Source organism: Ceratotherium simum, chromosome 17 (genome assembly GCF_057802395.1).
Source record: "Ceratotherium simum simum isolate JZ-2026a chromosome 17, ASM5780239v1, whole genome shotgun sequence".
Classification (NCBI taxonomy): Eukaryota; Metazoa; Chordata; class Mammalia; order Perissodactyla; family Rhinocerotidae; genus Ceratotherium; species Ceratotherium simum.
The window spans coordinates 19,068,452-19,209,993 of record NC_141916.1 but is presented as its reverse complement, the minus strand read 5'-3'; the positions used below and the strand labels follow the sequence as shown (position 1 = coordinate 19,209,993).

Genomic DNA, 141,542 nt, shown 5'->3' with positions numbered 1-141,542 from the left:
CATCTTTCTACTGGCCAGTTTTCCTCAGGAGGTTGATTTGAGGATTGCAAATTTTATTGCCTGGATTAATTTTGCTGAATATTGGGCTAGGTGCTGGTTAGGATGGGCATGAGTAGTTTGGCCTGTCTTTCAAACAAATTAGCTTTTGGGTTTTAATTCCCTTCTCCCGTCCTTTTTTGGTAGATTTGAAATGGATGGGCATTATGGGTCTAATAAGGATCTGGAGGATTGAGACTTAGGAAAGGTGAAAGTCTTGATTAAATTTTTAGTTCTGTAGATTGAACGTGTTTATTTAGGATTGCATGTGAGATAGGGGAGGGAGCAAAACTTAAGATCCTGACTTTATGGTATTGATGTAATGTAACCTAGGTATAGTTCAGTTTAAAAATGCCCTTTCCGATATATTGGAATAGTTGGCAAGATCTGAATAAGGTCTGTAGATCAAATAATAGTATTGTATCAGTGTTAATTTATATTTCCATCATTGTTTTCAGAATATAGACACTGAAGTATTTAGGGGTAAAGAGGCATTGTGTCTGCATGGTTAGGAAAAAATACTTTTTTTTTTTTTTGCGAGGAAGATCTGTCCTGAGCTAACATTCAATGCCAGTCCTCCTCTTTTTTTGCTGAGTAAGATTGGCCCTGGGCTAACATCCGTGGCCACCTTCTTCTACTTTATATGGGACGCCGCCACAGCATGGCTTGACAAGCAATGTGTCGGTGTGCACCCGGGATCCGAACCTGCGAACCCTGGGTCGCTGAAGCGGAGCGCGCACACTTAACCACTATGCCCCAGGCCAGCCCCAGGAGAAAATACTTTTAAGTCTATATATTGCTATAGAGAGAGAGGAGGGATAAGGCAAATATGGTGAAATATTAGCATTTAGGAAATCTGGGTGAAGGGTATACGGGATTTCTTTGTAATTCCAGCTCTTCTGTGGGAAAGGTTCTGAAATATGTAAAAAAAAAAAAAAAAAATACTTTCTGCTCAAATTCCTTTTTCATGGAAGAACTTTCCTCTTTTTAAAATTATGAATCCCTTTTAGTTCTAAAATGCGTTGGGCAGAAAGTTTCTACGTGTGTGTATTTAGAATGTAAGTTCTAGTGCCAGACTCAGCTTTATAGTGTTTTTTTTTTTTTTTTTAATCTTTGAGGCTCTATGACCTTGCTGAGGGAATTCTCTAGCATCTTGAAACAGTGATATAGAATTGCTTTATGTCAGTGACTGGGTCCTTTTAACTAGATTGCTAATTGAGAATTTCTCAAAGAAACAGGCGGTCTTTTAAAGGGGCAAATTACCTTCTGAAAGAAAAGAAATCAGTAGTTTGGGGGGGAAGCAGATGAGTTGATTTCGTCTGTTCCCTTTAAAATGGTTGAGTATGATTCTAGAAATAATTATATAAAAATGAAAATGGTTGTGTTAGGGCAGTGGGATTTTAGATAACTTTCATTTTTCCAGACTTGTATGTTGCTATTCTTTATAAGGAAGTTGTTTATGTTATTTTGTATGTCCTTGTATCTTTAAAATAACCTTTCTTCCTTTTATCCTTGATTCTACAGAGCTGAGGCTGTGTCCCACAGACTCTGGCATCATGAACATATTTGATCGGAAGATCAACTTTGATGCTCTTTTAAAATTTTCCCACATGTAAGTGTTTTGACCTTGACTGTAGTTTCTTATTGCATTTCCTTTCATTTTTGGTTTCTTTTCCTAGTTTATTAACTTTTGTATGTATAAACCAACATGTTAATTTTGCTAGAATTCAGAGGATCTGATAAAAGTATCAGGATTCTGAGGGCTGCTGTGTGGTCGCTGGAAAGCCGGATAGTTACTCTGGTTTGGGTACTGATTGTTCATAGTTTTGAGCTTTTGGCTCTTCCCCAGTGTTTAAGATTCTGTTAGTTAATTAATCTATTTTCAAAACCTTTTTTTATTATATTACAACTTTTATATATTCACTGGGAAGGAGAAGAGAGGGAAATGATTCTTAGCTTAGAGATGAGATTGGTCCAGAGTGATGGCTGTTATTAACATTCTTTCCTAGAACCCCGTCGACACAGCAGCATCTGAAGAAGGTGTATGCCAGTTTTGCCCTCTGTATGTTTGTGGCGGCTGCGGGGTCCTATGTCCATGTGGTCACTCGTTTCATTCAGGTAAGAACAGTTTTCTCTCCTAGTTGCTATGGCACAAATTGCATTAGGAAGAAACTAGCTCCTTGCAGGGAGCTTGTAGGGTGGTGCAAGTCTATATCCCTCCTTAATCCTTTTTAGTAGTTTGGGGTCTGGACTCAACCAGAGCCAGCTGGTAAATCAGGACTTGTAGAGCCATTTAAGTTTTCTGGAAACTGTGCCCTCTCTAGATACTGAAAAGAGAATGTCTTAATCCTGACACTGAGTGGTGTGCTGCTGACATACAAGACCACCACCACTGAGTAGAGGCGTGATGTGCATACTGGGGTTCTTCTGCACAGTAGCCTTGTTATCTTTTCCTCCATTCTTCCTCTTTTTTGCCTGAATGACTGTGGAGTACTTGGATACAAAACACTGATTGTATGATTAATTATCAGGAGAGGCAGGGTTGAGACCTTTAAAATGGTTGCCCCATTTTATTCTCTGATACACTTATTATATCTGCATGGTTGAGTGAAAACTTTGAACAACTCATTTTCCTGTGTTGAGAGAGAGTTTGAGTTGGCTAGCAGGAATAAAAGGGACAGTTAAGGAGTAACCAAAAAGTTTGAAATTCTCACTAACCAAGACATGTCCCTTTTATTTTATTTTATTATTATTTTTTTTGTGTGAGGAAGATTAGCCCTGAGCTAACATCCAATGCCAATCCTCCTCTTTTTTCTGAGGAAGATTGGCCCTGGGCTAACATCCGTGCCCATCTTCCTCTGCTTTATATGGGATGCCGCCACAGCCTGGGTTAACAAGCGGTGTGTCGGTGCGCGCCCGGGATCCTGAGAACCTGAGAACCCTGGGTTGCTGCAGCGGAGCACGTGTACTTAACCGCTACGCCACTGGGCCGGGCCCCAAGACTTGTCCCTTTTAGAGTGTCCTTTTTAGTGTAAGTACAGGGGTCAACCTGTGTTGGCATTTGTCACTGTTGGGGAGAACTGTCCCAATGCTGAGGCATCTCCTGGGAGAGGTTGTGTGAAAAATTACTCTAGACACTCAAAGAATAGGACTTTGAACCCTTGAGTTTAGACTAAAACATACTCTTACCTTTTGGGCAAGAGTGGTCCTTTTGGTTTCCGTTTTTGTTTTTTTTTTTTTAAGTAATGTGGTAAAAATACAATCATCCTCATTATTTGTGGATTCTGTATTTGTGAATTTACCTACTCGCTAAAATTTATTTGTGACCCGAAAGTCACTATTTATGGTGCTTTCACAGACATTTGCAGTCATACGCAGAGCAGCAAAAAATTTGAGTTGCCCATCACACCACGTTCCAGCTGAGGTCCAACAGGCAACACACTCCCTTATTTCAAGCTCTCATACTGTAAACAAGTGTCCTTTCCACGGTCTATTTAGTGCCATATTTTTTGCTTTTTTTTTTTTTTTTTTTTTTGGTGATTTTGCTGTTTAAAATGGCCCCAAGCATAGTGCTAAATTGCTGTCTAGTGTTCCTAAGTGCAAGAAGACTGTGATATGCCTTATGGAGAAAATATGTGTGTAGGTTAGCTTTGTTCAGGCATGAATTATAGTGCTTTTGGCCATGAGTTCAATGTTAATAAATTAACTATATATATCAAATAAAGTGTCTTTAAACAGAAAACACAGATAAAACAAGGTTATATATTGATCCGTTGATGAAAATCTGGTGGCTAGAAGCTCGCAAGAACCTAACCCTTTATTTCCCCCAGGAGCAATTGTTCAGTATTCGCTAATTTGTTGTGTGGTGAGGGCCTGCTTCCTGGGTCATAGATGGCCATCTTCTCACTGTGTCCCCTCATGGGGGAAGGGGCAAGGGAGCTCTTTGGGATCTCTTTTATAAGGACAGTAATCTCTTTCACAAAGCCTCCACCCTTATGACCTAATCACCTTCCAAAGACCCCACCTCCAAATACCATTACATTGAGAGGATTTAAACATGAAATTTAGGGGGACACAAACATTCAATCGATAGCACCCTCTCAGTCTTTTTTCTCTGTATGTGTATATGTATTTTAAAATGATCAAAAAGGGATCATTTCTTCTTGTTCTATAGATTGAAATGTGCTTCAAGCACTTGTCACTTTGATTCTATTATCTATTTCTTGGGCAAGACTCATTGTTTGACTTGGGTAGTTGTGCCTGATGGACTACCCAGGCCAGAAGAGCCTCCAGAAACCACTCCTGTCCTTCAGGGCTTCTGGTTTTTCTCCTCAGCCCCCACTGCCTTTCCCACTGCCTCCAGTTTTAAAGCAAATATTAGGAAGTTCAGATAAATATTTGAACCAATAAGATCTCCTGCAAAATAAATTTGATACTTTCAAGTATTTAATTATTGACTCGATCTGACAGGCTGGCCTGCTCTCTGCCTTGGGCTCCCTGGGGTTGATGATTTGGCTGATGGCAACACCTCATAGCCATGAAACTGAGCAAAAAAGACTGGGACTTCTTGCTGGGTTTGCTTTCCTTACAGGTATGTTAAGGGATTGGTGTAATTTTGAGGAGGGGAACTGTATTTTTACTATCGCTTGAGATTTGTATTTATTCTGATTTGCCCCAACTGGCATACTGTACTATCCAGTCTTGTATCTGAGTGTATTTTGCCTTGTACTGCTTTCTTATTTCATGTAGATGCATCTTGCTTCTCCATGTAAAGGCTAAGCTCTTTGTGAGTAGTGATGGTGACTTCCACTTTTGTATCCAAAAATAAGCATTTGTGTGCTTGAATGAATGAGGTTCTAGAGCTTAGGTAGCATAACATGTTAATGGTAGACTGGGACTAAACTAGGCCCGAGAATCTGACTTAGTTGGACTCACACTGACGGTTATCACAGGAGCATCTGTTCTGAACCTTGCAGACAGTTAATTAAAGCCATATATTGAGACCCGTCCTATAGGGCACTTTGCTGATTCTCAAGAAAAGAATTAAAAGCATAGCTCTTCTAGAATTATCATTAAGAGAAACAGAACTCAAGCCACATAATAAAAATACTTGCAACATTTGATTTAGTACAACTCATTATGAGTGTGTCTAATCTGTATAGTGTTGGAGAAATTGTAGAAAGGAAGGGATTTAGAGAATAAGATTTTTAGATCAGGGAAAGCTCGTTTTTGAAGGCATTAAGGGGTGGAGTTATCTGAAGAAGAGAGGAAAGTAGCCAGAGTAGAGGAAACGTTGCAGCTGAACAGGTTGCCGCTGCGCCTCCTATTGGCAAATGTCCACCTGCAGAACCAATCTGGGCTATTTTTTGCCTCAAAGGGAGTTAGTCCTGCAGGACTACAGGTTGCTGGCCGCAAGGCACTGCTTTGCTCTTGATCCTTTTCTTCTCTTCTAATTCCTGATCTGGCCCACATTGCAGTCTCACATCACTCCTCTTCAGAGTTTTACAGCCTTACGATTTACCTCAAAAATGTTCAACATGCCTGCTTCATTTTTCCTAATCTCTGTTCTTCCTGGAGTCATCCATGGTTTTCAGCTGAGAGGACAGTTTTGCAGCTCTGTCTATAGATAAGTAAGCCAGTCAAGTATACGTTCTCTGGAAAACAATTGAGGATGAAGGAGAGAGATTTTTAATTATTGTAGTCCACATGTTGTGTTTATTTTTTTAGAAACGTGGGCATGCCTGTGCTGTTGATGATCAGCTTTTGCATGAAGGTCCTCTTTAAGAATTGATGGTAACATTGTGTTCTGGGGCTTTTTGTTTTCTAGGAGTTAGCCTGGGTCCTGCTCTGGAGTTGTGCATTGCCATCAACCCCAGGTAACTATTAAAGTGTGGTATGTTATATCTTTTTACTTTTATGAATATACCTTCTAAATATAGGTTACATACCTGTAGCCCTCAATCTAACAGCCTTTTTTTCCTTTTCTTTTTTTTTTTTTTTTTACCAGCATCCTTCCCACTGCTTTCATGGGCACAGCAATGATCTTCACCTGCTTTACCCTGAGTGCACTCTATGCCAGGCGCCGTAGCTACCTCTTTCTGGGAGGTAAGTGTGACTGGAAAACAGGGAGAAGGTCTCCACTTTAGCCGGAATTTTCACTAGGGCTCTTTCCCTGCTCTCCAACTTCTTGTGACTATTGGGTTGAAATTGAAAGCCTTCATTTTGGGGGGAAAGTAAGGAATGACCTTAATGGGATTGCTTTACTTTGCTTTGGCTTTTTTCAAGAAGCCTTTTTGTCATCTCTGTATAGGTATCTTGATGTCAGCCATGAGCCTGATGCTCTTGTCTTCCCTGGGGAACCTTTTCTTCGGATCTATTTGGCTTTTCCAGGTGAGACCTTGCATATAACATTCCAGCAGCCGTTTGCCTCACACTTCTTTTTCTTGCTTAACCCTAAAGCAGGATAGACTAAGAATCCTCCAGAACGCTCACCTTTGTTGGGCAGTGCTCTTGAAGCTTCCCCCCAGCCCTCCTAGGATGGATCCTTCTGCTATGGGTGAAAGTACGGACAGAACAGGGATTGGGCATTGCTAAGGAGATCATTTTTCTAAGGCCAGTCCAGCAGTGGCTCTGTGTGAAAATGACTGAAGCTCTTCCAGTGATGTAAAAAAATTAGTGCAGTATTGTGCCTAGGGAAGTAATGTGGTCTTCACTTGTAGGCTTCAGTTCCCGTGAATGTTAATGTCAGTAGGGTTAGTGGTTGATGTACTTTTGGTGGCCAAGAGCCAGACAGAGGTACGGCTGTTTTTTTCTCTGGTGTTTACCATATGGTGACCTCATCTCATTCTTCTTTGGTTAGGCAAACCTGTATGTGGGGCTGGTGGTCATGTGTGGCTTTGTCCTTTTTGATACTCAACTCATTATTGAAAAAGCTGAAAATGGAGATAAGGATTATATCTGGTAAGTGTGAAAACTGGTCTTTAATAAGTATGAAGAGTGAGATATGCTGTTTCATTCCTTAGCTCTTTTCTGAATCTCTGGGGTGATCTTTGCCTGACCCACCTTTCTATCCACATCGGTAGGGATAAGAGTGGATCAGGTGGCATGGGCTGATCCAATTTATGTGGCCAAGCTTCAGGAGTGTATATGGTAGAATACACATGGTTTTGGAACTGTGTACCAAATAGCATAGTCTCGCAATTCCTGAAAGACACCAGGTTTTTTAAAAATTAGACTAATAACATGTATTTAATTATTCATACTGTTAATAGTGGTTACGTCTAGGCAGAGGAAAGAGAAAGAGATCTTTCACCTTTTACTCTATGTTTTTGTATTCTTTAAACCTTTAACAATGAGAAGATATACGTATAATTTTTTTTAATAGGTAATGTTTTAAAATGTAGTAATCCTCTCAAAGTCTCATAACTAGGGATAATTCAGAGTTCAGACTTGGGCCTCTGCAGAGTCTAAAGCCCGGTTTTTCTTTCCTCTGTGCTACATGGCTTTGTTGAGTTGCAAAGGATCTCAAACCCCAGAGTTTCACTCCCTCAGTTGGTGGTGGAGTGTTGGTGAAGCTGACTCATAGGGTGGGGGTGGGGTTTTTATGTTCCGCACCTTTGTGAACTTGTGGATAAAAGAAAGTGGGAAGTGCAATTTGTAATCTGGCTCTTCTCTTTCAGGCACTGCGTTGACCTCTTCTTAGATTTTGTTACTCTCTTCAGAAAACTCATGATGATCCTGGCTATGAATGAGAAGGTTAGTAAGCCTACCACCTAAAGATGAGAGAATGGCTCCTGAGCTCAGCTTCTGTGTACACTTCAAATTTGAAAACTTGCTCACACGCTGTGTAGGTCCAGGGTAACTGTAAGGCAGGCCACTGAGTAAGAGGTAAACCCAGAAGTGTTCAGCTGATGGAGAAAAAGGAACAGGTAAAAACAATCCTTTTTTTAAAAAAACGAATTCCTGAGATTAGCATCAAAGGGAAAAAGAGCTTCAGTGGCAACAAGAAATAATCTCCTATATGAAGAATTTAAAGGCTGTAAAGATAGTTATGAATCAGAAAAAGATATTCTACAGCATTTGTTTAATATTGGCAACTAGATTTTGTAAATATATTTCAGAAGTAAACCAGTTTTATCCATTTGTTAGTCTTTTTTTTTTTTTTGCTAGGGAAGATTCGCCCTGAGCTAACATCTGTTGCCAATCTTCCTCTTTTTTTTTCCCCCTCCCCAGTGCATAGTTGTATATTCTAGTTGTAGGTCCTTCTAGTTCTTCTATGTGAGCCGCTGCCTCACATGGCAACTGAGAGACAAGTCTGTAGTTCTGTGACCAGGAATCAAACCGGGGCTGCTGAAGCAGTGAGAGTGCCAAACCACTACGCCATCAGGGCTGGCTCTCCATTTGTTAGTCTTAATTTTTTTCTCCAGAGAAGCATTCTGTGTAGGGTTAGTGAGTGTCAAACGTTTATTCCAGCAGTAGGGGAACAAACGAAACCACGAGCTTTTCTTTACAGACCTTATTGTGGAACAAGATACACTGCAGTGGTGGTGGAAGCAGGTGACTAGATGGGTTGGTGCTTCTCGGTCTGGTCTGAGGGTGATTGGACTGAGCACCAAGCACTTGCCCCAGTTTCAGTCAAAGTAACTCAAGTTTCATTTGTTTTATACACTGGGCTTCCTCCGAGGATTGAATGAAGAGTTCCACTGGACTAGATTATTTCTGAATGTTGGTTTATGCCCAGGATTTATGCTTCTCGGGCCTAATGGAAAGTTGGTCTTGGCTTCTGGTTGAGTTCTTTTAGGGTAGACTGCCAGTGTGCAGCCTTCACTGGTTGGGATCTGAGCCGTGGTGCTTGTGAGTAGCCAAGAGCAATCTGGTAGCCCACCTAGGTACTCTTGGGGTAGAGTAGGAACAGCTGCTTAACCTTTATTCTCATAAAGTCTATCAGCAGCTTGGGGGGACCACCAGTGGAAGATGGTTAAGATTCAGTTCCTGCTGCACTAAGGGAGCATTTCTCCTTTTTTTTTTTTTTTTTATTATCCCGTCCCCTCCCAGTCCCAAACCAAAGGCAGCCAGGTATTGGCTCACTCAGGAGTTTCAGCTTGATTGTCAGATGCCAATAATTAATTGGGTAATTTTTCTTCATTTCTAGGATAAGAAGAAAGAGAAGAAGTGAAATGACCATCCAGCCTTTCCCATTTGGCTTCCTCTCCCTTCACCCGTCATTTCCTCTTTGCACACATTACAGGTGGTGTGTTCTGTGATAATGAAAAGCATCAGAAAAGCTTTTGTACTTTGTGGTTTTCTCTATTTTGAATTTTTTGATCAAAAAATTGATTAGCAGAATATAGTTTGGAGTTTGGCTTCATATTCCTGGGGTTCTTCCCCGCTCCCTTTTCTGTCAACCCCATCTCTAGCCCCTTCCTCTGCTCAGGCTGCCAGGCCACTGTGATAGAGAGTGGGACCTGCAGATGGAGCAAACTCCAGGAGTCCACTTTCTGACCGAGCTTCACCAAGTGGACTGGAACTGTTGGGTAGAGCCACCTCGGCCCTTCCTTCCTCAGCATTTTTCCTCAGCTTTGTTTGATTTGTGCACAGTTCTGTGGGACTGGGCTGTGTGTTTTCCATTGTAAAGAAGTTTGCCAGTCCCATTGTTACTTGGGTTCATTATATCTAAGCTTCTGTCAACCTCTACAAAGAAAATGAAGAGCCTCTTCTGTTGGATGCTTTGCTTCCTCTGAGCTGCCCAAGTCCTCCTGGTCTGGCAAACACCTTTCTGCCTTGCCATCACAGAAGGAATGTGGATTTGTATGTATTCCTTTTTCCGTCCCTTGTCTGACCCTCAGGGAATCTGCCTGCTTTCCGTCCATGAGATGGGAGAATTTCAGCACAAAGGGAAGATTAATTCTTGTCAGGCATTTATAAAAAGGCTAATTATGTGTGGCAAGATAGAGCATGGATTTCACACACTTCCCCTGGTCTTTATTTATTTATTTTTATTGGTCATCACCTTAGTTACAAGTGGCTTTTATTAGGCAGCTGTGATTAAAGGTCCCAGGAGAGGAAAGATAGGGAAGGGGAATGGTTGAGCCTTTGGGGATCACTGTAATTAATACTGCCAGACAAACCGAGATAAGGACCTGTTTGGGACAGGGGGACACAAAATCTCCACTGAATGGATCTTGGTTCAGATCAACAGAATTGTGATGTGGGCTGTGATGACTTGGGAGGCAGCATTCATAACAGTCCTTCAGTGCATTTTTGTCTCATCCCACCTGGGCATAAATAGTGTCAGGCCAGAGATTTGGGGCAGTAGGTAAATGTTCACTTTGCAGATGTACTTTAGTTTTTGGTCTCTTCACCTGGCCGCCTTCTAGGCTGGGCCAGGTGACCAAACCTGGAAGACATCTGATTTCCCTGCAGCTTTGTGGTTGCAAGTGTGGGAGGGCAGTACTAATGGGAATCACCAGCTCCTTTCCTGTGGGCTGCCACAGTCAGCTGTGGCGAGCAGCCTTTGGAGCAGTTGTGGCTCTGGCTACTCAGGGCTTCAGTGTAAGGGGGACTGAGCCATCAAAAACTCATTGCCAGTAGGACACCATTTTTGGGTCTCCCTGTTTACTACCAGTTTGGCCCAGTGGCTACTGGTTCACAGTGTGCCACATCACTGTGCCATCCCATGAAATAGTCTGTTCCCAGGCTGTGTGGATTCCTGGAGTGGCTTGCCGCCCAGAATGGCTTGCTTCTGCCAAGGATGCTGCCCTCTGATTTAGCTGCTGCGTCCATCCTCTGGCTTGAGAACTTACTAAAGGGACTTCCTTCCCATTAAACCCCCAGTAGCAACTGTCCATAAATTTGTTGATTCTCTGCTAGGCCTGAGAATCTGAATTAACATCTCTTGAAGCCAAACTTCACCTCTTGTGCTTTTTTGCTTGGGATAAAGGAGTTTTTCTTTAGAAACAGTGCCAAGAATGACAAGATATAAAAAACTAATTTTAAAGAAAATGACTAACAGATTTTTAATACAGTAATCACTGTAATTATCACTTTCTTTTCTAGTTCCTTGGTTTTCAGCTCAGGCTGCATTCTGTAACTCATACTGTGAAGACAAAGGTGTTTTTGATTCAGAAATATATGAAGTCTACATAGTCTTAATTTGTAAAAAATAAAAAAAATTCCTTAACCTTTCCTAGTGTAAATGTGTGTTCAATTCAGGGCCACCGCTGAACATGGGGCTTGGGGTACTGTCTGACTTCCTAGTGGGGGCTGGGAGTGGGACGGGGTTGTTTCTGCTCTAGGTGTGAATAGAAAGAAACAAGGACCCCCACTTACGCCTCCCACTCTGTAACCCCAGTTCTGCCCAGTACACAGCCCAGGCCTTTCTCCGGTCCTCCCCTTCCCCAGCCTTTGTTGTAGGTGGTTTGTCGAAGCAGCATGTGCAGTTGGTTCCAGTTTACAGCCAGCCTTTGGAGTTTGGGGATGCATAATGGAAAAAGCATCATAATCCACTCATTCTGCAAGTATTTTTGGTCACCCACTGTGGTCAGGCTCTATTCTAGATGGTAGACATCATCAGTGAAAAATGGAAAAATCCTTGTCTTCATAGAGTTCATATATGAGATTATAAACCAAAGTTCGCATTACAATCAGGTTATTCCATTTTGGCATGCTTGCCCTCTGGTGGTTGTGTTTGTTGTAGACAGAGCTGCTGCTTACTCTGGTTCATCCAGGTTACTCCCAGTTGACCTTTTTGGACTCCACTTACCCCTATCCTGGCTAAGGATAGCCACATCTTTCCCCAACTTGAAAAGGATACCTGAAGCATCTTTTCTCACTGTTGTCTCTCGCTGGCTTGGAAAAAGGCCAGTCACAAGGACTTTTTGAAGCCCAATTTTATCCTTATGCTGCCTTCTATTGGGTGGTAGTGGTGGGTGGAGGGGTGAGGCTTACAGGGAGAGACACAAGGCGCAACATAGTGCTTATTAATAATATATCGGGCACTGTGCAAAGGGCTTTACATGTTTTGTTTAATATTCCCAAAAGCCTAAGAATAGTGCTTTATTTACTACGTATGATAAAAACTTCCAAGGTCATGCCGGTAGGCAGCAGCAAATCTGTGTCCAGAAAGAACCCAGGTGTGCTGTCTCCGGAGCGCCTGCTCTTCATTGTTGCCCTATGTATGCAACACTAAGGTTATTGCCTCCCAGGCTGGTGTCATCCTGTCCATCCTGACCTTCCTCCTGGCTACCACTACAGCTGAGCTGGAGAGGGAAATGTGAGGTGTTTGGGGCAAAATCTCCCCACCCCTAATGTTTGTAACCAGAGTAGGAGGGTGAGCTCCCTTATAGTTCTCCTCAAGGAGTCCACCAATTCCAAATTAACAGAAAAAGTTAACATGTAGCAGCTCATTCATTCCTAGCAGACCTGCAGGCCTGAATTAGAGGAAGGCGCTGGTGGGTGGCAGAAGTGGAAGGGCCTCTATGTTGGGAAAAGAGACAGTTTGTCCTCCTGCCTAAGCAGGTGATCAGATGGGGACATCCTTGAAGTGCCAGGTGATGTGCTCCATGCTGGGGATAAAGATGGATAAGACAGTTACTGCTTTTTAAGTCATTCACAGCGGAGCGTGCAGGGGAGTTACATGTAAACATTACGTGGTTAGATGGGGGTAAGCACAGTGGGCCGTGAGACAACAGTGGGAGACACTGCCCAGTCAGGTGGTTCAGGGAAAAGTGTTTTGGAGATGATACCTGAGCTAAGGCTAAATCTTGAAGATGGAATCGTAGTGAGACAGTGATGAAGTTAAGTAAGGCAATGGTGAGTGGTGTTTTCAGGTCAAGGGATTAGTAAGAGAAAAAAGGCGCAGGAGCATGACTCAGTATGGGGAGTTCTGGGTTGTCAAGATTAAGGAAGAGATCAGTAGGAAATGGGAGGGAAGGGTAAACAGGTGAACAGTAACTGAGGACCTGGTGTTTGTTGCAAAGGAGCTGGTTTTGTCCTGAGGGCAAGAGAGAGCATTGAAGAGCTTTGAGCATGGCAGTGGCCAATTTGTGTTTTCACATCTCAGATGACTGGAGAATAGACTGCGGGGGAGGGGACAGTTGAAAGGCAATTGTACACTAATAACCAGATTGTGGTTTCTCTCATTTCTCACTAAAAGGAACCAGAGCTCCTTGGAGAAAGGGTGCTTAGAGGTCTGCGCAAGAAATGTATAAGACGAACCTGGAACATAATGTTATGCCAGAAAGCAAAGAAGCTATCCAAGATGCCTAGTGTAATTCAAAAGGACTCAGGGGCTAATCTAAAGAGGCTCCTACTGGCCAAAGATGGTGTAATTTGAGCATCAATAAGTATTGTAACTGCAATGGATTGAAATCAAATATTTTTAAACCCATAAGCTCCTGATGATATTTTAAAAATATCTTATTGGGGCTGGGCCCATGGTGTAGTGGTTAAGTTCGGTGTGCTCCGCTTTGGCGGCCCAGGTTTGCGGGTTTGGATCCCGGACACAGACCTACACTGCTCATCAAGCCATGCTGTGGTGGCGACCCACATATAACATAGATGAAGACTGGCACAGGTGTTAGCTCAGGGCTAATCTTCCTCACACAGACGAAAAAACAAAAACAAAACCAAACAAACAAAAAAGTGAAATTTTCTCTCCATGGAAATATTCTAGCTAATAGATGAAGGAATTATAGAGTTAGTTTATCACTATTTTGTAAACCTCTGACAAAACAACGAAGCTAGGTGATGATAATCAATAACACCCAACATCATATTGAGAGAGAGAACCTAACATATGTGCCTCCTGATCGAAGTAAACAACACTACCAGTGAAGTTTTCTTGCAAAAATAAAAGCTGAATCTGAATCATATTAAGTTCTAGATTTAAGTACCAGTTTACAGGAAAGACAGGGATCAGAGGACTATGTTAAATGACATCATGGGGATGCAAGAAGCAAACTCCAGTAAATGTAAAACTCTAAGGACACATGACCTGGTTTCTTAAAAAAAAAAAAACCAAACAAGAACAAAACCAAAATATAAATAAAAAAGGGAAGGGAACCTAGAGATTAAGACTTATGAACTATATCAACGAAATGCAATGGTGTAGACCTTGTTTGGATCCTGATTCAAATAAACCAACTGTAAATGAAAAAAAGAGAGAGGGAGAGAACGGGGGCAATTTGAACCTGTGGTAACCATTCTCCAGGACAGCCCCAAGGATCCTGGCCTCCTGGTATTCACAACCCCCTCACATTGAAGCAGGCTGGCATGGATGCCCAAAGGAATACTGCCGAAGTGTGTGTGACTTACGAAGCTGGGTCATAAGGCATCGCAGCTTCCTCCTTGGCTCCTTGGTTCGCTTGCTCCGGGGACCCAGGCACGGGCTCTGAGGCTATTCCGGCTGCCCTGTGGAGAGCCCTCGCAGAGAAGACCTGAGCCCCTGCCAACAGCCAGCACCAACTTGCCAGCCAGTGTGAATGAGCCACCTTGGAAGTAGAGCCTCCAGGACCTCTCAAGCTTCCACATGACCGCAATCTCAGGAGACATGGAGCCAGACTGCTCCCAAATTCCTGACCCAAAGAAACTGTGAGTGACACTAAATGTTTATTGTTGTTTTAAACCACTATGTTACACAGCAGTAGATAACTAATACGAACACTGACTAGATAGTTGATGATTTAAAGAAATATTGCTAATAATGTTATTGTGATTACCTTCTTAAAAATTGTTATCTTATAGAGATGCATACTGAAATATTTGTAGATGCATTAATATGGTGTCTGAGATTTGCTTCAGAATAATGCAGTTGGGGGGAAGTGGGGAATGGAGGGTATAGATGAAGTGAATGGTCATGAGTTTATATTGGTTATAGCTAGGCGATGGACATATTCGTTGTACTATTTTACTTTTCTGTATGGTTGAAATTTTCTATAATAGAAAGTTAAAAAAAAAGTGCTTACAATGGTCAAGGCGAGAGAAAAGATGGCTGAGATGGCATCTCATCTCAGATGAGATGATGGCAGTATTTACAAAGATAGGAGGAAAGACAATGGAATAAAATATTTAGGAGGTAAAATGTGCAGCCCTTAGTGATTGAATAGATGTGGGGAGGTGAGAAAGACAGGAGAATCCAGGGTGACTCTCAGGGGTCTGGATGGTCCTAGCAGCCACTTGCCTGCTGTGCAACCTTGGGTGAGTTACTCAACCTTTCTGTGCCTCCTTTTCTCATGTGTAAAATGGAGGTAATAACAGTACTTACCTCATAGAATTAAGTCAATGAAAATATGTAAAGCCCTTAGAACAGTGTTTAGCGCATAGTAAAACCTCTTAGTGTTAGTTCTTTCACTGGGGAGGCCCAGGACTGGGAGTGGGATGGTGGCTTTGGCTTTGGACATGTTGAGATTTCAGCCCAGGGGGCCATCCATGCAGATGCCAGGAGGCATTTGGATATGAATCTGAAGCTCAGGAGAAGTTAGGGATAGAGACATGGATGATGTGGCACATTTTAAACATTTTATTTATTTATTTTTTCCCCCAAAACCCCAGTAGATAGTCGTATGTCATAGCTGCACATCCTTCTAGTTGCTGTATGTGGGACTCATCCTCAGGATGGACGGAGAAGTGGTGCCTCGGTGCGCGCCCGGGATCCGAACCCGGGCCGTTGTGGCACATTTTAAAACCATAAAAGTGAGTCAGCTCCTTGAACAGACAATTGACCAAAGAAGATACACAAACAGCAAATAAGCACATGAAAAGATGTGAAATACCAGTAGATACAAAGCAGATAAAAATTACAGCAATAATGAAATATCACTATTCACCTATTAGAATGGTTAAAATTTTTTAAAAAGTAGCAATAATACCAAGTACTGGTGGAAATGTGGAGAAACTGGGTCCCTCATGCATTGCCAGTGGCAAGGTAAAACGGGACAACCTCTAGAAAACAATTTGGCAGTTTCTTGTAAAATTAAACATATATTAACCATACAACCCAGCAGTTGCACTACTGGGTATTTATCCTAGAGAAATAAAAATTTGTATTCACACAAAAACCTAAACATGAATGTTCAGATAAGCTTTATTTGTAATAGCCAAAAACTGGAAACAATCCCAATATCCTTCAACAGGTGAATGGATAAACTAACTGTGGTACATCCATACAATGAAATGCTACTCTGTAATAAAAAGGAATACATACACACAACACCTTAGATGAATCTCCAAAGCATTCTTTTACAAAGAATGAGTAAGCCCAGTGGAACCCAGGAACCTCATCGTTTGAGGAGCACGTGGAAACCTTTTTAACCTGTCCACTGCTCTCCCACCCAACCACTGCTGCCTAGGTCCAGGCACTCCTGAATCTTGCCTGGATTATTGCTCCAGCCTCCTCACTGGCCTCTCAGCCCCCAGCCTTGGGTCTCTCCAGTCCACTCTGCACACTGTATCTAGATGGATCTTTCTGACGGTGAACATTGAACATTTCAATGGCTCATATTTGCTGTCAAGATGAAGTCCAAACATCTTGTCATACGTTCAAGTCTCCTGCTTGAGAGGACCTCTGTCCTCTCATCTTTTGGTGCTTCGGTCATAATAAACTCATCTTTATGCTAGAATGTTCCATTTGATCCCTGAATGTTGGCCTGGGCATTTAAATTTTTCTACCTAGAACTCTCACCCCCACCCTCTTTGTCTGACTCATTCTCACCCCCCCACAGGTCTTCATTTTGATATCACTTCATCTAGGAAGCCTTCTCTGAGCTCCCAAGACTGGGTTAGAGCCCCTTCTGGGGCCTTCACAGCACCTGGGCACCCTCCATCATAGCACCACCCATGTTCTCCTATGATCACCTAGTGACTGTTTGACATCGCTCACTAGAACTGTGAGTCCCAAGGGCTGGGACCTGCCATGTTCATCTCTGGGTCCCTGGTGTCTGGTTCAGTGCTTCACACCTACACGGTGCCAGTGAATGTTTGTTGTATAAACAACAGTGTGGGTGGATGAGGAAATAAGGGAATGAAAGGGGAGGCACGGCGTGGGAAGGAAGGTCCCCATCAGAGTGTCCTGACTTCAGAAGAGTCAGGAAGAGAACAGCAGTCCTTCCTGCTCCCTCGCCAACACTGCCTACCTTGGGACTAGCTGTAGGAAAAGCGCCCACCACGAAGCCGAGCTGGGGGCCAGACTTGCTGCCAGGGGAAACAGATATGGACAGGGAAGAGTTTATGTCCATCCAAGACCACATACTCAAATTCTCTGTAGTTTGTGCGATGCACGTGGTAGGTGTGGGGAGATGGTGGTCGCGATTTGGTGCGTTGGTCACAAATGGCGAAGGGATGGCATCCTGTATTTCCTCTTCTAACCACAGGGTGGCAGTTCAGGCCTTCAAACCTCTCAGATGGTCGCTGCCGCCATTGCACCACCTGGTGGCAATATATTTTCCAACCGTTCTGTAGGAAATGATTTTTTTTAAGTTTAAAGAATAGAAAACAAACAACATATGTGGCAAACTTAAATGTGTGATTTTTAAATAACTCCTTAGAGTACTCCTGCCTTAGAAAAGACCCCCAGGTCTCTCTTGGCTTCCACACAAGTCAACGACAGAAACCCAATTTCCTGGTGGCTTCTGCCGCCTTAGGCCCCAGCTGCCCTCTGCCCAGACTCCGCCCTGCCTGCTCTCTCTTCTGCAGGAACCATTCTCTGCATTTATCAAAGGCTTGTCTCCAATCGTCCCTTCCGTCCACGTTCATGTCGCTCTGGGATACTTCAGCATTCCTGTGGATGACCCTCCACCACCCAGCTCCCCGCTTCCTTGATCTTTGCCCCTCTGTGGCTTTCACCTCGGCCTCACTTCAGCAAGCTGCATCCGATATAAAAGTCTCCTCTTCTACTCTCAGACCGCAACCCACATCCTCCCAGCTCTCACATCCTCTGTCCCCTCCTCACCTGCACTTTGGTTGCATTGAAACCGCAGCCCTGCCCCCTAACCCCTCCACATTATCCTGCTCTTTTCAAACCCTCCTAGCATCACCTCCCTCTGTGTAGTGATGTGAATGCAGATTCCGGAGCTGAACTGCCTGGGTTTGAATCCCAGCTCTTCCACAGACAGGCTTTGACCTTGGGCAATTTACTAACTCTCTGAGCTTCCCCCTTTCATATTAAAATGAGGATAACAATAATACCTACCTAAAAAGATTGTGATGAGGATTAACTGAGTTCACATGTATAAGCACTTAGAACAGTGCTTGGCACGCTGAATGCTGTGCATGCGTTTGCTCTTATATATTATTATTATTATTGCTCAAGCTGGAACCTATGGTGGATGACCTCACCAGCCACCTCAACTCTCTCATCAACAAAGCCCATCTTTGCACTAATCCCACAATCTTCCTATTTTAGTGTAGAAACAGGCCTCTGCACCCTGCTAAGAGAAGAAACAGCAACCACAGAAATCCCACTTTCCTACAGATTGGTGCCACTGGACATTCCTGCTCTTCAGCCTCCAGTGGGCTCTAGCCTTCTTTGAAAATCCTTGACTTGTCCTTAGCCTGGTCCCTCTCCTCTGTCTATCTGCGGTGACCAATCCACATCTTCACCACTTTCCTCATCCACATGGTATGAAATTCAAAAGGTACAAAAAGGGTACAGTGAAAAGAGTCCCTCTGGGGTAAATTGATAAACATGGCCACCATATTTTGTAGCTGCTCCCATCAATGTGTAATGACCCCTTGTCTTCCATACTCTGATCTTCATAGCCCTGCACATTCCCTGTTCTGTTCCTGTCTCCTGAAACCCTTCCATTGGGCCCCCTAGAGCTCAGGCCCTTCATCAGCAAACTCCCTATGGACATGGCCTCTTTGAATGTTTCCTCTGCCCTCCCAGCTCTCCCTGAGGATGCTGCTCTCCCTGCAGCCTCTCAAGTGGGTGCTGCTTTCTCTCCCTCAGCCCATGTGTCACCAGGCCAGAAGGTGTGTGGGTACCCTCCTTGCTCTTCAGTGCTGCTTTCAGACTGTTCTTCTTCCCTAAAATCCTTCAGCTTTGAATCTCATGTTGATGGACTATACTACCACTATGCCTCCCCTTTCCACTCATCTATCAATCCCTGGGTTACTTTCTCTCATTTCTTGAAGATTTTGGCTCCTGCCTCACTCGCACTCCCTCTGATTGTCCTAATTGATTGTCACTCCCTCTAATTCTGTCCTAATTCTTAGAGGTTTCAATATCCACATAGATAATTCTCTCAATACCCTGCCCTCTCAGTTCCATGATCTCTTCTCCTCCAGTGACCTTGTCCACTACCCTATCTGAGCTACTCACTCCCAAGGTCGTTCCCTGGTCCTTGTCATTACCAATAACTGCAAGCCTTCTGTATTAGTGTCCCAGGGCTGCCATAACAAAATACCACAGAGTAGGTGGCTTAAACAACAGAAATTTATTGTCTTACAGTTCTGGAGGCTAGAAGTCCAAGATCAAGGTGTCAGCGGGTTGGTTCCTTCAAAAGGCTGTGAAGAAGACCATGCTCGAGGCCTCTCCCCTAACTTTTGGTGATTTGCCGGATCATTGGCATTCCTCGGCTTGTGGATGCATCACCCCAATGTCTGCCTTCATCTTCACATGGCGATATCCCTCTGTGCATGTCTGTCCTTAGGTCCAGTTTTCCACTTTTTATAAGGACACCAGTCATATTGGATTGGGGCCCACCCAAATGACCTCATTTTAACTTGATTACCTTTGTAAAGACCCTGTTTCCAAATAAGGTCACATTCTGAGGTACGGTTAGGACTTCAACATGTTTTTTTAGGTGGGGAGAGGGACACAGTCCAACTCATAACACCTCCCATAATCTCAATTTCATGCATCCCATCCTCTGACCACCTCACTTCTTCTCAACATCTTTTTAACTCATTCCCACCAGTACTTGATCTCCAAAATTCCTTTGATCCCATCAGTACCAACAATCTACTGATCTTACTTCCTTCATGCCTCTCGTCTTCATTGTTCTCTCTTCCCTCATTCTCCAGAATAAAGCCCACAGCCAATTAATAGAATCATTCTCTTGTATGTATCTTCAATTCCCTTGCCTCTCTCTCTCTCTCTCCTTCGATGCACTGATTTGGGAAATTGGCAGCCCTGGCTAATCCAACTTGCTGCCTATTCTGTACCTAACATGGCAGGAGAAAACCCCCCACACATTCATGTTAATAAGTCTCACTTTAAATTCCTACTCACCTCAAGTGGACACTTCATGCTGTTTGGTAATCCTACTATGACATGCCCTGGTCTATTCACTCTTTTGAGCTCCTAGACTACTCCTCATGCTATCTCTTCTCTTCTCAGACCTCTAACACCCCTTTCTCCCATCCTTCCTCTTAGATGATGACCTTGATTATTTCCTTGAGAAAATAAAAGCAATCAGAAGAATACTTCTATAAGTAGATACCACCACAGACACCCAACTACCTATCTCATGCCTTCATCCTTCCTGGACCTATGGATGCTGCTGAAGGACACTTGTGTACTAGAGCCCAACAATTCCCTCTTCTCTCTCCTGCATTATCACATTTTCTCGGTTTTATCATTCTCATAAATATAAGAAAACGCTTTAACTTCTTCTGTCTTTAAGAAACCCTCTTTTGAGCCAGCTCTGATGGCCTAGTGGTTAAAGTTTGGCATGCTCTGCTTCACCAGCCTGGGTTCAGTTCCCAGGCACAGAACCACACCACCTGTCTGTCAGTAGCCATGCTGTGGTGGCAGCTCACATAGAAGAACTAGAAGGACCTACAACTAGAATATACAACTATGTACTGGGACTTTGGGGAGGAAAAAAAAAAAAAGAGAGAGAGGAAGATTGGCAATAGATGTTAGCTCAGAGTGAATCTTTCCCAGCAAAAAAAGAATCCCTCTCTTAGAGCAGCAACTCTCCAATAGCAATGAGCTTACCCAGACCCCAGATCTTGGTTTCTAAATACTATTCCCCACTAAAAGAAACCGAGGCTCTTTGGAAAAATGGCTGATTCCAGGGCTGTGTTGGGGAAAGTCCAAGATGAATCTTGAGCATGTTATGCCAGAAAGTAAGTACGACCTCAAAGAATGATGGGGATTTGTCAAAAAGACAGAGGCCAGCTTGAAGGGGTACCTACTGTCCATGCACAATTTTAGCATCCAAGTAAATAATGATAGTAATGGATTATAAACCATTAAATAAAATAGGAAACTATGAGTCCATACTGATATAAATAAAGTTTCATGAAAATGAAATATTTACAGTTTCAAAGTACTTCCCCGCTATGTCCTTATTAATTATGAAGGGAAAAATAGTAAATGTATAATAGAGAAGCCTAGCAAACACCAACTTAATCCAGTAATGAAAGTGAATGGCCTTAATAATGAGACAAATCAAAATCATGGCCTGCAGTGTTTGAAAGTGTCATGGTCATGAAAGTCCAGGACAGATTGAAGAATTATTCCAGATTGAGGAGACTAAAGAAATATGACAACTAAATGCAATGTGCGATTTTTTTGTGTGTGTGTTTGTGAGGAAGATTGGCCCTGAGCTAACACCTGTTGCCAATCCTCTTCTTTTTGCTTGAGGAAGATTGTCCCTGAGCTAACCTCTGTGCCAGTCTTCCTCTATTTTGTATGTGGGACGCCGCCACAGCATGGCTTGATGAGCAGTATGTAGGTCTGTGCCCGGAATCCAAACCCACGGATCCTAGGTCACCAAAGCAGACCACATGAACTTAACCACTATGCCACCAGGCCAGCCCTAATGTGTGATTTTGAACTGGCTATAAAAGACATTATTTGGACAATTGGTGAAACTTGAATGCAGTGTGAGGATTAGATTGTAGTTACATATTCCTGATTTTGATGACGGTGTTGGGATATGTAAGAGAATGCCCTTGTTTGTAGGAAATATACACTGAAGTATTGGGGTGATGTAGCATCAAGTTGGCAACTTACTTTCACATAGTTTAGGAGAAAAAAAGTTCTTTGTACTGTATTTGAAACATTTATGTAAATTTGAGATAGTTTCAAAAATAAGACAAAAAATACTAAAAATCTCATTTCTTGACCCCACTTCCCTCTCCTGCTCTCTTTTCCCCTACTTATTAGAAGAGTTATCTATGCTCTAATTCTTCCTTTCCCATTTTCTCTTGAACCACACCAGACAGCTTTCATTTCTATCAGTGCTCTTGCTAAGGTCACCAAGGACCTCCATGTTGCTAAATCCAAAAAACAATTTTCAATCCTCTTGCCAGACACGTCAGCAGAATTTGACACTGAATGATCTTTCTTGAAACATTTTCGTCACTTATATTCCAGGACCCCACATTCTCTTGGTATCAACTTTTCAGTCTCCTGTGCTTTCTTCCTCATTTCCTCTGACCTCTAAAGAAGTGGACTATCCCCGCGTTTAGGACTCAGAACTTTTCTCTCTTGGTGATCTCATCCAGTCCCCTAGCTTTAAATAACATCCATATGCTGATGACTTACTAATTTTTATCTCCAGCCCAGGCCTCTTTTCTAAACTCTGAACTTCTATAATCAACTGCTTACTCCACATTTTCCATTGGATGCTGTCCAATAGACATCTCAAATTTAACACGTCCAATACTTAACTCCTGATCTTCCCTCCCCCAAGTCTGCTCTATCCACAGTCTTCCCCATATCAGTTAACGGTAACTTCTTCCTACCAGTTGCTCCAAAAACATTGGAGTTATCCTTGACTCTTTTCCTTTCCTCACACCAATTACATTAGCAAATCTCGTTGTCTATAGTGCCTCCACCCTGGAACAGGTCACCACCATCTCTCACTGGAGTTACCCAAGAGGTCCCCTACTGGTTTGCTTCCATACTTGCGCTCTACAGTTTATTCTTTTTTTGGGTGGGGGGAGGAAGATTGGCCCTGAGCTAACACCTGTTGCCAAACTTTCCCTTTTTGCTTGAGGAAGAGTGGCCCTGAGCTAACATCTGTGCCCGTCTTCCTCTATTTTGTATGTGGGACGCTGCCACAGCATGGCTTAACGAGTGGTATAGGTCCGCGCCTGGGATCTGAACTTGCGAACCTGGGTGGCCAAAGTGGAGTGTGCTGAACTTGACCACTACGCCACTGGGCCAGCCCCCTACAGTTTATTCTTATTGCTCTCTAGTGGCTCCCCTTACTCCAAGTAAAAGCCAAAGTCACTACATTGGGCTACAAGACTCTACATGATCTCTTACTCCTACCAAATTGGCTGAGAATAAAAATTTTGATGATACTCAGTGGGTGGAAGATAGTCCCACTTTTCTTTTTACTCAGTGGGTGGAAGATAGTCCCACTTTTCTTTTTTTTTTTTTGGTGAGGAACATCGGCCCTGAGCTAACATCCGTTGCCAATCTTCCTCTTTTTTGCTGAGGAAGATGAGTCCTGAGCTAACATCTGTGCCTATCTTTCCTCTATTTTGTATATGGGATGCTGCCACAGCATGGCTTGATGAACAGTGCCTAGGTTCGCGCCGGGATTTGAACCTGCAAACTCCAGGCTGCCAAAGCGGAGCATGCGAACTTAACCAGTATGCTGCCAGGCCGGCCTGGTAGTCCCACTTATACATTCTTGGTGAAGTGCAATTTGTTGATATCTTTTTTTTTTTTTTTTTTTTTTTTTTTTTTAAAGATTTTATTTATTCAGTTTTTTTCCCCAAAGCCCCAGTAGATAGTTGCGTCATAGGTTCACATCCTTCTAGTTGCTGTCGTGGGACTCGGCCTCGCGTTGGGACGGAGAAGTGGTGCCTCGGGCGCTCGGGATCGAACCCGGCCGCCAGCATCAGAGCGCGCGCACTTAACCGCTAAGCCACAGGGCCGGCCCTGTTGATATCTTTAAAACACTTAAATTAATCATACTCATTGGGCCGGCCCCGTGGCTTGGTGGTTAAGTGCGTGCGCTGCAATGCTGGTGGCCCGGGTTCGGATCCCGGGCGCGCACCGAGGCACCACTTCTCCGTCCATCCTGAGGCCGAGTCCCACATACAGCAACTAGAAGGATGTGCAGCTATGACATACAACTATCTACTGGGGCTTTGGGGGAAAAAATAAATAAATAAAAATCTAAAAAAAAAAAAAAATCATACTCATTGACTCAGCAATTCCATTTATAGGTATTTATCTTATGGAAATACACAAATGGCCAAAGACACATATGCAGTGTTCTGTAGTATTGTTTGTCACAGCAAAACAAAGGAACATGGCACATCCATATAGTGGAAGACTGTGTATGATGATGGAGATTTATGGGCTTTGGAAAGATCTCCAAGATATATTATTAAGTGCTAAAAGAAGCAGCAGATCAGTAACTATAGAATAATCTCATTGTCTAATAAAAGGTCAACGTAAACATGCTCTGTGGGGCCGGCCCCGTGGCTTAGCGGTTAAGTGCTTGCGCTCCGCTGCTGGCAGCCCGGGTTCGGATCCCGGGCACGCACCGACGCACCGCTTCTCCGGCCATGCTGAGGCGTGTCCCACATACAGCAACTGGAAGGATGTGCAACTATGACATACAACTATCTACTGGGGCTTTGGGGGGAAAAAAGGAGGAGGAGGATTGGCAATAGATGTTAGCTCAGAGCTGGTCTTCCTCAGCAAAAAGAGGAGGATTAGCATGGATGTTAGCTCAGGGCTGATCTTCCTCACCAAAAAAAAAAAAAAAAAAACATGCTCTGTGTGTGTGCATTTAAAAAGTGATCTGAAAGGTTACCAATCAACTTGGCGTATGTCTGGGGAATGAGACTGGGAGTTGGAGTATGAAAGAGACTCTTCCTCTTCCTTGTAAACATTCTACTCAATTTCAAGTAACTTTTTTTTTTTTGTGAGGAAGATCAGCCCTGAGCTAACATCCACTGCCAATCCTCCTCCTTTTTTTCCCCCTTTTACTCCCCAAAACCCCAGTAGATAGTTGTATGTCATAGTTGCACATCCTTCTAGTTGCTGTATGTGGGACGCCGCCTCAGCATTGCTGGACAAGGGGTGCGTCAGTGCACGCCTGGATCTGAACCCAGGCCACCAGTTGCAAAGCGCGTGCACTTAACAGCTAAGCCACGGGGCCGGCCTCTCAATTACCTTTTTTTAAAAGCTATGAACATGCACTTTTATAATTTGTATGTCTTTAATAATTGTAAAAAAGATTTTAAAAAAATTCTTCTAGGGCCAGCCTGGTGCTGTAGCAGTTAAGTGCTGGCGCTCCACTTCAGCAGCCTGGGGTTCTCAGGTTCAGATCCCGGGCGCACGCAGATGCAGTGCTTGTCAAGCCATGCTGTCACGGCATCCCATATAAAGTAGAGGAAGATGGGCACGGATGTTAGCCCTAGGGCCAATTTTCCTCAGCAAAATGAGGAGGATTGGTATCAGATGTTAGCTCAGGGCTAATCTTCCTCACGAGAAAAAAAAAAAAATCTTCCCCAGGGGCTGGCCCAGTGGCATAGTGGTAAAGTTCATGCACTCAGCTTTGGTGGCCTGGGGTTTGCAGGTTCAAATCCCGGGTGTGGACTGACGCACCACTCATCAAGCCATGCTGTGGTGGCGTCCCACATACAAAATAGAGGAAGATGGGCACAGATGTTAGCTCAGAGCCAGTCTTCCTCAAGAAAAAGAGGAAGATTGACAACAGATGTTAGCTCAGGGCCAATCTTCCTCACCAAAAAAAAAAAATTCTTTCCCAAATTGGAGTATCTTTTAAAAATATTCATTTAGATGCTTGAATTAACTCACAGAGGATTACAGAATATAGCTATTACAGAATAGGTATCTATCTAGAGTTTGCTGCAGAGTATGATTATTTCTTTTTTAAAACTGTTTTTGATAAAGAAAACAAAACACACTATTTGTAGAAAATCTAGAAAAGGATAAAGAAGAAAATAAAAACCACTGGCAACCCAGAGAAAACCTGCTAACATTTTGGGACATTTCCTGCAAAAGGCAGGGTGCCCAAGTGAGGTGGAACCTGAAAACTTTTCATTGTCTTTTGCTGATGCCTTGATGCCATTTGGAGAGCATAAGAGAGGTCGGGCAGTTTTGGCTCCCTTTCTTTGGGAAATTCAGCAGAAAGGGTAATCCACAATGGTAAGGCAAACATTCACCCATTGTTCTTGGAGAAAACAGTGAGGTCGCCTTAATTCTGCAAGCAGATGTTGCAAACTGAGATATGAAGTATTCTGCCATAGGGAGGATCAGGTGGTCTTTTTGGCCAAACCCTTCCTTGAAGTGCAAGGAGAAATTGGTTTCCCAGGAGCGTCTTTAACTCTCATGTGTGTCGCCCTCCACAGAATTACTTCAGGCGGAATATTCTATCTGTGTGGAGGGCACACAGTTATATGGGCTGTGGGATGGCTTATCTGGGCCCAGCACCCCTTAGCAGCATGCTGCAGCATTGAGGAACGAGAGCTTCCCACCTTGGAACAGTTGGTGGGGAACGGCTGACTCCAGGCACCAGGTGTGGCTGATGCTACCCTGCTCTGGTGACTAACAGTGAGACATATCCCCAGTCAGCCCACACTGCCCCAGGGACCAAGGTGGCACCTTGCACTTGCAAACACTGCAGAACAGAGCCTGGTGACAGTAACATGGATGGACCTTTTGGTGTCAGCTTGTAAGAGGTGGAGTCCAGAGTCAAACCCACCAGGCCAAGCTCCTTCCCGGAAAGGAAATAGGATAAATATCCTGCATGCAAACAATTCTGTTATAACAAGGAAATGAGGTAATACATCAGGCTCAAACAGAGAAGAGAAAAGGGCTTGAAAAACCAAGAAATAAGAAGTTAGGAGAAGGATGTAGACTTTTCTGAGCCTGCCTGGCAAGAGGCAGAGACCTACAGCTTAGTATTATCATCCTTAAGCCCATAAAAGCAGGAGGGACGGTGGGATAGGAAACTGGAAGTAGACAACGGAAGTAAAACGAGATCCTGACACTGAAGAAAACCAAGACATCTGACTTGACCCTTCTCTAAGTCTTGTTAAGTTTCCTCAATGATGACGTCAACTGAGGGAAGCAGGAGGGAGAGAGGCCAGATTGGGGGAGGGGTAAGAAGCAGAGCTAAGGAGAAAGCTGGTCTGGTCCAACCTGCTAATCTTCTGCAGATAAGGAAAACCAAGGCTAGAGAAGGGAAGCAGCTTTCTCGACAAAATCAGACTCAATGGCTAAGACTCTTGACTTCCAGCCTAGTGCTTGCAAGCCCCGCCCATCAGAAGCGATCCACAGGCCAAAAGGGGAGGAGACTAAAAAACTCGCAGAAAAAAGCAAAGCTACATATCCAAAAAGGAACCTTCCCGCCAGGCTCCATCACTTCTCAGCTTTGGAAAACCATCGAATGTTTCCAAGCCTCCGTGTCGTCATCTGTGAAATGAGGATGATGCTTCCTGCAGCAGGGCTATGGTGGGGGTTTGGGATCAGGAATCTGGCAGCATGCTAGGTGTTTATTTTAATGGAGGGAGTTCCTTCACCGCTCTCTGGAGCATTCAGGGGCTGGAGAGACACTGCTGGAGGGAGCTAGTATAAAGGGAGGCACTGACACTTTCCCCACTCTCAACCTTCCTGGGCTGGTCAGAGCACCGGATGGTGTCCAGTGGTATAACCGAGTTGTGAATGGGCCCAGCACTGTTCCCTGACCTAGGCTTGGCAAGCCTGTGGTACCAACACAAACCATGTCTCCACTACAGGGCTTCCATCCCCACGATGAATTGTCCAGAGTCCCAGCCATAAGGCCGGGGTGCTGAACATGCACGCTGTCCAGAGAGCTTTTAGACTGTATGTCATAAGGAGGTGGCAAGTGTAGCCTACATCAGGTGGGCACTCTGGACAAGTTACCCCACATCTTGCAGGGAGGTGGGGTAAGGAAGGCCCAACTTGGCTGGCCAATGTGAGACGGGCTGGCTGCCCCCTGGTTCACCTTCAGGTCATTGCCCAGCTCCACACCCCACAGGAAACTCAAGGGCTGGGGCACCATGACCACACCATGGCCTGCGTGTGCCATGTGGAGTCTGAAATAACCCCTGGAAGCCTAGACCCTTCCACACAGCCTCATTCCTACCTCCCCTTTCTATTATGAGGACTTCAGAGCTAGGGGAACTTCTGGCTGAAATCTGAGGTAGAAATAGAGGCAAGAAGATCTGGGGAAAGCCCAAAGTCTGAGGAGAGCTAAGAAGGTAGCAACAGTTTGAGACCCAGCTGTGCTTCACTTTATTGCAACAGGAGGCTACAGACACTTAACTGTCTCCCCTCCAACCCTGAGGCCCAGTTTGCACATCCCCCCACCTGGTCCGTACAGAGGATTGAGTGCATGTCCCCCAGCACCCTCCCCAAAGGGCAGCCCAGCCTTCTGCCCCACCCAAGGGGAATCTCCCAGTCCCAGGTACCATTCCAGGCCTCAGCAGGCCCCACTTCCCCAACCCCTAGTCACCTTCCGGGGTGACCCCAGCCAGCTCCCCTGGTGCGGGGGCTACCTCACAAGGGCACCTGGGGCATATAGGTCCCTGGGGTCCCTCACCCTGGTGCCTATGTAATCTCCACCCACCTATCCATTCCTGAGACCTCCCACAGAACAAGCTGAGTCAGGCGCAGGGAGGGGCCTCCACGTTTTATTAGGGATACGGCAGAAGCAGAGGCTGGAAGCAGAGCAGCCGCGTTTTTAACAACAGATAAATTAACCGCAGTGCGGGATAGGGGGATGGGGACCGGGCCAGGTGCTTTAATATAAAAACAACAAAAAGACAAACAACGAACCCCAAAGACATGGGGCAGGGGAGGGCAGCACCATCCAGACAGCAGGGAGGACCAGGGCAGACAGAGAGAGAAGGCAACTTGACCGCTTGCCCCGAACTCCACCGTCATGGGGCCTCCGGGCTGGCCCCGTGGGGGTGCCGGGGCAGGGAGCAGCCAGGTTGGGCGGAGATGGCATGGCCAGTGGGCAGGAAGCCCAGCACCACAAGATGGCTCAGCCTGAAGTGCGAGCTGGGGGCCGGGACACAGCGGCCTTGAACCCCCAGTCCCTCAGAGGACGAGCCTCACTCTGGGTGAGAGAAGGGACCAAGGGTGGGGTCTCTCCCTGAGCTGAGAGCGGTCATCTCCTCCACAGCAGCAGTGGGGTGTGCCAGGGACCCCCTTCACCTTCTTGTCCATCTGCCTCCTTGGTCCCTTCAGGAAGGGGCCCCGCTGGCCCCAAGGGGCAGGGCATGAGGAGGGCAGGTCCAGTCTGTGGTCTCCAACTCCAGAGAGGGGCCGTGGTGTGGCACAGCCCTTCAGCCCTGACTCCCACAGGAGGAGAGTGAGTCGTAGAGCGAGTCGCTGAGAGACTCTGAGGTCTCAAGCCCTGGGGGGCCCCCGCTGGCCACTCTCCCTTCCTCGCCCATGTCTGATGTGCTGGGGGTGCGGCTACCCCCAAACGCTGGGCCCTGGGGCGTCGGGGCTGGGCGGCTGGGCTCCAGGCTCCGCTTCCGGTCCACGGGCAGGGCCTGGGAAAGGAGGGGAAGCTGGAGAGGAAGTGCCTCTCACCTCTCGGCCTAGCCTGAGGCACTGGGCAGGGAGGGGCCGCACCTGACGGGGCTGCCACAGAGGGGGCCCGCCTAGGTGGGGCGCGCTTTAGAGGATGCAGGCTCGAGGCAGACTGAGCACAGTCCTACCAAGGTTCTGGGGAGGGAGAGCAACCCGTTCCCCAAGAGGGGTGTGAGAAGGGCAGTTGGGTGGGTTGTCCAGAGGGCATCCCAGGGGCTGTCCCCTGAGTCCTCCTCCCAGACAGGCTGTACCTCACTGTAGAAACTGGTCTCCCCACGTCATTGCCTCCTGCCCTCCAGTCCTGATCCCTTCCCCCTTCAGCCATGCTCACCATGGGGGTCCTGGGAAGCCCCTCCAACTGTCGGGGTGGGCATAGGAAAGGGTCAGCAGAGCTGCCGGCTGCCCTTGCGTTGGGGAAGGTCCAGTTCTTGGCCAGCTGGACAGGAGGGGGAGGACCTGGGTCTTCACAGGGATCTGTCCGGGGACAAGGGGAAGGTGGGTGGTGGTGGGTGGAGCTCCAGGGATGGCCCACCCACCGGCCAGGACACTCACCGTCAGGACAGGTCTGATGGCCCCGGTGGCCTGGAGCAGCGGTGAGCAGTGCTGGGAAAGCCGGCATGCTGGGGTGCCGCCCACTCACCAGCAGCTCCTCTATGCCTGGCACCTCACGCTCCAGCGTGTGGGCACGGCGGGGGACTTTGGTAAGGGGTGGGGGTCGAGCTGGGGGCACCCCGGGTGGGGGCTCCAGCCGTGGTGGCTTGGTCTTAGGAAGATTCTTGCTGGGGGTCCCACTGCTGCCATGGTCTGGGGGCGGGAAGGTCCCAATGCCACTGTCCAGGGTTCGAGTCAAGGAGCCACAGGCTGGGGAGGGGAGGGAAAGTCAGGGACATGAGGCTGCAGGTGGTTCAGCCCCTCTGCCTTCCTCTTCCCGCTTCCTGGCCCAGCCCAGGCTCCACCTCTGGTCAGGGGCCCTCCTGGCCCAACAGGCTGTGGCCCTCCGCCACCTTCCCTAGGTGTGGGGAAGCATGGCGGGGGGAGGGGGAAAGGCAGGTACACCCTGAGGGCAGGGAGGGATTTATTTCTGTGCAGCCCCAGTGCCCTCCAGGTGTTTGGCACCAAGAAGACACTCAGGGCCTGGCACCTGGGGCAGAGACAGGAAGGAGTGAAGTGGGCAGGGGGTGAGGGGCAGGTCCCATCCTTGACCCTGACCCTGCTGACCTGTGAAGTGCGAGGTGGGCACTGGCTCGGCCAGGCTGTCCTCCGAGGGCATCTCTTCCCGCCTCCCCGGCTCGTTGCTCGGCTGTGTGGGGTACAGGAGACCTCAGAGCTCATTCCTCCCCTAGCCCAAACCCCTCCCCAAGCTCTGCCATTAGCTCTGCCTGAGCATGGGTCTGAGAGTGCCCACAGCCTGCCAGCCCTCAGGAGGCCCACTCCCCTCCCCAGCCTCCCTCAGAGACTATGAGTGCATCCAGCAGCTTCTAGGACCCAGGGAAGGGGAGCCCTCCAGGGGCAAGAGACCTGGTAGGGCCACAGAGCCAGGCCCTCTACCCAGGCCCTATTCCAAGAACCTACCTTCCCAGGAGGCTTTCTACAGCCCTGAAGAGGGCCCACCAGGCCATTTCGGGGCCCACAAGCTGGCCAGGGGTTCTTGGGGTCAGAGGACACCGGCTGGAAATCGCCATACTCGGGTTTGGGCTCCCGCCAGCTCTTGGGTGGCAGCTCCTTGCCATCCACCCTAGGGGCAGGGGTGCAGACGGAGGTGAGGGAGGCCTGGGTCCACCCAGACATTCTGGCCTCACTCCATCCAATGGTGCTGGGCCTACTGAGGCCCCCACTGCCCTCCCCCTGCCCTGGGAAGTGGACATATCCCTGGTGGTTGCCCCCATCAATCCCTCCTGACTCTGGGAACAGGCAGAGACCCTAGAGAAAACCCCAGAGGAACAGCAGGGGCAAGGGAGATGGAAGAACTCCCCCAAAGCTCTCCAGGGTCAAGCCAAGAAACTTTTCAACAGTGTTTGCAGGTAGATGGCAGACCCAGTGACATCCTGGTCCACACATGACACACCCTGCCTGCCCCAGCTGAACTTGAACGCACTTGCTTCTCCAAGCCATACCCTACCTGGGGTTCAACCCCTACAGACATTCTGCCTCATCTGGCCCCAATGGAGCAACCCAAGATGGGGTGGCCCCTTCTCTAAACCACAGCTCCCATTGCTGAATCTGTGGCAGATGCCAAAGGGCAAGATGGGAAGGGGACCACCCTTGTTGTATAGGATAAAAGCCCCAGAGGAAGACCTTCACCAGCCCGTAGTTAGGAATGGCATCCCCTTAACTACTGCATGCAGGCACCTAGACAGGCTGCCTCATCTGACGCTGGAGAGGATCCAGGAGAATGTGGACTGCTAACTCTTTTCAGTGAGAAAGTGGGTCTCAGCAGGTCTGACATCAGACAGCCAGGGAGGAGGGGAGCTGGGCCACAAACCCCCCGCTTCTGGTTCAAGCCCCCAATCTTTCCTCCAGGCCAGGCCACTAACCCCCAGATGCTTTGGTAGCATTTTACTTGACCTCCTACCCCTTTTGACCTCTGGGATGCCCAAGCTGGGGAAATGCAGCCCCAGCCCCAGCCGCAGGTGTGCTCATGAAGGGAAAAGTGCCCCAGGCCACCGAGTACCTGCCAATGGGTCCCAGGCCCTCACCTGTTGAGCAGCTGTTGCATGAAGGTGTCTGCACCCTGATACATGCCAGCCAGCTGGCCCTGCACCTGTCCCAGCCCTGCACTGGACCCCAGTGCTGGTCCCCCGGGCCGTGGCCGGGCCCTGCTGCTCAGGTAGGCCTTCTCCTCCTCCAGCGCCCGGCGCAGGTCTTCTGCCTTAGCCATTAGCTTGGAGATGTTGAGGCTCTCAGCCTCCAGCTTCCGGGCTTCCATCTTGACCTCCTTCCGGAGTGGGGAGCCCCCACTAGCCCCTTCCTTGCTCTTGGTGGCCTCCGTGCGCCGGTTCAGTGCTGGCAGCTTGCTCTTCTTAAGGCCGAACCAGCTGGCGATGCTGCTGGTGTTGCGGTGCTTGGCCTCGGTGCCTGGTGCCCGCTCCTGGCCCTGGAGCCGCAGCACATTCTCCTCAATGCCCTTCATCACCTTCTCCTCAATGGCCGAGTGTGGGGCCCGCCCCTCAGGGCCTTGGCTTGGGTCAGCGGGGCCAGGTGCTGGGGGCGTGGGCTGGGCTGTGGGGCCACCACAGTCTGCCCAAGGTGGGCCCTTCCCCTTGTCAGGCTTGGGGGGCTCCTTGGTGCCTGGTGGGGCCACAGGTCGGGGCACCACCTTGGTGGGTGACTTGGAAGGTAGCTTTGTAGGGCTGCCGTGGGGGCTCTTATTGGGCTTGCCGAGGCTGGGGGCTGAGGTGGGCACTTTGGCAGGGGTGCGGGGTACCTGGGGGCACAGGGCCCCTGCCAGCCGGCTCTTGGCCAGCTCCACTTTGGTGAGGCAGCTCCTTGGTGAGACAGGCTCCAGGTCTACCCGGGCCCCCATCGAGTGGGAGGAGTAGACTCGGGCCCCGGGGTCCCCCAGAAGCCCGGGTTCCTGCTGCTTCAGGCTGCTTGTGCCTAAGGCCACTGCCCCCCGCAGGGCCCCCTTGGCTTCTGGCTGCTCAGGGGGCCTGGGGCCGGGGGACACCATGTCTCCAGTGCTCTCCCCTGACCTCCCTGCTCCCCGGGCCTTTTCGGTGCCAGGCCTGGCTGGCACCCCGTTCTTCTCTGGGCCCTGGGGCCCCTCAGGGCCAGTCTTCAGTTTCCCCAGGGCTGCCAGTCTGTCCCGCAGAGGTGTGTGGCCAGGATCCCCAGGTCGCCGCCCTGCCCCCTGGCTGGGCTTCTTGGATGAGCTGCCTGGGGTCCTGCGGCCAGGATGGGGAGATTCGGAGCCTGCCTTGTCCAAACTCTTCTCCTGGGTGCTCCCATAGGGGCAGGATTCTGGGAGGCAGGGGCTGGAGGGCGCTCCAGGGCTCCTGAGGACCTCGGGGGCCCGTGGTACCTCTAGAGTTAGCTGTGGGTAGGTGGGCACCTGCAGTGGGGATGGAGGTGGCTCTGGGGAAGGCCCCCTAAAGGTGCTCCGGGAAAGGTCCAGGATGTTCTCGTAGCAGGGAGACACCACTGGTCCTGGGGATAGCGTGGTGGACAAGGCTGACTGGGGAGGTCTGAGCTGTGCAGAGTCTGGGGTTGTAGAACAGGGTGACAGGCTGGTGGGTAGGCCCTGCGCCCCCTCCGGGGACAGCTCTCCTCCACCCAGACCCCTGCGGGCCAGCAGTGGGGAGGGGCTGCCATCTGAGCCACTGTTCCGGCAGGGGATTCGGGAGTTCCGGGGGAGCTGGGGGCTGAGCTGGGGGCCTCCTGGGCTGGGGACCTTCTCTGAGGCTGGAGGCAGCTTTAGAAACTTGAGACCTCTGGCTGGAGAGGGCAGAAGGGGCCCCTGGGCTTCCCCTGGAGAAGGGGGGCCAATTTGGAGCTTGCTTTTCACCTGAGATGAAGAGTGGGGGTGGCCAGGCTGCAAGCCCAGGGGGGCATCCCCCGCACCCATGAACATGCTGAGGAATGGGAGGGGCCCCTGGCCCTCTGAGGTAGCACCAAAGCCCAGCCTGTGGGCCTCTGGGGTGCCCCCACCCCAAGCTGACTTGGGGAGGCCTTTGGACTTGGACAGCTGTGGGGGCCCCTGGTCTGGGGAAGATGGCTGCCCGGGACCTGGGTGGTCCCTGTTGAGTGGGCCTGCAGCCCCAGCCAAGAAGGCCTGTAGGTAAGACTCTGTGTCCTCAAGGAGCTGGCCCAGGTTCAACTGTTTGCAGGCCAGGGCCCCGAGCAGGGTGTCGGGGCTGGGTGCCTCGTTGGGGTCACCTGCCTCATCAGAAGAGGAGGAAGAGCTGCTGCCTGGGGCACAGGGTGGACCAGAGCTGGTGCCCTGGGCCTGGGGGGAGCCCCTACTAGGGCCCCAGGGCCGCCCAGCACCCTCTTCCTCCCCTAGACACCCCAAGAGGCGCTCCCAGTGCAGCAGGCCTCCCAGGCTACCAGGGCCTAGTAGCAGGTAGGGGGCCCAGGGTGAGGGTTCAGGCTGGGGTGGGCCACACAGCTCGCCATTGATGGGCTCTGGGGAGCCAGGACCCTCGCCTGGAGGCTGCCAGTGGGTGGCAGGTGAGCACAGAAGCAAGGGGTCAGTCTCTTCCAGGGCTCTCAGCACCTCCAGGATCTGGGCTTTCTTTCGAAGGAATGGGGATAGGGCATCCAGTGCTGGGGGTGGGGCGGTGGGGGGTCCCAGGCTTCCTGGCCGCAGCTGCTGCTCCCAACATACCTTGGGGAAGAAATGACATGAGGAGGAGACCATGTGCAGGCCCAGGACCTGGGCTTGGTATAACTGAGTATGTCAGGAACAGGGCTGGCCTGGTTTTGTCTGTGTCCCCAAAAGGAACTGACAGCTTCTGGGATATGACGGCTCAGCTTCCCCAAGAGTCACTAAGCCTTGGTCACCCCAACCTTTCTTCCTGGTTATCCCAGCCCTCCCCTACCTCCTTCCCACACCCCACCACTGTTAGGGTCAGCAGGGCTGGTGACCTACAACCCTGACATCTATGTTTGCCCCAGGGGCGAGAGGCCTGCCCATTTTTCAGGCTCCAGAAAGAAGACAGAGACTTAAGAAGGGGATATGGGGCCAGCCCCGTGGCTTAGCGGTTAACTGCACGTGCTCCGCTACTGGCGGCCCGGGGTTCGGATCCCGGGTGCGCACCGATGCAACGCTTCTCCAGCCATGCTGAGGCCGCGTCCCACATACAGCAACTAGAAGGATGTGCAACTATGACATACAACTATCTACTGGGGCTTTGGGGGAAAAAAAAGGAGGAGGATTGGCAACAGATGTTAGCTCAGAGCCGGTCTTCCTCAGCAAAAAGAGGAGGATTAGCACGGATGTTAGCTCAGGGCTGATATTCCTCACCAAAAAAAAAAAGAAGGAGCTCTGATGTGGCCAAGTCCTGAATCGTGACTGCAGGCAATCTCAGGCCTTCTCAGGTCAGACAGCCGTCCTGCTGACCTGATATCCATGGAGAACGACTCCATTGCAAGTCCTTGCCTGCTTCTGCTTGGCCCCTTCTCAGTCCAGTCTGGCGTAGTGGTTAACACGTGGGTTCTGCAGCCAGATTGTGTAGGTTCAAGTCCCAGCTCTACCGCCTTAACTAGTTACATGACCTTCGGCAAGTTATTTAACCTCTAACCTTCATTGTATCACCTGTAAACTGGGACGGTAATTATATTTAACCTCATAAAATAAGACAAATGAAACCAGAGATGCAAAAGAATGAATGAATAATAGTTCTGGACTTAGAAAAATAAATATGTATACAATTAGAAATTCATGCCAAAAATTACCAAAAAAAATAAGATAAATGAGATCCAGGTATTTAGCACAGTGCCTGGCACAGAGTAAGAGCTCATGAGAGTAAACTAGGAGTCTTACTGCAGTACTAATGCCTTTGCTGGAAAGGCCCGTGGTTGGGGGTGGGGATCTGTTTTTCTTGGTATGAGTCTGACAGCTGAGGGCTTACAGCCATCCTGGACAAGAATCTGTGCACCAGGAAGCAGTCCTTCCTCTGGGATTCATTAGAAAACAACAGTGGAATACCAAGTGACGAGCCTGTAGCCAGCGAAGCCACAGACCACCGTGTCCAGCCCTCCTACCTCTCTCTGCCCAGCACAGTGCCCCAGAGACAGTGAAGTGGCCGGTCCCTCGGCGGAGCTCAGGGAGGGAGAGGCTGGTGGCTCTGATGGCGGCTGGACCGGGGTGAGTGGGATCTGCAAGAGAGAGGCAGAGTTAGCATAGGCGCTGTCTGTCCCAGGTCCCTATTCCCTCAGGAAGCTAGGCCTTCTCACCCAGGGGCAGGAAAACGGTCTTCCAAGTCTGCTCCTTCAGGGACGTCTCCTGACCCAAGGTGTGGCTTTCACCACTGTCCCTACCACTTGGTCAGAAGAGCCTCAGGAGACCATGGCACAGGTAGACTGAAAGAGTGCAAGCCCAGGCAGCAGGCAAGTGGGACTGGTCAGGAGGCTTCAGCAACAGAGGAGTGCCCCTGGCCAGAGGGCAGTGGCAGGCCTCACCTGGGTGCCCGTCGTGACTCCAGGCCCACCCTGCTTCTCTGCAGGGCCTCTTCGTCTATCACAGAGAGGGCGAGCCTTGAGGCCCCTTCCTGTTCTGACGGTCTGTGACCCTAGCATCACAGGGATGGCTAACACTAAAGGAAGAGGTCCTAGAAAAGACATGGCGGGAGTTATCACTTCTGTCTCCTCTAACTGGTCTCATGTAAGACTTCTACTCTGAGGATTACTAAGGTAGTATTCAATTGTGGGTCACTTCTCTCCCAGTCCTTGAGAATGTCATTTCTTTCTCCTAGGTGTCTCCACTAGACACGAGTCAACTTTAACTCTCCTTCTCCACAGCTTTTAAATCCTGTCTCTGCGGTGTCTCTAGGCCTCCCCCTGGGCCTGGCCACCTGCAGCTGCTTCCTCAGCCCAGATCCTCACACCTCTGGCCTGGGTGCTGCTCAGCATCTCACTCTCCCTGACCTGGTTTGGTGGCTTTTCAATCTCCTGTGCACAAGGCAGCCTAAAGCATTTTTTTCTTTTTCTTTTTTTTTTCTAAAGCATCTTTGTGCTCAAAGCCTCCTATGCCTGCCCACTGCCTGTGGAGACAAGTCTGAACTCCTCTGCTGGAATGGCACCCCGGGGCCCGTCCAGCAGAGTCTTCCCTGTCTCACTCACCTCCTTCATACAGCCTTTGTTCCAGCCCAGCTGAACAGCTTGCTGCTTCCTGGACTTCCCTGCTCTGTTCCTCCCACAGAGAATCCCTCCTCCCCAACCCCTACTCCACTCTTTTTAAATCTCCCGTCCATCAAGGCCCAGGTCCAACATCACCTCCTAAAGGGAACCTCTCCAGCATGTCTCTGATGGCCTGTCTCCCCTCTGGGCTCTTAGGCCGCACTGTCACACTCTGCTTTGTACTACGGCTGTCTGTAGCCCTGCCTTAGCTCCCAGCGGTCCCAGCCTTCAGGGGTACGCTTGCTCTGCACAGGCCACAGCCGTCCAATTCCATGTGTGTTGGCAAAGGCAGTGCTCACAGGAAGAGCTTAACTAGCATTTGCCCAACGGAGCTTTCGTCCTAGCAAAGCACCACTTGGGAATAACATTAATAATGAAAAACAGCTGCCAATTATTCCCTATCTACTATGGACCAAGCGCTATATATTATCTCATTTAATCCTCACAACAACCTGCAATATAGATATTTTAATCATAATTTATAAGGGAAAAACTGTGGTTCATAAGGTTAAATAATTTACCCAAGGTCACACAGCTAAAAATTAGCTAAGTTAGGGACTCAACCCAAGCTTATCTGAGGCCAAGGTACATGCTCTTTCCATTATGTCATGTTACCTCTGGGAAAGATAAATCTATTGCCCCAAACCTCAAGACGTCCCAGAACTCATTTAAGTAAAAAATCAATGATTTAATGATGATCTACCCCTCTGTTATCACCGGTCACCGAGGATGGGCTGAGCTCGGCCAGTGTGGTTAGGCCTCTGGGGACTCCAGGTTGAGCCCTGCAGCAGGGATAACCAGGGCAGGGAGAGCCGCAGAGTCAGCGCCACCAACTCAGACCCAGCTCTGTGCCAGCCTGGTGGGGGGCTCCAGAAGGGCCCTGGTGATGAGAGGTTTCCTCTGCCAGGGGTCAGGCCTCCCAGGGAGCTGAGGGGTATCTTGCTCAGAGTCTAGGGGCCCAGAGCTGCCTGGTTTGCATGGGGCAGACAGACAAATTCAGACACATACACACAGAAGGTGCTTCTCTTCTTGTCAAGGTCGGGGGTGGGGTGGGGTGTGCTGGCTGACTTCAGAACCCGCTGTTCGCCTCAGGTACCTGGAGCTGCTCCTGAGCCTCCCACTCCCAGGTCTTACCCCATCCTTGGGGCTTCCTGACAGAATGACCCCAAGTGACATCTTAACTGAGCCCAGGATTCACTCCCAGTAGCCTCCTACTTCTCCCGGGTGAGGCATGTGTCAGGGCTGGAAGCAGGGACCAGCACTTGCGGCCATGCCTATGTGCTGCTGGGTGAGCAAATGCGACTATGAGCACACACACAGCTCTCGGGTGAAGTGCCTTTCCTGACCTCTCTGTGACACCAAGCCCTGGGTTCTTATATCCGGCCCCACCCCTGCCCCTGGCCAAGAAGAGGCAATTTGGTGGCCAAAGGGGCCGCTTGGGAGCTTGAAATAACTGCGTTTTCAGCCTCCACCCATCTCCCCACACAGGGCGTGAGCAAGCAAGAACTTTCTCTGTCAACAAGAAGGGATGCCACCCAGCTGGGTGGGGAGCACTTGGTGGGCGGGACAGCCAAGCCTGAGGGGACTCAGGGAGTGTCCCCCCATCTAAGGCTCAGATTCATCAGGCGAGGTGGGCCTTCGCTTGGCTGGGGAGGAACGGGGGAATGGCTGACGGCCTGCTTCTGCAGGTGTCTGGGAGAAAAGAGGGTGATGCTGATGGGGCTGGGAAGAGGCAGGAAGCTGAGATATGAGGAGGGAAGGAGAAGCGCTTAAGCCCACCTGAGGGAGGGAGCCTGTGGTGAGCTGGAGCTTCTGCTGAAACAGCGCGCTCAGCATCTGGTTCTGCCGTTCCAGGTCAAACACCCTCTTCTTCAGCTTGATGCACTCCTCCCGCAGGTCCTGCCGCCCGCCCAGGAGGCGCAGGGAGACAAGGGGAGGACGGAGGAGAACGAGAGTGGTCTGAGCACAGTGCCCTTCACAGAGCAACGGGCACCCCTGCTGGGCAGGCCCTTCTCCTGCAACCTCCTTCTACGATGGAGCTGAGCCTGCCTGTCTTTGTAGCCATAGCATCTTCCGGGGATGGTAAATTCTCTCAAGTTTACCATCCCTGGTGGGAGGTAAATCCCATTCCCCTTGGCCCCCTTCCCATCCCTGGAGCCAACCCCCTGCCTCTTAGAAACCACGCATCAAAGAAGGGCCCATATAAGGCAGAGTAGGGGGTCACAGTGGCCCATATGTCAAGAAGTTACCCACAGGACTTGAGTGGATATTTAGATGCCACCCTATGCGCACAACATCATTGTTATCAGGGCCGTCACAACCTGGAGAAACCAGCTGGGGCCAGGATAAGTGGAGGATTCAGCCCAAATCAGTTACCATAGCTCAGAGACCTGGCCTTACCTAGCCCTCCCCTGCCTCCAGGTAGAACAGTACGGACCTGTCCGAGATGGGGAAGAGGGCTTCACTGGAGGGCCAACAGGCCACTTCTACCAAGCCCCTTCCACTGGCCCCTAGCTGAGCAGGATTGGGGGTCCCCAGGAAGGACCTCCTCTTCTGTACCCAGGGCTCCTCCCCAGGGAGTCTGGGCTCGGAAGTGAGAATGTCTGCTGTGGCTGCTTACCTTTTGGTTCAGCAGCGCCTGTACCACGTGGTTGGCAACCTGGGGACAGAAAGCCCCGAGGCAGAGCTGTCAGCCAACCCAGCCTTTGCCTGGAGCAGATAGTGCCCCGACCCCAGCATCAGTCCCACTGCAGACCCCACAGACCTCGTCCAGACAGCGCTCGTAGGTCTCCCGCTGGTTTTCGTTGGCCTGGGCAAGTGCCGAGTTCTCTGCCTGCAGGAGGGAGAAAGAGGGGAAAAAGGAGGCTATGGGATTATTTTTCCTCCAGGGAAAATTCCTTTTGGGGAAGGGAGACCAAAGAGTCTACTAGCTACACCCCTGCCCCAGCTCTTGGCTCTGGCTGGATTCTGCCACGGGGAGGCCTGCAGAGATGGACTGAGGGCATCAGGAAGGCAGAGCTGAGAAGGCCAGTTTTCTGTAAACCCCAACCTCAGTCAGCGAGGTTAGAGGGGCTGGGGCGACACAGTGGCCAGGAGGACCTAAAGTGGGAGGTGCCAAAAATAACCCTTATTTTTCTGAGGAGAGAGCAGAGGAGGCTGGAGGGAGGAGGGCAAGGTCTTAAGAATGTGGTACAGGGCCTAGTTTAAGGATTCATGTCCTTGTCCCTCAACTCCTGAGCCCTGGGTTATCCAAACCCTTCTTCCTGTGGCCTCTGTGACGACCCCTTTCCTAGAGCCGGCAGGGGCATTGAAAGTGGGGGAGAAGAGGAGTAAAGAAGAGAGACATTTGGGAATTAGGTCAGCCCCACCGTGTGCATGCTGGCACTGGGCTGGAGAGCTAAGAGCAAAGAAAGGGTTTCTCAGAGGAGCTCTGCTCAAGAAACTGTTCAGCTCTGCTGCAGCCTGGCAGAGCAGGCTGAGAGGAAGGTCCACCCACACCCCAAAAAACCCACACCAAGCTCTCGGGGGTTTTGGCCAGCACCGCTGCCCCCACCCTGCCCTGTGCCCCACCTCCAGCTCCCGCAGTCGGTGCAGGAGCTCCTGGCAGGTGCCCGGCTCCATGCTGCCATCACCACCTTCTCCTGGCCTTGGGTTTCCAGGACTCCCGGCTGGCTGGTCCATGGCCTCTGACATCAGGCCGTGGGAACAAGTGAGAGAAGCCCCAGCAGGCTACACCAGGGCACAGGGAGGAGATGAGCGGAGGAGAAGGACAAAAACAAAACTTGTCAGTATTCTCAGAGTTTAGATCAGTGTGACCAATGTGCCTTGGACATTGTATCAACTCAGGGTCAGGCTAAGACTCTCCAATCACGGGACAGACACAGACACACTCTTCCTATCTTAAGAACAAAGACCATTGTTTTATAAACCCCTATAATTGCACTTGCCCTATCACAGGTCACACAGACACTGGCCAAGAGCTGAGAAACCTGAATTCTCTGCTGAGATTGGCCTCCAACTGGCACACTGTATCCTCTTGGATATAGTGGGAGGCGGCCTGTGCCTCCAAGGCTCCCTGCTTCCAGCGAGGCCCCCGCGGACCAGCCTCTTTGCGCACGCTGGTCCCTCTGCAGGGGTCTCCTGACACCCTCCCCCGCTTCCACTTGGCCAGTCCTTCCTATTCATGCTTCAGGCCTCCCACTCCAAGTCTGCGTCAGGTGCCATTCTTCCACAGTTTGTAATTGTCTCCCCCAGACTGTCAACTCCGTGAGGGCAGGGACACTATTCACTTCACTGTCCAGACTCACATGTCTTGGTGTGATACCTGGCGTGTAAGAGACAGACTGATGACTAGATGGACTAGTTTGTCATCGCCTGACAACAACACAGCCAGGGTTCTGACCTGATTCGTGTTGTGTTATGTGATCCCCCCACCCCACCAGACTGTTGCCATAGTTACTGGCTTTACCTGACTAGTCTTCAACTTCCATTTGAGTTTCAATTTCTCTGCTAGAGGAAAGCACTCATTTCCTTCTTTGGCACAAATATTGTAGAAATTTCCAGTAGATGGGAAACCCTTCCTAATGTAAAAGGGTATTGGCCCCCAGTCTGCCATCAACTACTTACCTCCCTGACCCACTGAAGCCCCCACAAAAGAGCTTAGAGCTTTTGGACCAAGGAAGAGAGGAGGCCCCAGCAGCTCACCAACGAGGCATCTGAACGCCCTCTCCTCTGTCCTCCACAGTGGGGCACAGGAGATGCCTCTCCCACCCCTAGCCCTCCTCCTCCAGTCCCCACCACCAGCGTGCACAGGCTCCAAAGCCCCTCACCTGTCTCTGCCTCCTCACCCAGGCTGGCACACTCACTCTAGCAGCCAGAATGGTCACCTTGCCTGTGGAAAAACAGAGGCAGATGATGTCAGCCATGCATTCCACAAGCATTTATCAGGCTCTTGCTGCATGCCAGGTGCTGGGCCACTGGGAGGAACAAGCCAGAGAAAGCCCTGCCTTTACGAAGCTTCCATCCAATGGGGGAGGCAGATAATACACTGATAAACCAATGAACACATGTTGGGTCCCGATAAGCACTGAGAGGCAACAGCAAAGCAGAGACCTGAATGAAGTCTGGATGAAATCCTGGAATGGGAAGAGCATTCTGGGCAGAGGAAAGAGCCAGGGCAAAGGTCCTCAGCTCTCAGCCAGAAATCACTCAGATAACAGATGGGAACGAATAGCCACACGTGGCGCTTTACAGTCCTTCCCCAACATATACCGTCTTCTTTAATCCTCATTACCACAAAGGGAGTTAAATGCTATTATCAACACCTATATTTGAGATGAGGAAACTGAGGAACAGGAAGTTACACTCACACACCCTGAGTGTATCCTGAGTGCCAAGCAGCATTGGCACGTTCACGTGCACCGGTGCATCTGATTCTCCTAACCACCTCGTAAGGGAGGGCACCAACCTGGGTGAGGATGCAGGCTCTGGAGGCGAAGGATGCTGCCCAAATCATACGGCTGGTTCACGAAGCACTGGACAGGCCTGGATCTCCCCTTCCTACGCAGCCTCTCTGTACCCACAAACTGTACTGGAAGCTCCTTACGCTATGTGAGCTCCCTACGGTCCTAGGGCTCCCAGAGCTTTGCAGGTGGACAGATCTGGGTTAGAGTCCTGACTCTACAAAATCTGTTTCCTCGTCTGTAAAATGGGGGTAAGAATACTTAGCCCAAAGGGTTGCTGGAGGATAAAATGAGAGAATGTATGTAGAGTGTCTTGCATGAACTCAATAAACGGAGGCTTTTCTTACTACCACATCCTGACAGTGGCACAATGCAAAGTCTTGCCTCGGAGTCTGCTGCCACTCCCTCTGTTCACCTGCAAGCAGACCCTGAGTCCCAGGCCCCTCACCCTGGGGTCGCGGCGGTAGGGACACCTGAGGATCCGAGAGCGCTGCCACTCGCCCTGCCCTCCTCCCTACCCCCCTCCCTGCCAGCTCTCCAGCCGCAGAGCTAACCCAGCCTTCACTCTTCTCTGCCTGACACCCTAGAGAAAACAGCTAACAGCAAAGCTGGAGAAGCTTCTTTCTGAGTGAGAGTGTGTGTGTGCATGTGCGCACGTGTGTGTGTGTGTGTGTCTGTGTGTATCACAGTGGGAAGGGGCCTTCTGAAAATTAGAGGAAAAACTGCCTAACACTTATTTTTAATACTCCCCAACACTGTAAAGTCCTTTGTTATTTTAATATCATAAAAATGTATCGAGTATAATTTCATTTGCTCATAACATTATTATGTTCTATATATTTAGCAATGGACAGGCCTGGAAAAAACTGAAAAAAATTCAGGAAATATCTTCCTTCCTACATACACAAATAGGGGTTAAAACAAAAAAATAGGGGTTATAGACATCTTGGGTTACTTTCACCATTCGACCGGATCCACTGCACCCACAACACTCATCTCCAGGCCTCCATCGTCTCGCTGGTCGAGGCTCCTACTGCTCTAGGAGAGGCCTGGCCCTGTGGATCATTAGCTTTGCTTCAATCCCCTCACCACTCATTTCCCCAAAGGACACTTACAGGGGATCGAGGGGTTGAGGTCAGGGAGGGAGTGCTGGGGGGTGTGAGAAAAAAAGTTGGGAGGGTGAAGGAAGGGAGTGGGGTGAACAGGGCAGTGTCCAGGGGCCAGAAAAGGAAAAAGATACAGCTGGAGAAAGCCCAGGTCTTGTGTTCCTCACACAACAAACACAAACCAAACTAAGGGTCAAGGTGGTTAGGAGAATATCTTTTCTTAAAGAAAAAAAAAAAGCATCTGGGTTAGGCGTGAGGCCCAGATTGTGAGGACCGGCTGTGGACTATGTACGTGTGGCTTTACATGTTGAGGAGGGCGGGGACCCAACATACCCACAAAGCCAACCACTGCCACCCTCCCAATCTGAGCCCCTGTGGACCCCAGGGCAGGGAGGGCAGAGTCACACCGTGACCTGGGGGAGACCCTCCAAGTGATAAGCCACCCAAAAGCAACAGCTCTGTCATGCAGGTCCGTCTCTGTATTCCCATCTGGGCCTAGCAGAGGCTCCGGAAATGTTGGCTGAAGGCAGGCTGTGACTCAGCCCCACTTTGGGGAGAAATTTTCTGCCCTCAGCAGAGGTGGCCTGGCCAACTCAGGACGAGGGGCCTTCTCTGTGTCTACAGGGCCACAAGCAGAGGACAGGAAGCCGTCAGCCTGGACTGCTGAAGAGCCACAGGGAAGAGGCCTGCATTTAAACTTGGCACCAGGGAGGAACGCAAGCTGTGAGCAGGACCACAATTTGAGTTCAAGATTTCTATGGTGAAAAAGAAAACTTCCTGTATCTTTACCCTTCTCTAGGGAATATTAAGATCCAGAGAGATACCAACACCTCCAGCTCCCAATCTGAGCCGAATTAGGAATTTGGCCCTTCAGAGTCTGGGTTTTCTACCTAAATCTCATGAGAAAAAAACAACCCAGATCAGTTCCCCCGTGGCTGTCCCTGCTGGGTGTCAGTGGGGCCCCTCTCCCCAGGGGCCGAGCACCCTCCTCCTCCCTCAGGCCCCACAACTCCAACTCACAGCTTCTGTGCTCAGGCCCACCTGGGGCCAGGGAAAGCCCCTGGCCTGGGTTTTTCAGGATGGCCCTGGTTTCGAACATTCCTCCGGTGGTCCTGGATGTTGGATGTTAGGCCCAGAACAGGATGCGGGATGCCGGCCACGCTGGGGAGCGAGGGAGCCACAGGGGGTAGGAACTCTAACTTGAACTGGAGGCTTCTCCCGCCAGAACTGCCAACGGGCAGCCCCGCCCCTCACAAAGGCCTGATTCAGAGGGAGGTGACCTCAGTGCCGAGAGGAGGGAGGGAGAGGAAGGGAGGAAGAGCAGAGCCTCTCTGGCCTCCTTCAGAGGGGATGAGGGGCAGTCTGTGAGCAGCCAGGGCAGGGAAGGGGGACAAGCTGCTCAGGGGTCTCTAAGTAACCTGGGGACATGGCTGGTTCAGCCCAATTGCTGAGTGAATCTGGGCGACCACTATCTCTTCAGCCTGGTCAGTCATGCAGGGCCCCAAGAGATCTGACTGTCCTGGCCTTTCCGTCAGCCAGGTCAAAAGAGTAGGGTCTACATCGCCTACTCCCTCCCCAGCCAGGGCACAGGCAAGACCCCTCCCTGAACTCAGAGTCCAGGCCTGGCAGGAAGGGGCCAGAGAGGTGGCAGCAAGCCTGTCCTCCATGCTCCCTTACCCTGGCCCCTAGCCAAGGCCTTTGGGCCCTGATGAGCCCCTCACTCACCAGCTGTTCCCCCTAGAATCCTCCAGGGAGAGAAGCCAGGGACCAGGAGGTGGGGGAGGGGTGGCAGCTGTGGGATGGCAGAGATGGAGAGCTCACTTTAATAACAGAATCATCCCTAACGCCGACCGTTTCCCCCTCTGCTCCCTCCCTCCCAGCTGCTTTCTGGAATCCCTGTCACACCCAAGAGTCCACTTGTAAACAGCAACTTCTGCACCCACAGCAAACACCCCTTTCTAGACAAGATCAGCCCTGGGCTGCGTGTGGGGTGTGGGGAGGGATACAAGGATAGAGGCCTCAGGGCATTCCTGGTTTGCAAGTGGCCACCTTAATCCCTAGCCCAAAGCATCTTTTAGTCCTAAAAATTCTAACTGGTCTCCTTCCTCCTCAGGGAAAGAGGGCAGACACGAATTTCCTTCCCTCCTCCTGACAACTGGCCCCAAGACACAATAGCACTTCTGAGAGGCATGTGTCCATGGGGAAGGGGGCCACTGCATCCTCCCTGCAACTTCCTCTTCATGGGCACTCCAAGAACTCCGTACCACGGTGTGGGTTCTTTCAGACAGACAGTAGGGTCAGTCCCCTGCCCTTCCAGGCAGGGCAGGAGGAAGGGCAGTCACGTTACGAGCCTGAAAGGCTTACAGATTTCAACACCCCTTATCTCTCCTCCTGAGGATCCTTCATGTTCCCTGTCCACAGCATAACCCAACAATAAAAAAAGCAGCTGCTACGGGTGGTGAGAGGGAGGGGCTTGGACACAGACACAATGGGTTTATTTATAGGGCCACATGCTGGGGCTCTGCAGCCAAGGGTACTGGAAAAAGCCTCTGACCACAAGGCAGAAGATTTAGAGTCTAGTCCCAACACTTCAATTTACCCACTGTGTGACTTCAGGCAAATCATTCAATCTCTCAGGGACAGGTTCCTTCATGCCAAGTGGAGGTTGTTCTGGAACAGTGGCTCTCAAAGTGTGGTCCAGGGACACTGGGGCCTTTCAAGGAGTCCCCAGGGTCAAAACTATTTTCATAATACTACTAAGACATTATTTGCCTTTTTGTTGTTGTTGTTGAGGAAGATTCGCCCTGAGCTAACATCTGTGCTAATCTTCCCCTATTGTATGTGGGTCGCCGCAGCGGAGTGCACCGAACTTAACCACTAGGCCACAGGGCCAGCCTCTTTAACTCTCATTCTCTCATGAGTACATAGTGGCATTTTCCAGAGACTATGTGATACATGATATCACAACAAATTGAACACAGAAGCAGATATGAGAATCCAGCTGCCTTCTATTAAGTCAGACATGACAGATTTGAAAAAATGAAGAATGCCATGCTTTTCACTACTTTTTTTGTTTTAGAAAATATATAATTACTTTTCATAAAATATATTAACATGTAATGGGGTTTATTATTATTTTTAAATGAATTAATTAAATGTTTAAAACTCTCAGTTCTGGGGCCAGCCCACTGGCGTAGCGGTTAAGTGCACGCGCTCCACTGCTGGAGGCCCGGGTTCAGATCCTGGACGCACACCGATGCACCGCTTGTCAAGCCATGCTGTGGCGGCATCCCATATAAAGTAGAGAAAGATGGGCACGGATGTTAGCCCAGGGCCAGTCTTCCTCAGCAAAAAGAGGAGGATAGGCAACAGATAGCTCAGGGCTGATCTTCCTCACAAAAAAACCCCACAAAAAACAAAACTCTCAGTTCTAATTTATATGACAGTAAATGTCAATACCCATATAAACCAAAGCTCTTCGGGGTCCTCAATTTTTAAGAGTATAGAGGGGTCCTCAGGCCAAATAGGTTGAGAATCCCTTTTCTAGAACAATGCTGCCCAGAACTTTCAGTGACGATGAAAATGTTTATTCTGTGCTGTCTAATATGGTAGCCATTAGCCATGTGTGGCTATTGAGCACTTGAAATGTGGTTAGTCCAACTGAGGAGCTGAATTTTAAATTTAAATAGCCACATGCAGCTGTGGCCACTGTACTAGACAGCACAGTTCTCGAAGATCCCTGGGATTCCTTGACTTGAGCATTCTAGGTCAATGTTCTTTCCACAGAGTCTAGAGGCTGGGGGTAGGAAAGGACAGGACTCAACACTCACTCCTGTCCCCAGGCTTTTGCTCACACCATTTCTCACTCTCTCCTCACCAAAGGAAAGCCACCTCAGCCAGATCGTCAGTCCTGTCTGGCACCCCTACCAAGGCCTACAGTTAGGCTCTCTCATTCTCTGCAATGATTACTTCACACCCTCTCCACTCTCCTCAAACTTCTGGCCTATCACCTCCCCTCTTGTTCCCCTGGAGGATAAAAGCCAGCAGAGGGAAAACCCCTCAAATCTCCTGCCACCATCCTCCCAGCCCCATCGGAATCCCCTGTACCTCCTCATCTCCTCCAGTTACAGTAGAGGGGCTGCCCTCTTCCCAGGCAAGGCCAGTCCTTCCTGCCCCAGACCCTCCCCATTTATTCTCCAGTATCTACCTCCTGAAGGGATCTTTCCCACCCACCTTTAAAACTTCTCAGGTGTCTTTCAGCTTTTTTTTTTTTGGTGAGGAAGATCAGCTCTGAGCTAACATCCACGCCAATCCTCCTCTCTTTGCTGAGGGAGACTGGCCCTGGGCTAACATCTGTGTCCATCTTCCTCTACTTTATATGGGACGCCGCCACAGCATGGCCTGACAAGTGGTGCATTGGTGCGTGCCTGGGATCCGAACCTGGACCACCAGCAGCGGAGTGCAGGCACTTAACTGCTACACCATGGGGCTGGCCCCATGGTGTCTTTCATCTTAAAAATAATTTTCCCCTGACATTTCTTCAGATACTGCCCTCTTCTGCCTTTCACAGCCAAACTTCTCAGGAAAAAGCCATCCTCACTTCTTTTTTTTTTTTTTTTTTTTTAAAGATTTTATTTATTTATTTTTTCCCCCCAAAGCCCCAGTAGATAGTTGTGTGTCATAGCTGCACGTCCTTCTAGTTGCTGTATGTGGGACGCGGCCTCAGCATGGCCAGAGAAGCAGCGCGTCGGTGCGAGCCCGGGATCCGAACCCGGGTCGCCAGCAGTGGAGCGCGCTCACTTAACCACCAAGCCACGGGGCCGGCCCCATCCTCACTTCTCACTCCTTCCTCAACCTGGTCTGACATCAGCAGTAACTGTCACAAAGCTAAATCCAAACATTATTTTTCAGTCCCCACTGCCTTCTCAGGCACAAGTGCCTCTGGTGGCCACTTCCTCCCAGACTTTTTAAAAAATTAAGCTTTGAGACATAGTTCACATCCCATACAACCCACCCATTTAAAGTGTACAATTCAATGGTTTGTAGTAGATTCACAGATATATGCAATCATGAACACAGGTAATTTTAGAATGTTTTCATTATTCTTTAGTTAGCACCCCCTCACTCCCAACCCTAGGCACTAATCTATTTTCTGTCTCTATAGAGTTCCCTCTTCTGGACATTTCATATGAATGGAATCATATAATAGGTGGTCTTTCATGACTGGCTTCTTCCACTTTGCATAATGTTTTCAAGGTTCACCCATGTTGAAGCAGGTATCAGTACTTCATTCCTTATTATGGCTGAATAATATCCCATTGCATAGATATGCCACAATTTGTCTGTCCATTCATTCACTGATGGACATTTGGGATGTTTCTATCTTTTGGCTATTATGAATAACGCTGCTATGAACATTTGTGTACAAGTTTTTGTGTGGATGTATGTTTTCATTTCTCTTGGGTATATACCTAGGAACGGAAGTGCTGGGTCATATGGTTCACTTTAACTTTTCAACGAATTGCCAAACTGTTTTCCAAAATGAATGCATTATTTTATAGTCCCACCAACAGTGAATGAGGGTTCCAATTTCTTCACATCCTCACCACTTGTTACTGTCTGATTTTCTGATTCTAGTCACCCTAGTGTGAAGTGATATCTCATTATGGTTTTGATTTATATTTCCCTGATTAATGATGTTGAGCACCTTTTCACATGCTTATTGGCCATTTATTTCTTTCCTGGAGAAATGTCCATTCAGATCCTTTGTCCATTTTTTACCTGGGTTATGTGTCTTTTTATGATCAAGTTGTAAGAATTCTTTATATATTCTGAATACAAGTCCTTTATCAGATATATAATTTGAAAATATTTTCTTCCATTCTATGTGTTGTCTTTTCACTTTCTGATGGTGACCACTTCCTCCTGGACGACTTTTCCCTTGTCTACTACGCTCCTCTTCTCCCCCAGCCACCTTCCACCTTCTGTATGTGTGTTATCTGTGTGTGTGTGTGTATATATATATATACTTAAAAAAAAAACAGACATAGCAGCATGTTCTTCTCATTGTTCTACATCTTTCTTTAGCAGAAAAATTTTTTAAAAACGAAACCACAGACTATTGAATCTTATCAGTTTTTCCACTGATGTCCTTTTCACTGATGTTCTGGTCCAAGATCCAATCCAGGATCCCACACTGCACTTATTCACCATGTCTCCTACGATTCACAACAGTTCTTCAGTCTTTGTCTTTCATGACCTTGACACTTTGGAAGGGAACCGGTATTTTGGAGGATGTTCCCTAATTTGGGTTTGTTTGATAATTTCTCTAATTACACTGAAGTTATGGATATTTGGAAAGAATATCAGAGGTGAGATGCCCTTCTCAGTGCATTATGTCATGGGTATACATGATGTTGAGCTGTCTTATCACTGGCAGTGTTCACCTTGATCACTTGGTTAGGTGGTGCCTACTAGCAGGTTTCTCCACCATAAATTTACTCTTTTTCCTTCTGTAATTAATAAATATTTTGGGCGGCAATATTTTGTGACCATGCAAATATCCTGTTTCTGCTTAAATGTTCACCCACTAACTTTAGGATTCATCAGTGGATCCTGTTTCCAGCAATTACTATAGTGTTCTAACGATAATTTTTGATTTCCCTCATTCCTTGTATATTTATTAATTGGAAGTTTTCTGTAAGGAAGAGCTGTCCCTTCACTCCTATTTATTTTCTTTTTTTTTTTTGTGAGGAAGATCAGCCCTGAGCTAACATCCTGCTAATCCTTCTCTTTTTGCTGAGGAAGACCGGCTCTGAGCTAACATCTATTGCCAATCCTACTCTTTTTTTCCCCTCAAAGCCCCAGTAGATAGTTGTATGTCGTAGTTGCACATCCTGCTAGTTGCTGTATGTGGGACGCGGCCTCAGCATGGCCGGAGCAGCGGTGTGTCAGTGCGCGCCCGGGATCCGAACCCCGGGCCGCCAGTAGCGGAGCGCATGCACTTAACTGCTAAGCCATGCGGCTGGCGCCCATTTATTTTCTTAATTACAAATTTCTATTAGTATGGACTCATGGATATTTATTTTATTCTTTGCACTATAATCCAATATTATCACACTTATTTCTTTGCTTCAACTCCAGCTTTTTTTTTTTTTTTAAAGATTTTATTTATTCATTTTTTTCCCCCCAAAGCCCCAGTAGATAGTTGTATGTCATAGGTTCGCCTCCTTCTAGTTGCTGTACGTGGGACTCGGCCTCGGGTTGGACGGAGAAGTGGTGCCTTGGGGCGCGCCCGGGATCCGAACCCGGGCCGCCAGCATCAGAGCGCGCGGACTTAACCGCTAAGCCACGGAGCCGGCCCTCAACTCCAGCTTTGGCCATTGAGAATTCTTTCAGGTTGGCTCCTGTGTCCTTTCAACATGCCTCTTTTATTTTATTTTATTTTTTTTAAAGATTTTATTTATTTATTTACTTATTTTTCCCCCAATGCCCCAGTAGATAGTTGTATGTCGTAGTTGCACATCCTTCCAGTTGCTGTATGTGGGACACGGCCTCAGCATGGCCAGAGAAGCGGTGTGTCGGTGCGCGCCCGGGATCCGAACCCGGGCCGCCAGCAGCGGAGCACGCGCACTTAACCACTAAGCCACGGGGCCGGCCCAACATGCTTCTATTTTAAAAGCTTTATTTATTTATTTTTAACATTTGCTTACTTTCTGGCACCATAAGATGTTCCAGGCTTATCTTGTATTTTCCCTGCTGCAATCACTTTTCCAAGGAGCTCTACCAGGGCAATCTTCTTTCTAAGACTATAAATCTGATTGTGTCCCTCCTGCTTCAAATCTTCCCATGACCTCCTACTGCTTTGGGGAGAGACCAAAGCCCTCAACACGACTCTGGAAGCCCTGCCCTGGTCTGGCCCCAGAGCAATTCTTCCGAAAAGCTATCCTGGACTGATGCAGCCCACACTGATCTCTCTTCTTAAAATGCCTCCTGCAGGATTAGTATTTGAAACTGTAATGCGTCCTGTTCTCTAGTACTCCCCTGTGAGGAAGGGGAGACATCCCTGTTAGAAGGGGGAGCTCTCTGAGGAGGGGCTCTGTCTTTCTGTACTCCCCCATACTGTCTGCCAGTGCACTGCACCTGCCAACAGGCCCTGAACCTGGGGATCTCCTTTCTTCCCAGACAGAAAAAGACCAGAAAGAAGAGGCAGGTGAAAATGTACAATGAGCTCATCAGGTTCCCTTAAAGACCCCCAACCAACCCCCACCCAAATGGCTCTGAGGGCCCAGATGACAAATCACACTGAGAGCTGAGCAAGGGACATTTTCAGATTTGTCCCTAACCTTGACATGAGCTTTTCCAAGCTCTCAACCCACTCCCAGGCCTTAGTGACTCCCTCTGACAAATAGGACTAATCTATTCATTCTGCAGATATTTCTGGACAGATCACTCAGTCTGAAGCACAATGCTGGGTACTGGGGGGCAATGCAGTGACGGGTCAGCTCTTCTCAGACTTCTTGGAGCTCTCAGTCTAGTAGGAGATGTAAAACATGCAGATAAATAGCTGGACTGTGAAGGAAGTTCCACAAGAGAAGTCTTGGAGAATTTTAAAAATCAGGAGAGAAATATTAAGCAGGAGCTGGAAAAGTTTTTCAGAATTTGAGGCATCAAGTGAACTGAGCCTTTCTAGACAGGTAGGGTTTAGGCATAAGGAAAAGGGAAGGGGGTCACTTCAGGCAGAAAGAAGGCATAAGCAGAAGAAGGCAGAAGTCTCTATGTGTATATGGAAACAGAATGACTCAGTGCAGCTGGATCGAAGGGCATCTGAAGGTGAGTGTTTCCTGGTCCCCTGGCCCATGCCAGTTACTAACTCCTCTCCTATCCCCTGACCGAATAGGAGAGTCAGCATCTTTTCAACATCCTGGGTGTAACCAGAGACATATGCTGGGTTCCACGGGAGGAACCGAGGCAGAGAGCCTCCTGGAGGCGATAGTGGAGGTGACAGCAGAGCTGACCACTGGGATGTCAGCTATCTGCTCTCAGATCCCAGAGAAAAAGGGCCAAGGAGGCTGCACATCCTGTTGGCTCTTAGGCTGCACCTACAGGCATATACCCTCCCAGCCCCTAGTCCTCACTCCCCCAAGCTTCATATCCTGCCTCTTTCTTCAAAGGGAACAGGATCTGGCCGGCCAAGCGCCTTCTGCGTCCAGGCAGCTTCAGTGTTGACTCAGTGGGTGCCATTTGGCCAGAGCCTGGAGGTGACCATCTAAGCTGCCAGCAATACTCTGGGAGGAGAAAGCAGCTCTGGTTCGCCCACAAGCACCCACTGGGCTCTGCTCTTGTTTGTGCCCACAGATGGGAGTCAGGCTTCCTGGATCCAGTTCTGGCTCAGCCATACTGCATGACCCTAGATGAAGCCTAGAACCCCTCTGGGACTCAGTTTTCCTATCTGTAAAATGGAGTGAGGTCTGACTCCTCTTTCCCTGCAGGGCATAGAAGAGAAGGATGAGATCATGTCTGGAAAGGGATTGCAGCTGAGAAGACAGGTCCCCTTGTGCGGGGTGTGGGGTGGGAATGAGGAGCTCGGCAGGGCCTTTAGGGAGAAGTTGTTGGCTTTGATGCTGCCTTCTTATGGGGCCCACAAGCTTCCCAGAAAAGCAGAGCGGGGAGAGAGGAAGGGACAGCAAAGCCAAGAGCTTTAGCCCTCTCCTAGCCCCGGGGAAAGGAAGTGAGGTGCTGTCTACAGAGGAAGTCAGAAGCAAACACCCCCCAACTTCCCCTCAGCCTACAGTGGAAAGGAAGACTCCAGCATCAGGAGCCTGGAGGCCCAGAGTTGGGGAAACAGAAGGCAATGGGCCGGGGGTGGGGGAGGAGGCATTATCTGCACCATTTGGCAGAGAAGGGGGTTCCTTGTCTTGGACACAATAAAACTCAAGGGGCCCAGGATATCCCACAGATGGGAGAGAGGAGAGAAGAGAAGCCGCTGAAGTCAAGTGGAGAAACCCAGCTTTCTAGGTCATGTGGTACTGTATCTGCAGGTGTAGCCCCAGACTCCTGCCCCAGCTTCGTGCTGTGCCATGCCACGTGCCTCCCCCAACACACGCACAGTCCCACACACACCAAGGGGGGCCAGGTTCCTGATGACTTCCTCTGACAGTACATGTCCTTTCTTTGCAGCCTTATCACAGCTGTAATTCTATAACTGTTTAATTATTTGATAAACATGGACTTTTCGGATCACCACTATACCCCCAGAGTGTAGCACAGCACCCAGCGCAGAGTGAGTGCTGGCCATCGCTTGAGAATTCCTCAGAGGCTGGTTTTGGCCTAAACCCTGGCATTTGAATGAAGTTCAGTATATGAAGGTGAATGAAGCCTGCTCATGGCCTGGGGTCAACTGGGGGACCCTGGGGTGGGTCGTAAAGGCCAGAGACCTGACAGAGGTGGCAGAAGAAATCTATGCACACCCAGATATTGCCAATAGGTGACAGGTGAAGACAGTATACGCTTTATGCTATCTTTTGGGTAAGGGGAAAAAAATAAGAATATATATATGTATTTGTTTTTGTGTAAAGAAGCTCTTGAGGGATATTTAAGAAACTAACAAGTGATTATCTACGGAGGGAGAAGGGGGTGGAGGTGGGAGCGAGGTTTCTCAACCTATGCCTTTTTGTATCATTTTGATTTCTGGATTATGAAAAAAGAAATCTAGTGAAAAAATAAAATAATACAAAACTTAAAAAAAATGTTAGAAGGAATAACCACTTGACCAGGTGATTTCTAAAGCCCCTCTCAGCTAGGGCCATCTACTTTCTTCCCATATTAGGAAGTAGGGACCAGGACCCTGGGACAAGGAAGGGGTGAGGCGGTCTGGCCAGATGAAGTGAGGGGACTCTAGCCAAGGGACACCAGTGTCTTCACTCCCTTTCTTCCCAGAAATCTCTCCCTGGTCTAGGGGAGAGGCCTCCCACCCCCAGGCTGTGGTGTGGCATGGTAGCACTAAACTATTCAGAAGTTGGTCAAGGCTACCTCCACCTGGGCAAGAGCTGGGTTCATTCTAGGCCTCTGGGAAGGGGGGTAAGGTCTGGCCAAGCACAGAAGCAGAGGTGGGAGGCTGGGCAAGGGGAGAGTTTGGGGCAAAAGGGGGTAAGATGGGGTAAACAACTCCTGGAAGCTCCTGGGACTGCTGTGGGCAGGTTCAGGGGGTATCTCAACAGACCCTCACACAAAGGCCAATTACGGCCCCCACATCAAGCCAGCTAGGGGCGAAATGAATCAGACCCTGGGAAATGCAGCCACTGAGAACCCCAGGGCCACAATCCAGGAGTTTGGGGGCCCCTCACAGTCTCATCTAGGAAAAACCTCATTGTTCTCCTACCCAGAAGGTCTTCGGGGAGGGAGGATTTCAAGCCCTGCATGAGAGAGAGAAGTGCAGACCAATGCCCCAGGCAGCACCCACCACTCAAGCCTTGCAGGCAACAGCAGGAGCAGCAGAACGGGGGTCATCTCTCCTTTTAAAATATCTATACGTTAAAAAAAAAAACACTTAGTGAGACCTGGAGAACTCCCCGAGCTCAAGGACCAGCATAAGATTCAGGGAGCTGTGTCTGCCTGGGCTCTTCTCAGTGGCTGCTGGATTTTTAGGAATCAGTAATAACAGCAATGATAATTCACCTTAATAACAGCCTGGCTTCCTCAGGCCTCTTTCATCTGTGTTTAACTCCCAGAGCGTAGAAAATGGTAATTATCAAGCAGGTGCCACACCCCAATGATGATGCGTTATTAATCCATCAGCACAGGCTGGGAAACTGAGGCCCAGGGAGAAGGATTTTCCCTCACACGGAGATAAGGATACGGGTGTGGAGGGCCGCTGGGCAGCGAGGAACCAAAGGCTGCATGCCTGCTGTGTTTTGGGAGGATGCTGAAGACAAGGGCACTCCTTTCAGAGTCAGCCAGACCTGGGTTTGGGGTTAAGGCTGAGGAAGACCCCAGATATGTGTCCCAAGCCTCCACCCCAGGCTGCAGCAGGGCCTGGTGGTAGCCCTGGCTGGGAGTCAGGACCTCTGACCTTGAGCCCATACACTCACTCTCCCAAAGTACCGCAAAGCAGGCCAACAGCTGCTTTGAGCATCAGCGCCATCTCTGCAACACACGCAGGCACTACAGGGTAAGTGAGGGCTCAGCCCACCCAACAGCCCCATGCTACAGGCGCAGTCCATGAAATGGGGGCAGGGGGTATCCTGCAGCCGGGTGGGTGGATCAGATCAAAAACATGTCAAGAAGTGGAGAGACTGCTTCTTGGGGACTCAGGCTCATCTCCGCGGCTCCCTTCCATCTTCGGCATTGATCTTAAAATAATGAGATCCTTCCTATAGCAAGGCTTGCCTGGTCTGTCACTGCTGCAGAAACCTGCAGAGGAGGCCCAGCTGGCCTGTGCCCTCCATGAGGGCAGGGGAGGGTGGGCAGAGTCATAGAAGACCAAAGTTCTTTTTCCACTGTGGCCATGGAGGGAAGCAGCAGAGACTCAAATGAGAATGGAAGGGTAAAGATGGAGGCACCACATAGATCTGTGATGCATGGATCACATGGATCTGTGCAGATCCATCCACAGCCTACTATGTGCCTGGTACTGAGAGATGCTAAGCCTGGTACTGAGAGATGCTAAGAACAGACACAATCTCAGCACCAGGGGACACCATAAGGGCCAAGCCAGGCAGCAACCAATGACCTTGTCCTCCAACCCTCTAGGGCAGGGCCTGGGGGAAAATATTAAGGGTGTTGTTCTAAGAAATTTGACGTTGTTTTTCTTCAGCATGTTCGAGAGCTGACCAGAGCCCCTGGGGGGCCCTGAGATAACACTCTGACCCTCCAAGGACCTAGCTCTCTGCAATCTGAGGTTCAAGAACCGCCCTCTCTGCTTTAAATTCGGGCAGGCCTCCTCATGCATGCGAAATTAAGACAGAGCGGTACCATGTAAAACACTAGACCAGAATCAGGAGCCCTGCCTCTGACACTCATCATCATATGAATCACTTCCCCCTCTGGACTTCAGTTTCCCCATTTTGAACACAAGGGCGTTGGACTAGACCGTCCCTGGGATTCCTTCCAGCCTAGGACTCTATGTTGTTTTGATGTGGCAGCAGATCCCAGATTGATTTACATAAATTTGCATCTTCAATCAGAAACCCCAAACTGCAAGTAGAGTAAATCCAATCAGTCCATTAGTACAGCCAAACTGGGGCTGAAGGAGCCTGCCAGGTTCTGGTGAGGATTGTCTAAGCAGACCGCGGTAGTGGTGGTGAATTGGGGGAGGAGCCAGGGGAAGCAGGGGCAAGAAGCAGCATTTGCTCTGAGAAATGTAGTTCTGGTGACCCAGGGCCGACAGGGCCAGGGACCCCTCTTTGGTTATCAGGCAAGGGTCCTTTCTCCTCCTGCTTCTAACGGGGCCTCTGGCTGGCCAGCCTCAGAGCCACACCCCAAGAGGAAACAGCAGCCTCTGCCTAGCAACAGCCGCATCCTTCACTCTGACAAGGACTCCACCATTAACCACTTTCTGGGAAAGTGACCTCCCTGGGAGCTTCCATTCTCCATTCCAGGGGGTCCTAGCAGTGAGGAAGGCTTCCTTGGGGGTCTAACCTAAATACTTCCTGCTGCAGCTTCAGTCCCATGGGCAGCAGGGCCCAGGGAAGTGGGCTCCCCAGGCCCAGGGGAGTTAGCAGAGGGAAAAGCAATGCAGGAGAATGTGCCCCAGATCCAACCAATCCCACAGCCTCTCTAACTACTGCGTCTCCACCTATCCTTCAAGATCCCCCTCAGCACCTGGGAGACCAAGGATTAAAATGAATAAAGAGAATGTGAAGGCCTTCGGCTCTTGGGTTAGAGAGCAAGTCCCAACCTGGAGAGCCTGACTCCTGAGAAAGCCCTACCCCCAGGAGGGAAGGAAGATGGGGAAGGTGGGGTTGGGACGGCCTCTCCTTGTTGCTGCCTGGCTGGTGTGGCAGGGTCTGGGAGGCTGGCTGGCCTGGGTGAGCCAGCAGGGAGGATTCCCTAAGCCCCCTGCCTGAGAACTGGGGGTATAAGTGCAGAGGTGAGGTGAGTAGAGCCAGGCGGTGGGATGGGCAACAGCAGTGGGGCTCTCCTTGTCCTCTTCCCATAAGAGGGCAGATGAGCGTGCTGCGCTCCCTGGCCCAGATCCTAAAACAAGTCCCAACAGTTGAGATGCAAACTGTCTCCTGGGAATCTGCTTACCCTGCTGGCCCTTGGCTGCCTCCTCCTCTCTCAACCCCTCCCCAAAGGCCCAACTCAAAGACTGGCCTGCCAGGATGTCTCACCAGAAGCCTTGATGGGTGGGCCAAACCCCAGCCAGCAGCAGTTCATACCCCAGGGCACCAGGGGTGAGCAGGACAATGGCTGTTCTTAGGCAGGATAAGGGAGTCTGCTCCCCTCCACCCAAGGCTCTAATCCTAAATCACTGCGATTTAGGACCGCAGCACCCAACACCTACCTCTCCAAACCGAACCACCCTCCCAGAGGACCTTTCTTCCCTCCACATTCATTCATCAGTGGAACCACACAACGTCAAAAAGTGGAAGGGAATGTTAGAGCTTTCAAGTCCAACCGCTGAATTTTACAGATGAGAGGAAAGAGCCCCAGAGAGACAAACTGTCTTGGCCAAGGTCACATAGCAAGCTGGGAAGAGCAGGGACCAGAGCTTCTGACTCCCAGTCCACAGTGATAGCAACTTGGTCCTCATCCACACTGGTTTACACTTGCCTACTGGGGAAGAGCCTTCTTCCCTGCAGCCCAGGCCATCTGCCTCTCCTGCCTCTTACTCTCTTCCGAAGGCCTGAACTGGAGAAAGACGCTGGAGGGCCCAAGCCACCTCATGCATGAGGGCAGACGCTTCTTCATGCACAGAGCATGACTTTGAAAACAAAGTTGAACTATGCGGGAATATCTCCCCAGACAGAATACATGTGTTTCTCTGAGGTAGGAAATCCACTAACCCCAGGTTGTTCTTAAAAAGACAGGGAACCAATATAAGAAGTGAATTTCGTCTCCTATCTTGAAAGACAAGGGGTCTCAGAGTTAGCTGGCATAATGTCTTGCAAGAGAAGGTCTGCAACGAGGCAACTGGGCTAGGTTCATTTTCCCCAAAAGTACTAACCACGGAATGGTTAGACACTGACCCCCTCTCCACTGTCCCCCAGGACCACTCCTGTCCCAGGCGTCCTCTGACAGACAATTGTGCTCAGGCAGGAGGACCTGTGGGGGAGGGAGGCAGTGGTAGGGATGAATAACAGGGGTTGCCTTTACAGCCAGGAAACCCATCAGCCTAAGACCACTGGCTCCTCAGAATGGTGAGCATTTAAGAAGTAGCAGCTGGACAGGCTGGGTGGATAGTGCTGAGACACCTGGAAAACCAGGCCTGTGGGAGGTAAGGGCCCTCCGTGCCCTTGGGGCAGTGCCAGGGCTGGAGAGACCGTGGGGCCTTGGGCCCAGGTTAAGGAGAGGGGGGCTGGGGTTAGGACAGCCGCTTTCCTAGTCGGCCTAGGCCAGGGGAGTGTCGGGCACAGATACATTCTCTGCATTCTTCTGGCACCGCAGCCAGGACCCAGAGAGCCTTTTCTGCAGGAGCTGCCCTGGCCCCAGTCTCTGCCCAGCCCTTCTCTTTAGTGTTCAGCCCGCCAGGCTCCCCTACTCCTTCCCGCAGCCCCTCAAAGCCACCTAAGGGTTGTTCTCGGAGACCCTGATCTCTCCGCCTCTCCCCATCTCCCCCACGCCCTACCGCCTCAGGCCACGGGGACCGCAAGGAGTGCAGAGGAGCCCGGGGCTCGCCTCCGCGCCTGCGCTTAGGGGAGAGCCTCCCCGACTCCCCCGCCACAACCCGGCACGGCTAAGCGGCGCCCGGACGGTGGGATGCGGGTGGGGTGGGGTGCGCAGCTGGGGCAAGGTCAGGGCTTTCAAAGAGGGAGGGAGACCGGCCCCCGGAACATCCCCCTCTCCCGAAAGTTTCCCTTCCGGGGCCACGGAGTGTGCGCGAGGATGGCGCGGGGGGCGGGAGGGATTGGGGTGGGGGTGGACAGAGTCGCAGCCGGAGCCCTCGGGGAGAGTGCGGCGGGAGGGAGGGGCAGGCAGCGAGGTCCGGGCAGGAAGCCGCGCCTCCCCCTCCGATCCAAGGCTGCCACGAGAGCCTTACCCTCCACACCGCCACCCCCAGCCGGGGGCTTACAGACTCCCCACTCGCTGCCCTTTAAATCCCAAGTAGGCCCGGAACTCACCGAAATCAGGTGTCGAGCTGGGCCAGGGCAGGCCGGATCCGCCGGGTCCATGGCCGCGGCTCGGGGGCGGGGGGCAGAGAAACGGGGGGTGCTGGGGCCGCCTCTTGATGTCAAGGCTTTAAAGGGGCCAGTGAGCCCCGCCCATCACCCAGACCCCGCCTCCCTGCTCTCGCGCAGCCAATCCACGTTCACTCTGGGTGCGCGCCCCTCCCAGCCCCCTCCAGATGTTCCCAGGACGAGAGCTAAGTCCGCCCGGTCGGAGCGCGCCGCTTCCGCCCCAAAGGGAAGGACCTCCCCTCCCCCTATAGAGAAACACTCTCCCCAAGCCTCGCCAGGTGGGGCTTGGTAAACCTCCCCAGTGCAGGGGTAGGAGAAGACGGGCTGGGCCAAGCGGGGGTGCAGTGGGGGGCATCTATAGCAGAGAAAACTAAATAGGTGCGCGCGGAGCCACCGGCATGCGCGTCTGCTTCTGTGGGGCTGGGCGTGCACGTGTATATGTGGTTGTGAGCATCGTGTTTGTAATTTGCCTTACTGCAGATGTGTTGGGTGTAAATCTACGACAACAGGCTTGAGTGCCTCTTGGCCTTAAATGCTCCCGCCTCACTCTTCCTCCCCCGGGGATGAGGTCCTCCTAGTAATATGGAAAACTGGACGCTGGGAACAGGCTCTGCGCTCCTCTCAGACCAGTGCTGGCCATTTCCTCACTGGTATAGGAGGAGGGAAGGCTGAGCAGAAAAAGGATGCAACCTTGTTCTGAGCTATTTGCTATCTCAGTGGGGACGAGTTCTTTCCCTGTTGAACTAACCTTGTGCTTAAAAGAGGAAAAGCAAACAGCCCACCTAGGCCTCTGCAGGGCCTCAGAGCTCCCTTCAATACCATTCTCATTGGTCCTTGGTTAAACATCTATTTGCCCTTGTCTGGATATCATATAATCTTCACAATCTGCATTGTACTGACTGGCCCATTAATGCAGGTTCTGAACAGGGTTCTGCAGAGAAATACAAAGGGATCCCTAGCCACAGACTCTGCCCATTTTATTAAAATTGCCTGTTGCCGGTATACACGGGATGTATAAAAGCATCCTATTAGTCCAGTAAACGAACATAAAAGCATAGGGAACATAGGTTCCTCAAATTGGCTAGGATTAATCAAGAGTTCCTTCTGAAGGAGGCACCTCAATTTAAAATGGGATTTGAAGGGCATAAAGAACTTGAATAGGATCCAGGCCGAGTAAGGATACCAGGAGACTCAGGTAGGAAAGAGTAAATTACCTGCACGGAACAGTGAGCAGATCACCTTGGTGGGTGGGAAGTGGGAGAAGTTAATGGAGGAGATCAGAATGAGGATACAGAGTTGACAGGACAGGTGATAAAGAAGTCATGTTGGGTGCTTGAGCACAGGGGTAGCTTGATGAAGAGTACCTGAGGACAGTTTTTATTGGAGCCTAAAAGATGTTATGATGGTTACTCCCACCAGCTCTCTCACTTTTGCTTTAAAACAATTTTTTTAAATTGATTTATCCTTAACATACAATAAAATGCACAGATCTTAGGTGTTCCATTTGGTGAATTCCAACAATAATATACACCTGTGTAACCCCCAAAACAAGATACTGAACCATCACCCCAGAAAATTCCCTCATGCCCCTTTATAGTTGATTACTCTGCACCTACCACCACTCACCCCCTGCAACTTCCTGAATTCTATCACCATAGTTTTGAATTTCACATAAGTGGAATCATACAGTATGTACTCATTTGCATCTATATTCTTTAGCTTAGTAATGTATTTGAGATCTAGCTATGTGTAGTCTCTTCTTTTTTATTGCTGAGTAATATTACATTATATGAATATATTACAATTTGTTTATCCATTCTCTAGTTGATGGATATTTGGGTATTTCCGGTTTTGGGCTAGTATGAATAAGACTGCTATAAACATTCTTGTGCAAATCTTTTTGTGAACATGTTTTCAATTCTGAGAAAGCTCACCTTATTTCTTGATGATAGACAGTGGCATCTCTGGAATTCTGCAGCATTGATTAATTCTTATTCATTCAGTCTTCCAACATTTATTGAATAGGGATCAGTGGGCTAGTCCTGTGTTTACAACAAAAATTAGACATGATCCCTTCCTCAAGGGCTTAAAAGTCTACTAAAACTCAATGTATCTGTTGCATTCCAAAGCCAACGGGTGGAAAAACCTTAAGAGTTTGCCAGACATTTCTAACTATTTTTGGATGTTTCCAAATAACTAAATTTTTGGAAGCAAACAGACCATCTAGATGATTTTTTACTTTTCATTCAGATGTTTACCCTTGTTTAATAAACACAGCCAGAACATCTGCATTTGTTAGAGCAAGCACCTGCCCTCCTAACTTAAAGACTCTTGCTCACTTGCAAGTTTAGGCATTCAGATTTTGGCAGATTCTCTATGCTTCACAAACCTTCATCTTCACTGACAGGAGGTGAAAGAAGTATAGCTACAATTGCTCCACGATCGCTTTCTGTCTTTGATGAGGCTTAGGACATTTTAATTCCCCAGAGGTATTATTCACTTAAATTATTAAAAATTTTACAGAAGTCCTGAGCCAGCCCTGATGGCCTAGTGGTTAAAGTTTGGCATGTTCTTCAGTGGCCCGGGTTTGGTTCCTGGGTGCGGAACCACACCACTTGTCTGTCAGTAGCCATGCTGTGGCAGCAGCTCACATAGAAGAATTAGGACTTACAACTAGAATATACAACTATGTACTGGGGCTTTGGGGAGGAAAAAAAAAAGGAGAGGAAGATAGGCAACAGATGTTAGCTCAGGGTGAATCTTTCCCAGCAAAAAAAAAAAAAAATTATACAGAAGTCCCAAAGTTAGTTTTCTATTCTTTTTTACTTGAGTTTCTGTGTTACAAAATAAACTAGGCTTCTTAGGTCTTTGGTTGCTGCAAGCTGTTGGTAACAAACCAGTTTGGTGGCGTGGTCTAACTGTGCATATAGTGCTGATAACAGACTGGTAGATGGCATCTCAGAGAACCACCCTCTCACTGCTCACATCAGTACTTTGAAAGGGGTCCTCTGCTTCAATACTATGTGGTCATTCATTCTGTGCTGGAGCATCTTCATTCTTCAGTTCGGCATTGTAGCCATTTGGCCACTGTGTTACGTTAGTTGATAAAGTGACCCCAGTTTAGAATTTCTGATATCAGGAGATGGTCAGGTTGGTAACTGGCCTTTCAAAACATTTTAATAACCTGGCTATTCTCTAGGCTGGATTGGCTCTGAGTGCATTCTTTTATTTATTTATTTATTTATTTATTTATTTTTTCCCCAAAGCCCCAGTAGATAGCTGTATGTCATAGTTGCGCATCCTTCTAGCTGCTGTATGTGGGACGCGGCCTCAGCATGGCCAGAGAAGCGGTGCGTCGGTGCACGCCCGGGATCCGAACCCGGGCCGCCAGAAGCGGAGCGCGCGCACTTAACCGCTAAGCCACGGGGCCGGCCCAACTCTGAGTGCATTCTTGATGTCTTTCCTGCTCAGTAAGATGCAAAAAGGAGCTGGGGATAAGCTAATGTTTGGTCCATTTGCTGAATAGGAATAGATCTTTGCTATTGCTGCGTAATTCTACATGGGACAGTCATGTTCCTTGGGTTCTGACAACATTGCCAGTATGTGCTTTGAAACCTCCTACCTGGCACAGATATGATGGATCTGCTCAGGTCCTTGGACCCCTTTTTCCTTATTTTCATTGTTCAAAAATTCTTATTGAGAATAAAATACCTAGGAATAAATCTTACCAAGGAGGTGAAGGACCTATACAATGAGAACTACAAGACATTATTGAAAGAAATCCATGATGACATAAAGAAATGGAAAGATATCCCATGCACGTGGATTGGAAGAATAAACATAGTTAAAATGTCTATATTACCTAAAGCAATCTACAGATTCAATGCAATCCCAATCAGAATCCCAATGACATTCTTCACAGAAATAGAAAAAAGAATACTCAAATTTATATGGGGCAACAAAAGACCCCAAATAGCTAAAGAAATCCTAAGAAAAAAGAACAAAGCAGGAGGCATCACAATCCCTGACTTCAAAACATACTACAAAGCAATAGTAATCAAAACAGCATGGTACTGGTACAAAAATAGACACACAGATCAATGGAACAGAATTGAAAGCCCAGAAATAAAACCACACATATACGGACAGCTAATTTTCGACAAAGATGCTAAGAACATGCAATGGAGAAAGGACAGTCTCTTCAATAAATGGTGTTGGGAAAACTGGACAGCCACATGCAAAAGAATGAAAGTGGACCATGTGCTATCGCCATTCACAAAAATTAACTCAAAATGGATCAAAGACCTGAAGGTGAGACCTGAAACTATAAAACTCATAGAAGAAAATACAGGCAACACACTATTTGACATTGGTTTTAAAGGAATCTTTTCGGATGACATGCCTACCCAGACTAGGGAAACTAAAGAAAAAATAAACAAGTGGGACTGTATCAGATTAAAGAGCTTTTATAAGACAAATGAAACCAGAATCAAGATGAACAGACAACCAACCAGCTGGGAGAGAATATTTGCAAAACATACATCTGACAAGGGGTTGATCTCCATAATATATAAAGAACTCACACAACTGAACAACAAAAAAACAAACAACCCGATCAAAAAATGGGCAGAGGAAATGAAGACACTTCTCCAAGGAAGATATACAGATGGCCAATAGGCACATGAAAAGATGCTCAACATCACTAATCATCAGGGAAATGCAAATCAAAACAACACTAAGATACCACCTCACGCCCGCCCGTTAGAATGGCTATAATCAGCAAGACAAAAAACAACAAATGTTGGAGAGGATGTGGAGAAACAGGAACCCTCATACACAGCTGGTGGGAATGCAAATTGGTGCAGCCTCTATGGAAAACAGTATGGAGATTCCTCAAAGAATTAAAAATAGAGATGCCCTATGATCCAGCCATCCCACTACTGGAAATCTATCCAACGAACCTGAAATCAACAATCCAAAGAGGCTTATGCACCCCTATGTTCATTGCAGCATTATTCACCATAGCCAAGAAGTGGAAGCAACCTAAGTGTCCCTCGACTGACGATTGGATTAAGAAAATGTGGTATATATATACAATGGAATACTACTCAGCCATAAAAAAAGACAAAATCGTCCCATTTGCAACAACATGGATGGGCCTGGAGCGTATTATGTTTTTTTTTTTTTTTAAAGATTTTATTTATTCAGTTTTTTCCCCCCAAAGCCCCAGTAGATAGTTGTATGTCATAGGTTCACATCCTTCTAGTTGCTGTACGTGGGACTCGGCCTCACGTTGGACGGAGAAGTGGTGCCTCGGGGCGCTCCCGGGATCCGAACCCGGGCCGCCAGCATCAGAGCGCGCACACTTAACCGCTAAGCCACGGAGCCGGCCCTGGAGTGTATTATGTTAAGTGAAATAAGCCAGAAAGAGAAAGACAAACACTGTATGATCTCACTCATATGTGGAATATAAACCAACACATGGACAGAGAAAACTGGACTGTGGTTACCAGGGGCAGTGGGGGTGGGGGGTGGGCACAAGGGGTGAAGGGAGTCATATATATGGTGATGGACAAACAAAAATGTACAACCCCAAATTTGACAATGTTAGAAACCATTAAAACATCAATTAAAAAAAATATATACTATTAAAAAAAAATTCTTACTGAGTCTTTGCATGCCAGGCACTGTGTACACAGTAGTATTAGATAATTAGATAATATGGAATTCATGTGGGGTATGATAAGCAATGAGCTTGAAAATGTAAGCAGTGGGAAGATCATACTTTATCCTAAGAGCAATGCAGAGCCTTTGAATGGTTTTAAGCAGGGGGGGTGGCATAATCAGAATTGCATTTTAGAAAGATCACTGTGGTTGTAGTGTGGAGAATAGATTAGAGAGAGCAAGACTGAAGTCACAGAGACCAGAAAGTAAGGTTTTGTAGTAATTGAGGGGAAAAATGAGAAATGACGTGCTCTGGACTAGGAAAGTGATAGTGGTGATGGAGAGAAGATGACTTCAAGAAATAAACAGTAGTAGAGTCAGCAGGTCTTGGGATTGGATGTAGAGGGAAGCAGAGAGCTAAGCCAAGACCTCTGGACTGTGTAACTTGCAGAGGGTAGTACCATTCAATGAAATAGAAAAAACCAGAGGAAGAGCGGGTTTGGGAGATGATATTTTCACATCTAAACATGTTGACACTGAAATGCCTGGGGGACACTCAGGTGGAAATGTCTATCCAAGTCAGAGCTTCCCAACTGTTGTGCCTCAGAAAGAGGTTAGAGATGTGCTGCATATGGATCTTCTCAACCCTCCGGGCAGCACGAGCTCCCTCTGATAGACAGCAGTCTCGGTAAGGTGGGTTGCCATGAAAACACCATTTTCTATGTGTACCATGATATGGAAAAGGTTGGGAAATACTGACGGTATAATGCTGTTAGATAAATAATTCTGAAGCTCAGCAGAGAGATCTGGACTAGAGATAAAAGATTTGTGAGTCATCAGAACATCAGAACATAGGTGGTAACAAGCCATGAAGTGGAAGGGATCATGCAAGCAGAGAAGAGGGTCTGGAACAGAACCCTAAGGAACAGCATCATTAGAAAGGAGTCTCCAGGGGCCGGCCCGGTGGCGCGAGCGGTTAAGTGCGCGCACTCCGCTCCGGTGGCCCGGGGTTCACTGGTTCCGATCCCGCACTGCTTGGCAAGCCATGCTGTGGTGGCATCCCATATAAAGTGGAGGAAGATGGGCATGGATGCTAGCCCAGGGCCAGTCTTCCTCAGCAAAAAGAGGAGGATTGGCAGATGTTAGCTCAGGGCCGACCTTCCTCACAAATAAAATAAAATAAAATAAAATTAAATTAAATTAAAAAAAAAAAGGGGGTCTCCAGGGAAAGAGGAAGACAACTGGCCAAGTGCTGTCATCAGAGCCCAAGAGGTTTCCAAAAAAAGACCAAATAGTTTCCAATACTGCTGATGTCAAGGTGGATCAGGACTGAGACATACCCGCTGACTTTAGCCCCATGTCATTGGTGACTTTGGCAAAACCAGATTTTGAAGGGTTGAGAAAGATGTACTAGGTAAGGAATGGCAACAAGAAGTGTTTAAAACTCTTTCAAGAATTTTGGCTATGCTGTGAGGGAAAAGTTAGACAGATAGGTGGGCAGGGCAATGGGGGATGAGAATTATTTTAGAAAGTTATTTTTAGAAAGACATTGCTTAATTTAATTTTATTAAAAATTTTTATTTAAAATTATTTTTTAAGTATTATGTGCGTATGGTTAAAAAATCAAATACTACAGAAGCAATAATTTGCTGCATTTCCCGCCCCCAACCACGAACCATTTTAACTTTTTGGCTGATTCTTCAATATGACTAAATATGCTTATACTCTTCTTTGATTTTTTGCTTTTAGATGTTTTATTACCTTCTATGTGTAATTCTTTTTAAAAGGTACAAAAGTGGGATCTTACCATTCATGGTGTTCTGCACTTTACTTCTTGCACTTAAAATATTTTGGAGACCTTTCTGTGTTAGCATATACAGATCTACCTTGTTCTTTTTAACAATTGCATTGTAATCCATTTATGGCTGTACTATATTATTTGTTTCCTACTGACAGGCATTTAGGTTGTTTCCAGCTTTTCACTTTTATCAACCAACTGTAATGGATAACACTGTACACACATCCTTGCATACTTATGTGAGTATATCCACAGGATGAATTCCTAGCAATGGAATTCCTGGGTATGTGCAGTATACATTTTCATATATATTGGCAAATTGCTTTCCAAAGTGGCCATGCTAATTTACATTCCCACTAACAAGGTATAAGAATACCTATTTTCCCACATTCTCACCATCACTATTTAAAAAATTCGTGAAGACTGTTCTAAGTGATGAAACGTTCTTTCATTGTTTTTATTTGTATGTAATTAATGGAAGTAAGATTAAACAAGTTTTCGGATGTTTATCTGCCATTATTTTCTGTGACTGTCTTTTTCTAATAGAGGTATAAGAGTTGTTTGTATTACATAGAATGAAATTCCCCCTTTGTCACAAAGGGGGAATTCCCAATAGTTTTCCTAGTTGGTAGCCTGTCATGTGACTTTATTGGATATTTTTTTCTTTGCCTTAGGTAGTCAAAATTATTGATCTTTTCCTGTATGGATTTTGGGTTTTCTGTTTAGAAAGTACTCCAATTTTTAAAGTTACCTTTTTTCTCTGTTTATGGTTTTCTTTTTACTTTAAATATTCCATCCAGAATCTACTTAAATGGCAAAGATCATGTTAGCTCTCACTACTGCTCAGAATGACATCTCCATTCTAGACCAGCCAGTCCTATCTACTTTTTTTTTTTTTTTTTTGGTGAGGAAGATCAGCCCTGAGCTAACATCCATGCTAATCCTCCTCTTTTTTTTTTGCTGAGGAAGACCGGCTCTGAGCTAACATCTATTGCCAATCCTCCTCCTTCCCACCCCCCCCCAAAGCCCCAGTAGACAGTTGTATGTCATAGTTGCACATCCTTCTAGTTGCTGCATGTGGGACGCGGCCTCAGCATGGCCGGAGAAGCGGTGCATCGGTGCGCGCCCAGGATCCAAACCCAGGCTGCCAGTAGCAGAGTGCGTGCACTTAACCGCTAAGCCACGGGGCCGGCCCAGTCCTATCTATTTTCAATGTACAAAACACCCATTCCTGTGTACCCTTGCCAAGAGGTCCCTTTCTGCAGGCTCATGGGGCATGCTCCTTTCCCTCTTGTCCATCATTGCAAAAGCTATATTCCTTTCAGGGACAGCTCAAATCCCGTATCTTCCAGAAAGTCTTCCATGCCCATTGTAGCCCACAAAGATTTTTTTCCTGAAGCTCACATGATTACATAATGCCTTACACGAGCCTCTCCTTTTCTCCTCAACTTTAACATGTTTGCTGAATGAAGTGAATCTAACCTTTGAAGTCCAGGGTTTTTTAATCTACTTTTCTCTACCCCCTAAAGCAGCTAAAAGTATGCTGAGTATATGGAAGGAATTTGATAAAATACTTCTTGATTTGACATAAAAGTGTATGTATTAGCCGCACGTGGCTAACAGCATCTGAAATGTGGCTAATGAGCATCTGAAATGTGGCTAGTCCAAATTGAGATGAGCTGTGAGTGCAAAATACACATCAGATTTTGAAGATGGCATTAAAAAATAATGTAATGCCTCATTAATAATTTTTCTTTTTTTTTTTTGTGAGGAAGATCAGCCCTGAGCTAACATCCGATGCCAATCCACCTCTTTTTGCAGAGGAAGATTGGCCCTGGGCTAACATCCATGACCATCTTCCTCTACTTAATATGGGACACCGCCACAGCATGGCTTGACAAGTGGCATGTCATTGTGCACCCGGGATCCGACCCTGTGAATCCCGGGCCCCCGAAGTGAAGCATGTGCACTTAACCACTGCGCCACTGGCCAGCCCCTCATTAATAATTTTTATATTGACTACATATTCAAATGATAATTTTTGGATATATTGGATTACATAATTTTTTTCTAAAGTTAAAGTATATCCAGGACCATTCTCTATTCTTGTCCCTCAAGAAGTCTCGTCATGCTTGGTGTTGGCTCCTAAATTAGGCTCGTTTGAGGGTAAACAAGATGATCTTTTCTTGGAGCCTAAGATATTCTGTCTCCAAGGGCTCTCATAGGCCATTATGCAATCATTACCTTCTTGGTACCAGGGCCTCACCTTTATGAGCACTATTTACACATCCTCTTTGAAACTAACTGCTGCAGACTTAAAATACAGTTGTTCCTCCCAACAGGTCAGGTAACTGCTCAACCAATAGAAATGTTAGTAGGAAACAGGTCAGGTTCAGATGCTGAAGTGTCTCCCAAAGCTTTTAATGACTGAAGATTCCTCAGTTAACTATGAAGATGGAGCCCCTGCCTATCCCTTTGGTCACTGGAGCCATTTTCTGCCATCAAGGAGTTATTTGGGACAGGTGCCACTTGGGTTGTAGCCTCATGTCATTGTAGTCAGAGGCATTAGTTTCCTGTTCCTGCTGTAACAAATCATCACATTAGTGCTTTAAAACTACACAAATTTATTCTCTTACAGTTCTAGAGGTCAGAAGTCTAAAGTCAAGGTGTTAGCAGGAGAGTTTCTGCATTCCTTCTGGAAGCTTCAGGGGAGAATCCATTTCCTTGCTTTTTCTAACTGCATTTCTTGGCTCACAGCCCTTCCTTACATCACTCTAACCTATTGCTTCTGTCATGACACCTCTTACTGTGGTCAAATCTCCCTTTGCCTCCCTCTTAGAATAAGGACACTTGTGATTACATTTAGGGCCCATCCTGATAATCCAGATTAATCTCCCAATCTCAAAATCCTTAATCCTTAATCAAGATCCTTAAACTACATATTTGTACACATCTACAAAGTCCCTTTTGCTATCTAAGGTAGCATTCACAGGTTCCAGGGATTAGGATGTGGACATTTTGGAAGACCATTATTCAGCCTGCCACAGACATACACATTTCTTCACATTGCCTCAGTGAAGGGAGAGAGCACCATCAAGGTCACAAGTTTTCAAACTGTTTTTAAATTAAGATCAACAGAGAAGTGGGTAAATTCACACCTGTAACCACTCTGATCACTCTGAGACCATGTTCACCAGCAATGATCACTCCCTCCCAGCACTGCTTCCTTTAAAATGTTCTGTATTGCTGAAGCTTAACTCCTTATTACTTTCTCATCCTAAAAAACAAATTATTAGAGATAGTAAGATGCATGTGTTCTATAGAGATGAGATGAGATGTTTTTCTCATAATCCTTTGATCTAACAAGCATAGTTGTGGTCTATGGCATGCTTACAGAGTGCAATAGCATCTTGCTTTTGTTTAACACTATAGTCTTCAAAATCCCTTAATATCCTTTAGCTCATTTGGGCATTGGAAAAGGAAGGTCTTGTTATTTCAGTTGTACAGATGAGTACACTGAGGCTCAGAGAGGTTAAATGACTTGAACAGGGTAGTCATACAAGGAGCTACTGGCAGATCTTGATTCCAAACCTGATGTTCTTTCCACTGCACCGTTCCAAGGCCACTCAATCCCAGGGGGCTGAGAAGGCTCTGACTGATCTCGGAATCTTAATACATCCTGGAGTTGGCCTTGAAATCCCTACCTCCTGAGCATGAAACAGACTGAAACCCACTTTTAGGAGGTCCTGCCTAGGGGTCAAAGCTAGGGGCAGACTGGGAATCTCAAGAATTCAGGGGGAGGTTAGGGTTGCTGGCAACTCAAGGGTACAGTGAGAGGGCAGTTAGGACTGAGGGAGACTTAACAGTGTCTGTGTCTCCTATATGTGGCTGACACTTACTTTTCCAAAACACCCATATGAGGGCCTAGCCTGTTTAACTGGTAGGCAGCAGCAGGGGTTCTACTCAAGTGCTCAACCTAGAATTAGGCCTGTCTTCTATAAGGGAAATTCTAAGAACATCAGGGATAGCTAAGAGTGACCTAGTTGGGTTTCTTATTCCCAGGTCTGAACCCATAATTGGAGGAAGCATAGTAATTCTGAAGCCTATGCTCTGTTACACTGGCTTTCTGGAGTCTCTTCCCAATCTTGATTTCTGTGACATCTCAAGGTGTGGCAGCCAAGACCCAGACTCTGCAACCACATTGCCTAGGTTCAAAGCCCACCTCTGCCACTTAACTAGGTGTGTGACCTTGGGAAAGTCACTTAGGTGCTGCAAAATGGGGATAATAATAGTATCTACCCCCATAGGGTTGTTTCAAGGATTAAAAAAGTTATGTTGTCTGGCACATGGTGCTACATTATCTTTTTTGTTTTTTTTTTCCTGTTTCTAACCAGACCTCTTTTGGTTCCCTCTTCTCACTCAATAAGTATTAGCAGCTCTCAGACCTAAGACCTGGTCTCCTCCTGTCATACCCACTTATTTTTGGAATTTACTACTCATTAAATCTCAATCACTCTTATATGAATAACTTACAAATTTTTATAGCTAGTCTTGATCTGCTGTCCTCTCCCAAACCATCAATAATCAAGGCCTGGAAATGGACATTTTATCTCAAAGATATGTTTGAGAAAACATACCTCAAACTTCCAGGCCAAAGGCCAAGCTTATTCCCCTCTCAACTTTCTAATTTCTCCCCATTTTCACAGTTTTCTGGGCAGTCTTTTGCCCAATCATAGATCTCCCTTTTCTTCTCAATACTTAAATTCAGGTGCATTTCTCTTTTGTTCATTCATATATTCATTCAACAAGTAATTTCCAGCTGCCTGCCATGTGTCAGACATTGTGCTAGGCCTAGTTGTACAGAGATAAGTTGGGCTTGAGGAGATCAGTCTTGTGGTGGTGGGGAAGAGGCATATAAACAATTATAATATGATGAGGTAAATACTGTAACAGAAGCTTCTACATGAAGTCCCCACTAGAATGCAATAACAAATGCAAAGTGCTATAGGAGTTGGGGAAGATTTCTGAGAAAATGTAACATCTGAGCTGAAACCACTGAAGGTTTTTAAGCATAAGACTAGTTAAATATGTGAGAAAGGGAACATTGGCAGCAGGACAGAGAAGGGATTGGAAGATAAATGAATTAACACAGAAACCTGATAGGCACCAGTCACATGGATGGAATAAGCGGGACTTACATGTTATTGGTAGGATTTACTAAACTTTGTGACTATTTCAGGGCCGGCACCGTGGCTTAGCGATTAAGTGTGCGCCCTCCGCTGCTGGCGGCCCTGGTTCGGATCCCAGGCGCGTACCGACGCACTGCTTCTCTGGCCATGCTGAGGCCACGTCCCACATACAGCAACTAGAAGGATGTGCAACTATGACATACAACTATCTACTGGGGCTTTGGGGGAAAAATAAATAAAAAATTAAAAATAAATAAATAAATAAACTTCGTGACTATTTCAATGTGGGGAGTATAAGTGAGGAGAACCAACTGAGGTTTGTAGCTTAGGCAATGGGTGGATGCCAACAATTGAGATAGGATTAGGTTTGGAATGAGGTAATGAGTTTGCTTTTGGGATGTGTTGAATTTGAGCTGCTTAAGAACTATCTAGGGGGATATGACTACAAAACAGGAAAAATATTCATCTGGAACTGTGAAGGGAGGGCTACCAATATATTTGGGAGTTATTAGCATATAGGTAGTTGTTAAAGGTATGGCAGTGGAGGAACTCACCCCAGGAAAAATTTGTAGAAGAGGACTGGATGGACCCTAAGGAACTCTAAGCAATCAAACTGGAAATGTGGTCTGTTTTGGCTTGCATCAGAATCATCTGGGGTGCTTGTTAAAAACAGATTCCTCTTCATGAATGTATTTAATGCTGCAGAATTGTACACTTAAAAATAGTTAAAATGGGTAATTTTTGTTATATGTATTTTACCATAGTAAAAAAATGCAAAAAACTAAATCAAACCAAACCAAAAAGATTTCTAAGCCCCCTTCCTGACCTGAATCACTGTTTCTGGAGATGAATCCAGGAGTCCCAGGTAATTCTTAAGCAAATTAAAATTTGAACCAATTGCTTAAGGGATAGAGAGAAACTAAGAGATAGGAAGAGAATAAAGGGAGAGTGGCTCAAGAAGGAAGAAGGGGTAAATAGTGTTGAATGGTGCCATGGCCCAGGAGGAAGACTGAAAAGAGGCCTCAGAATATGGCACTCAGGTGGCCAATGATGAATGGGGAGGTGAGGAAGCAGAGGCTGTGGGGTGTATTCTTCCAAGAGCTTTGCTCACATCTGGTGGTGAAGAGATGGAAGGAAAGATTGCATAACACTGCGGCGGAGCTAAGACAGGAAGTTGATGGTTTTGAAGATGGGAGAATTGAGCATGTTCGTAGGTGGACAGAAAGGAGTCAATAAGGCCAAGGAGACACCAAGGGGATCCTCAATAAAGCACAATTTGGGAGAGGTTGGGATCAGAAACTTAGGCAGAGGTTATTTGGGGAAAATCTCACTGGGTAAGTTTAAAAGTGAAAAGGTGGGAAGATGAAGGGGTTCAAGACTGAGGGCAAGGGGCCAGCCCTGTGGTTTAGCGGTTAAGTGCGTGCGCTCCGCAATTGGCGGCCCAGGTTCGGATCCCGGGCGCGCACCAACCCGCCGCTTCTCTGGCCATGTTGAGGCCGCGTTCCACATACAGCAACTAGAAGGATGTGCAACTATGACATACAACTATCTACTGGGGCTTTGGGGAAAAAAAAAGGAGGAGGATTGGCAATAGATGTTAGCCCAGAGCCGGTCTTCCTCAGCAAAAAGAGGAGGATTAGCATGGATGTTAGCTCAGGGTTGATCTTCCTCACAAAAACAAAACAAAACAAAACAAACAAACAAAACAAAACAAAACAAAAAGACTGAGGGCAAGAAAAGACTTCCTGACACAGCAAACAAGAATGGCACTAGTTGGTGATGAGGTCATCTGCTTAGATTAATGGAGTAGGGACACAGTCACAAGCCTGCAGAGGGGTAAAAGTCTGGAAGAGTCACTAGGATAAAAGTGATCAGGAGCAGCAAAATAAAAAGACTGAAAAGTAGTATTGGAGTCTAACTGAGATTGGAAATGGCACCAACCACACAATTATCCCGTACAAAATAGAAAAATTAGTTTTTCCCAAATGAAGGTTTTGTTTCCATCCTCCTGTTTAGGCACTATATTGGCTTCTGCTCTCTCATGCATAAAGTTCAAATTCCTTAGCAGGAACTTTTACTAACTTCTCCATTAATAGGTCCAACCTCTAATTGGTGGTTCAGACTCTCTTGTTCCCTGCTCCTCCTTCTGTAACTTCAGTTCAGAAAATAATAGGATCTTAGAGATTCTGAAGCTCATCAATCCAATCTCCCTTCTTAGCTAGGTATGTTTGGTTTTCCATCTTCTCTCCACCAAACAAATCTTTCTCCATTTTCCACTTTCCCTTGGATTCAACTCATAGGTGTTTTAAAAATCAAAACCCCCCTGACAGACATCAGTGACACCTATCCCACAGCATTTATGCTGTAGTCATCCAATTGTAGACTGCATTTTATGCATGCTTCCTTGCACATATTCCCACCCCCATACTGGTGTGTGCCCCCCACCCCCATACTGGTGTGCTTTAGCAGAGGACGCTGACAAAAAAGTCCTGCATTAACTGACTCGCTGGCATGTTTTCTGTTCTGAGCTTGGATGAGGTTCTTTTTCTGGAGCTGAAACCTCCCTGGATAAAGTGGTTAAAAGCAGAAGTTTCTTATCTACCCCAGATTCACAGGGCATTCTCAACCATACTCAAGTCACTTTTATTATGTATAATACATAATTATATATATAGTAGACAATCCCACTTCATTCATTTCATTTGTACCAGCTGGATTTGGGGTTCATAATTTAAACCTTTTAAACATCTTTTAAATGCCAGTCAATGCATCTTGGTTAGTATCTGTAACTGCTGTGCTGAGCCTGGGCATGTTGGAGACTTAACATGCTCCGGAAAGATAAGATGTTTTCCCTACTAACCCTCTCCTTTAGCTGGGCCAGTGGCCCTTCATTCCAGATTGTATTGTGAGGTTTTGCTTGAAGGCAAGATGAGAAAGTCCAGAAGAAGCCAGATTAGATTCAAGGAGCCGAGGGAACTGATACATTCTAAGGCTAGCCTGGTCCAAGTCTTTCTAAATAAGCACCAAAAGCAGCTCCTTCCATATCCCAGAACCAGGATCACTTTTTCTAGGCCATCTCAATCCAGACAGACCAGCTCATTGCTCCACAGATGTATTGTCCTCAGGGATCATCCCAAACAATGTATTCTCCTCAGGGATCATCCCAAACAATGGGGAACAGATACTGATTCTTTCAGTTGCATGTCTTGGACATTTTGCCAAAAGCTTCTGCCAGGTTTTAAGGCTGCTTAACTATCAGGAGTTAAGGAGAGTGAACTTAATTCTTAGTATAAAACCCTTTTAATATCTCTTTCCTAATTTTCCCACCCTCCCATCTCACTGTCTCCAGAATGTTAATCTGTTCCTTTCTCTCCCTTCTTCTATCAGTGATTCAGGGATTGGATGAATCTCTGTGGTTTGTTTTGCCCTGAAGAGCAGAAGGCTTCGGTCCCAGCTGGTGTTGCCAAAGCAGCATACTAATTCCATGCCATGGTCCTGGGTCAAAATCTGTACAATCTGATTGGCCATATCACCTCGGATGGCAAGGGAGTGGAAGTGGTCAAAATCATGGAGGCCCAGCTTCCGGAGACGCCTTGCAGCTGCCCGGTAACACTTCCAGGGCTGTGGCTCCACAAGGAGGTAGCGGCAGAGGGAGGAAAGGTGGGCCAGGAACTCCCAGAGGCCATGGTCCCCATGGTTCAGATGAATCCACATGGTTATCGACATGCAGAAGCCAATGTCAAAAACTGAACGTCCAAACTGGCTTAGGAAAGAGCTCAAGAGAACTTTCCGGGTCCTTTGGTTCATGAAGTCCAGGGTGATAAAGGTCAAGGCATCAGGAAAAGGGCATTCTTTTTCAGCTCGCTCCACCAGGTCTGGATCTATGTCACAGCAGAGGAAATGGAGTTCTCTTGAGGCATCTGAGCAGGTCTCCCCATCACGTAGGGAAAGGAAGTGTTTGTATAGAGCCACACTCAGATCCTAGAGGAATCCAAAAGAGCTTTGTCATTGCAGTTCTCAACCAGTGAATGGAAGAGAAACCTCTATCTTTTATCCTCCCATTGAGACTGCCACTTACTCCTGGCTTTACAGGATGTAAGGCTCCTAAACTACGGTCTAAGGAGGGTGCCCGAAAAATTTCCCCCAGAGCAGGCTCTCAGTGCCCTCCTGGAGTCTCAGGCTGAAATGCATCATCTCTCTACTTTCCTGACACTGACGGTAGGCTGGGTTGTATGGCTGAAAGTTACAGCCCAATGGATGAAACCAAGGAACCTACAGCAGTATTTTCCATATGCTGGCAGACTCACTATCTTTTTCTTTTTTGGGGTATCTCAGACCGCAGGGAGGAGGAAAGAGTTCCAGGGGCATAACCAGTGTTCCTTACCAGGAAGGTGAAGAATTGAGTAAGCACCATCTTACAAAAACCTGCTTCTCGGACCTGTGGTTGGGAAAGTCTGAATTCCAAAAAGTCCTCCTTCAGCCTTCACTCTACAGCTTCAATTTTACTACCTGTCTTATGCTCCACCACTCCCTTCTGAGATTTATTCTGCTTCTGCATACATTAGTCCCAAAGGTCACCATGGACATCCTTCTATCCAAATCCAATGGTTTGTGATTTTCACCATCTTAGCACCTTTTTGACTCATCATCTCCTTTCCTTAACTTTGACTTCTATAACCATTATAACTAACTCAAATTTGTGTTGTTCTAATGCATTTTTTTCAAGGCATTTTTCTATTCACTATTTCATTTGCTCTGTGCAATAATCCTGTAAGGAAAATATTTATGTCCTTTATGCAAGAGAAGAAAGTGTGGCTGGAAACAACCCAGATGTCCAATAATAGTGGTGTGGATAAATAAATGTGGTATATTAAGATGGAATACTAGGGGGCCGGCCCAGTGGTGTAGCAGTTAAGTTCTCATGCTCTGCTTCGGCGGCCTGGGGTTCGCAGGTTCGGATCCCGGTTGCAGACTGACACACTGCTTGTCAAGCCATGCTGTGGCAGCATCCCATATAAAGTAGAGGCAGATGGGCACGGATGTTAGCCCAGGGCCAATCTTCCTCAGCAAAAAGAGAAGGATTGGCAATAGATGTTAGCTCAGGGCTGATCTTCCTCACACACACACAAAAAGATGGAATGCTAAATAGCAGTTGCAAATGAAGTAATTCAGCTTAGTATAGCAACATGGATGACTCTCACAAACATATAATGCTGAGTAAAAAAGCAAGACAAAAGAAAATACATAGCAAGCTTCCATTTATATGAAGTTCAAAATGGATAAAATTAAACTACATTGTTTAGAGACACAAAAGTAGTAAGCTATAAAGAAAAGCAAGGAAACAATAAAAGTCAGGCTAGTTGTTACCTCTGGGTGGAGAGGGGAGTTTATGAACAAGAAAAGACATATGGGGGACTTCTGGGGTGCTCACCATGTTTTACCCTTGATCTGGACAGTGGTCATAAAGGTGACTGCTTTATAATAATTTATAAAGTATAAATTTTTGTTTTATGCACTTTTCTCTATGTGTGGCACAGTTCCCCAAAAAACCTGTATTTTAAAAATTATGGTTCGGGGACTAGTGACTTGTCCAATGTCACATGGTTAGTACACGGCAAAATTTAGGCTACATTAGGTACTTTCTTCTATACTAGTCTTCTCACACTTTAATAGGCATATACATCACCTAGGGATCTTATTAAGACAAAGATGCTGATTTAGTAGATCTGGGGCGAGGGCTGAGATTCTACATTTCTAATAAGCTTCCAAGTCATGCCGATGCTGTAGTTCAAGGACCACACTTTGAGTAGGAAGGTCCTACACTATGCTGCTTAATTTTTCTCCCCATCTCTCTATTTACTTCTCTGCTGTCTCCCTCCTCCTATCTGATCTTGGGTGTGCCCCACGTTTGACCAGTCATTTCATCACATCAGTCCCTCCTCCACCACATCTCTTCATCTGCTCCATCCTCAATTCCCAAATCCTAGAGTCCCTTGGAAGCTTAAAAAAGAAAATACAGGGCTGGCCCTGTGGCTTGGTGGTTAAGTGCGTGCGCTGCAATGCTGGTGGCCCGGGTTCGGATCCCGGGTGCGCATCGAGGCACCACTTCTCCGTCCATCCTGAGGCCAAGTCCCACATACAGCAACTAGAAGGATGTGCAGCTATGACATACAACTATCTACTGGGGCTTTGGGGGGAAAAAATAAAATAAATAAAATCTTTTAAAAAAAAAAAAAAAAAAAAGAAAATACAGACTCAAGGGCTCAATACCCCAAGATCCTGATTCAGTAGGTCTAGAGAGTGGGACCTAGGGTTTTTTAAAATTTAAACAAAGCACCCCATAAATTGTGGCACATCTATAAAATAAAATATTATAAAGCTGCTAAAAAAGAATGTAGTGACATGAATGATCCCCAAATTATTAAATGAAAAGCAAGGTACAAAATATTGTGCTACTATTTGTAAAACTAAGAGGTGAGGGCCGGCCCCGTGGCTTGGCGGTTAAGTGCGCGCGCTCCACTGCTGGCAGCCTGGGTTCGGATCCCGGGCGTGCACTGGCGCGCTGCTTGTCCAGCTATGCTGAGGCCGCGTCCCACATACAGCAACTAGAAGGATGTGCAGCTATGACATACAACTATCTACTGGGGCTTTGGGGGAAAAAATAAATAAATAAAATTATTAAAAAAAAAAAAAAAAGAGGTGAGATATACATAAATTTTTGTGTAAACATAGGACACATACCCCAGAAATTACAAATAGCAGTTGCCATTGTGTAGGGAAAAAAAGAGGATTTAGGGTCAGGAGTAAAGACTTACTTTTTGCTATATGCCCCTTTGTATTTTGAATTTTTTTCTTTTATCAAGTGCAAGCATCTCTTAAGTGCAAAATAAAAAGCCCCCTAAATGTACAGCCAGGTTTGGGAACCACTGCCCTAGTTAACTGCAACTATGTCCTTGCCTCTAAATGTGTATATATACTACTCTCAACTTTAAAATATCCTGTGGAAAAAAATAATATATCCTGTGGTTTCCTGATGCCTTTCATGAAATCCCAATCCTTAAGCCCAGTCTCTCTTTTCCATTGCTTTCCCCCTGATTTCCTATATCACTGTAGAGAAATGTTTGCACAGGATACCCAGACACCCACTCATCTGCTCATTCCAGCTTTGAGTCTGTATCCAAATGTCCCCCTCCCCTTTATCAGTTGTGTCCCTATAGCCTTCAAACCTCCCAAGTCTCTTCTGCCTAAGGCCAGCACCCAATAAAATTCTCCTCACCCCCTCCCGCTCCCGGTCTGGAATGGAGTGAGGGTACTAACTTTTGAAGCACTTGCAAACATAGGGTCAGAATGCCTGCTCCTCTAGGATATCTAGTGGCTACAAATAGGTGTCAGAGAGACATTCCGCGATTTTGCCTGTGGTTTGACTATAATCATTCATTATACGCCTAAGAATACTTTGCGGTAAGATGTGGCAATGCCTTCTTCTTCATCTGGCAGGATGCTGTATTTTCCTTCTCGATCCTCTCCACTGTACTCAGTCGACTCATTACTTTTTAAATAAATATTCACTCGGCTCCAGGGTCCGTCCTGCACCGTATGGCACACTTATCTTAATTCCAGGCATGATTCTGTCACCCCTGGCTCACCTCTCCAGTAAACCAATCCCAATCCCAAGCTCCCAAACGTAGGTCTCCGGAAGCCCCCTCTCCCTAGCCAGGTCGCCAGCCACGCTTTCCAGCGTGGGGGGCAAACGCCGGAAGTCCAAATACGGTCCTCCCATCCACCCACTGGGGGAGTGTTGGCAGTGAGGGGGCGAACGCAGAGGAGGGGACGCGGGAATTCGGAACGTAGTTGAAAATGATTCCTCCCCGATTCCTGAGAGAGATGGCAGTGGGGCCCTGGAGGTCAGGGAGCGGCAGCACGGAGTCGGTCAACGCTCCACCTTTCAACTCATTTTGGGAAAGTTGTGACGGATGTGACGCCACGCCCAAGCCAGACCCCCAGTGAACGCGGAGGAAGGCCACCGCTCGGCTCCCCGACCTCCGATCCCTCCCCCGGCACTCACCCCGGAGTTACACCCCACGTCGAGCCCCAGGATCGGCCTCGTCTCGGGACCCCGAGGGAAGAGCCGGCGAAGGAGCTCCGGGGGCAGGAGGCGGAGCCGTTGCTCTGGAGGGTGGAAGCGGGAATACTGAGGGAAATTTCCGAACGGGGCGGCCCCGGGTTCCAGAATTCGCCGTTCGTCTTCCGCCGCGGCCTCCTCCACGCCCCCGGTGGGCTGCTTCCTGGACGCCGCCATTAGCCTCAGTCTGGCCTCTGGGTCCCGCGGAAACGGAAGTCGGAAACCTGCGGCCGGAGGAGCGCGGCCTCGGCGCCGGCGCGCGTGCGCTGAGTGGCACAGGAGGGTGGATGTGAAGGCTGGCGTCCTCCGCGAGCGCGGACGCCGGGGGCCTGCGTTGCCGTGTTGAACCCTCACCACAACCTAGGCAGTGGTTAGTGGTATTATCCCATTTTACAGGTGAGAAAACAAGCGCAGAGAGGTTAAGTGACTTGCTCAAGCTGACGTAGTTTCAACATGGGCTACCCAGAACAAGGGGTTTGTTGGAATGTTGGAAATCAGTTTTGGTCCAACTTCTTTCCTTTACAAATATGTTGAGACCCAGAGAGTAGACATTACTTGACCAGGGTCACACAGCGAATCTGTGGTACAGGAACTTGCACCCGTTCATCGGATGGTTACAAGAAATGGTAGCCGGGACCTACAGGTCCCTTGAAGTGCCAGAAGACCCAGACCGCCCTGCCTGCCAGGTGGGACAGGTGGATAGAGGCAGCTGTAATCTGTGAGCTCCTTGAGAGGCAAGGACTATGCCTTAAGAACCAGCACTTAAGAGTGCTTAGCAGGCGCCAGACACCTTTCTAAGCCTTTTACGTGTATTAACTCATGTAATCCTCACATTAACCCTGTGAGGAAAGGGCCATAATTATTATTCCATTTATATATATAAGGGCATTGGGACACAACGAAGTTAGTAACCTGCCAAAGGTCGCGCAATTTGAAATGATGGTACCAGCATTTAAACCCTAGCAGTTTGGCTCCAGAAGGTGAGCTTGCAACTATTACATATGTTTTTCTCAGCCTTGAATCCCCTATGCCTACCACAATGCCTGGCCCACATATGCTCAATAAATATTTGTTGAATGAAAACTCAATATCAACAAATGGTGTTGGGAAAAATGATATTAATATGCAAAAGAATGAAAGTGGACCTGTATCTTACACAAAAATCAACTCAAAATGGATTAAAGATTTAAATGTAAGCCCTGAAACTGTATAACTCCTAGAAAAAAACATAGGGGAAAGGAAGGCTTCCTGACATTGATCTTGGCAATGATTTCATGGATATGACACCAAAAGCACAGAAAACAAAAGCAAAAATATACAAATGGGACTATATCAAACTAAAAGAGTCTGCACAGCAGTGGAAACTGTTGATAGAGTAAAAAGGCAACCTATAGAATGGAAGAAAATATTTGCAAACCGTATATCTAGTAAGGGGTTAATTTCAAAAATATATATAGAACTTCTACAACTCAATAGCAAAAGAACTAATAACATGATTTAAAAATGAGCTGGGGGGCCTGGTGGCATAGCGGTTAACTTTGCGCATTCTGCTTCGGTGGCCTGGGGTTTGCAGGTTCAGATCCTGGGCACAGACCTACGCACCGGTTATCAAGCTATGCTGAAGCAGCATCCCACATAGCAGAGCTACAACCCCACAACTATGATACACAACTATGTACTGGGGCTTTGGGGAGAAAAAAGAAAAAGAAAAAGAGGAAGATTGGCAACAGATGTTAGCACAGGGCCAATCATCCTCAAAAAAAAAAAAAAATGAGCAAAGTGGGGCCACCAAGTGGCCTAGTGGTTAAGTTCGCAGGCTCCACTTTGGGGGCCCAGGGTTTGCAGGTTAGGATCCCAGATGGGGACCTACACACTACTCATCAAGCCATGCTGTGGTGGTGTCCCACATACAAAGTAGAGGAAGATTGGCACTGATGTTAGCTCAGGGACAGTTTTCCTCAAGCAAAAAGAGGAAGATTGGCAGCAGATGTTAGCTAAATCTTCCTCACCAAAAATAAATAAATAAATAACAATGTGCAAAGGACCCTAATAAACGTTGCTCCAAAGGAAGACATACAGATGGCCAAAAGGTTTATGAAAAGATGCTCAATGTCACTAATCATCAGGGAAATGCAAATCAAAACCACAACGTCTCAGATATCACCTCAGACCTGTTAGGATGGCAGTTATAAAAAAACAGAAAAGACAAGTGTTGGCAAGGATGTAGAGAAAGTGGAACCCTTCTACACTGTTGGTGGGAACGTTGAATGGTGCAGACTTTATGGAAAACAGTATGGAGGTTCTTCAAAAAATTAAAAATAGAACTACTGTATGATCCAGCAATCCTGTTTGAGTATTTATCCAAAAGAATTGAAATCAGAATCTTGAAGAGATATTAGCACTCGCATGTTCATTGCACCACTATTCACAATAGCCAAGATGTGGAAACAACTTAAATGTCCATCAACAGATAAATAGATAAAAGAAATGTGGTATATACATACGATGGAATATTATTCATCTTAAAAAAGAAGGAAATCCTGCCGTATGTGACAACATGGATGAAACTTGAAGATGTTATGCTAAGTGAAATAAGCCAGTCACAGAAGGACAAATACTGCCTGATTCCACTTCTATAAGGTATCTAGAATAGTCAAACTCATAGAAACAAAGAATAGAATGGTAGTTGCCAGGGGCTGGGGGGAGAGGGAAAGGGAGAGTTGCTAATCAACGTGTATAAAGTTTCAGTTATGCAAAATGAGTAAGTTCTTAGAGATCTGCTGTACAACAGATCAGTGCCTGTAGATAACAATACCATTTTGTACACTTAAAAATCTATTAAAAGGGTAGTTCTTATATTAAGTGTTCTTACCACATGAAATAAATTTTTTTTGTGTGTGAGGAAGATCAGCCCTGAGCTAACATCTGTGCTAATCCTCCTCTTCGCTGAGGAAGACTGGCTCTGACCTAATATCTATTGCCAATCCTCCTCCTCCTTTTTTTTCCCCAAAGCCCCATTAGATAGTTGTATGTCATAGTTGCATGAAATAAAATTTAAAGAAACAAAAACAAACTCAATAGAGGATACAAGTACATGACTAAAGCCAGGTCTGTTTTGGGAAAACTAAAATGGAAAAAAGAAAGGAACTGAGCGGAAACAGATATGGTGGAATGGCGAAAGGCAAAATGTGGGCTGAGTCAGAGATAGGAAAAAAACAGAACTGGTAAGGAGAGAAACTGAGGGGTCAGCCTGGGTAGCAGCCTCAAGTCAGAAGCCAGCATGGCCCAGAATATCCGACAGGTTCAGCCAGGGGTCAGTAGATTGTGCTGACCTCTCTCCACCTGGCCGGCCATTTTAAAGGGGACTTCTGCCACATGAGGCCAGCAATTTGCTGAACTTCTAAGGGACTGGAGCATGACCTCTGCAGAGAGTGCCTTCAGAGGTTGAAATGGGCCCTGTCTGTTTTCCTCCCAGTTTTGACTTCATACTTTGATCTCTGCCTGATCTATTTGAGGCAATAAGTTAATGACCAAAAGTCACAGTGGAATTGAGCAAACCACAGTACTCTGCACAACTTCCAGAAAAGGGTGGGAGGCAGAAACAGCCACACTGGTACCATTTCTCTCTACCAAAATGAGATTTTGGTGAGCCAAGCTTACCTCTTTTTGTCATTATATGATGCTAGCACAAACAGTTGCCAGCCCTTAATTTTCAAGGAGCTGGAATCAACTTGATTTTGTAAACACTTTTTTGTTTGCTTGTCTAAACACAGTATATATATTTTTTGCCAGTAAAGCGTTTAATTTCATTAAGGACATGGGCATGTTTTTAAGTTCTCGCAATACTGTTCGCCACACAGAAAAATAGGCACCAGGCCTAGACGGTGAATGGCAGGTTCCTCCTGATCCTGGGATCCTTGAGAAGCAAAGCAAGGGGTAGGCCTGGTAAGGTTACTGGGGACCTAAAATGCCTCGGCACTGAGCCTATAAAGAGGCATTTTAGTTTAACCCACTCTGGTGACTTTTCGAACCTGTGTCCATCTTTCAAAGCCTGATCGGCCAAGATGACCTGACAATACTCAGCTCCTGGGCCTGGGGCCTGAGTAACCAGCCCCAATACCTCAAATAGCTGTAGCAGCACCTAAGAGCATGCTCTGCACTGCAGTTGGCCAGCTTTTCTGGAGTTGATGTTTATACAATTGCAGGGCTGGAGTGCTTTAAAGAAAAAAAAACTACAAATATAAAGATGGAAAAGTTAATATTTGTTTATAATGAGAAAATAAATCACGACAAATTACATATTTTTAAAAGCTAACAAATACCACAAACATCACAAACAATTCCCGCTTGAATATTATTTACATTTTTGCGCACATTCTCTTTGATTGCTTCTTCATATGGCAATGGTTTAATAGTACCATTTTGTACAGAGATTTAGATAATTCAGTCCCTTCTTAGTGTGGCAGATCAAATTTGTCTTTTATTATTTGACTGTTTAGAAAAGTTTCTTTCAGGTTCACAATTTGTTATTGGCAATGTCATGTAAATGTTTAGGTTTGTTATCAAATTGGGGAACAACCTTGATCAGGTTTCTTTTATCTATGAGCTATAAGATTCCAGAGCATTTCAAATTTTCTTCTGCAGGGATTAATCTTAGATAAACTCTTCAAGTTGACTACATTTACTAGGCAATTTGTCTTTGAAAACCTCGTTATAAATGGTGTATTACGAGTTTTTTATTATCTGTGTTGATATCAGTAATTTGTGTCAAGTCATCAAAAAATGTAAAGATAGGAATTCTGATAAACTGTATGTTGAACAGTTCCCATTAAAAAAGAAAAGAATTCATGGTACATTTGTAACCATATACGCTGTTATTGAGTATATTACTGACAGGGCAAAACTTGTTTTGACTGGATGTCAATAAGAACAGAATCCTCTGCTTATATTTTTGCACAGCTGACAATTGGAAGAATTTTATTCAGATTAGCTTCTGGCTTCATACATTTTCAAAACTTGATTCTACTCCAGTTGATACTTCCAGTGCCAAGTGCTGTAGGACACAGTTAGATCTTGATTTGAACTCTGGCCTTGCCCCTATAGGTCCTAGCATCAGGTGAGTCAGCACGATGGGTGGATAAGAGGCTTCTGGAGTTATTCCTCTATCTGGACAGTGGGTAATAGCTCAGTTATGCATGGAGGTAACTGTAAACTATGTGAATAGATCCCAAACAGAGTATATCCCAGCTAAACTTCCCCTTAGTTGGATTCCAACAATGCCTGTGGCCATTCCAGTGCCATCTAACACACGGGGAAATGTGAAGGAGGGGAAGTTGTAGGGGAAATAGACAGCAGCCTTAACCTACTGCAGTTAAAATATCTTACTTTTTCAAATTTTACAAAAACAAATGACCTTGCGAACACATTTCTGAGGCCTTGGAAGGGTCCTTTGTGTGAGTGAGGACCCCGAAGCTTGAGCTTCATTAGCTCTACAATAAATCAGTCTCTGCCCTGCACAGAACGTGTACCCAAGCACAGTTAAAGTGAAGAGGTATATATAGAATTGGAAATATTCAAGTTAGGAACGATTCACATGTATGGCTTCTGTGGCCTCCCAAGGAACCTTGTGCAGCTGACATCCTGGCCTGTGGTCTAGCCCGTCCTATCCTCCCATCCTGTCCCTCTCTAATCACTCCCCAGAGCCGCTGCTCAGTCCCTGCTCTCCCACCTCTCTCACTTCCTCCAGTTGGGGCTCAGGGGCCTCAGAACTGAGGGTTAAATGGGCATCTGTGTATATTTTAAAATATTGAATCTATTTTCTCACAGAAACAATGTTCCAAGAAGGGATTTGTACCTGGACTTTTGGAACACAACCCATCTATAAATGGAGAACTTATTCTTTGTTATAGTTGAGAAATTCTATAATTAGTCCTTGTAGACTTTTAAACCACTTGGAAGTAATAACTATACAATTTGTAAATGGAATGTTATCGCTGAAAGGCAACCAAGAGAGCACCTATTTGGAACCCCTCATTTTCAGATGAGGAAACTGAGACACAGGAGGTAAAGGCAATTTCTCCAAAGATGGAGCCAAATTAGTCAGGGTAGGCTAAGTGCTGTAACAAACAACTGCCAAATCTCAGTGGCTTACCACTGTAAAGGTTTATTTCTCCCTCATGTCACAGTCCAATGTGGGCCAGTGGGGAGGACGGAAGGCCCCTATGATTCTCAGAGACATCATAGACCTGTCTAGAAGCTCCGCCTTTCCCTGGGACCTTGGAGTCCTCCAGTGAGTCCTCTATATCTGGCTGCAGATGAGGGAGGAGCGAGCCTGGAGAATCTCAAGGGATTATTGGGGGCCAGATCTGGAAGAGGCATTCCTTACTCCCACACACATTCCTTTGGCCAGAACTCAGACCCCTGGCCCACCTGGATGCAAGAGGGGTGCGGAATACAGCAATGTGTCCAGAAAGAAGAAAACATGGATTTGGAAGAACACTAACTAATCTCTGTCCAGGAAGAATGGGAGAGGAGGAAGGGAGTGAATATTTGTGGAATATTGACTGGAAGATTGGTGCTGGGTTTTTGTACATTAGTTCATTTAACCTGGTCTAGACTTCAGATTCTCCTTGTTACTGTACTGGTATTTTTTACCTCAATCCCAAATGGAAGGTAAAATGGAAACAAGGATATTTCTCATCCTCCATCTCTCTCCCAAGACACATTTTAGACCCCAAGGGACTCATGAAGCCAACAATCTATCTTCATTAATTACTGAGAAGATGGAGAATGTATATGAAGATTTTTTGGACAGACTTTCTGTAATTTACCCTCCACAACCTAAACTATTTTTTTGTCCCTTTTGAAATTCCATAGGACCTTCAGGTGATTAACGGCAAATCCCTTCATCTATTTTCAGAATCCTCTCTTCTTTCCCCTCTGAAATAAATCATTTTCATTGTATCAGTCAGGATTCTTGGTGGCTAGCAACAGAAACTGGCTCTAGTTGACAAACAGGAAAGGAATTTATTGAAAGGATATATCAAGAGTTTATAGACTGTAAAAGGAAAGCAGGAGAACTAGGCTTGAAAAGGGCACAAGAGACTTCCAGTTATAGGTGGTGGATTGAACACACACCCACACACCCACACACACATTAACTTTTAGTCCTCTCTAAAACTCTATTAAAATGATAGAAAAGCCACAAATCCTCAAGGACAAAGAAAATGGGAGAAAGTACACAGCGACAAAATGTGGGACACTGGAAAGCAGATGGCAAATGGTAACCAACTTATCTGAGCAGGAGAGCTGACTCGTAAGGCATTAGGAAAAGAAAGTCAAGAAGAAATACAACTTATACTATGAAATCCCCTAAAATTTCAGGAATTGGTGGCAACAGACATTTCTGATATCTGGGGAGTAGATGTGTCTCAAAAACAGAGGAATTATTCCTTTCAACAAGTGGTCCTTGAACAACTAGATATCATTAGGCAAAAAGAAAATAGAAGACAAAAGAACCCAACCTAAACCTCACATCGTATACAAAAATTAACTCAACATGGATGATAGATTTAAATATAATATGTAAAACTATAAAACTTTCAGAAGAAAACATAGGAGAATATCTTCAGGACCTAGAGCTTGATGAAGAGTTCTTAGATATGACACCAAAAGCAAGATCTGTAATAGAAAAAAAATCAATGAATTAGACTTCATCAAAACTAAACACTTGACTTGGTGAAAAATCTTGTTAAGAGGAAAAAAAGGCAAGGAACAGATAGGGAAAAGATATTTGTAAACCACATATCTAACAAAAGATTTGTATCTAAAATATATAAAGAACTCTTAAACCTCTATAGTAAAAAACCAAACAATCTAATTAGAAAATATGTAAAAGATCTGGAAACATTTCACTGAAGAGAATATACCAATGGCAAATAAACACATGAAAAGATGTTAAACATCACTAGCCATTAGGGATATGCAAACTAAGAACACCATGAGATACCTGTATACACCTATTAGAACAGTGAAAAAAAATATTGACAACATCAAATGCTTGAATGCTTGGAGGCAGAGAAATTGGATCTGGCATATATGGTGGGAATTTCAAATGGCACAGCCACTCTGGAAAATAGTTTAGCAGATTCTTTAAAACAAAAACCAAAAAACACACAAGAAAACCCTAAGCATACACTAACTAGAATGTCTGAAATAAAAAAGACAGACAGTAACAAGTGTTAATGAAAGTATGGAGAAATTAGAACCCTCATACATTGCTGGTGGGAATCTAAAATGGTGCTTTCTACTTGGAAAACAGTTTGGCAGTTCCTCAAAAAGTTAGACTTAGAGTTACCATATGACCCAGCAATTCCACTCCTAGTATATACCCAAGAGAAATGAAAACACACATCTATACAAAAACTCATACACAAATGTTCACAGCAGCATCATTCATAATAGCCAAAAAGTGGAAACAACTCAAATGTCCATCAACTGATGAATGGATAAATAAAATGTGGTATATCTATATTATTTGGTGATAAAAAAGGATGAAGTACTGATAAAATATGTATGACCCTTGAATATATGCTAAGTGAAAGAAGCCATTTGCAATAGACCACATATTATATGATACCGTATATGAAATATCCAGAATAGGCAAACTTCTAGAGTCAGAAAGTGGTTAGTGGTTACTTAGGGATGGGGAGGGGTATGTGGAGTAGGGGGAGTGAGCATTGACTGTTAATGGATACGGGGTTTCTTTTGGGGGGACGAAATTTTCTAAAATTAAATTGTGGTGATATTCCTCTAAATATACTAAAAATCCTCTTCACATCCTCTAAATATACTAAAAATATTAAATTGTACACTTTAAATGAGTGAACTATATGGTATGTAAATTATATCTTAATAAATCTGTTTAAAAAAGAAAAATTGAACATATACTTACCATATGACTCAGCAATCACACTTCTAGGCATTTATCCTAGAGAAATGAAAACTAATATCCACACAAAACCTTTACATGAATATTCATAGTGGCTTTATTTGTAATAGCCAAAAATTGGAAACAACCAAAATGTCCTTCAGTTGTTGGACAATTGGACAAATGTCATTTGGACAAATGTCCAAAATAGGTGAATGGCTAAACAAACTGTGGTACATCCATAGCATGGACTGTTACTCAGCAATAAAAAATGAAGTACTGCTATATGCAACAACTTGAATGTATGTCAAAGGCATTATGCTGAGTGAAAAAAAATCTCAAAAAGACAAAAACTATGTGATTCCATTTATGTAACATTTTCAAAATGAAGAAATCATAGAAAATGGAAAACAGATTAGTGGTTGCTAGGGTTAGTGATGGTAGTGGGGTGGATGTGACCATAAACGTGTAGCTAAATGGAGATGTTTGTGATGATGGAATAGTTCTGTATCTTGATTGTAGTGGTAGTTACATGAATCTAGGTGTGTGTGATAAAATGTCACAGAACTATAGACACACATTGTACCAATGTTAATTTCCTGGTTTTAGTAGTACCCTACAATCATATAAGATGTAACCATTGAGGGAAACTCGGTGAAGGGTATGCAGGACCTCGCTGTACTATTTTGTGAATGCCTGTGCACATGTAATTATTTCAAAATAACAAGTTAAAAAAGATAAGAGGAATTATTAGAGAATCAATATAAGAAGAAGTTATACCCCGACTCCATCCACCACACAATGCAGCCATCTGACTGTGCCCCTCTCCAAGTCCAGCAGCAAAGTGGGGAAGGTAAAATGGAGGATCTCTGGTCTGGGGGACATCATCCCACTAGAGGCAAGGATAACCTGCTGCAAGCTTAAGTGAAAGTGTACACATTGAATGTTGAAAACCTAAGACTTCTTGCCCTACCACTTTCCGGATAACTGACAGCCAGGATTATACCCTTCAAGTGGATGGTTTGGAGAGCCTTCTTGGGGAACCTGAACATACCAATGTCAGGGGTCCCCTAGGGAAATGGCCCAGCCAGAACACCAGCTAGTGAAGGCCACAGAGACAAGCCCCACCAGCTCAGAGCTTTGAATCAGCTTTTTAGTGCCCCACTCATTCTTTTTTATTTTTATTTTTGTGAGGAAGATTAGCCCTGAGCTAACATCTGTTGCCAATCCTCCTCTTTTTTTTGTTGAAGAAGACTGGCCCTGGGCTAACATCCATGCCCATCTTCCTCTACCTTATATGGGACACCGCCACAGCATGGCTTGACAAGCGGTGTGTTGGTCCATGCCTGGGATCCGAAACTGCAAACCCCAGGCCGCTGAAGCGGAGCGCGTGCACTTAACCGCTGTGCCACTGGGCGGGCCCCACCACTCGTTCTTTCTTATATGGAACATTTCAAGCATATGTGAAAGTAGGAGAATAGTATAATGATCTCCATATATCTGCTACCCTACTCCAATAATTATCAACATACAGCCAATCTTATTTCTTCCTTACCTCTACTCACTGTGCCTCCACCCCAATTATTTTGAAGCAAATCCTAGACATCATATTTTATCTGTAAATACTTTCATACATCTCTCTAAAGATAAGAACTCTTCTTTTTAATATAACCACAATACTATCATCACTAAGATTCTTTAACAATAATTTCTTAATATCATATATATCCAGTAAGTAGTAAAATTTGCATCATTTTCTCCTACATATATATTTTTACAGTGGGTTTGTTCAAATACAAGGTCCACACATGGCATTTGGTTAATATGTCTTTCAATCTAGAGGTTCCTCCCTGTTTTTTTTTTTTAAAAACCTTATGGCTTATTTGTTGAAGACAATATATATCTATATTGTCCTGTAAAGTTTCCCATATTCTGGATTGTGGAAGTTTCTCCACTTTTGTGTGCTATATAACCTGTTGGTTAGTTCTAGAGTCTTGATCAGCTTCAGATTTGGTTTTTGGCAGGAAGACCACCTAGGTGGGGATGTACTTCCTATCGCATCACACCACTCTTGAAGTAGAGCAGGTGACCCTACATCATCAATGTGAAAAAAGCCTCTAACATGAAAGACAGAGTCCAAACAGCCTAGAAACAAGCAAAGAAAGGAGCAAAGACTACGCAGGGAGAAGAAAGCATCAAAAAAATCCTAAAATATTAATATTCTCTAAGAAATAAGAGAGAGACTGCATCCACGAAACAAGCTATAAAAAGAACGTTCAATCCAGGTGATGGTTATATGGATGTTTACCATAAAATTCTTTCAACTTTTCTATATATTTGGAAACGTTCATAATAAAATATGGGAAAAAAGAACATTTAAAGAAAAAAAACACGTCTTGGGAATTAAAAATATAATAGGAGAAGTGAAACATTTCATAGAACAGTTGGGAGATGAAATTGAGGCAATCTTCCACAAAGTAGAGCAAAAAAGGCAGAGATGGAAAATAGAAGACGACTCTCCTAGCCTCTGGTGGCTGCTGGCGATCCTTGGTGTTCCTTGGCGTGTGGCTGCCCTCCAATCTCCGTCTCCATCTTTACGTGGCCTTTTCCTCTGTGTCTCTGTGTCTTGAATCTCCCTCTCCTTTCTCCTATAAGGCTACCTGTCATTGGATTTAGGGCCCACCCCTAAAGAGTGACGGAGGATAAGGTCTCCCACTGCTCCAGTGGGGTGTGTCCCCTCCCACATGCCACCCTCGGTCCCAAGTTCCCCAAAGAAACCTGGTAATGTAATCATAACCCCATGTGCCTTCTAATCCCACCCCCAGTCACTAGCTTGTGTGTCAATCTGGCCACGTCGCTGCACCTTCTGCTTCTTAGTTTCCTCTTAAGTAAAATAAAAGGATTGGATGGATTCATTTGTTCACTCCTCTGTTCATTCAAAAGCTGTTTATTGAGACCATGTGCCGTAAGTCCTGTGAATCAAGGGTGAACAAGACATAGTCCGTGCCTTCAAGGAGCTCAAGTTTTATAGAAGGAGATAGAATACGTGGTAAAAATGCAGCTAGAGTGGTACAGGGCGGGGGGGCTCTGAGGAGGGAGTGGCCAGGGCACCTGGGGGAAGGACTGAGAAAGGCTTCACAGGAGAGGTGACTCTTAAAGCTGTTGTTCTTGGTGATCCTTCCAGGTACAACAGGCTTTCCTTCTAGGGAAACAGATTTTGGGTCAAAATAAGGAATAATCTTCTAACAGAACTGTGCATAAAAGAACAGGCTTCAGTGGAAGGCCCTCTGTCAGGAGGAGCCTCTCGTGGGGCTGTGACAGGTGCAAGGATCCAAAGAGCCTCTGCAAAGGGTAACTATCAACAGGAGGACCAGTGTCCCTTTTTCCACATGAAGATAAACATGCAGATTTAATTCACACTTAGCTACATTGGGAGCAGCAGCTCTGGTGTGAACCTTTCACACCGAATCTGAGGTAAACCGCACACACAGACTCCCTGAGCCATCTGAGGCGACAAGTAAAAGGCAGGCAAAGGAAACAATTCAGGTGTCATAATTACTTTTATTCTTATCTCCCCTCAGTCAGGTGAGGCCAGGGAAGGGGGCAGGCGGGCCCCTGGGAAACTTGCAGGAGCTGAGGCTGGAAGGACTTGTGTCTCTGCCCTCAGACACTAGGGAGAAAGCTCTGGGGCCGGGTGGCACGGGAGTGGTTTCCAGCAGTCAGGTAAACAGTGTCCGAGAGATGTGACAGTGGTTGGGCTAAAGGGAACAGTCAGAGGCTGATGAAGAGGGAGGTCTGGGGAGGTCTGAGAGGAGCCGGGCCAGATCCTGCCCGCAACCTCAGGGCCCTCTGCTTCTCCCCTGCAGAACCGGGCCCTGCTTTTCCTCAGGCAGCCACCGAGGGGCAGCAAAGTGCCATTGAAATTCTAGCCCACCGCGAGAGCCGACAGGCCCTGGGACTTGTCTCCTAGTGGGCCAGGGAGGGAGAGGCGAGGCCTTTTGGAATAAGGGTGTCTGTCTGATCCTCATTCCCCTAGGAGGAAGAGCAGAGGATGGAAGAACCAAGATTCCTGGGGCTTCTCTAGGCGATCCAGGAGCTACACATGTACCTGAGAATTGGTGCGGAGTCTGGGGACTTGCATGTGCCTCCCTGGCCCCCAATCTACTAGAGAGGATCTCTGAATCTGTCTTCTCCTCAGCAGGAGACCTCTGACTTCACATTACAGATGGTCAGATTCCTGACTGCCTCTAGCTTTATAAAATCCAACCTACTTCTTCCCAGGCCCAGCCCCACCCCTGCCAAAAATGTGAGGGGCCAGCAGGATCCCCTCCTCCTCTACGGTTTATGGCACCTGCCCAGCTTCGGTTTCTCCGGTTTCTCCATTTCTCGTAATCCCGCATTCCTGTTCCCCCGCCCTTCCTCCTTCTAAGACCATCCAGGTGTTCCTAGGGCTCCTCACAGCCTCAATGCAGGTAGAACACAGGAGCTTCAGCCCTGGCTCTGCTGCCAGCTCAGCGTGTCCTGGACCCCTCTCAGGACCCAGAGTAGGAGACTCTGCACCATACTCTGCTTTGAGATGGCCCTGAGTTGCCCCTGTCACGCTGTTTGTTGCTGAGGGCCTGCCTCCTCCCTCAAGCTTTTGGAGCTCAGCATCAAATAAATCTCTCAATCTCCAGTTTCTGCATAAACTGTCCTGGGAAGAGAAGGACTTGGACAAGTGGACTGTGGGAAGCATGACCAAGACCCAGGCTGAGAGTAGCAGGGCAAGGGGTGGGGAGGTTAACCCGTAGAGCTGGGACCAGAGATTAGGAGAGGAACCTAGGGGACTTCAGAGGAGAGTGGCAATTGGATAAGGAAGTCAGTGGAAATCTCCCTGCGCCACCTTGGCCATGGCCTTCCATCTCTTTTTTTTTTTTTGTGAGGAAGATCGTCCCTGAGCTAACATCTGCCAATCCTTCTCTTTTTGCTGAGGAATACTGGCCCTGGGCTAACATCCACGCCCATCTTCCTCCACTTTATATGGGATGCCACCACAGCATGGCTTGACAAGCAGTGTGTCTGTGCACGCCTGGGATCTGAACCGGCGAACCCCGGGCCGCCGCAGTGGAGCGCGCGCACTTAACCGCTTGCGCCACCGGGCCAGCCCCAAGGCCTTCCATCTTGCTGATAGGAAAACTGAATCGCAGACAGCAAGACTCACTGAATACCGTGAGCCCATTGGCAGTGAGGCTGGGAATCAGAAACCAGGATCCTGCCTCCCAGCTTGTGTCTAGCAGGTAGAAACTACAGAGTGCAGAATCTGGTGGTGGTGGTCAGGGGGAGATGGAAAACCAGAGGTGGCACTGAGGACAACAAATCCCCAGAGACATTAGGGCCTGACCACCCCGTCTCATTCCAGCCCCCACCCAGTCTGTTCGCTGTACCACCTTAGACTTGTTACCAAGTCTCTCAATCACTTCAGCTTTTCCCTCTGCAATGGGGGTGTGCATAGTACTGCCTTTGTAGGGTTGGTGTAGTGATTAATTTAGCCCAGCACACAGCAGTCATCCCACCCATGTCCCCATTGCCTTTATCTCACACACAAACACCATCATCCATTCTTGGTAGAACAAAACTTCCAACGCTTCTGCAATGTTTCTTGAAAGCTGGAAAGAGGAAGGGTGGAGAGGGAGAGGTTGGGAACAGATAGATAACATACCTAGTCACTCTCCCCAGGGGCAAACAGAGCACCTAGCAGAGTGGGAGGGAGGCGAGCTCAGGAGGGAGCATCCACTCTGAACCTCCCTGATTCCACCCAGTAACTTTCTACCAGCCCGGAGTTGGCTGCCAGCACATGCTGGCTATACAGCTTCCCCCAGGTGTGGCCCCTGGTCCCCTCCCCAGTAGGGCCTGCAGGGGGCTGGGTGGCTGACGCATACCCTGCCTGAGATCTCAGCCGCCTGGAGGCTGATAAGGAGATCCGATCTCATCACATGGGACCAGCTGGAGGGACTGGCCCTGGCTGTTAGCATCAGCTGACCAGCTTCCAAATTGGAAAGATGTGGAGATAAAGAGTGGAGGGCGCTCAGGACTCTGGGCTGAGTGGCCAGAGAAGCTAGGGGAAGGGACATGGGCACTGCCAAGTGAGGCCTCAGGAGGCCTGGCTGGGGAGAAGCCAGCAAATGGCAACAGATGGGGAAGAGTTTAGAAAATAGGATGTTCAGAAAGGCCTTAGGGAAAGGCTGGGGGCAGGGCAGGATTCCTTCAGATGGGGCTAGAATAATCCTCTCTCTCTGAACATCCAGTCCTCTAGGGCCGAGGCACTCACTCAGTCTCAGGCCTTGGGAGCAGCCTCGGGGTTGAGGGAAGAGGGTGAGAGGATATAGGTCTTGGTCCTGCCAACCCCAAACACCTCTCAGGTGGATGCAGGGCTGGGGGAACTGGTGATCCTGCAGAGCCCAGACCTCCCAGTTGGCTGCTCTGCTCCCACCTTCCTTGGAGCCCCAGGACAGGTCCCCACTTTGGAGCAGGTCCTCCTGCCCTAACAGTGCTCTGTCATGACCCAGGAGGGTAAACCAAGGCAAGTGCAGATGGCACTGGCTTCCTGCTCCTCTCTCGTTGCCCTTGACCCCAGGGCTCAAGTGCCTAGAACAAGCCACTGGTCCCCGAGCTGAGAGAGAAGGGCAGCCTGGGACAGGCATACAGTTCACCCACATCCCCAACCTGCAGAGCACCCTCACGTCATCTCCCAGCTGTCCCCCAACCCCTTCCTTACAAACTGTCAATGCCTGACCTGGAAGGAAAGAGAGGAGGGGCAGACTGGACACAGGACAGTGTGCCCTAAGGTCACACAGCTCTGGCAGGCTTAGGAGGAATCATGGTGGGGGTGCAGACCTCAGCTAGGCTTCCTGGGGTCTCTTTCCCACATCTGAAATCCTGTTCAGCTCCTCCCACTCTCCTGCTGGGTCCTCAAACCCAGAGGAGCCTCCAGCCTTGACTGTCCCAGTTTGGGAGACGTAACTGGGGGGAAAGGGCAGCAGAGAGGATGGTATGACCTTGGTTCCACAGGGCCCCTGATGGCATGGGTACAAACAAACTGCAGAGGGTGAGGATGAGGGTCAGACTGAGAGGAGTGAGCGGGCTGGCCACAGGCTGGGCTGGCAGCTAGTTTTATATCTGGGCTTGCAGGAGCACAGGGAAGGTCAGAGGACCAGCAAGGGGGCATTCTCTGAAGGCAGGAGAGGGTGGGAAGGGCTCCTTATTCCCGGTTGGTGCCAAAAAGCTGCAGGAAGAAGGTGAAGATATAGATGATGTCTAGGTAAATGTTGAGGGCTCCAAAAATATACTCCTCAGGGCTCAGCGAGTGGCGTCGGTTACCCATCAGCAACTGGGTGTCAAATGCCAGGAACTGAGGGAAGGAGGGAGAGAGGGAAGTCAGAAGGTCCAGCCACTGTGACACTGACCGAGGGGGCCCACTGTCCCCACCCAGGCCCACCCCCAATTTCATTACCATCACCTGCTGCCTGGCTGCTCAGTGACCTACCTGTGACAGCTCAGAATCTGGAACTTTCCCAACACCTTCCATCCCAAATTCAACACCTCTTTACTGAGCACCCACGATGTGCCAGGCACAGGGATACAGCAAAGTACAAGACAGACAAGATCCCAGACCTTGTAGAGCTTATAGTCTAGCAGGGAGCTAAGCATTGGTATGATGCGTGTAACCAAAGAGAAATACGAAATGCCATGAGGGCTGGTAATAAGGAACCTGACCTAGGTGAGTGTGGCAGGCAGTTAAGGAAGGCTTCCTGGAGGAGGGGACGTAAAAGTTGAGACCTGGTCTTCTTGCCATTCCCTCAGGGCCCTGCTCTTAGAGGATAAACGCATCCTTCAGTGCTTCATGGAACAGTGAGCAGGGAACAGGCACTTGTTACGTGCTTTAGCCACTTAGTCTGATAACATCCCCACTGAGTAGAGATTCTATTATTCCTAGAGGAAACCAAGACCCAGAAATGTTAAGTACTTGCCCCCAAGGTTACACAGCTGGAAAGTGGCAAAGCCAGGATTTGAACCTGGACAGTTCGGCTTCAGATCCCCCACACTCAACCATTCTGCTCCACTGCTTATGGGCAGCCCCCAGGGTTAATGTGTCTCCTGCCAGAAAACAGGCTCTCCCCAGGGCGCCTTCTTGGCGAATGGACTATGAACAGTTATTCCCTCAGAGACAGCTCGTCTCTGCCACCCTGTTGCCCCCTACCAGGCCTTCCCACTGTCTACACCGACTCCTACTTCTCCCACTTAGCTTTTCTCTGGGGTCCAAGCATAGGGAGCAGAACCCCCGCTAGAAGTAGCATATGACCCTTGACAGGCATGGTGTAGTTTTTTGGGAGAAAGAAGCCAAAAAGTTCCACCAATGTCTCAAAGGCTACGAACCATTGGTCCACACGGGATTGGAATTCTTTAAATCAATTCACATTCTTGTTAACTGAGCTGTGCCCAGCTCCTCCGTCACTTGTGTGTGGAAGATCTGTGTTCCTTGGGTCCTCTGAAACATTCATTATACAATAAATACATGTGGGGCCTGAGCTGGTGCCAGCGACGTGCTGAGAGCCGCAGAGACCACGAGGACCACCATGCTGGGCCTGCCTTCAGGGCTCCCCGCTTAGCAGGGGACACTTACAGATAATTACATTAAAACCTGGTAAACGACATCATAGGGTGGAGTGGTCAGGAGGAAGGTGGCCCAGGAGAGGTGACACTTTACCTGGGTCTTGAATTCAGGATGAGTAGGAGTTTGCTAGACTGAGAAGGCCTAGGGAAGCCCTGGAGGTGAGGGGCGTGGTGTGAAGAGTAAAGAATTCCGTGTAGCAGGAGCAGTGGGGCAAGGGGACGGAGGGAGAGGGGCTGGACCCCAGGGGGCCAGAGGCCCCAATAGGGAGCAACTCCAGCATGTGGGACAACAGGCATGTCACCCTCAAGGCTGGGGAGGTGGCAGTGATTACAAGTAGGGACTTGAAAGTCAGACCGACATGGATTCCAGTGTCAGCTCTGCTGCTCACTAGCTCCGGGACCCTGGTCAAGGTATTCAGTCTGAGCCTGCGAGTCCACAGCTGTAGGAGGGAGACGAGTGTGCCTGCCTCCTGAGGCTATTGTGAGAGTGAGACAGTGCACGAAAAGCCCCTGGCATGGGGCCTGACACACAGTAAACACTTAATGAATGGTAGCTATTAATGTGGTTTTATTGTTATTATCTGTAGGAGCGGTGCCCTCTTGAGAACGTGTGTACGCCACTGCGGAGACTCAGGTGTCTCCTGCAGCTCATCAAGGAGGCAGAAATGTTACGAGGGGAAGCTGTGTGGCCTTAACAGCAGGAAAATGGAGAGCCACAGCAGGGTTGGGGAAGGGTGCATAGAACACAGCACCAGAGTTAGAGCACCCGGGTTCGAGTGGTGGTTTCATCCCTCAGTAGCTATCACCCACTTGACCTCAGTGTCCTCATCTACAAAATGGGACAGTAACAATGACCACATCGTGGTGTGGATTTGAGGGTAAATATCTGGCAGTGTATGTGGCATCAGTTATTATTATTATTATTATTATTATTATTATTATTATTATTTTTGCAGGGGAAGATTCGCCCTGAACGAACATCTGTTGCCAATCTTCCTCCTTTTTTCTTCCCTTTCCCACCCCCACCCCAAAGCCAGCACATAGTTGTGTGTAGTTGTAAGTTCTTCTGGTTTTTCTATGTGAGCTGCTGCCACAGCATGGCTACTGACGGATGAGTGGTATGGTTCTGCTCCCGGGAACTGAACCTGGGCCGCCAAAGCAGAGTATGCCAAACATCAACCACTAGGCCATCAGGGCTGGCTCCCTATTATTATTCTTTAGTATCATTTCACTCCATTCTACTTTGCTCCTTCTGAATTTGATTTGGAGTCCCAAGTAAGTTTTCCTTCTGCAGAGAGAGAGCAAGGAGAGGGGCCGACTCAAATGCTACAGGCTGCTTAGCAGGCACAGCTGCCAGCATAAGTTAATAAATTGCCGATCTGGCTTATCAATCAGTAGCTTGCTTGGTTGATTTCCCAGAGCCTGGTCACCCCTGGGTGAGCTAATGACACTGAATCTCTCAAACTAGAAGGCTTGGACCTGACCAGGTCTGGGAGTGACCCCTCCAAGGAGCACCCACCCAGGAGGCCTCCTAAGGCAGCCAGCTGGCTTTTCTCTTGGAGAAAAGAGGAATGAAATGATTTCTGCCCCTGCTCTTGGCCTATGGCCATGGCTGCTTATCTATGTGGTGCTCTCTGGGATAGCCTGCCCCAAATTTCAATCCCACTGCCGGGACCACCCATCACTGCAACCTCATGCCTGTGAGTCACCTGGAGTCTTTTCATCTACTTATTCCCAACCATATTCACTGAGCATCTACTACGGTCTATGTTGCCTTCAGAGACCTGAGAGTTAATGAGAGCAAAAGGTGTTATCAGAGATTGCATTATGAGCCTGCACTCATTATAGGGAAAAGTAACCCAATCATCCCCTTGGGTGATAGTAAGCATTGTTAACTAACATCTTGGGTGAATGCAGATATCTTGGTTATAGTTAACATCTTAATTGGCAGCTAAGATCTTAATTGAGAGCTAACAACTGGGTTGGCTGCTAACATCTAACAGGCCAGCAGGTACTTAGGCTGGTAGCCAGCTGAATACAAGACCATGCAGGAGGAGCATGTGGGATGGGGCAAGAGGCAGGAGTGGGACTAGGATGCTATTAACTTACATCTAAATAGTCCTTTCACACACTAATCCTTGATCTCATCTCACTTGCCCCATTTGCTCTAGGAGGTGGGTATTATATCACTATTTTACATATGAGGAAAGGAGTCTCAGAGCCATGAGTGACCTGCTGATGGTCATTCATCTAGTGCTGGAAGCAGAACACCTGTCTTCTATTCTGATAAGATGGAGTTGAGGGGGCTTGCAGGGAGGGAGGGCCATGCACAGAGGACAGAGGAGCCAAAGGCCAACTTTCCTGGGTCGCCCTATTAGTCAGGGCTGGACGTGGTCAGGGCCCCCTGGCCACACACTTGGCCTGACCCTGCTGTGTCCAGGACCTAGGATTATGTCTGTTGTCCTTCCAGAGACGAGGCTGAGAGGCTGTATGGGAGCCACAGCATGGAAAGGCCAGCTCAGAGCCACCAACAAACAGGCACTGCATACCAAAAGCTGGGGCTGCAAAGTGTTGACTCAGCATAAAACCTAACATGTGGATGGTGTCCATCCTACAGAAATGCCAGCATGAGTGTGCAAAGCAGCACTCCCAAGGCTGTTCACGGCAGCCTTGGTTCTAACAGTGAAACACTGGAAACAACCCTAAACTTTATCAACTAGGGGATGCCTAAATAAACTGAGGCGGAAACATCTCTGATATATGCTATTATGACAAAAAAGTAAGTTGCAGAAAAATCCATATCATATGATCCCCTTTATGTAACAAAAAAGCCTCACAAAACTAAATGTCCTAGGAGCCTATATAGCAAATATCTATAAAATGCATACAGAAAGGTCTGGAAGGAGAGACAATTGATCACAGCAGTTATCACTGGGGAAGGCAGTGAGGGACACAGTCAAATGACATTGGCTTTATCTATATTATTTAAGATTTAAGAAAATGAAATATATGAATAAATGCATTCATATGTTATTTAATTAGAAATTTAAAAAAGAAGGTTAAAGTAACACAAAAGAAGAGTTGGTGAACTCTTTCATTAAATTCTCACCACAGGCCTCTGTGACAGGTGTGGTGTTATCGTCTCCAGCACGTAGCTGAGGAGACTGAGGCACAGCGAGTATAAATGAGCCGCCCACTTCACACAGCTAAGAGGACAGCTCAGGTCTCTGACCCCAAATCCCATTCTTCTTCCACCATGTGACACTGCTTTGGGCATGGTGTGTGGGGGTGTGTGTGTGTAAGGATGGAAGAGGTGGGAAGAGAAGCACAGACGGAGCTCATGGCCAAGAGCACCACAGACTTCCTGGGGGGAATGCAGAGAGTCTGGCCCTGCCACCGCTTTCTGGGCTAGAGGGTGAGCCCGGGCTTTGGGGATTCTGTAGAATCCGGAAGCCTTTGTGCCCTCAGTTGGGATGCAGGACAGGCAGTGGGCAAGTGGATGAGATGCGCTGAGTGGAGACCTGGGGTCATTTGTTGCCTGGCGCCAAAAGAAGATACTTCTCTTGTCTTCATTGACCTGGGTGTCAAAAGTTTAAATGGCACAAAGTCTGCACGCAGCGCTGGCTCCTGGGAGCACCTCCAGGCCGTCACCAAAGGAACCGGGTCTGGCAGGGATGCGAGCCAGGAAGCCTGGCCCAGGATGAAAAGGGAACAGTGCAGGAAAGTACGTAGAACAGCCCAGGGGCAGCCCTCTGAGGAAGGGCATGAGTGTAACGCAGCGCTTACAAACACAGGCCCGAGAGTCGCACAGACCTGGGTTCAAATCTTGCCTCTGACCTTAGGCAACTGACTACTACTCACAGGTAATATTATTGATCACTGATGATGCACCAGGCACTTTATAAGTACTCTGCATATATTAATTCACTTAAAAGTCACAACAACTGGGGGGCTGGCCCGGTGGCATAGTGGTTAAGTTCGCGTGCTCCACTTGGGCAGCCCGGGGTTCACAGGTTCGGATCCTGGGTGTGGACCTACACACCACTTATCAAGCCATACTGTGGCACATGTCCTACCTATAAAGTAGAGGAAGATGGGCACGGATGTTAGCCCAGGGCCAATCTTCCTCAGCAAAAAGAGGAGGATTGGCAACAGATGTTAGCTCAGGGCTAATCCTACTCACAAAAACAAACAAATAAACAAAAACCAAAAAACAACAAAAAAGTCATGACTACTATGATCTGCATTTTATAGATAAGGAAACGGAAGCACAGAGAGGTTATATGGTTTGATCAGTCAACACAGCTAGAATGTGGCAGAGAATGGAATTGAACCCAGGGACTCTGCTCCAAAATCTGGTACTCTGAATACAAGGTGAACATTTACAGTAAGGGTAAAAGCTCCTACGGTCGTTGAGACACTACCATGTTCCAGGGGCGGGGCTGTTTTCCTTTTTCCTTTCATGTGTTATCTTATTTAATCATCACCACAGCCTTGTGAGATAGTTAACATTAGCCCCATTGTAAAAATGAGGCAACTGAGGCACAGAGACGTCAAGTAACTTGCCCAACATCACAGTGGTAAGAGGATGAGCATGGCCTTGAATGTGGTTTGGGTGGGGTGCACATAGTGAGGTCCCCAAACCTTCTGAGGGCACCTCTTCCTGGTTCTGCTCCAGATAGGAAAGCAGTGACTCCTCCCCTCCCTGCCTTGCATGCCAGCGTAGACCCTCTGCTCTGCTCCCTACAGAGACTGAATCCCCCCTCCCTCAGTCCGCCACCCCCAAGGCTGGAGGGGCTTCTTCCACCTTCTCCCGCTCAGGGTGTTGGTTGGAAGAGCTTGGTTTGAGTGGGGCGTTGGTTCCTGAGGATTAGTCTCTGAAAGTGAGATGGAGGCGAGGCCTGGGAGGGGGACACTGAGTGCATTTTTCCCCCCAAGGAGTAATTACCGGTTAATCCATCTTCCCTCCTGCCACTCTCAGAGGAATCCACTCAGTTTCCAGAGGGTTCAAATGAGGCCTCAGATGAGGCATTAGGGCTGTTTTAGTGGCAGAGCATAGGTGACAGAACAGAGAAGGTTCTCACTGGATCTTTCAGGCTCATGTAAACCACTGAGGCAAAAGAGCCTCTAAACTCAATAAAATAAAGCTAAAATAAAATCATCTCCCTGTCATCGGTTTGTGTAGCCATTTTTATTTTTCACAGTGTTTCTCTAATTGTGAAGAAGGTAGGGCACAGGTCAGGGCTCCCACTGGAAAAGCAGGGGGAGCGCTGGGGTTGGGGCAGACTGGAGTTTCTTCCCCAAATTCCTCAGATGCTATGGGGTTGGCCTAGGCTGGTCATGGGGACAAAGGAGACACAGATTCCCTGTTGGGGCTGGATGGAAGTAACTGCCGAAAGCCTAGCCTCAGGGTGACAGAGGTTGAGAAGGCCTCCCTGGGTCCTCCTGCTGTGGAGGGAGTTAACCTGGAGGACCTCTCTGGGCCTCTATTTTCCCATCTGTGAAATGGACAGGGAGATGCAGTGGAAAGAATGCTGGGCTGAGAGTCAGGAAAATGGGGCTTTCATCCAGCTTGGCGGCTAACACTGCATGCCTGTGTGTGTGTGTGTGAGGTGTGTATGTGGTATGTGGTGTGTGCGTGCTGTGTCATGTGTGTGGTATGTGTGTATGGTACATGGTGTGTGTTTATGTGTGTGTGTGTCTGTCTCTCTGGGTGTGCTCTCTCTGGGCCTCAGCACAGGGAGGTCCCTGCCAGCTCTGAGGGCTCCCAGTCTTAGTCCTCCTTTTCTTCCAGGGACCGAGGACAGATGGCTGTGTGTGTCCCCGCCATGTTCAGGGGTCAACACTCAGCAGTGGAGGCCCAGCATCTCTGCAAAGAAAGCATCTTCCTATCCAAGTTTCACTCATCCAAACACCATCAAGCCCTGAAGCATCCAGTACTGACCACACACATTCTTCCTGCCACCCTGTCCCTTTTCACATGACTTCTTGCTAATCTTCCTTAAAGCACAGAGACTGTGATGTTTCCTGAGGTCCTGAAAGTGGCCAGGCTGGGCAAGGAGGGGAGAGTTCTGTTCCCATTGGGCCTGTCGCCTAATTTCTGAAGTCCCCCGCCTAGTTTCTTCCCTAGGTCTCTGGGCTTGGTCTCCTGATTTAGGTGTCTGGGATACCTTAGCTTCCCCAAAGAGGGACCAACTCTGAGGTAAAGCAACCTGACCAAAGTCACGTGGGCACGGAGGCTCAGCCACAATGGGAAACCAGCTGGCCAGGCCCTTGGGCCCACCGGCTCTCTCTCTCCTTCCCCCAACGCTGCTGCTCTGTCCCATCCCCTCCGCCTTGCCCCATCACCCCAGCTCAGCCCAGTCCTCATGCTCCCCTGCCTGACTTTTCATGAGCTTCTATGAAAAAACACTCAAGGAGATGGCACTAGAGGAGAGAGGGGGATAGGGCCACCCTGAGGTCAGTACCTTTCAGCTGACTCACTGACTTCTACTGGCATTTGGGTCTAGAGCCCAGCGGGGACATGGGGTAGGGTGAGGCAGAAAACCCAAGGCCTCTTGAGAATGCAGCCCAAGGCTAGTTGGGGTGAGGCCTAGGAGGGGCCTGTTCCTCAAGGCTGGACCATGGCCCTAAGAAGCCTTGGTTCCCACCCCTTAATCTCAGCCCAGTACAGCTGGGTGGCCCTGCCCTCAAAGATGCAGAGCCATTCAGGGGAGGGGCTGAGGTCTCTAGAAGAGAAAATCATTTGAGTCTCACAGCACTTCCAAGGCCCAGGCTGGTGGAGGTTGGCGGGTGGTTCTCACTGGGGGTCTGCGACCTCCTCTGACACTTCTTTTCACTCGTTTCTCACACATCCTCCTTGAGGCAGTAAGTGAGCAGGGCAGGGATGTGCTGAGCGCAGTATGTAATTCTTGCCTTGCTGCAGTGCTGGGAGGGCCCCTCATGGTGCTGAGAATTCCCCAAAGACTAGGGTAGGAGATGCCAGATGGGCAGATGGAGAGACCAGGGGTGCTGGGTGCTGGTTCTGGGGGTGGGGTTGGAGCTAGGGGACCACAGATTCCACAGGACAGAACAGATGCTGGAAGCAGGGTCAGATTGAGGTCAAGGACCTTCTGAGTTGAGTTAATGGAAAGGCATGGGGACCTTAGTTCTTGCGGAGCTAGGCCTCTGAGGGCCTCTGTCCACCCGAAACTGAGAGGGAGGGGAATGAGTCCAGCGGCCCCCTCCTCACCTCTCCCCTACCCCATGGGACCCCCAGGAATGTGCTGCATGTCTTCCCTCCTCTGACCCAGGTGAAGGAGGGGAGGGGATGGAGGTGGAGGACTGTCACCATGCTCCTGACCATTGTTTACATGACCCGTAGGTTGAGCCCAACCAAGGCCTGTTGGTATGTTGGTCTCCTAATGAGACATTCATGGGTAATTAGGTGCTGCGCTTCCTCCTCCCCTGTGACTCACAGGAGACCTGTGCAGCAGGCAGCGCCTCACTCAACTGTGCAGGCAGCTTTCTTTGCCCCACTCTGACAGCACCTTGGCTGCCCCTGCCCCTCCGCCATGCCTCTCATGCATCCATTCATTCCACAAACATCTAGAGGGTGCCTACTGTGTGTCAGGCACTGTTCTAGGTGCTGGGGATGCAGCAACGAGCAAGCCAGATAAAAATCCCTGCCTTCAAGGAACTTAGATTCTGCTGGAGGGAGACAAACAAATAAGAAAAAAATATAGTATGTCGGAGGATAAGAAGTGCTATGGAGAGAAATGAAGCAGAGAAGGAGAGTAGGGAGCGACGTGTGTGTGTGTGTGCGTGTGTCTGTGTGTGTACGCTCAGGCACACAAGATTGTAAATAGAGAAAACACTTGAAGGAGGGGAGAAAGGGAGCTGTGAGCAGATCCCAGGGAACGGACAGAGGCAACCGCAGGTGCAGGGGCCCTGGGCTGGAGTGAGCCTGCCGTGCTCAGGAGCAGCGAGGATGCCAGTGTGGCTGCAGCAGAGTGGGTGATGGGGGAGTGGGAGGAGGTGAAGTCAGCGAGGGCCTGCAGGCCAAGCAGAGAAATGACCCGAACTCATTTACATTTAAGAGGATCACCCTAGCTACTGTGTTGAACATAGAGCGTGGGGGGCAGCACCAGTGGGAGGCCACGGCAAGAATCCAGCTGGGAGGTGCTGGTGACGTGGACCAGGCAGTAGCTATGAAGGTGGAAAGAAGCAGTCAGATTTTGGATAGAAGGTGGAGCCAACTGGATTTGCTGCTAGGCCAGATGTGGGGCGTGAGGAGAGTGGAGGAGTCGAGGATGTCACCAAGGCGTTTGGCCCGAGTGACTGGAAGGATGGAGCTGGCATTTACAGAGATGGGGAAAGCTGTGGGAGGAGCAGGCCATCAGGGAAAGAGCAGGAGCTCAGTTTGTACATGTTAAGTTTGAGGCATCCATTTGACTTCCAACTGGGGATACCAAGTACGCAATTGGAAATTCTAGTCTGGAATTCCAGGCTAGAGATGTAAATTTTAGGGTCATCATCATAAAAGATGGTATTCAAAGTCTTGAGATAGTATGAGATTCCCTAGGGAGTGAGCGTAGAAAGAGTAGAAGGCCCTAGGGCCCTCCAGGATGACCAGGGAGGCAGGAGGAAAACAGGAGAGCTGGTGGCCTGGATACCAAGTGAAGATGATGTTTCTAGGGGGAGGGAATGAGCAATTGTATCAAATGCTGCTGAGAGTCGAGCACAATGAGGACTGAGAAATGACCGCTGGATTTAGTGACATGGAGGCCACTGGTGACCTTGGCAAGAGCATTTTTAGGAGGTTTAAGAGAGAATGGGAGAGAGAATGGGAGAAGAGATGGGAAAAGGGAGGAGAGGAATCAGAGATAGCGTAGATTCCCTTATAAGCACTTTTGCTTTAAATGGGGGAGGAAGAGGGGGATGAGGGTCAAGAGTGTCTTGTGTGTTGTTTTTTTCAAATGGGAGAAATTACAGCCTGTTTCTCTGCTGATGGGAACAATCCAGCAGAGAGGGCAATACTGATGGTGCAACAGAGGGAGGCGAAAATTGCTGGAGGGACCCCCTCAGCCTATCCCCACTTGAAGCTAATAGAAGTTGTCCTCTTTGAGGGAGACCACAGGGACACCAGGCTGGGCACAGGGTCCTGTCCTAAATCAGCCCCTTACTACCAGTGGGACTCTGTGTCAGCCCCTGAACGCCCAGGGCTTCAGATGTGGAAAGCAGGTCTTTTAACATCAGCACCGCCTCCCTCCCTGGGTTGTGGTGGAGATCCAGTGAGGTAATACGTGTGAAAATGCTTTGTTAAACGTAAAGGGTGGGACAGATGGCTGGGATTTTTTTTATTATTCTAAAAACACAAGGGATTATTAAACAAATTTAAGGGATTACTGTTCATCCAGCCCTACATGTATGTACAGCCTCCCCGAGTAGCTGACACACTTGCTGTGACCTGATCCGCACGAAGCCAAGAAGCCAAGTCAACCCCACGACCCTGACCCTCTGGCGGTGCTGGCCTTCCTCCCACTCTCCCCCAGCCTCATCCCCTGCACTGACACCTCTTCTTCTATCTGGCCCTGAGGGCTCCCCAGGCTCACTCTCCCCAGTGTGACCCTCTCTCTTTCTTTCCTCCTCGCCCCCTTCCTCACTTCATCTTTTTAATCAAAATCTGTCTTTAGCAAGTTCTGTCTGGAGGAAAGAGCACTGGTCGGGCAGCAAAGAGAAATTAGTGCTGTAGGATGACCAAGCACCCTGGTTTGCCCAAGATTTAGGGGTTCCCCCAAGAAGTGGGACTTTCATTGCTAAAAGTGGGAAAGTTCTGGGTAAACTGGGATAAGTTGGCCATCCTAGTTGTAACCAAGGCCACACTTAGGTGACCTGCCATTACCTTGCTGGGAAATCTCAGACAAATCACTTAACTTATTTGGGGATCAGTTTTCTCATCTGTAAAATGAGGGGTTTGGAGTTTCACTAGATCCCTTTTTAGTCTCTTCCAGCCCTCAAGTTCTGAGCCTGAAGGTGATTTACTCATTTCACAAATATCTACTGACTGCCACTGCGTGCCACACACCGTGCTCTTCCCGTAAACTGTGGCACCGTGCGCACACAGCACAGCACCTCACACACTGTAGGTGCTCAGTAAAGACCCGTGGAAAGGAATGGATGAACAACTCATTCCTGGCTTGATCCCTATCCAAACCCCCTAAAACCTCTGCTTACAGTTCTGATCCCCTGCTTTTCTCCCCAGCTTTGCTCCCCGAATCTGTCATCAACAAGCCTCTAGAACCTGTGACTAAGCCCAGGACTCTGGCCAGACTGAGTTGAGCTGAACATTCCAATGAAGGAGAGGATAGTCTGGTCACTGCTCCTGCTGGCAGTGGATGTTTACCTTGGAGCCCTGCCCCCCGTAAGAAGATGTCACCAACGCAAGCTTGTCCACCTGGGTGGATCCTGGAACACCATCACTTTCAGGAGCTTGGAGCCCACCTGAGCAAAGGGCCTGTGTTGGGCTACTCCAGGCAGATGGCTGCCCTTGGTCACCTTCTGTCCCCTGGGCATCTGTTACCAGACACCCTCCTCCCCTCTCCATCTAGCTTCAGACCCCAAGTGGGGCTCTAGAGCCAGACCATCCAGGTTCCCAATCTGGCCCTCTACTTCCTAGGATGCTGTATGACTTTGGGCAAATTATTTAAAGTCTCTGAGCTTCAGGTTCCTCATCTTAATTTGAGAACAACAGAACCTACTTTATATAGTTATGGTGAGGATTAAATGTACATGCAGAGCTTGCTGGGGGCAGGGAAGCAAGTGCTCAATAAATATTAGCTTTATTATTATAATCATGGTCATCAACACTCTCGGCTTGGCGAGAACGGCCAAGAACAAGCTCAATCTAAGTGCTTCTCTCTCACAGGGTACTTGGAGTCTCTCTTGCTCCAAGAAGCCCTCCCAGATTACCCCTAGGAGATCAATGACTACTTTAGTCTATGTGGACAGGAGACCCTCACTCTCCCACTCCCACAAGCAGCACTGGCCCTCCCCAGGAGCCAGGGGTACCTCTTCCCAGCTCTGGCTAAAGCTTCGATCCTGCTGTTGCGACCTTCCTTCCCCCTCTGCACAGGTCAGCTGGTCTGTCTTAGAGACCAGAGAGAATTCCCTGACCCAGCACTGAGCCCCACCCTGCCCACATGTGCTTCAGAAGGGTTTAGGGAGGAGGACCATGAGGAAGACAGGCATGGCGGAGGGGCCTAGGGAGCTAATGGGAGGCTGAGAAGTCAGGGCCCCCAGGGGGCCACACTCACCAACGTAAACACGCTTGCTCCCAGCACGGCATACACTGCATGGAGCCAGGGCACCTGTGGGGCAGACGCAAAATGGGCTTAGGGACGGCCAGCTGGGTGGTGGGGCAGAAGGGCAGGGAGGGGGGCTCAGTTCAGAGAACGGAGGATGTGAGACAGACTTCCCTAGTGGGGGCCCTCTCTCACAGCCCCCCCGCAACCCTCACCAGCAACCCCTGAGAAGCCCTAGGACCCAGGGGTCCTTGATGCTCTGTGTGTTCGGGGTGGGTGGGAGAAACCGCAGGATAACAGTGATCATGGAGGGGCTGGCAGAGGACCTCCTGATTGGACTGGCACTTCTTCCCTCCATACGCAGCCGCAGGCTCAGGCTGGACGAGGGTGACTCATTCTACTGGGGCCCTGTCATCCTCCCAGCCTGAGTCTGGCCTGAGGCTGCTCCCTCCTCCCAGTGTGCACTCATCCCTGGCCTGTATGGGTCTGTTTGTCCCTCTGTCAGGGGTCTCCCTGGCTCTGCCTGTGGGGGTAAGGGGTTCAGGTAGAAGGAGACAAAGACTTGAACTCAGGGGTGTGGTGGGGGGCTGTCTGAAGTCCCTGCCAGCTGTGCATGATGGGATTGCCTGCAGAGGCTGGAACAGCACCCCTTCCCAACCTTGGCTCCCCCCAAGTCTCAGGGGCACCCAGCTGTGTGTGGAAACCCTGCAAGAGGTGCCACACCAGCCGTGCCCTCTGTACGGCCTTCCCCCAGAAGATTCCTGGAAACACAGGCATCCCATCAGCCTGACCCAGATCAATAAAGGGTTCTTTGAAGCTCTGGGGCCCCTTCCTGTACCCCCCCATCCTAGATACACAGAGGGCCCCCAGGCCAGCTCCGGCCCCTCCCTTCGTCAACAGGATCCTGGGAAAAGCCAAGGAAATGCCAGAACCAATCTTGATGTCCTGGACTCAGAGCCAATACCCTGGGGGTTGGGGCTGGGCAGGTTGGGCTGGGGAAAGGGGATAGTGAAGAATGCTGTTCCTAGCTTGGTGGGAAAGGGTCGGTGGGGGACCAGGTACCAAAGGCGGCAAAGAGGAGCCTGGTGGCCCATGTAAGCACTGAGCAGGGGTCCAATAGCTTCATTTCTTGGGTTCCCAGGATTCAAACCTCAAATCCCTCCTGTGATGCCCTCAATCTGTGCCCTTCTCCATCTGCAGTGGCCTGAGTGCCTGGAAGCGGTCACTGCATCCTGAGCACTCCTGGCTGGATTTCCCAAGGCAGGCTGGACATTTCTAAAAGAGCTGAGATTTGGCTGGCCCCACGGTGGCTCTAATGGGGTGGGGGATGCTCAGAACTCCACTGCCCCACCTTCTGCCTGCGTGGAAGCCAGATTCTGCCTCTCTGGAATTGGCTGATGCCCCAAGAGTCCCAGGAGGCCCTGCCTCAGGGTTCCTCTGGGCCTGGTGGCCATGCGGAGCTCCAGAGCTTCCTCCCCTGCCCCAGGTTTAAATGCTCTGTGCCCTTCCCCTCAGCCTCACCTCCACCCTAGAGGGGAGGATGGGAAAGGTGAAGCCGGATGTGGCTCCTGGAGCGGGCAGGTGCCCCGGCCTGCCAAGAAAAGCCTCCTTGTTTGTTTGCTTACACTGCCAGCAAGCCCAGGGCAGGTGCCAGGAGGGGCGGACAGGATGGCAGACTGTGAGCCTTTGGCTCTGGGCCTTCCCTGGAGGGTGTAGGAGGAAAGGGCACCCCAGGCGGCGGGCCCGTCCCCTGCCTCCCCCCGGGGCCAGCTGGGAGACCCGAGACTCACGTATTGGAAGGGCAGGAGGATGGCCAGGATGAGTCCACTGAAGAAAAGAGTCATGAGCAGTACGAAGATCACACCCTGGCAGGAGGTGAAGTCAAACTGCAGAGATGGGACAGGTGTCAGCTGCCGGGCCCCTCAGGCCTGCAAGGAGCGGCTTGGCATTCTGGGGGCCCCAAATGGGCAGTGTGCTGGCCAGAAGGTGGAGGCCTATACAGCAGGCCACCTTCTCATGCTCACCACCGGAGTTCCTCCACCTCCCCTCCCCAGACCCTACTCACCCCTTTTACCTCTCCCCAGCCAGATAATCCAAGCTTGGAGCCCCCCACCCCATCTGCCCTCCCCTGCCCACAGGCCCCAGAGCTGACCTTGGTCTGGAAGCTGAAGACGGTGACTGAGAGGCAGACGAGGGCCGTGATGCCCAGGCACAGCAGCACAGATGTAGTGTTGTAGTAACTGCAGGACCATCATGCCAGGGGGTCACCTTCCAGGGAGGGCTCGTGGTCTCCCCCTGCCCTCCTCCCACGCCCACCCCTTTTCTGCCAGGACCTGATCCTGTGACCTCTGGTCCCCACCCTCTCCCCTTTCCCAGGATCCTCCCTCTCCCTGTTTCCCCAGCTTTTCTACTGGGCCCTGCCCTCCTCAACATGCTTGACTCAAAATCCTGTCAGAAGGATCTCGGAGAGACCATGGGAGTGGGGGTGGGGAGGGGCTTGTGCTGGTGCCTGGAGATGGTTTACAGGGAACTGCGTGATCATGAGTCTGGGGTCTTTAAGCTGCAGCCTGAGAGGAGTCACCTTGGTCTCTTCCATCCTCCACCTCCACCCCACCTACGTGGCCAGGTCCGGGGGGTACTGTCCAGAGGAGTGCACGAGGAGAGGGCACTAGGCCAATGTCGCCTGCCTGCCTGAACCCCTTCCCCCCCTCCAATGTTCTGAGGAGGGATGGTGTTGGGGGACAGCTCCCCTCAAGGTGTGGCCAGTCCCCTTCCACCTGTCCCCTTTACCTGGACAACATCCCAGTGAGGTAGGCCATGGACAGGGTCTGGAAGGAGAAGCAGGATGAGGGAATGCTCCAGAACTCAGACTTTGGGGGCCCAGAGACCTTCAAGGTCCAGCCCAGGTCTCCACCCCTTGCATGTCCCCCTCAATTCTGAGTCTGCTTCGGTCACATGCACATTTACTTCCAGGACGCAGCTGGTGAAGGAGCATCCCATCAGGCCTTGCGCCAGCTGTCCCTTTCTTTCTTTTGCAGCCCTGCTCTTCCCCCCTTTCTAAGACCCTCCACTCTTCATTATCCATAGCTCTAGGATGCCTCATACAAACCTCTTAAAAACAAAATCACAATGAAGATAGACAGTGGATGGAGTGGGGGGAGACTAAGCCCATTTGGAAAGAGAGAGTGGGACATCTTTGTGGAAGAAGTGGGGTGAAAATATCCCTGCTTCCCCCAGTGACCTCACATTGGACGTCCCCAACCCAGACTTCCTACCCTTGGAAGCCCGTCCCGTCTCCCTCCTCCCTCTATCCCACTGGGCGTCTGTCCCCAGACACCCCCAGATCACTTACAAAGATGGTCAGGAGAATCAGGTTCCATGGGAAATGCCTCCTGTAAGGCAAGTTGCCGAGTTCAGAGGAGGGTGGGGGGTGCCAGCAGCACAGGCCAGGTCACCACTGCATCGAGGGGGTCTCTGCCCAACCCTATCCCCACTCCTTGGAGCCTTTTCTTTCAGCCACATCCCCAGGTGGCCCCATCTGTCTGTCCACCCTCCCCCCAACTCAAAGACACCAAGTAAAGAAGGGAGGGGCAGGCCTGCTTGATGGAGCCCAGAAAGGGATGAGACCCCCTCAGGGGTGCACAGTATTGGTGGCAGGCAGGACTGGGGCCAGAACTTCCAAGATCCCTGCTCACATTTCCACAAGTTGCTCTCCAAGCCGTCATCATACCTGGGTCCAGAACAGCAGGCCAGGGTCAGGTAGGTTGCAAAGAACACAGCGCTGTGAGAGACAGATGGGTGAGTCAGCCAGTCTCCCCTGAGGCCCCTCCACCTAGTCCCCTGCTCATCTCATTCTCTGCCACCCCTGCCCACAGGGCTCCAGGCAGGGTGACGGGGAGGTCACGGTCATCCAGAACCAGGTAATGGGCAGGGTAGTGGTCCAATTCCAAAAGAGAGAAAGGGGAAGACGATGAGCCTGCTTCCAGAAATACTGAATCTTGAGTGCCATGGGATAGCTGACCACCTAATCCAAAGTGGTCCCCCCAGATACCATCTTATCACTTACACACAAAAAAGCTCATATACAGTGTTTTCTATGTGCCAGGCAGTGCTAAGCGCTTTATGAATATTTGCTAATGTAATCCTCATAGTTTCTCTATGAAGCATGCTCTTCACTTCACAGATGAGGCACAGTGAGGTCAGGTGACTTGTCCAAGGTCATGCAGGTACCATGTGGCAGAGGCAGGATTAGAACCCAGGCCTCCAGAGTCCTAGCCCCACACTGCCTCCTTCAGGCCCTTCCCAGCCCTAGCACTACCTGTAACCATCTGCTTAGTTACTTTGTTGTTGGTCTACCCTTCTAGACTGCAAGCTCAGCAGGGGCAGGGCCCTTGTCTGCCAGCACCTGGGCCAGCAAGAAGTACCTGTGGCATGAATTTCTGGATCAGGTGGCCCTATCCACTAGGATACTGGCAGGGAGCTCAGGTGCAACCCAAAAATAGGGACTGAGGATTGAGGGTTTTCTGGAGAGCAGTGGAGGTGGAGGCCAGTCCAGGAGGTGGGAGATGAGGGCTGAGGACCCAAGAGTGTGGCATGCTCGTGCCTACCTAGATTGGTGCCACCACCAATGCATGGTCTCCAGCCCCCAGTGGGCCCTCAACATGGCGCCTTCCATCCCTCCCCATCTCTGTCCTCCATTCTCTTGCCCATCCCCCACAGCAGCAATTCCAACCATCTTCCCCCATACACAAAACTCTCAGGTTGCCTCACTCTCCTGCCTGGTCTGGCCTGATGTGTCCTAGAAAGATTTGGCTCCCCTGGCTCCCTGCCTGCCACCTGCAACCATCATGTCATGCATCTGTGTGCCCTTCCTCCCGTCCCTCCTCCCATCCCAGGCCAATACCCCCAGCCTGGGCTCTGGGTACCACACCCTCAACTGCCTCACCATCTCTATTACTAAACCTTTCTACTGCTGCCTCTCCTCCCACACAAAGCTCCTCAGCTGTTCTCCATCTTGAACCAACATCTTCCTGGCTCTAGGTGCTGCTACTTTACCCACCCTCACAGCCAAGCTTCTTCTGCACAGCCAAGCTTCTTGAAAAAGTTGTCTCCACTCACTGTGTCTTCTCCATCCCACAATTACTCCCCAACCCAACGAACTAGCCCCAGCCCCGCTTAATGAGAACTGGCTTTGTCATATCACTATGACCTTGTTGGGTTCAATTGACAACTCTCAGTCCTTATCTTACCTGACTTCTCAACATCTGATCTCTCTCCTTATTTCCCTGGTTCCAGAATGACATACTCTTGGATCTCCTCATACCCCCCGGCCACTCTTGAATCTCCCTCAGAGCATCTCTAAATATGCCTGGTTCCTTCAACGCAGGGTCCCGTCTCCCTTCACGCCCTCCTTGGGTGGGCTCACTCATCCACAGGACTCCCTTTATCAGGCAAATGCTCATGACTCGCACACCCATATTTCTGATCTAGATTTTCCTTCTCAACCCCAGACCTGAATATCCAACTGCCTACTGGGCAGACATGGCTATTCAGAAACGTGCCAAACTCAACAGGTCAGAAACTTGCCCCCTTCCCTGCTCCTTCTCCTGCACCCCCTATTGCAGAGGACATCATGCACCCTCCAAGTCACCCAACCAGAGACCTCAGTCATCCTTGACTCTCACTCTGTCATGCCCCATTAATCATCTGGACCTGTTGATCCTCCTACTCAGGCAGCTGTCAGATCTGTCCCCTTCTCTTCATTCCCACTGCCACCCTTTTAGGTCGGGCCACCTCTGTCTATCTGGTCCTCCTGCCTCCCCACTGCCTTCCACTCTCCAAGCTACAGGTAAATCCGATTGTGTGACCCTTCTGTTTAAAATTCCAAAGACCTGGCAATGCCCTGCATGATCCACCCCTGCCTACCTCTCCAGCCCATCCCTCACGGTGCTCCACCCCTCCATTGCAGCCTCTCAGGGCCCTCTCACCCTCACAATGTGCCCACCACACTGTGCTCCTGCTGAAAGGACTCACTGGCAAGGACATTGAGGCCTGGGTTAGAGGGGCTTCCTCTGTGCACCACGGGCATACCTCAACCAAAGCCCACACCCCCACACCCATGGGCCTGCTCATCTGACCCTCCACCCAGGCGTAGCACCTGGAGCAGCCTACTTATTTTGTATTCCTACCACCTAACCCAGGGCCTGGTACTGGTTGGATGATCTTTAAATATTTCTAGATGAAATGCAAAAGAACAAGGAATGTAGGGGTTGAGGGAAGCCTGTTGGATTGGGTGGAAAGGATGTCTCCCTCTTCACCCCTTCCTGTTCTTCAGTGGTTCTCAAATGATGTGGAACTGTTGTCACAATGACTGACGGGTTTGTAGGGCCAGGGGCCAGGGCTGCTGAACTCCCACTCCATGAGGGACAGTAGAATTATCCTGCCCCAGTCGAGAAACACTCCAGGATCTGCTCTCTTTTGGTCTCACTTGAGTCATTGGTCAATCACTTCAACAATAAGGATAATAATAATACCCTTGTCTATGTGTATCCTGGGTGTGGGTCCAGCCTCCCTCCCAGACTGGAAGGCGGCAAGTGAAGGAGGGAGGGACAGGAAGGGCAAGGGCCAGTCTCCTTTTCATTCCGGTCCACGGCTCCTCGACCCTCAAGACAAACAGTCAGGAGGGATGGCAGAGGGACTGAAGACCTGGGGGTTATGGTGCAGCTGTGGAGCCTGACACTCGCATTCATGTCCCAGCTCTACCACTACTATCGTGTGACCTTGACCAAGTTACTTAATTGCAGAGCCCTGGCTTCCTCCTTTGTAAGACAGGAATATTGGTACCAACTCACTGGGCTGTAGCAAGGATTAAATGAGAGCATGCATGTCCAGCGTTTAGCACAGGGCCTGGCACAGGGTAATGACTTGAGGATGGAGCTGTTATTATTATAATTAGACTGACAGCTTCCTGGAGAGGCTCTGACCCACCTCCCCCCAGCTCTGGTCTCACACTTTTCCTCCTCTGCCTGGTCCCCCCGCCCCCACCCCACAGCCCTGACTCCTTCCCGCTCCAGGGAGGCCCACGGTTCCCCCTGCCAGAGCTCAGAGGGAGCAATCAGACAATAAGGCGGAGCCTCCTGAGGGACATGAATGGGGCCTTGAGAAAGCTGTGGCTGGCAGGTGGGGGGTGAGGGTGCCAGAAGGCTGCCATCACAGGGGGCAGAGAATGAGTCATAGCAGAAGTGGGAGAAAGACTGACTCGCCTGTCAGAGCCTAGGCCCCAGGGCCTCGTCTGGAGCCATGGTCTGTTTACAGAGTGTCAGAGGAGTGAGGCTCAGGAGGAGGCGGGCTCCAAACCCGGTGTCCTCCCCCAAAGTGTCCTGCCCTAGGACCAGGCCTGGGCCACAGGGGGAGGCAGCAGAGCACTGGGGGAAAGTGCACAAGCTTTGCAATTATAGAGATATGGGCTTCAATCCTGGCTATGCTGCTTAGGAAGCAATAACTCCTCGCTGAGCTTCAATTTCCTCATCTGTACAATGGGGATTATAATAGTGTCAGCCTAGCAGGGTTGCTGTAAGGATCAAACGAAAAATATCTGTAAAGCACTGAGCACTGTGCCTCACACACAGAAAAAGAGCTGTCTTATTCTTATTGCTTTTAAGGGCTTGGTATGTTGGAGAAGGTGAGGCTCAGACCCAGAGGCAGATTCAGGGGTCAGGGTGGATAGAGTTGATGGGTGGGGAGGAGGCAGGGCAGGGCACAGCCACAGTCTGGCTTTTTGGAGAAAAGGGCAGTATCTTCCTGGTGGAATACCCAAGCTCCTTTAAGGCTTTGTGACGCCCCATAAAAAGCACATGGTCCACGCCCACTTCCAACTTCTCTCCACCCCCACCCACCCCTGAGCCAGGGAGAGCATCAAAGAAGTTGAGGAGGAGGGTCCATAAATCTCATCATTCAGAGGCCAGATTCCCACGCCCACCCTCACTAGGGGTGGACTCTGCCTCCACTTCTCGAGCCTGCTCATTCCTGGACTGTCCCCTTGCCACCATCTGCTCAGGGCAGACTCCTGCAGACCCTCCTACAGAAGGCCTGGCAAGGGGCCTGGGAACTCCATTCCCAAGTCCTCAGGGCACCTGAGGCTGCCAGGTGGTGCTGACGTGCTGGGAGCCATGCCAACCTGCCGCGTGGGCTGGCTCAGGTGGTAGTCCCTGGGGCCTCATTAGCTTTGCCATACAGTGCCTCCCAATTCCCCAAGACACATGCCTCCCCGCCTGGTCTGCAGACAGGCCTTCTGTCCTATGCCCTAAGAAAGGCTCTAGGCGTGAATGTCTCCCCCCCAGGGCCCCCAACTAGACTGAGCCACCCCTCCACTCCTCCACGTCTCTGGGGAGCCCCAGAGGCCAGGATGAGTCTCCTTCCCGTCAGCCTTCGGCTGGCTTGTGTTAGCTCCAGGCCAGCTCTGGGACTGTTCTGGGCTCGGGTGGTACAGGTGGCTTTGGGCTGAGCCCACATCCTAACCAGATCCTCAACCAGGAACAGGCCTGGAACAGCGCATTCCGCAAGCTCCGTGACAGGGCATTCAGAGCTTCCACCCCATTGGGCCCCACTGCTCTCTGAGACATCCCGGATTCTCCTACCTGGAGCCTGCCAGCTCTCTCCCAGCATAGGCCCTACTTTATCCAAGGTACCACGTGCAGTCCCACACCCAAGCTTTTGCTTAAGCCAGTCTGGCCTCCATCCATTGAGGGGCACCCCTCGATGTGGACTCCCTCCTCTGAATGTTGCTCTTTCACATGCTGCCTGTGCTACCCGCTACCTTCCCCTGCAGGGGCCTCCTCCCCAGCAGCCCCAGTACAGGGCTGGGCTCACAGTGGGTCCTGATGGAGACTTTGACGAGAGCAGTTCTGCTCTGAGCTCAGGGTGCTCCTGGCCTGGAATTATCCGGAATGACCCCTTAATTGCCCAGATAGAGGGTCAGAATCACCTACACTGTCAAACCTCTTCTCTCAAGTTACCTGCCATGTTCCTTAAAGAGTATAGGGCAAGCAGAAGCCGAGTGTTCAAGAGGAAGGGAGTCTGCCAAGCAGAGGGATTAAGACCACAAGCCTCAACCTGAACCCTGGGGTTGAATCTTAGCTCCACCACTGACTAGCTGTGTGACCTTGGGCAAATTACTCCACCTCACTGAGCCTTAGTTTTCTGAGGTAATCGTACCCAGTAGATTTGAGGATCGAATGCAATACTGTACATCAAGCACACAGAACAATGCCCAGCCCTTATTAGGCACTCCATAAGTGGTAGCTATTATGATTAATAATTCGTAAGCATTAATAACAACAATGTTAATAAGAGCAGCAACATTATCATTAGTGTGGGCCAAGGTGTCCCAGCCCCCTTCTCCTCAGGGTCAACGTCTGGGTCTCTCCAGCCTTGGCCGCACCTCCACCCTTCCCTCCTTGTGCAGGCACCAGAACCTACCCATCCCCTCCCCTCCCCCTCAGATATAAACACCCCAGAAGGCCCTTCTGGCCATGTTCTTGTGAGGCCACAGGCTTGGATTCTGTGAACAGAGATTCCCGCCTTGTGCTGCTGAGGGTTCGCTGGAAGGGGCCTGAGGGACTGGGGTATACTCACTAGGATGCCCAGTACCAGCCCGGGTTGGCCTGGACATAGTCCTTAACGGGGTCACTGCACAGAAGGGAGAGAGAGAGAATTGGAATTTACTCGAGGTCTCTATTTTCTGGTTCAGCATCTGCACCTGCCCCCCACAGTTCACAGGGCTTGAGAGGAAGAAAGGAGGAAATGCACCCCTGGCGGCTCAGGGAGCCGCAGCCACAGTCCCAGGCTGGGACTTGGAGGTGCCTGGGTGTGGGGCTGGTGGATCTGAGAGGAATGACTCTCACAGACACCTGCAGGCCCGGAAGGCACCCTGGGTCCACCCTCCCGCGATGGAGGACTCCTCCATGTGCACTAAGGTTATTCCCCAGCATGAGCAGGTCCACTGCCCAGCACAAATCTCTTCAGGCAAAGATTCCAAGAGAAGCCTCATTCTGGTCCCCCCGCCCCAGACCTGGCCATGGCTGCCCCTGGAAGGTACCGGTCCACACTGCCAACTCACCAGAAGGTAAAGAGAGCCACGACACCCAAAGTCACCAGCAGCTGGATCAGCAGGATAGTATAGACCTGGGGTTGGGAGGGGCTCCGCTCAGCTTGGGGTCCTGTTTGAGGCTGGGGAGGCTCAGGCCCCAGCAAGGCCCAGAGTGACCCCAGCTTCCTGGTGACTCAATCTACTCTCCAGACCCCCATCTTGTGCCTCCACCCTCCTTCTTAGGGGTCATTGGAACAGACCCGGGACAAGGTGAAAGGGGAGGAGGGATGCTCCAGAGCCCAAACCCGCAGGAAAAGGGGCCCCACAGTATCTGGAGAGAAGAGACAGTGTGTTTAGGCATAGCAGGAGGCAGAGCGTGAGACCTAAGGAAGCACTTCCGAACAGGTGCTGTTAGCTGGGATCACAAGAGAAGGGGAGAGAGATGGCCTCTGCAGGCAGAGGGCTGGGCCAGGGGCTTCTTGAGGGGCTCCCCCCACCCAGCACCCCAGTCCTGGGGAGCTGGGGGAGGCAGTTACCTTTCTGATGAAGACTCGGCGAACTTTCTGGTCATCCCAACTGAAGGTGGTGAAGAGCTCATGGTCTCCAGTGGGGAAACCATTCTCATAGCTGGAGCTGCTGCCTGTGTGGGCAGGGGGAGGGCCATGAGGGCTCCCAATCACTGGGTGCCCCCAATGGCCACCTGCTCACAGCTCCTTTTTATCAAACTGGCTCTCTGGCCTGGCTGAAGCCCTTCTCTCCAGCTCCTTCTAAAACCTCCCCCCAACCCCCCCCAGCTCTCTCTCCCTGGTTGTTTTTCCTGTTCTGGGTCCTGAGAATGAACTGTCATCCCCCCTTCCCTCCCCTCCACCCTGGCTGGGGCTCCCTGGGGAGCAAGCTCGGCCATACAAGTGTGACCCTTCCCTCTTGTGTCCCCCACCCCCCTCCCTGGACACTCTGGGTCCTTTGTAGCCAAGGATCAGGGAGGGACAGCCAGTATCCCAGGGCCACCAGCACATCCTAGTGTCAAAGGTCCTGACCCCAGATTGAGGCCATTGGGGTGGGAACTGGGGCCTAGTTGGATGTGGTGGACCTGCTGGTGCTCCAGCTGGGAACCAGGGCTGGGGGAAGACTGGAGGAGAAATAAAGTCAGGACAAGGACAAGAAGTGGGGATGCAGTTTTGGGACCTGGTTCCAGAACTCAGGCTTTTGGGAGAACACGGGCTCCACCGTCAAATAGACCCATGTGTGGATCCCTCCTCTGAGACTGACTAGCTGTGTGACCTTGAGCAAGCCTTCTCTGAGTCTCTTCTCTTCTATGACATGGCTCAGCGATACCTACCTCATGTGGACCAAACCAAAAGATGAAAGCCTATGGCTCTGTGCCTGATGGGGACCATGCCACCCTCTCCCTAGCACCCCTCCTCTGGGCCATTCCCGAGTCCTCAAACAAGTCCACTCTGTTCTCCTCCCCTGTCCCAGTGATCTCCACGATCTTCCTCCCACCCCAACCCCACCCCCACCCACAGGAAGAGCCTCCTTGGTGTTTCAAAGCTGGCCATGGCATTGCCCTGCTCTTCGACGACTCCTACTGCCTCTTACTCACATTCAAGTTCCTTAGCAACGCCTCCACAGCCTGCCGTGCGCAGGGCCCTCCGGCCCCACAGCACATCACTCCCTTCTGTGTTTCTCCAGCCTGACTATATTTTTTCAGCCACGTGCTGTCTGGCCTCTGAGCCTCTGCATATTCTATTCTTTTAGCCTTGAACACTCATTTCCCTTTTCATTAGGCTAACTCATGCCATCCTTCAGGGCTCAGTGTGGATGCCCCTGACTCCCGGAAGCCTTCCTTGACTGTCAGACAGGTTAGGTGAGCTGCCCAGGCCTCTATCACTGTAGCTGTTTCACTATGTGGTGGTCGTCCATTTACTTGTCTACACTGTCAGCTCCATGAGGGCGAGTCTTGCAAATCGATGCATCCCCAGAAATTAGCTCAGTGCCAAACACTGTGCGTGGCACATACTTAGTGAATGTTTGTTGCATGTTGACTAAAACAAGCTGCCTTCCTGCCCCGACAGTTCCTTGGGAAATATTCCTTAAGGCAGCCAGTCCTGGCAGCCTGGATGTGGGAAATGAGGAAGGGCGAGAGAGGTGGACCCACTACAAACCAGGGGCCTACAGACCCTCACCCTCTCATCCTTCACTTCTCCTTCGTGTTCTGTCTACACCCCCCACCAAAGCCCAAATGGCCAGGCCACAGAGGGGGAGAAAAGGAGAGAGAAAGCAGTCCTGTGGGTGTCTGGGGCAGGGAAAAGGGTCCCATGAACACCAGACCTTCAACAACCTTCCAGTAGGTCACAGTGGGGTAGGTCTGCTTGGCTCTGGGCCGAGGGGGTTTGTGGTAAGAGGTGTGGACCATGATGGCCACTCCTTGTGAGTAGAAGCTCTGTCTGAGGCATTGTTCCCTAGATCTCTTCTAGAATTCTGCTGAGGGTGGGGGTGGGGGGGGTTGATAATGTGGGAGAGGGGGGCTCAGGGGCTGCTGTGGGAGGTTGAGGCGCTGAGAAGGATTTGAGGAGGGGCGCTTCCTCACAGCTTGTGGGGAACTGTGTGTTCCTAGCCCTGAGGCAAAGCTCCCACAGGCCACTCAACCCAACAGAGGAGCTCCCATGGGCTGGGATTCTTGGTCTGCAAGGAGCTGGCATCAGCTTGGGTGAGTCCGCCTATGAATTATGCCAGGCCATGAGGGACACTAAGGCTGGCATCCACATACCTTCCCCTCTTCATGCCCTCCTGAACCCAACAAAGGCCTGGGGAAGGGAAGAGAGATGAGAGTGATGGGTGAAGTAGATCCTCAGGTCCCTGGGCCCCCCAACTCTGGAACCTCCATGGGGACGTGTCCCCACTAAGGTTTCAGATCAGCCGATATGTAAACACACTGCACCCCCAATCACAGGGAGCCAGCCCCAGCCAAGGCAGCCTCATATTGCCCCTTCCTGTGTCCACTCTGACCTCTCCCCACCCCTTCTCTGCATCCCTTTCCTCTAGGAGAGCCCATCTAGACTAGCCTTTGATTTTTCTCCCTGCACCTGTCCCCTCTATTTGCCCTAGCTCTGTGACTTGGAAAAATCTCCTCTTTTCCGTCCAAGAGCACTCTGACTGCCGACAGTGTATCTCTCCCTTTTCATGGAGTCCTTCTTGATCTACCCTCAGAAGAGTCCTCCAACTCCCAAGCCTTTGACAACAGAGCCTCATACAACAACCACACAGTGCATCTAATTCTGAGCAACTTCCTCCTACCCAGGTTTCCCGTCTGGGCGCACCACTCCCCCTGATGCTTCAGCCTCCAGGAGCTGAGAGACTTACTAGGGTCCACATAGGCCCAGCTGGGGTGGAGAGGCACAGCCGAGGGGGCTGGGGGAAAGGCCCCTGCCTTCAGCCCCTCCCCGGAGGTGGCCTCCTCATAGGAAGGTGGGGCTGAGGGCACTGCTGGAACCTCCTTTTTCTCTCCATTCGTCTGCTGCTGCCCCTCTGTCCCAGGGGCCTTGTTAGCCACGGAGAGCTGTGGAATAGAGACAGAGCGAGAAGGTCACCAGGGAAAGGGCACCCTCCAAGCCCTCTCCAGCAGGCCCTCAATTCCTGGAATTTCCATGAGTACCTTCTCACCTGCACTGGGCGGCGGGGGTGGGGGGGGCTGCAAATAAGAATCCCCATTTTATGTGAGCTATATATAAAATGGTATATTGTTCAGCCTTTAAAAAGAAGGAAATTCTGCCAATTGCAACAACATGGATGAACCTGGAGGACATTATACTGAATGAAATAAGCCAGACACAGAAAGACAAGTACTGCATGATCTCACTTAATGAGGAACCTAAAACAGTAGAACTCATAGAAGCTCAGAGGAGAATGGTTGCCAGGGGTGGGAGTGGGGGAAATGGGAAAACGTTGGTTAAAGGGTACAAAGTTTCAGTTATGCAAGATGAGTTCTGGAGAGCTAATGTGCAGACCGGGGACTATAGTTAACAATAACCGTATTGTCTACTTGAAATTTGCTGAGAGGGTAGATCTTAAGTGTTCTCATCATACACAAAAAACGGTAATTATGCTAACTAGCTTGACTGTGGTGATCATTTCACAATGTATGCATATTTAAAAATATCAAGTTGTACACCTTAAATATATGCCATTTCTATTCGTCAATTTTACCCCAATAAAGCTGGGAATAAAAAAAGAATCTCTCTATTTTATAGATGGGAGAACTGAGCTCCAGGAGGGTCGGGGCTGGCCAGAGGCACACAGTGGAGCTGGGACAAGGACTGAGGAAGGAGAAAATTCTCAGAAGAGCCCACCATTCTTGGTCACTGTCCCCGGGGCAAAGGAATGGGTCTGTACGGTTCCAGTGTTTCCCTAGGTTCCAGGGAAGGGCCTGGCATAAGTAGGCCCTCAAAAATATTATCGAATGAAGGGTTCTCTCATTCATTTAATCTCCCTGCTACCTGAGGATCAGAGAGGAAGAATGACTCAGGCAAAGTCACAGAGCCACGTGTGGCCCATCGGGCTGCAGGGCCCAGGCACCATCCACTGGTATTAGCCTCCTTCGGCTGGGCTGGAGAAGATACAAGGAGGGTGGGATGGGAGAATGGGGAAACAGAAACGGGGAGGAGAGAGAGAAAAGAAGAGGAATGGGGACTGCACGGTGGAGGAAGGGCAAGAGGCCCCGGCTAAGGGTCCTGTTCTGGCCTTGTCCTATTGGAGCCCCAGCCTCTCCCCCAAGCCAGAACAGAGTCACAGAATGTCACTGCTGGAAGGACCTCAGAAGGCATCTAGTTCAGCCTCTTCCTGCATTTTACAGATGAGGACACTGAGGCCCAGAGGGAAATGTGCCCATGGCAGGTTGATATGCCCCCTACCCCACAATGTACACGTTTAGCTTTGGTGAGGGGGTAGGAGCTATGAGGGCCTGAATGATGCAGCCAAAGAGTGGAAGACTGGGGTGGAGGGGTGTGTGAAAACTGAAATACCAGCAAAAGGACTGAACCTCAGAAAATAGGATTTAGGTCTGATTCCAAAAAGAATGTGTTAAACCTCAAGGGCCACTGAGGAAGACTGCAGAGTTCCTTCTCTGCAGGGCGCATCTAGCTGAGGCAGCCCAGACACGGACAAGTACCGGAAAATCTCTGCTTCCATCCAGCCCTAAGGAATATTGAACTGGGAGGTCTTTTCCACCACCAGAGAGCCTGTGACCAAGCTGGGGGTGAAGGGCAGAGGAGGCAGGGGCAATACAGTCCCCCCAGGACAGGAAGCAGTGTCAGCAAAGTGACTGGTGGAGGTCAGGGTGGGGAGTAGAGGGAGAGGATCAGCAGATCTTCATTTTCATCACAGTGAACACCCCCAGGCCTCCTTGGGGAAGGGCCTGGGAGCCCAGGCCTGTGGGAACGGGGCTCTGGCTCATCTGTTTCCCTCCCACTCCCCACCTCCTTCCTCACCCAGACCAGAAGGGACACGCCTAGAAAACCCATTGCAGCCCACCAGAACCAAGGTCCTCTGAGCCCAGACCCAGGGCTTGTGTCTGGGAAAAGGATTATCACCTCTGACTTCAGCCCTGTGCAAAGCTGGTCCTCCTCACCAGTGTCCCCCCCCCCGCCCCCCCCCAGCCGCTCAGCACCCCCAGAGCCTCCTGGGCCCTGCCCCCCATACACACACATCCGGCATTCCCAAGTGAGGTCTGCCCAATGGCAGGAGGTGGTATCACCCAATGACATCATTTTGAGGCCTGATGAGCTTAAAAACAGGGAGAGGAGGGTCTGAGAGCCCAAGGAAGGATGCCATTGGCTCTGAGGCTCATCTCAGAGAAAAGAAGGGGAGTGTAGGGGAGGTCCCTCTTCTGTTTTCTCTGCCCAATCCTTAGCACCCCCAAACAGAGGGCCCAAGGACCCTCCCCCTTTGCCCCAGGACCCAGTGTTGTATAATTCCACAGGCTGTTGACGTTACATAACCCTACTAGGCCAGCCAAGTCTCTGCGCAGCCCCTCCCCTACATTTCAGGCCTAAAACTGGAAAAAAACAGATGTTTTTTCCAGTCTCATCCAGTCTCACACCTGGCCTAAACCAAAACAAAAATTAGAGCATCCTGATGCAGGATTGCCACAGTAACCCCCCAACCAAAGGGGATGTATCCAGATGTGCAATAATGACAGGGAGTTGGGTTGGGGGGTGTTTCTGTGGAGGATGGGAAAGATGAGCATAATGTGGTTGGGGTTGGGATTGGACCAGAGCTGGATGCCCCAGCATGCACACACACAGACACACACACTGGACACCTAGGCTGACTCCTTAAGAGGGCCTGGGCACCTGTGAAGGGTCCTGTGATACCAAAGCCCAGGGTGGAAGGGAGGAGAGGTGAGCCTGATGGGCGGGGAACCTTGAAATGGGCCTTTTGATTCTCTGACTTCAGCAAGGACCACAGAGGACCTTTGCACAAGGGAGGATGCCTATAGTGGTCCTGAGAGCTCGCTTAGGATGACAGGGGTCTGGGGAGCAGGAGGATGGAGGATGGTTCAGGCGGGGGAGACGCGGTACCTTTCCCTGGGTCATGGTGCCGTCTCTCGGGGAAGGGGTCCCTGAGGCAGGGGCGGCCGCTTGGGTCACCGCAGCCTGCCTGCGTCTCTTCTTTCCTCCGCGTGGGTTCTAGCAACATCCACTGCAGCCGGGCCAGGCGGACCGGAGCGTACCATCCGGGCGCGGGGGGAGGAGGGGGCCGGGGGCGGGCCAGAAGGCTGCTGCGGAGGCCGCTGCGGATTCGCGAGCCGAGGGGGCGGAGGCTGCGCACCGCCCCCTCCTCCTGCCCCCTCCATTCTGGTACCCTCGCCCGGGGGACCAGGGAGCGCCGCGCTGCGAAGCAGCCCAAGTGGATGGGTCCGCGCGGGCGGGAGGAGACGCGGGGACTCCGTGACACCGGACCAGCTGATGCTGTCTGCCCATGACTGGAGCTGGGTGTCAGGACCTTATCTCTCCTCCATCTCTGCTGCTGACAGGCTCTGCCTTTTTTCCCCTCCCTCTTTGGATGCGGCCCTGATTTCTGCCTCCCATCTCCGTCTGTTTCATCATCCACCATAGAGGGGGAAAAAGTCTCCAACGTCTTGCCTACCCCACCTGGCTCCTAACAGGGCCCCTGGGCCCTAAGTTCCTATGGGCCTTTGGGCAAGCCATGTGGGCATCTCTCCTTGCCTCCCTTTTCTCTCCTGTGAAATGGGAGCAATAGGCCACTCCCTACCCTTTCTCAGAGACATGGTGTGGGAGGATGCAGCTTATATTTTTTTCAACCCTACTGGAACATTTTACTAGGTCTTTCTGGAGACACCTCTAGTTTTGTCTCAAAGCCTCACCAACCCCCTGCACTGCTCCTTTTCTGCTCCTCTCTCAGCCTCCATGACCCCTGTCTCCATCTGCTCTCCCACCCCACCCCTCCTTCCAGAGCCTGTCCCATCCTCTTTCCCAGGCCTGTCCTTGGGACTCCGCCATCACCAGGTCCTGTTTTCTGCAGCTGCCGCAGTGTTACTGTGAGGTTTGCAATCTCAGAAGCTGGGCTCGAGTCCCAATTTAGTCATCCACTGGCTGTGTGACTTTGGCAAGGCCCTTAACCTCTCTGAGCTGCCGCATCTCCTAGGGACAGGAGGATAACAGCAGAGCCCTGTCCTAGACTGACTGTAAGACACAAGGGTGATGGTGTTGAAAGCAGGTTGAAGGCCACAAAGTGCTGCTAGCGTGTGAGGTATTATTAACTGAGGAATCCCTACCCGAGTGTCTTGGACTGCCCCAGTGTGAGGAGTCAGAGATCTGCCTAAAAGAAGGATCTGAACCTCATAGGACGGGATGAGAAACCAAGACCTGGTGCAAGTGGGAGTGGCCCCTTACCTTCTGCTTCCCCGTCATCTCTCAGCTAGACCCCCGTAGAGACCAGTGAGAAAGCAGGGCCCTGGGTGGGCAGGTAAATTATCAAAGTCTTTATTCCACTTCCACTTGCCTGTTGTCCCCCACTCCATAACCACTGACTTCCCGCCCACACATTTAAGCCTGGGCCTCCCTGTTCAGAGGCTCTCTCAGCCCCGATAAACCTGAGACCCTCCCCATCCCCTCACTTTCCTTCTCCCCAGCCCTGCTCCTCAACCCCTTCCTCCTGCAAGCTGCCCGCTGGCTCCCAGCGCTGCAAGCTGGAGCCCTGCCCCTCCCTCTCTGCATCTGTGTTCTGGAGGAGTTTTCCTTTTCCTATTTGACAGCTCAAGTGCTGCCTCCTCCAGGAAGCCTCCTTGGCCCCTAGTCTGGGTTAGATGCTTCTCTTCCGTAGTTTCATAGCACCCTGCCATAGTACCTGTCACGTGACCCTGTGGGGTTTCTCTGTCTCCCCATTAGACACTAAGGGAGCCTGTCTGTAGCAATTTCTGTGTCGGCAGGACTGAATACTGTGCCCATTGTGTGGAACACACTCAATAAATCCTAGCTGCTACTATTACCCGGACACTTGGTGTTACACGGAGCCTGACTTTATGTAGGCCTTGACGCTCTCACATGTTTGCGAATCCCACCTGCTCTTTCTCTCCCCATTCACTCCACTCCCACCACACAGGCCTCTTGCCTTGACTGGGCCAAGCATGCTCTTAGCTTAGGGCCTTTGCACTTGCTGTGTCCTCTGCCTGGAATATTTACAGATGGCTGCATGGCTCACTCCCTCACTTATTCACGGCTCTGGTTGGGCATCACCTTATTGGGGGGGAGAGTCTTCCTGATCCTATACAAAGTAGCAGTGCCACCGACACACCCCCATCTAGCTCATTGGACAATCCCTTTTTCCTGATGCAGCTTTATTTTTTCCATGGCAATTGTCACCTCTGACATATATTTTTTGTTTAGTTTTTTTTTTTTTTGTCTCTCTCTCTCTCCCACTAGACTATCAGCTACATGAGAGGAGGCATTTTGGAGATTTTGTCATTGCTCTGCACTCATGGGTTAAAATAGTGCCTGGCATGGAGGTAGTAGGTGCTGGATAAACGTTTGGATGAGTAAAGCACAGTATTATACAAAATCCTTATATTCCTCAGAAATTTTGACGTTGTTGGCGCTATGATGTTTCTCAGATGTTGGACCTATTACCTTGACGTCACTTATACGTCTCTGTTACGTGGTCTTTGGACATTACCCAGAGGTTGGAATGTTTGTCTGACATTCCTCGGGCGTCTGGAGGCAGTAAGGTGTGGTGTCAAGAGCATGGATTTCAGAGCCTGGCAGCCTTGATTCTGATCCCAGCTTCTCCCCTTGGAAGCTGTATGACTCTGGACAAGTTCGTTCCCCTCTCAGAGCCTGTTTCCTCATTTGTAAAAAGGGGGACGGTGACAGTAACAACTTCATGAAGTTGTAGAGAGGATTCACTGATAATATATGTGAAGTGTTTCCCACAGTACTCGGGTACCTAATCATCTCCTGGCGTAAGCTATTAGCCTTAAGGGTTCCACAAATGTTTAATAAGGTAATTTCCACCCTCGTAAGGCAGCTCAGTTCCATTGTTATTCATTTGTCCACATCTGTCGTGCCGACCCCTGTGTGACAAGCTGTGGTAGAAGCTTTGGTGGTTCAAAGAGGAAAGGTCCATTCAGAGGTCACCCTGTGCAGCGCCGGGATGGGGGCAGCGAGGCAGGATGGCTAGAGGAAGGGGTGCCTGAGGGGAGCCGGGAACAGTTAGGGGTTCCCCAGGGGAGCCGGGGAGCTTGTTAGGCTCACATCCTTGAATCCCGAGCCGGGGGGATGGGCTTTACTCTGTTAGCATGAGGTGGGGCAGTAGGGGGGAGTTTCAAGGTTTTTTGAGCAGGGCAAGAGCATGTTCAAGTCACGCTTCAGAAGGGCCAAACTGCTGTAGTAAAGCGTTTTGTTAAACAAGAAGGAAAGATCAGTCTGTGAGCAACGTGTGGGAGGGATTGAAAGAGGGAGAGGCTGAAGGTGCAGTGCTGAGCATGGAGACCTCGTGAAAGTTCTTGTGACAGAGGCTCCGAGCCCAGACATTGGAGCAGGCTGCCTGGGCTCAAATCCCGGCCCTGGGTAAGATGCTTCACTTCTCTGTGCCTCAGTTTCCTCATCTGTAAAATGAAGATTGTGAGAACTAAGAGAGTTAGTATTGGTAAAGCCACTTAGAACAGAGCCAGGCATATAACTAGCACTCCATAATTGTTTGAGAATATAAAAGTAGACCAAATGATGCAGGGACAGAAAAGAGAGAGAGAGGCAGACAGCGTGGGGCAGGATTGACAGGACTTAGGAGAGGCTGGACGTGGGATAAAGGGAGAAGAGGAGTCAGAAGGGATGGAGGTTTGGAGGCTGGGTCTCTGGGAGAAAGGTGCCATTATTAAAAGGGAGGAAAGAGCCGATGTGTTCAGATGGGGTCAGGCTGAGTTTGTGGTGCCCATGGGACAACCAGGTGGAGATGTCCAGTAGGCAGTCGGCTAGAGGCTCCTGGCATCCAGAGAGAAGTCTTACACAGCTCAGGGGGCACCATGTACTGTATTCTAGGAGAATGCCACTTCCCTTCCTGCCCTGGAGCCCAACCCTGGGGCCTCATGGAGTTGAGCAGTGTGGTCACTGGGGACTGGGCTGGATTTGGGGGTTTGGGACTCCTTGGTCATCGGCATGTGGACAGTGGCTGAACCATGGAGTATGTGAAGATATCCCTGGAGAGTGAGGCCAAGGAGAGAAGTGGGGGAAGAGCAGACCCGGAGAAGCACCTGGGTGGGGCGGGGAGACATAAGGAAGTCCTCTCTCCCCTCTGGAATCCCCCTCCCTGTCTTCAGCCACCAGGCAAGGTGAAAGTGGAGAGATTCAGAGACGATGCATCAGTGTCCTCAGGGCTGCTCCTGGGGGCCGGGGAGGCTGTGGGCCCAGCCGTTTTCCTCTCCCCTCCTTGCAGGCCCACGCCGTGGCGGCCCATCCCGCTCCATGTTCTGCTCTGGTTGCCAGTCAGCTCTGTCTGGGGCAAGTGCCAGAGAGGTGAGGGAGCCGAAGGTGTGGACAGAGGTGATGCTTCTCATTTTACAGCCGTAGAAGCAGAAAGCCAAAGACTGAGTGACTAACCCAAAGTTACATGACGTGGTGGGGGTCAAGCCCAGGTGAGAAGAGCAGATGTGCCCCTAGCTCAGGGACCATCAGCCCAAGAATGTTTCAGTCACAACCTTTAGACTAGGGGTGGGGCAGGGGTTGGGAGGTTCTCAGGCTTCCTAGGTGGGCAGAATCAGAGCTATCCAGGCACCTCTCTCCAGATCCTCACCCAACCCCGCAACGTACCCAGACCTGCACACGCAGCCTGCATCGGCCCCTGCCCCCCAGGGTGAAGGGAGACCCTGTGCATTTGAGGCCAGTGATGGGGGGAGGGGCAGAGGCAGGGGCTAGAGCTCAGGTCCCTCACAGTAGGCAGGTGTCTCAGGGTGGGCTGCAAGAGGTGGTGGTCCAGGAGAGCTCCACAACCCAATGCACCTTCCTGGGCATACCTGGGCCCCAGCCATGGCTGCCTCCCACAAATTTCAAAGCCTGTCATTGCCCTGCAGGCCCCCAGCACCCACCTCTCTCATTCCTCTCCGTACAGGCCTTTCCTACCTCCCCACCCCTTTCACCCACCACCCAGCAGCCCTGCAGCAAAGAACTTGACATCCTGTACTGGTCAGCCATAGCCTGGTTGCACAACCCCTCTATGCTGGGCTTTCCATTCCTGCCTCCCCGCCCTCCTCATCCCATGACACACTATGCCTCCCCAGAATAGTCTCCAAGGCATGGGGACATGAAGCCTTCAGCAAGCATCAACACCCTGATTCAACCCTTAATCATCCTTCTTCCCTGATGCAGGAATTGCTTACCGTGTAAAACCACGTTCCTGTCCCTTCTCCTTGCTGCACCCCCTGCCCTACCCCCAGGCTTTTGCTAGGAGCTGGGATGGGGGAGCAAAGTGCAGGGGAGTTAGTTTCCAGGCTCCTCATGCCCAGCCCTACCTCCTCTGCTGCCCTTGGCAGTGCCTGCAGGGTCGGGGTCTTGAGAAGGTGGGTCTTGGTGTTGGTACCTGTCTTCCCTGATTCCTGGGATGGCCACGGGTTCTGTTATGATCACATGTTGTGCTATGTGTATATGCATTTCTGTTTCTCCACCAGATGGAAAGCTCCTTAAAGGTAGGACTGTGTGTCTCGATCCTTCCAGCTCCCACCCCATCTCTTTCCCCTGGTAGACTTCAGTGGTGAAGAATATAGGTTTTGAAATCAGGTCAATCTAGGTGAGAATTCTCATCTTGCCAACTATTCCACGAGTGACCTTACATGAGTCATTAAACATCTCCAAGTTTAGTTTCCTCATCTGTAAAATGGGTATCCACTCGTTAATTCACTCATTCCACCAATATTTACTGAGGGCCTACCACCTCTCAAGCATTGATGTATACACAGCAATGGACACAACAGATGCAAACCCCTACCCTGTGGGGCTTACTTTTTAGTGGGGAATATTAGCGCTTGTCTCAGAGGGTGAGAGTCAGGACTCCATGAGCTAACATGAGGTGCCTGCCATGGTAGACCTGACAAATAGGAGCTGTTCTTGGGCACATCCATTCAGAACCATTTATCGGGAACTTACAATGTGGCAGCACTGTGCTGGGCCCTGGGGAGATAAAGATGCAGAACACCCATCCGTATCTTCAAGGAACTCACAGTCCAATGCACCTACTATGTGTTGAACAAACAACATCTTCATCATTGTTCAGAAGCTTATAACCAGCACCAACTTGTATTGCACGCTACAAAGAACCATAAAAGTCTAGAATGTCAGGTGTAGCAGAGACAGCTGTTTATCCCCCAATACCCATCAGAAAAAGCCAAACATGATTGGTGATTACCAGCACTGTGCTTTTGGGGGGTTCAGAAAAAGGAGAGGTTATATTTGGTTGGAAGGTCAGAAAGGACTGAGGGGAGGTGGCTTTTTAACTGCATCTGGAAGAAAAGAGGATTCAACAGACAGAGACAGTGATGGCAGAGATAGGAAGGGAGGCCCTTCAAGGGACCAGAATGACACAAAAATAAAGTCACAGAGGGAGGAATATGTGAAGCACCGATCTTGTTCTTAATCTCGGGAGGAAGATGGCCTAAACCTGGGTGAGGTGGGAGGCTGATCCAGGTGAGGCAGCTGTATTCACAGGCACGGGAGACAACTGCCCAAGAGGTGGGGTTTGAGGGATCCCCTTCCCGGCCCTCTGTCCTTGGCCAAGACTACAGCAGGCTCAAGATTCCACCATTAGAAATTCATTTCCCTTGGTAAGCATTCAGCTTCCAGGAGGTAGGGGGCAAACCATCCCCAGAGGAATAACATGGAAGGGCGGTTCTGCGCCAAGGACGGAGTGCTGGGGAAAAGAGATCTGGAAACAGTGGAAAGCCAGGCGGGGTCAGAGGGACCAGAGGGTGGTGGGAGCCCTAAACGGGCCAGGTCGCGCATGACCTCAGCTGGAAATGCTTAGTGAAGGCTGTCCATAAGTGGCCGAGCACTGCTCAGCTGTGAGGGCTGGACTACGCGAGTGGGAAGGGATGAGTGGGTGTCAGCGTTGTCTCCACATACTCTCCTCACCTGGCCCACGCTCCTCAGCCTTCCCTGCTGCGCCCATGGGAGGTGGGAGGCGCCCAGTCCAGGCAGCAGTCCCACCGGTGCAGTTTGGCCCAGCAGCATGGAGGTTGCTCCTCCGTGCTTCAGTGGGGACCAGCACTCGTTCTTTCAACAGCTATGTGTTCAGCAAGGCCTGTGTGCCATGCAATGAGCTGCGAGTGCAGGAGAGAGCAAGAGACCCAAGCCCTGCTGGGTTACAGTCTAGAGGAGGAAACCGACCTTAAATAAATAGCCACACAAATGCCACATAACTACACATTTTGGTAAGTGTGCTGAAGTAAAAGCCTGAACTGCCTTGAGGGAAAGTTAACAGGGCGATAATTTAGATTGGGGTTGGGGCTGGGATGGTCAGGGAAGGCCGCTAGGAGACCTGAAGGGAGAGTTGGAGCTGGTGAGGGGAAGAGTGTCCTAAGCAGATGGAACCCCATCTGCAAAGCCTCTGAGATGGGAAGGAGTTTTGGGTTTTAGGCTCCAATGAGGCATCAAAAGACGGCTAATGGGTCTGGGAGAAGAAAGAGAGACGTAGGCCGTGGTTCAGAGGGAGGCAGGCAGACCACACTGGGCCTTGTGGGCAGGGGGAGGACTTTGGGAAGTCGTGGGGCTGGGAGTTGAAGAGAGAGTTGACCACTCAGACTGCAATTTTAAAAGATTCCTCTGGTTGCAGGACAGAGAAGACCCTGGAGGAGAGACCAGTTAGAAATGATTGCTGCCATTGAAGGGAGAGTTGAGGGTGACCTGGGGCCTGGGCTAGAGTTGGGCAGAGAGAGTTTCATAGCTCCAAGAATTATTTAAGGGGAAAAATGGTCAGGATTTGGTGAAGGACCGCCTGGCAGTAGAAGGTGAAAGAGAGGGAGACTTTTCTGGCTTTAGCAACTGGGTAGCGGGAGAGGAGGAAGACAGAGGAGTGCCAGGTCGGTCCCTAGAGGGAGGCGGTTGTAGCCAATGATCTCAGTTCCGTCCCAAGCCCCTTCCCTCTCCAGCTGTGTGATGTGACTGGGGCAATAATAATAATTATAACAGCTAACATCTTTTGAGCACTTATATGCTAGGAACTGAGCTGTGTGTGCTACATGGATTGTTTTGGTAAGTGCCAAAACAACATTTAGTTCCTGTAGGGGAGGAAAAATTCCTCCTCTACCCTTCTAAGTTCTCCTGGCTGGTCTAACAATGGAATTGACATGAGGTAGTTTAATAGGAGAAAAAAAAAATAAAGTTTAATAACATGCATACCTCCTGCATATGTGGGAGAGACCCAGGAAAACTGAGTAATTCACCAAAATGGGCGAAGCCACCACCCTAAATACCATCTTCAGCTAAGACAAAAGAAGATGTTAGGGATGGGGAGTCAGCTATGGGAGGTGACCAGGAAAAGCACAGTAAACAAGGGTAAGGTTGCTATGCAGATTTCAGTCGTTGTCTTCTGCATTGATAAGAGTTCATAGGGATAAGGTCATCCCCCTCTTCTAGTACAACAAGGGAAACACCCTTACAAATGGCGATTTCCCTTATACAGGTACTAAATGTCTCTTTACAAAAGGGTAACTTCTACTCGGTTTTCAGAGCTTCTTCCTTGTCTGCTGTTTCTTAAAAATAACCAGCCTAAAATCATCCTTATGCCAAAGAGACATATTTTGGGGTGACAGATTCAGCTCCCCTATAGTCCTCTTATCATTTCCACTTGACAGATGAGGATGCTGAGATTTAGAGAGGTTAAGTAACTTGCCCAAAGTCTCCCACAGCAGGCAGGGGGTGGAGCCAGCTTCCCAGCCCCTGCAGTCAGACCCCAGAGCCCAGCTCTTAACCAACTCAGTCCTGTCTCAGTCACTCAGTTTCCTAACCAATTAAATGGGGTTAATGGCAGCTTCTTCAGTGAGTTGTGAGGCTTCAACGATGAAAGTAAAACTCCCTGAGTGGTGTGACATGTTGTAGATAACTTCACACATGCCACATCGCTTTTCTTTCTCCTGACCGAAAAGCTCCGTTTCACGAGCCAGGAGCCTCGTAAATATTTCAGTGGTGTTTGTGTGGTCGAGGCTGTGAAGCTTGTTGTCAGCAGCACAGTGAGGTCGGGAGTCATCTCGGGCCTGTTGAAGATGTTTGGTCGGCTTCATTTTCCAAAAAAAGACCTTTCCCTGGAACAGTTGACAGTCACTGGCATGACAGATCTGCAGACGTCTTCTGGAGAGAGGCCAGAGTGTGAGCGGGCCCAGGGTCCCATTTCCCAAACAGGGCCACGGCCAAGGGCCACCCATGGGCTCTTCTACCCCACACACTCACAGCCAACCCGTAGACTGTGCCAAGGGCTCTGTCACACTAGGGGTCCTGGAAAGGCTGTAGGGATCCCAGAAAAGAAGGTGAGGGGGACAGACTGTAGCTAGAGTTGAAGACAAGTTGACCTGAGTCTGTGCCTCTGGGGAACTTTGAATTCTTTTTTTTTTTTTTTTAATTTTTAATTGTGTTAAGAACATTTAACATGAGATCTACCCTCTAACAGATTTTAAGTGTACAGTGCAGTATATTGTTAACTATAGGCACAATGTTGTACATCAGATACCTAGAATTTATTCATCTTGCTTAACTAAAACTTTATACTCATTGAGTAGCAATTCCCCACTTCCCCCAGCTCCTGGCAACCACCATTCTACTGTCTGCTTCCAGGAGTTTGACTATTTTAGCTTCCTCATATAAGCGGAATCATGCAGTATTTGTCTTTCTGTGACTGGCTTATTTCTCTTAGCCTAATGTCCTCAAGGTTCATCCATGTTGTCATATATGGTAGGATTTCCTTCTTTTTTCAGGCTGACTAACATTCCATTGTATGTATATACCACATTTTCTTTATCCATTCATCCATTGGCGGCCATTAAGTTTGTTTCCACATCTCGACTATTGTGAATAATGCTGCAATGAACATGGGAGTGCTAATATCTTTTCGAGATCCTGATTTCAATTCTTTTGGATAAATACCCAGAAGTGGAATTGCTGTTAGTTCTATTTTTGATTTTTTGAGGAACCTCCATACTGTTTTCCATAGTGGCTGTACCATTTTACATTCCTACCAACAGTGCACAATGGTTCAAAGTTCTCCACATCCTTGCCAACATTTGTTATTTATTGCTTTTTTGATAACAACCATCCTAACGGGTGTGATGTGATATCTCATTGTGGTTTTGATTTGCATTTCCCTGATGATCAGTGATATTGAGCGTCTTTTTATATACCTGTATGTCTCCTTTGGAGAAATGTCTATTCAAGTCCTTTGCCCATTTTTTTTAAATCAGGTTATTTGGTTTTTGTTTTGTTTTGCTATTGAATTGTAGGAGTTCTTTATGTATTTTAGATATTAACCCCTTATCAGATATATGGTTTGCAAATATTTTCTCCCATTCCTGAGGTTGCCTTTTCACACTGTTAGTTGTTTCCTTTACTGTGCAGAAGGTTTTTACTTGGATGTCATCCCACTTGTCTATTTTTGCTTTTGTTGCCTGTCCTTTTTGTGTTATATCCAATAAATCATCGCCAAGACCAACGTCATAAAGCTTTTCCCCTATATTTCCTTCTAGGAGTTTTACAGTTTCAGGTCTTATGTTTAAGTCTTTAATACATTTTGTGTTGATTTCTGTGTGTATGGTTTAAGATAAGGGTCTAGTTTAATTCTTTTGTATGTGGATATCCAGTTTTCCCAATACCACATGTTGAAGAGACTATCTTTTCCCCATTTTGTATACTTGGTACCCTTGTCAAAGATCAGTTGACTGTATAGGTGTGAGTTTATTTCTGGGCTTTCTATTGTGTTCCATTGGTCTATATGTCTGTCTTTATACCAGTACCATATTGTTTTAATTATTGTAGCTTTGAAATATATTTTGAAATCAGGAATTATGATGCTCTAGCTTTGTTCTTCTTTCTCAAGATTGTTTTGGCTATTCGGGGTCCTTTATGGTTTCATATGAATTTTAGGATTGTTTTTTCTATATCTGTAAAAAATGCCATTGGGATTTTGATAAGGATTGCATTGAATCTGTAGATCATTTTGGGTAGTATGAACATTTTAATAATACTAAGTCTTCCAATCCAGGAACACGAGACAACTTTCCAGTTATTTGTGTCTTCTTTAATTTCTTTCATCAGTATTCTATAGTTTTCAGTGTACAACTCTTTTGTTTCTTTAGTTAAGTTTATTCTTAAGTATTTCATTCTTTTTGATGTCATTGTAAATAAGATTGTTTTCTTAATTTCTTTTTCAGATAGTTTGTTGTTAGTGTATAGAAAAGCGAACTGATTGTTGTATGTTGATTTTTTATCCCATAACTTTACTGAATTCATTTAATAGTTCTAACAGATTTTTGGGGAGTCTTTGGGGTTTTCCACATATAAGATCATGTCATCTGCAAGCAGATAATTTTACTTCTTCCTTTCCAATTTGGATGCCTTTTATTTCTTTTTCTTGCCTAATTGCTCTGGCTAGGACTTCCAGTACTATGTTGAATAGAAGTGGCAAAAGTGGGCCTCCTTGCCTTGTTCCAAATATTAGAGGAAATGCTTTCAGTTTTTCACTGTTGAGTATGATGTTATTGGTGGGCTATTCATATATGGCCTTTATTATGTTGAGATAATTTCCTTCTATTCCTAGTTTGCTGAGAGTTTTTACCATGAAAAGGTATTGACTTTGTCAAAGGCTTTTTCTGCATCTATTGAGAAGATCATACAATTTTTATCCTTTATTCTGTTGATGTAGTGTATCACATTAATTGATTTTCGTATGTTGACCATCCTTGCACCTCAAGGATAAATCCCACTTGGTCATGGTGCACAATCCTTTTAATGTGCTGTTGAATTCAGTTTGCTAGTATTTTGTTGAGGATTTTTGCATCTATATTCATCAGAGATGTTGGCCTGTAGTTTTCTTTTCTCGTAGTGTCTTTGGCTTTGGTATCAGGGTAATGCTGGCCTCATAAAATGAATTTGGAAGTGTTCTCTCCTCTTCAACTTTTGGGAAGAGTTTGAGAAGGATTGGCATCAATTCTTTAAATGATAAAATTAACCAGTGAAGCTATCTAATCCTAAGCTTTTCTTTGTTGAAAGGTTTTTGATTGCTGATTCAGTCTCTTTACTAGTTATAGTAAGTCTGTTCACATTTTCTGTCTTCATGATTCAGTCTTGGTAGGTTGTATGTTTCTAGGAATTTATCCATTGTTTCTAGGTTACCTCATTTATTGGCATTGGGGAACTTTGAATTCTGACATGTCCACAACCTACCCAGGTTGGACCCAGGTGGATGAAGCACATAACCTACCCAGAGACAGGGAGAGGAGGAGAAGGAGGAGTATGATGGGGACTGGACAGTGTGACCACCCAAGGTGGGAGGACTTTGTGATTTTAGATATTGGAGATGGAAGTCAGGGAGCAGAGTAGCTTGACTGGGTCACCAAGAAGAAGGAGCAGCAGGACTCTGCAGAACCCTATAGCATCCAGCCCAGTTGGAGCCTTCAGGTTGTAGCTTGCCTCAGTCACCCATTCCTCAACATGCTGAGAGCCCCTGTTGGGTGGCAGGCACTGTGGCAGGCCCTATGATGATGCTGAGATGCAGACCCCACCCTCAAGATTCTGGAGAGGAGAGAAGACAGGCCGTGGTTAAATTCAGTACTGGCCAGGCTGTAGTAAGAACCATAACACAGAGGAAAGTGATGCAGAGGCAGGCCCGGGAAGACTCAGGGAGTTGGCATTTAAACTGGTCTTTGAAGACCAGGCAGGATTTGTAAAAAATGTATATTAATACAGATTACTTTTTCTAATTACATAAATAATTAATACATGTTCATAAAAAATTTTAAGGAAAAGTAGAAAAGTAGAAACAAGAAAACAGTTACCTAGTTCCAAAACCCAGAGAAAATCATGGTTAAAATATAGATGTGCTTTCTTCCAGTCTTTTTTCTTTGTTATACCGCTTTCTTTTTACACTTAACTTTGTAGCTTAAGCATTTTTAAGGTAGCATTTTGGCAGATGCAGTTGGCGGAAGGACTGGAAAGGCATGCAGCAAGGAGGAGACCTCAGAGTGAGGGCTTGGCGTCTCTGGGCTCTTTGTGTGCCCACGTCGGGGTTATTGGGGCCCACGGGCAGGCTGGACCCTTGAGGTCCCTGGGCCCCCAGCCCCTCAGCTCTCTGGTTAGTTAATGGGTCACACCCTTGGCCCAGCCTCAGCCCATTTTCCTGCCTGGCACCCTTCTTCCTAGCCAAGTCTTTCAGGGAGACAGGGCCTGTTTCTTGGGTAATGGAGTTGAGTTTCCAGCTCTAAAACTAACTAAATCTCTGGGCCGGCCCCATGGCGTAGCGGTTAAGTGCGCGCGCTCTGCTGCTGGCGGCCCGGGTTTGGATCCCAGGTGTGCACCAATGCACCACTTGTCAGGCCATGCTGTGGCGGCCTCCCACATAAAGTAGAGGAAGATCTATACGGATGTTAGCTCAGGGCCAGTCTTCCTCAGCAAAAAGAGGAGGATTGGCATGGATGTTAGCTCAGGGCTGATCTTGCTCACAAAAAAACCTGCAAAAAAACAAACAAGGGCCAGCCCCGTGGCTTATCGGTTAAGTGCGCACGCTCCGCTGCTGGCTGCCCGGTTCGGATCCCGGGCGCACACCGACACACCGCTTCTCTGGCCATGCTGAGGCTGCGTCCCTTGTACAGCAACTAGAAGGATGTGCGGCTATGACATACAACTATCTACTGGGGCTTTGGGGGAAAAATAAATAAATAAATAAAATTATAAAAAAAAAACAAACACAAAAAAACTAACTAAATCTCAAGATTGATGTTCTAGATCTGTGCTGTCCAGTATGGTAGCCTCTAGTAAAACGTGGGTAGTCCAAACTAAGATGTACTGTGAGTAAAATACACACTGGATTTCCAGGACTGGATGAAATGTGAATGTAAAATATCTTATTCATAATTTTTTATATTGACTACATGTTGAAGTGATAATATTTTGGGTATATTAGTTTAAATAACATACGTTATTAAAATTAATTCTACTTATTCTTTTCGCTTTTTTTCATGTGGGTATTAAAACAATTTAAATTACATCCGTGTCTCTCATTTGTATCTCACATTTCTTTCTATTGAACTGTGCTGCTCTAGACCGAACCATTCCCCGTTCCCCACCCTTCTGAGGGGAAACCCGCAGGGAGATGTTATGGGGGAGACTCAGATGAAGAGGGAGTGTGATGCACTGGGATTAAATCCATCCAGACTAGGCTGGAGATGGGGAGGGATGCGCGGGGAATAGCTAAGCCCGGCCAGGCTCCTGGGAAGAGGGGAGTGTGGAGCCGGTATTTTCTCTTTCACCCTCATATTTTTCTGTTCATGTCTGCCTCCCTAGCAGACTGTGAGCTCCTAGAGATAAACAAAACCTGGTTTTGTCCATCTTCATATCCTCAGTGCCAAGTACAGTGCCTGCCATAGAGTAAGTGCTTGAAAACATGTGCTGAGTTAATGAATGAGGTGAGGGATAGGATGGGGAGAGAATCCAGACAGCAGAGAGCTGTGCTGAGATGGTGCCAGGCCTGCCTGGGTGGCTACAGCACTTGAAATATTTGGAGATTTTAATCCTTAAATCCTTTAGATTATAATCTCCAGAGAGTAGGCCCAACTCTTACATACTTCTCCATTGCTGGAAGACAACTGCGAAGAGGCCGTGAGGACACCCCAAGGTCATAATATCCAGCCTCCTGCCTCTTTGCCCCCTGCAATGGAGCAGATTCTTCCCGCTCCTGTGGTTAGCCTGCTAGCTCCGGCCTGGTCCTTCCCCATGTGCACACACACAGCTGGGAGAGGTCTCCCCACACTCAGGCCGGGATGCTAA

General features: G+C 48.7%; 4 protein-coding genes across 8 annotated transcripts in view; 1 reads left to right on the top strand and 3 right to left on the bottom strand.

Moving 5' to 3' along the window:
* The window catches only part of TMBIM6 (transmembrane BAX inhibitor motif containing 6), an 18,015-nt gene extending 6,795 nt beyond the window's left edge, over positions 1-11,220 (top strand). For all 3 annotated transcript variants that reach the window (XM_087442433.1, XM_014786431.2, XM_087442434.1), the window contains exons 2-10: positions 1,561-1,648; positions 2,046-2,154; positions 4,507-4,627; positions 5,864-5,912; positions 6,044-6,141; positions 6,347-6,426; positions 6,896-6,996; positions 7,716-7,791; positions 9,188-11,220. In XM_087442433.1, the coding sequence (XP_087298559.1) occupies positions 1,593-1,648; positions 2,046-2,154; positions 4,507-4,627; positions 5,864-5,912; positions 6,044-6,141; positions 6,347-6,426; positions 6,896-6,996; positions 7,716-7,791; positions 9,188-9,211 (714 nt within the window). In that variant the 5' untranslated portion in view covers positions 1,561-1,592 and the 3' untranslated portion in view covers positions 9,212-11,220. The remainder of the gene's footprint in view (positions 1-1,560; positions 1,649-2,045; positions 2,155-4,506; positions 4,628-5,863; positions 5,913-6,043; positions 6,142-6,346; positions 6,427-6,895; positions 6,997-7,715; positions 7,792-9,187) is intronic.
* A 17,398-nt stretch (positions 11,221-28,618) lies between these two features.
* NCKAP5L (NCK associated protein 5 like) lies at positions 28,619-60,349 on the bottom strand. Of its 3 annotated transcripts, none has more exons than XM_004428994.3 (13): positions 60,242-60,349; positions 42,220-42,281; positions 40,961-41,119; positions 40,155-40,223; positions 40,011-40,049; positions 39,170-39,289; positions 36,257-36,370; positions 32,248-34,877; positions 31,124-31,286; positions 30,770-30,851; positions 30,104-30,412; positions 29,883-30,025; positions 28,619-29,511 (listed from the first exon to the last, which is right to left on the bottom strand). In XM_004428994.3, the coding sequence occupies exons 3-13, from the start codon at positions 41,081-41,083 to the stop codon at positions 29,299-29,301; spliced, it is 4,005 nt and encodes a 1,334-aa protein (XP_004429051.2). In that variant the 5' UTR covers positions 41,084-41,119; positions 42,220-42,281; positions 60,242-60,349; the 3' UTR covers positions 28,619-29,298. The 3 variants fall into 3 exon arrangements, with proteins under 3 accessions (XP_004429051.2, XP_087298557.1, XP_087298558.1); XM_087442431.1 differs by lacking the exon at positions 60,242-60,349 and adding an exon at positions 44,979-45,801; XM_087442432.1 differs by lacking the exons at positions 29,883-30,025; positions 60,242-60,349 and adding an exon at positions 44,979-45,802 and having other exon boundaries at positions 29,298-29,511.
* A 15,227-nt stretch (positions 60,350-75,576) lies between these two features.
* BCDIN3D (BCDIN3 domain containing RNA methyltransferase) lies at positions 75,577-81,278 on the bottom strand. The gene is made up of 2 exons (XM_014786433.2): positions 81,015-81,278; positions 75,577-76,930 (listed from the first exon to the last, which is right to left on the bottom strand). Exons 1-2 carry the CDS (start codon positions 81,246-81,248, stop codon positions 76,286-76,288), a joined length of 879 nt encoding a protein of 292 aa, XP_014641919.2. The 5' UTR covers positions 81,249-81,278; the 3' UTR covers positions 75,577-76,285.
* Positions 81,279-95,858: 14,580 nt separating this feature from the next.
* FAIM2 (Fas apoptotic inhibitory molecule 2) lies at positions 95,859-126,741 on the bottom strand. The gene is made up of 12 exons (XM_004428996.3): positions 126,597-126,741; positions 123,382-123,577; positions 120,555-120,658; positions 120,049-120,113; positions 119,565-119,618; positions 113,662-113,712; positions 113,284-113,323; positions 112,722-112,759; positions 112,084-112,171; positions 111,722-111,817; positions 109,944-109,997; positions 95,859-97,387 (listed from the first exon to the last, which is right to left on the bottom strand). The coding sequence occupies exons 1-12, from the start codon at positions 126,609-126,611 to the stop codon at positions 97,238-97,240; spliced, it is 951 nt and encodes a 316-aa protein (XP_004429053.1). The 5' UTR covers positions 126,612-126,741; the 3' UTR covers positions 95,859-97,237.
* Between the last annotated feature and the right edge of the window lie 14,801 nt (positions 126,742-141,542).

Excerpts from the sequence above, each read along its gene's own strand:
- BCDIN3D (XM_014786433.2), bottom strand. The coding sequence starts at position 81,248 with ATGGCGGCGTCCAGGAAGCAGCCCACCGGGGGCGTGGAGGAGGCCGCG. Across the intron at positions 76,931-81,014 it reads ACGTGGGGTGTAACTCCGGG|GATCTGAGTGTGGCTCTATA; the intron begins GTGAGTGCCGGG and ends GGATTCCTCTAG.
- FAIM2 (XM_004428996.3), bottom strand. Across the intron at positions 111,818-112,083 it reads TCTTCAGCTTCCAGACCAAG|TTTGACTTCACCTCCTGCCA; the intron begins GTCAGCTCTGGG and ends CCATCTCTGCAG. Across the intron at positions 109,998-111,721 it reads TCCTCCTGCCCTTCCAATAC|GTGCCCTGGCTCCATGCAGT; the intron begins GTGAGTCTCGGG and ends TCTGCCCCACAG.
- NCKAP5L (XM_087442431.1), bottom strand. The coding sequence starts at position 45,057 with ATGTTCGAAACCAGGGCCATCCTGAAAAACCCAGGCCAGGGGCTTTCC. Across the intron at positions 40,050-40,154 it reads ACGAGCGCTGTCTGGACGAG|GTTGCCAACCACGTGGTACA; the intron begins GTCTGTGGGGTC and ends TTCTGTCCCCAG. Across the intron at positions 30,413-30,769 it reads GCCCACCTCGCACTTCACAG|CCTGTGGCTCCTTGACTCGA; the intron begins GTCAGCAGGGTC and ends TCCCCTCCCCAG.